This window comes from Cryptomeria japonica, chromosome 6 (genome assembly GCF_030272615.1).
Source record: "Cryptomeria japonica chromosome 6, Sugi_1.0, whole genome shotgun sequence".
NCBI lineage: Eukaryota > Viridiplantae > Streptophyta > Pinopsida > Cupressales > Cupressaceae > Cryptomeria > Cryptomeria japonica.
In genome coordinates, this window is record NC_081410.1 from 573,445,651 (window position 1) to 573,589,829 (window position 144,179).

The 144,179-nt window shown below is 36.7% G+C and overlaps 1 protein-coding gene across 1 annotated transcript; it reads left to right on the forward strand.

The window, feature by feature from the left end:
* The first annotated feature begins 110,304 nt into the window (after positions 1–110,304).
* On the forward strand, positions 110,305–113,261 carry LOC131077455 (transcription factor LRL3). Its single transcript, XM_058014945.2, has one exon. It carries the CDS (start codon positions 110,460–110,462, stop codon positions 111,633–111,635), a length of 1,176 nt encoding a protein of 391 aa, XP_057870928.2. The 5' UTR covers positions 110,305–110,459; the 3' UTR covers positions 111,636–113,261.
* The last annotated feature ends 30,918 nt before the right edge of the window (positions 113,262–144,179 follow it).

The window sequence follows — 144,179 nt, forward strand, 5'->3', positions numbered from 1 at the left end:
TAAGAGAAGAAGCTAGAAGGACATACAAGCCTAACCCTGAATATCAAAGATACAGATTTAAGAAAAATAAAGACAAATCTTGTTATCTTGTTGATGAAGGTGTGACTGATGATTCTGATGAGGATCCAGTAGACAATGGATGGATTTTTATTGCTATAACAGAAGATCAACTAGCACCTATAGTCCAACCGGTAGAGCAGGCCTTAGTAGCTAAAATTGAAGTAAAGGATGAGTGGATCATTGACTCAGGATGCTCACATCATATGATAGGAGATAAAGGTAAATTCTTGAACTTTCAAGAATACAATGGAGGCCTAGTAAGATTTGGAGATGATAAAGCTTGTTTGATAAAAGGTAAGGGTACAATATCTCTTGATGGTAAGCATAATACTGACAATGTTTACTATGTTGAAGGTTTAAAGCATAATCTTTTGAGTGTTGGTCAATTAGTTGAGAAAAGATTTCAATTACAATTCAAAAATGGAAAATGCAAAATCATGAATAGAACTGGTTTGGAAATTGCAACCGATAATCAGACTAGAGGTAATATCTTTCATTTGAATAACAGTGAAAAGACATGCTTGATTTCACATATTGATGAAAGTTGGATATGGCATAAGAGACTCTGTCATGTAAATTTTGATTGCATAGTGAAAATCAGTAATACTAAGGCAGTTAGAGATTTACATAAAATTGTCAAACCTCACAATACAGTATGTAAGGAATGTCAATTTGGAAAACAGGTTAGAGCTACCTTCAAAAGTATTCAAAAAAAATCCAATAATGCTCTTGATTTAATTCACACTGATTTATGTGGTCCAGCTAGAACTAAAAGCTTACAAGGTAATAGATATTTCATGTTAATCATTGATGACTATTCTAGAATGTGTTGGGTTACTTTTCTCAAAGAAAAATCAGAAGCACTTGGAAAGTTTAAACTGTTCAAAGAAATGGTTGAAAATGAAACTGGTAAGAAAATCAAATGTTTAAGATCAGATCAAGGAGGAGATTTTACATCTAAGGAATTTAATGCATTATGTGAAGTGAATGGAATCAGAAGACAGCTATCAGCACCTCATACACCATAGTAGAATGGAGTTGTTGAAAGGAAAAACAAAACTATCTTGGATGTAGCTAGAAGTATGTTATCAGAAGCAAACCTACCACATGTATATTGGAGAGAGGTAGTAAGTATAGCGGTCTATACATTCAACAAAGTTCACATCAAAGGTGAAACCGGTAAGACCCCTCATGAACTATGGTTTGGTATTACTCCTACTCTTAAATATTTTAAAATTTTTGGAAGTAAATGCTATATCAGAAGAGATGAGTATATTGGCAAATTTGATCCTAGAAGTGATGAAGGAATATTTCTTGGTTATTCATCTAAGAGTAAGGCATATAGATGTTTTAACAAAAGATTGCAGAAATATTTTGAGAGTACAAATGTGAAGATTGATGAACAATTCAGAGGAACTTCAAGGTATATAGATTTTGAAACGGCAATAGAAATTCTAACAAATGAACCTACACTAAACCCACCGGTACAAAATGAAGATCCAGTAACACCGGTACCATGTAAAAATTCCACTGTGACTGAGGATCAGCAGCAAATGAAGACACCCCAATATGTAAGATTTAATCATTCTTAAGATCAGATAATTGGAAACAAGTACAAAGGAGTTATGACAAGAGGAAGATTGGAAAATGAAGAGGTATGTCTTATTTCTCAAATTGAACTATCATCAGTAAATGATGCATGTGAAGATAAATATTGGACTAAAGCTATGGAAGAAGAATTAGAACAAATTGAGAAGAATAACACTTGGACATTAGTTCCCCGGCCTAAAGATAAAAATGTGATTGGAACCAAATGGGTATTCAAAAACAAACTTAATGAAGATGGCAAGGTAATAAAAAATAAAGCAAGACTAGTGTGTAAGGGATATTCTTAGAAAGAAGGAAATGATTATAATGAAACCTTTGCACCAGTAGCTAGAATTGAGGCAATTAGACTATTTTTGGCTTTTGCAGCACACAAGAACTACAAAGTATATCAAATGGATATTAAATGTGCATTTCTAAATGGAGATCTTGAAGAAGAAGTTTACATTGAACAACTTGATGGATTTTCTTTGAAAGACAACAAAGATATGGTTTGCAGGTTAAGGAAAGCTTTGTATGGGTTAAAACAAGCTCCAAGAGCTTGGTATGCAAGGTTAGATAAATATCTTTTGAAAATTGGTTTTCCTAAAGGTAATGTAGACAATAATTTATATTATAAAGTGACAAATGATGACATCTTGGTTATAGAAGTTTTTATTGATGATATAATCTTTGGAGGAGAAGATGGATTATGTAAAGAATTTTCTATTGAAATGCAGCAAGAATTTAAAATGTCTATGATCGAAGAAATAAAATTATTTTTAGGATTGGAAATTTCTCAGACTGATAAAGGTATATTCTTGAGTCAATCCAAGTACTTAAAAGAGTTACTAAAGAAATTTGGGATGGAGAAATCTAAACCGGTAAGCACACCTATGACTACAAATGACAAATTATCACTAAGGGATGAATCTACACTTGTTAATCCAACTAGATATAAATCTATGATAGGAGGTTTACTATATTTGACACAAACCAGGCCTGATATTATGAATGCAAAATGTATTGTTTCAAGATTTCAGAGTAATCCTAGAGAATATCATGAATCAACAGTAAAAAGGATTTTCCACTACTTACAAGGCACTATAAATCTTGGATTATGGTATCCTAGAGATGAAAACTTTGAATTATGTGCATATACAAATGCTAATTGGGTAAGAGATGTGAATGATAGAAAAAGCACCACTAGAGCATTTTTTCTTGGAAGCAGACTAGTTTCTTGGTTGAGTAAGAAACAAACTTGTACATCTTTATCAATAGCAGAATCAGAATATGTTGCAGCAGCAACTAACTGTACATAGGTATTATGGCTTAAACAAATGTTGAAGGACATAAAGGTAAAATGCATGGAACCTATAACTATATATTGTGATAACACTGCAGCAATCGATATATCTAAGAATCTAGTACTACACTCTAAAACAGAACTTGTTTCCATCAAATTGAACTTTCTAAGGGAAAATATTGAAGCAAACGAAATAAAACTGGTTTATGTGAACACTAAAGAGCAGATTGAAGATATTTTCACTAAACCTCTGCCTAAGGAAACTTTTGAATTTCTTAGAGATTAGCTTGGGGTCATACCCCCACTGATAGATACTTAGAGAGTTGATATTTGTCATCAATTGGCAGAATTAATAGAGAAATCTTTTATTCCAGCTTTGATGAGGAAGATACTTCTCAGGGGGAGTAGTTGGTATACTAAATTGGTTGGTATTTTGTGTATGAACTTGGTTTTGTAATAACTTTTGCATTTGATGTCAAAGGGGGAGAGATTGGTATGGAAAAACATATGGATAAACATGTAACACAAGGAAACACATGTTACTCTCAGGGGGAGAGATTGTTACTATGAGATTGAGTCTACTTATACCTTGGTAATTGTTGGTTTTTGGTATTTGGCATTTCTATTTTGGCACTTTGATGGTTTTCCCATCTTGTGTTGCCATCAATGCCAAAGGGGGAGATTGTTGGTATTTTGGTATGATTTTGCCATTGATGTCAACACCTACTAAACACTTATCAACTATGGCATTTTGGAGAGTCAACAACATTCACCGACAAGAAAATGACTTATGAACAGTCACCGGTATCTGGTACACCGACATGATATAATGATCACCAACACTTGGAATGATACCAAAAATACTTGGTTATGTCTAAGACATCATGTGGACACCTTATCTTGAGGTTTTGTTAATTAGCATATTCATATTTATATATTTGTTGTTATCGACAAATAGGTCCAAGTTACACTGGCAGGTTTATCTTTTCCAGATCAGCATGGCACACTATGGAGATGACTTATTATTGTTGTAAATGTATGAAGCAGACATGGTGAATCAGTTATTACATCAGGTATTAATTGATTTGTAAATTAATTTTATTGTATTATCCTTTAGATCCGACCTACTAAAATTGGTCTTAGGGTATGGTATAAATGTAAGATCTTATTTGTAAGATCGAAGGTGTAATGAGAAAAAGAATTGTGTAAATTTATATGCAAGAATAAGCAGAGCTATACACATAGACATCATTCAAAGGTGAAGCTAGGTTTTTATGAAAGCATATAAAAACTACACTAGTACTGAATCTAGCATATGAAGATGCTATTTTTAGCAGTACATTCTTATTGGATTTAATCATCCAATTGTAGTCAGAGTGACTCCCATTTTGTGTTTGAGCAGTGAGCTCTAGGTGCTTGGCCTTTCTGCATGTGCAGACCCCATTTGTATACACTTACTATCTACAGTAGTATCATTTGATTGTGGGTAAGGTTTCCCACCATGGTTTTTCCCCTTACAAGGTTTCCACGTACAAACATTGGTGTTATGTGTTGTGGATAACTTTGTCTTTTTGTTTCATGCATTAATATTTACCGATATTGCAATTAACTGATAAACTGTCTATCGACATAAAAGACTGGTTCACCGATATTAAGCATTAAGTTGGTTAAGTTGTTTTTGGTTTGAATTTATTTAACAACTGATCCACCCCCCCACCCCCCCACACACCCCCGCCCCCTCTCAGTTGTCTCCAGGACCTAACATTAAACTAGTATGAATACGATGCTATGATAAAGATTAGCAATCCAATCCTGACAAGATATACTAGTCTAACATGGATATGCTATGATATTGAAAATTCTTCTAAATGTTTAGTGTGATTTAACAAAGAGAGGCCAGATGCTTATTAAAATGACTATAAGTTAGATGCATAAAACTTGGATATATTACTAGCAAAATGATTATATGTTTGATACACAAATATTTCTATCTCAAAATGAGAGAATGAGAGCTCTATTTAAAGGGAAAATAGGGAAATGGATGGTCAAGATTGGATAATCTTAACAAGGGCCAGGATTGAAAGTTAATCAATCCATATTCACAATTGTCACCAATGAAATGGTGATAATTGTCAACAAGAGGTTGATTGAGAGGAGATGAAAGAAGCATTAAATGCATGAGAAGACATGAAGGTTACCTTAGGAGGTAAGGGTTAAGGTTAGACTAGGGTTATCCATTGGATAAGGCTTTTACCCAAGGGGTAAACCCTTGTGCAAGGGTTAAAGGGATAACCAAGGTTAAAGCCATGAATGCTTGACGAGACCCTTGGGTTAGATGAGGATTGAGTTAGAGAGAAAGTTTCTAATCATGCAAGAAGATTGAGTTAACCATTAATGATTATGTAAGAGCCTTAAATGGTTTATAAGACTTTGAGGGTTAACTTGTTGAGGACATAAAGCCTTTAATGGTTTTCAAATACTCTCGAGACTTTGAGAAGTGACTTATCTTTTCTTAGGATTGTGACAATATTTAGGAGATGGATTAGGCTAAATTGGAAGTGATTAGAAGAATCTAGAAGGGGTTAAAGAGGCAAGTGGGAGATGTAGAAAAATGCAAGTGGATGGAGGGAATCTTAATTAAAATAAATTACTTTATTTCAATTAAATAGATGCAACTTGCATAAATACAAGTGGGAGATTTTAATAAATAAATTAGATTTATTTATTTTGAAGGATCAATTTAATTAAATGTAAATTTAATTAAAAAGGGGGAAAGGGGAATTAATTAAATAGAGTGATTAATTTAATTAAAGGTTAGAAAAGGCTTAGGTGAACTTAATTAAATAAATTGAGTAACTTATTTAATCAAATTGATGAATATGAAGAATTTAATTAATAAGGATAATGAGGTTAAAATGAATATTAAATATTCACTTAGGAAAGTGGTCAGATTTATACGTCTACAGTTTGCCCCTCTTTGAAGTGATGTGTGCACACACGTTGATTCAAAGAAAAATTGTTGGATATGCTATCAAAATTTGTCAATATGATGCCCCAGATTTGATGAACGATATTGACGATGCCCCCTCGGGAGATGAATCAAGGATTTTGAAAAATTTGTCGATTTGATGAGTGTTTTTGGATTAACTACATTTTGAATATTAACTGTGTTGAATGCATTTTATTGATTCATCTCTTGAAATGATGTTGAAAAGGTTAAAAATGAAAAAGTGAGGAAACTACATGCCCCACTTATTAACCTTGTTGATTTTACCCTATAAAAAGGTAAAAAGTGACTTTGAAAAATCATTTGCACACTTGTCTCCTTTTGATTGTGACATTTGAGCTCTAACAAAGATGTTGATTCCATATGCTTTGCATCGATTTGAGTGCACCCATCAATATGAGAGGCCTGATGTTTATGGCCCACCTATAAGTGGTCCAAATATTTCCACTTTTTTGATTGATTTTTCTTGTTTTGATCGAGTTTTTGATTTTTTGGTTTAAAATTTATCATTTTAGCATGTAGATTGATTTCCATAGCACATACAATAGACAAGTTACCGCGTAGGGTAAACCTAGGTAGGTTAGCATCTAAGTAGCCTTCTATAGTGCATCAATAAGGTAGGCTAGTGCATCACATGTTTTAACACATAGGGTTTGCAAGAGAGCGCATGGGGTAGATAGAGTAGCGCGTCAGGGATTTTAGCGCATAGGGTTGACAGGGTAGCACAGTGGAGTGACCCGTTAGCACATGGGAGGTTTTAGCACGTAGGGTAAAGTTTCTAGCACATTGGTGAAGAAGGGTAGTGCATAAGTAGTAGCTTAGTGCATAGGAGCCCTAGTTTAGCACGTAGGATCCAAAATGGGTGAAAAAGGCATGGAAGAAATCATCATGAGTTAAGATAGATTAGATAGATGGCTTAGGGGTTGAAACACACCTGTTGATTGTTCTCAGATGAGTCTTGAGCCATTATTTTTGCTTGTTGTGATGATGTCTAATTTTGATATGATGATTTGGAGTCTTTTGAAAATGCTTTCGATATGAAGTGCCAATCTGATTGATTGTTTTGATGTGGATCCTGATTTTGAGTTTGATGTGGATCTTTGATGTTTTCCTTCTGATATGAATTTGATATCCAATATGAGTCTTGATTTCTTTATTTTTGATATGATTCCTAATTTGATGCTTATGATATGGGTCCTTGTTGTACTCAAAGAGTTTTTTAGTGGTGATTCTTTGCCAATTGGCGAATTTCATGCGAATTGTTTGGGGCAAAATCATGGTCAAATCGCTTGAAATTTCAGGGTTAACGGTGCATTGTAGAATTTGGCTTCGCCATTGACCACACATCGCCGACATGCATGCCCATAATATTCACCTGAAATCACTCAAACACGAGTATTAGATCACATCAGTTATTCACTAGCAATAGTAAAATGACCGTGTACCCAGGACCTAATTCGCCAATGGTAAATTAAATGTTCATTACACGTGTCGACCAAATTTGCCAATATCAATTAAAACATTATAAGCATTCAAGGACCCATTGGGCTATTTCAACCCGCTTAAATTAAATTTTCATTGCACACCTATGCAATTCACCAAAAATGCAATTAAATTAAATGTTTATTGGCAATTGCGACACCCGGGCCCCACACAATTCGCCAAAAATGCAATCATGGATTGCTATAAATACACTCTTTCTTACAATTTGTTCATGTCTGATTAGTAAATTGGGAGCTCTCGAGTCTCGATTTGCATTCCGCAAATTGAGTTGGAAAGTTGAAGTTCGTTCACATTGTAGGGTGGAGGGCCAGAGTTACAATCCTGTAACACAGGCCTAGGCATTCCTGATTCCTGATTCAGAGAATTGAGAAGGCATAAAGGTGAGTAATCATTTCTTCATACTTGATAGTATTAGTTTTAACTTTTAATTTGTAGTGAGAGGTCAAGACTCAAGATGTCATAGTCAGACATGGGTGAGGCTACTCAGGGTGGTGAAGGGATTGAGATGTCACACAATGGTGAGACTGAGACTCCTCAGGGTGGTGAAGGGATTGAGATGTCAGAAAAGGGTAAGACTCCTCAGGGTGGTGAAACTAAAGGGATTGAGAGGCCATCAAAATGCCCAAAACTTAAACTTAAAGATACTACCATAAAGTCTTTCTTTGGAATTGGCAAAGTTTCTGGCCCATCAACTTCTGTAGTTGCAGAAGCCATTCACAGTAGCTCACCACCACCACAAGGTGGGATTGTCATTGAGTTAAATGTATCAAATGAGGATGGCAATACCAACATGGTAGAAGATGTTGTAAAGGATACACACAATGAGGTAATTCACTTGAATGCAAATGCTAGTACTGAAGATGATGTTGGTAGGAAGAAAAGAAAAAGGAAAGTAAAACTGGGGCGAGAGTGGGAGATGACAAGGAGTTTTAAGATTGATTGGGTAGCAAAGTACCCATTCATTGAACTGGTCCCAAACAATGAAGAACAACCAACAGAATGCAGGTGTAAGATTTGTAGCTAGAAAACACGAGTATATTGGTAAGGTTTATGAAAAATAGATCATAGACGGAAAGGAAACACGAGTAGTAAGATGGAAATCAAAGGAAGAATGTCTTCATGTTAAGTATGCCGTGAAATATGAAGAGCATAACCACAAAATGACAGTGATTGGTAATAGTGGATTTGGAAATACAATCAAGGCTGGGCTTGAACATGTAGCAAAAGATGCAAACCTGGCAAAGACTGTTTAGATGAGTGTTATTTTTCATATTATGTCGAGAGGGCATCCTATGAAAGATTTCCTAGAATTTAGTAATTTATTATCCTTTTTGAATGTTCCTCACTATCCTATGTCAAATTGGTCAATAAATGCTGGATGGGAAATGGAAAACTATCTCGCTGAGGTGGAAAAGAAAAATTTACAAGAGAGTGTAAAAGAGTCAAATTTCATTTCATTATCCATAGATGAAGTTACTGCGGTAGATAACACTGCTTGGGTTTGTATGCATGTGTATACTGTAAAAGAATACGTCCACCGAGCTCATCTACTTTGTGTTTGTAAAATGAGGGGCAATTCAATAGCAAAAATTTATATTTGGAAGTTAAGAAAGCTTTGAATGAAATTGCTGGTATGGATGACTTGACAATTGCCAAGAAGTTGGTGTGTGTTGGAGCTGATGGAGTTGTAGTAATGCAAGTTCAAAGGACTGGTCTTTGTGCAAGATTACAAACTAGTATTGCATCATACATGGTTGGCATTCACTACATGGAGCATCGAATGAATTTAGCATATAGAATTGTAAGCAATTTCCCTATAGTGTCAAAAGTTGAAGATCTGGTCCACGAGATCCACTCATACTTCTATTGAAGTCCTAAACATTTTATAGAATTTCAGATTTTTGCTGAGGGAGTAATAGGAGGAAACAAGCTTCTCAGGGATGTTGAGACCAAGTGGATCTCCTTGCATGGACCAGCAGAATGAGTTCTAACAGAATATCAATCCTTGATCAGTCTAATGTATGAGCAATGCCTCACAGTAGACAAAGCTCTTGATCTCTTACATAAGTTAAGTGATATAGAGACTCTTGTTAACTTTAGCTGGTCTTCTCCCCATGCTGGATTCAATGAAAAAACTTGTTAAGAAAGCCCAAGATAGAACTATGTATATCAATGAGTATAGCACTCTATGTAAAATGACATGCTTGAGCCTGGATGGTCTATATTTAGATCTAACAGGGTGAAGCCCAAATTTTTTTAGGTGGCAGATAATTACAGTTTTGAATCATGCTGAAAATTTTTTACATTTCAATACCAAAAATGAGCTATGTGTCTTTGTAAAAGGATTTCAGATACCAATGCACCAATCTAAGACAGGCAAGTGAGGCAGAGCACTACTAGTTAAAAAGGAAGATTTTGAAAGGATTGTTAAATCTGTTAGTGATAATTTGAAGTCTATTGCATATGAACTTTCATCTGAGATTCACGAAATATTCCCTTGAGAAGAATACTTGAAGCCATGGGTTGTGTGTATCCTCAATTTTGGCATTCAATTGGAGATAATCCAAATGACGCAAAGATGTATCATAAAAAACTAGAGGAATTGATATTGACATTTTCAAGAGATGCATATTGCAATGGATAGCCAATAGAAGGAATTTTAAATTCAGATCATCTTAGAAAACAATGCAAATAGTTTGCATTGGTTATGAAACAATAGTTGGTTAACTTGGAGAATCCATTTGAACCTAGATCAATAACAAGGCTTTGGAAAAGGATAGATCAAAGTGAAGCATTGCATATTGCAATACTAGAATATTTGGAACTTGTTGATTTATGTCAAACAATGATATTAGGGTCGGTGGAAGATGAGAGAGTTTTCAATGCATTAGGGCTTTTGAAATCAAAGATCAGAAACTTGCTTGAGGTTGTTTGTAACCCAGTATAATGTTAGAGATTTTCCATATGATAGGGCACTGGCAATCTGGAATTCCATGCATGAAAGACGAGGGGTGTGCAACACTTTAAAAGCTGGTGGTGTTACTGCTAGTGCTAGTGCTGAGACAAATGAATATGATGGATCACAAACTTAGAGTAAGCATGAAGACGAAGACATTTTTGAATACCCAACTCAGAATGAAGATGAACCTGTTAGTACTAGTCAATTTCTGAATCTTGAGTCCATTTGGGATATAGAAGCCTCGGAAAGTCAGACTGAGTCACTGAAGTGAATTAGTAGTCAATTTATAGGTATTTATAATTATACTACAATTCTTGAGTCATATTACAATTTCAATTTGCAAAAATTGCAATACTATAGTTGTCATTGATGATTTTTGATATTGTATTCCTTCAATTTGTGAATCAGAAGTAGAACGGATACTTATGTCATATTTTAAATTGTGAATTTGAATTATTACTAAACAATTGAATTATTAGTAAATTGGTATTTGGTTCCACATTATGTTCAACATGAAATGCAACAATTTGTGTCAAAATATCCATAAAATTATTCATACTGCATAACTATTACTACTAGAACCTTTCTACTGTTCTACAGTAAATGCTTAAAATGATGTTCATGGCGAATAGGGTTTTGTGTTTTTTTTTTGTCTTAGTTGGCTAGTAAACCGAAGTTGTCATGCATTGAAAATCTGAGTTGTCCTCTATTTATTTGTCCATGTCATCATCAAGTGTGGTCAAACCGGTTGGTCAGACATGTTTAATGTTTCATCTCTAACTCACAAATAAATTTCATGTTTAACAATTTAAGTGATGAGTTAGCAAGTGTTGGACCTGTTGGTTTGGGTTTAAATCATGAGGTCTCTTGGTTTTTTAGCATTAGCATTTTATGTTAGCAAGGTGGAGATTGTTAATGAAATCACTTTTGTCACGAGTTTGTGACTGGGTGTGATTTTATGTTGTCGCACGGTCGTGAGGTGTTCATGGTTAAGTCATTTTAATTTGCGATCATGCGATGTAGTTTGTATCGCAGCTTAGTTGGTTTCATCACTTGCTCACAAGTTTTGAAGTTGTTTAGCCTTTTAAGTTGTGATCTGGCGATAGGTAAGTTTTGGTCTGATTTTGTGTTCATTGCATGCTCGCTGGTTTGTAAGTCTTAAGTCAAAAAGTGTTGCAAGCATGTGATGGCGGTTAAGTGCCTTATTGTCATGGGATCGCAAGGGTTTAAGTCAAGTTAAGTTTCGAGTTGCAAGCTTGTGATGAAATAAGTTATTTTGTTAGATTTGTAGTGGTCACCAGCTCGCAGGTAAAGAAAGAATATTACAAATAATGTTGCGAGGTTGTGACTGAAGGGCTTGATGAAGATCAACAACTGTTGCTCACTCGTGAGATTCTTTGAGGATTTGTAAAAGGGGTTACGAGCTTGTGATTAAGAGGATTTGGTAGCATTGTCGCTAACTCACCGTTTCCTTTCCTAATTGTTATAACTGGTTGAGAGTGTGCAATTAAAGATGGGGATTGACATGTGGACTTGTTTTTCGAGTTTTGTAAAAGTTTTGAATGGCAATCGCAATCAAATGCCACAGTAGCTAGTTCATACAAGTGTGGCAATTAATGAGACTTGAGAGAAGTGATGGCTTGCATGATCTAGCTGAGATTTTGATATTTGTACAATTGCATTAATGATGGCGCCCATTCCCAAATACCATTTTATGTTGTGAGGTTGCGACTGGATGTGATTTTATGTTATCGCAAGGTCGCGAGGTGTTCGCGGTTAGGTCATTTTAATTTGCAATCATATGATGGGGTTAAGTCACTTGCTAGTAGGTTTTGAAGTTGTTTAGTTTTGGTCTGACTTTGTGGTCATCGCATGCTCACGGGTTTGTAAGTCTTAAGTCAAAAAGTGTTGCGAGCATGCGATGGTGGTTAAGTGTCTTCTTATCGCGGGATCACAAGGGTTTAAGTCAAGTTAAGTTTCTAGTTGTGAGCTTGCGATGAAATAAGTTGTTTTGTTAGATCAATAGCTGTCACTCACTCGCGAGATTCTTTGAGGATTCGTAAAAGGGGTTGCGAGCTTGCGATTAAGAGGATTTGGCAGCATTGTTGCTAACACATGGACTTGTTTGTCGGGTTCTGTAAAAGTTTTGAATGCCAATCGCCAATCAAATATAAGGGCATGAATTCAAATTTCGCTTGAGTACTTCAGTTTGAAGTTTGGATTAATGCCACAAACTGTAGCTACTAGCTAGTTCATGCAAGTGTGGCAATTAATGGGACTTGAGAGTTGAGACTTGAGAGAAGTGACAGCGCCCAAATAGTAAATACCATAAATTGCATGATCGAGCTGAAGTTTTGTATAATTGCATTAATGCATTCTATCTTTGAGGTAATCCAGTGAATTGAGCTCTGCAACAACGTTGGAGAATTCAAAGTGTTGGATGTGAGAACTCAAAAAAATTTAGAAAATTGGTTAAGTTTTACTCCTATAGCTAAAATGAGCTAGGCAACGAATGCTACTGGAGGTTCCAAACCCAAGCCCAAGCCCAAGCCCAAGCCCAAGCCCAAGGCCACGACAAGTGGAGTAGGAGAACCTAGAGGTTCCAAGGCCAATGCCACTAAGGAAATGATGGTTAAGAAATACAAAGAGGAATTTGTAGATTTGATGCCAGGGACTTCTGTTGCTTTGAATACAAATCATTTGGCATGGAGAGATTTATTTAGCCAATGTAGAAACCCTACCACGCCTAATATGACTGGTTATGCTCTATTTAAGTATTTCTGGAATAATAGGGTTAAGGGTGTCCCAATGTCAAACCCTTGGGATTTAAATATGGCAAAGTTAATTGTGCCAGATGTGTATGTTGATGTGGATTTGATCAAAGAGTTGGCCAAACGCTATTGCCCAGTATCTAGGGTAATCAGAAGAAAGAACCAGTCTGCCCTAGTTTCAATTAACAGAGCTAGCTTTGTTGAAGCTTTCCAGATTACTAGTTCTGCATGTACAGATATAGATTTGAAGTGGATTGCAGAGGATTATGACAAATACAAAGGTGTTATCAAGAAGTATGCAATCCCCAGATACATACCTAGGGTGGATAGGAAGCCGATTATAATTCTAGAGAGTATCGAACCACCATTTGACATCACAACTTTCCACCATTATATGCATTGTACAATCTATGGATTATGCAAAGTGTTGGGTTTTGATGGAGATTCAATAGTGTCAACTGAATTACTAATGATGGCCATGGACATTCAACACCTAGATGTTAACAAAGATTACGGTTATGTGGGCTATTTGGTTGAACATATTCATAATGCTCTAGTTGAAATTCAGAGTGGTGCACCCAGCCCTACTTTCAAGCATTATTCATTGCTGATGCATTTAATCTTGTTCTATAATGTTGAGTTCTTGGATAAAGAATTGGAGCTTTTCAAAGAAGAACTCGGTGTCTTTATGCCAATACAAAGATGGACCCAGGTTTGGGACAGTAGTTCTCCCCATTCTTCTTTCCTTTTCTTTGAAAATTGGATTGTTTCACCAATTATGGAAATGCTAGGAATAATTAGGGAATGATTGTCAATTGATGTTAGGAGAGTTTTGAGACCTTACCAGTTTGTTCCAAACTGGTCTATTTCACATAACTGGGGGGACTTTTATTTTTTTGATAACTTTTCTGTAATCAAAGTCTATGGGTGTCCTCAGCCTCCCCATATTTTACCAAAGTTTGTTCCAATTAGGATTGCTTTTATGGAGTTTATTTGGCAATTGACCCTAGTTGAAAAAGAATACCTTGATAAACACAGGAAGGGTTATTTTCTTCCTAGGCTTTGGGTTGCGTCTGATTTTACCATTGGTAGGAATTGCTTTGATGAAGTAAACAATTTCCTTAAACAGTATAGGTTGGTTAATGTTGTGTCTAGATTCTATGATCCGAAACAATTTATTAAAATTGCAATACCAAAAATGACACCTTGGGTCGTAATAAAGGACCATGAACCATTGGATGATGAAGATGTGATTAGAAATTTGTTGAGAAAAGATGAAGTACAAGAAAGGAGAAGAAAATGGAAAAATTTGATGAGAGTTGAAGCACAATTGAAGGCTGCTGACCCTAGTTTCTTAGGTTTTTGCCCTGATAGCCCGTACCTGGAGAGGATTAACAAAATGTTGAATTTATATGAAACTCTGATGGAACAAATGCCTCCAATTCTAGATTCCAAATTGGCTACTCAGCAGCAAGACCCCCAAGATGTACACTCTTCATATGGCAAGAGGCCACTTAGTGTGTCTGCTCATGCCGATGATGTAGAGAGTGGGGATGAAGTTCAATCTACCCCAACTGCAAAGAAATAAAAAACTAGTGACGTCAGTACAATTGTGAGGAGAGACACTGCTAGAGCAATTGTTACAGAACAAGGACAATACTTTCATCAAATAAGGACACAACTTAGAGAAGCAGGGCAGAATGAAGAATAGGTAGAAACAAATGAAGCCCTTGCTCAAGGCTTTGATGAGCGTGTGATGTTGTCAAATGAATTCATGAAAGATGATGACTTTATTAAGTCAAATGAATTTAAAAGTTTTTTGTCAAGATTGAAACAAAAACAATTAAGACAAAATCTGATCATAGAGGAAGCAAATGAAGAAAAGAAACAGGAGGTCATTGAAGCACTACAGCAATATGATCCTGATAGGGAGCAAATATCTGTGGAATAGGAAAGACAATTGATTAAGAGAACTGGTATGATTATGATGCCTGATTGGGATATCCAGTCTACTTTTATTATTGATCAGATTAGGAAGCAAGAGGACCCAATGTTCAAAACTGAATTTGAAATTGGAGATGTAATAAGAGGATTAGGATTTAATCCTAAGTCAAAGATACTTGCTGCTTGGTCTTTGGCCCCTTCCACTCAAAAGCCCCACCTTCTAAATATCCATGTAGAAAAGAAAGCTAACAGAATGATCTGGAACTTGCAAAACACAACTGACACGAAGATTGCCTCTTTTTTGACTCAAGTTTCTTTCATGAATTTATCAAAAATAGAGGATTTGTCAAGAAGATACACAGAAACATATACCCAATTGATTACATTGAATAAAAGATATGAAGAGACACTGATGAAGAAGGGCGCTCTGGAGGAAGAGTTAGTGGATTTGAAAGAAAAAATTTCAAATGAGCCCCCTCCAATACAGATTATATAACAAGTACAAGAAATACCAGCTGATTTGATAGCAAAAATGGAGGAATACACAGGGAAAATTGAAAAGCTTGAAAAGGAACAAAATGTCAAGGCTATCTCTGTTGTGTGAGGAATTCTAAAACACAGGATTAATGTATTGAAAGGAAAATTGATGGTAGTGCATGATTTGCACATTTCTTTGACAGAGGCAAGTAAAACATCCTCAGAGGCTATCACTTTTCTTGGACTTTTGTTCAATGTTTGGTCAGGAAGAAGCAGATTAATGGATAAGCTAGATACTGCAATGATGTATAGTGATGAGTTCCCTCCCAAAATCATTGACACCAAAGACATGGTGGAGGTAATGAATGTAGCTTATGCATTTTTCACAAGGAAGGATGTGCTTATAAATGAAAAATTACAAACATTTGGGGAAGGTTATAGTAAATTGGTGCCTTCAATTTATGGTAGTAATGGACAGTTGAAATCAGTTTCTGATTGGACCAGCGAATTTGATTTGATTCTAGAGAAAGAAGAAATAATCAAGCATGTAAATGAATAGGTTGATGCTAATTTCCTTAATGGTCTACTTGATTCACTATTCAAGGTTGAGGTTGACCATGCAAAATTTATTGTTGAGTCCAGGGCAGTTACAGATGCCAAATAGACAGATTCAGTTGCAAAGTTGGAAGAGGTAAAGGCATTTAGTTGGCCAACAGACAAAGAGGTGGATAGGTGGCAAGCCATGCTAAAAGTAAAGCCAAAGAAGAAATCTCAAGTTGAGGTTGCTACCCAAGATTACTCACAATAATCTTTTTATTTTCGATCGGTAGAGAGGGATGGCCAGTTGGCCACTTTTATTGATGTTGAACTTCAAAACTCTTATATAGTTATAAATTTATAATAGCTCAACTGTTCAAGAATTTGATAAGTGCATAGTTGAAAACTTGAATCGCATTGTGAATTTACTTTCTGATATCTTTATGGATATAATATCAATATCATTTGTAGTTTGAGATCTTCACATAATTGTCTTTGTGTTGAATTTATGTTTTCACTGTGAATTGAATGGTCAAGGGTTTTTTAGTTTACATATGAATCTGGGTTGTGTATGTAATGGCATTATTCATTATTGAAGTTTATTATCAGGTTGTCTTGAATTGTAAGTTTAAAGTGACTCTAGAGTCTATGCCCTAGGATAAGGCACCGGTCTGTTGTCTTGATGTTTTACTAATTATGTTGTATAATGTATTCCTATCTATTGTGGTGTTTAATAGTTTTACTAATTATGTTGTATAATGTATTCCTATCTATTGTGGTGTTTAATAGTAATACTTTCATTCTTAATACTCTTGAGTCTTATGATTTTATATGCTATGGATGTTTATGTAATATATATGCAGGTGTTCTATGACTGTCTATAATCTTCCCACCAATTATAATGAGGTGAATCCTTAATATGTATTATGATTCTAGACTAATAGAAAATTTAAATGAAAAATTACATACACCATAACAATGCAACAAATGAAAAAAGTTAAATCTCATGATTTTGATCATTTGAAAGAGATACAATCATACACAATAAATTTAATAATTTATATATAACTCCTTCAAGAACCTGCAAAAATCTTGACACTCAATGCTTTTCATTTTCTATATAAATGACTATATAGTATACAACTTGCTCCCTTCACCTAGAGTCTAGAATGAAGAATCACTACTGGAACTAGAAAAGGAACCCCAATGACTATACAACTTGCAAAACTGCTTGAGCCATGCCATTATCACCCTGATGCCTTCAGATGGAATGTGAGATGTTACATTCTGTCCAACAGATCATTTCCAAATAGAGGAGGAAGCCTTCATGCCCAAGAACAGAGAAAATGGAAAGATGAGCTCGAGCCTTCATGCCCACGATCAAGGAAAGTGGAAAGAGGAGTGTAAATGTAATATGTTGGAGAGGGGTTGTAGCTTCCATGTCATCACAAAGATGCTGGCTGCCACTCCCCACCCAAACAAATCCTTCTTTCATTCCTCTGTGGACTCCTTCTTCAAACCCCCTGCCATCATGTGGCAAAGTAGAAGCAGAGGATGTCCCATGCATGGCCTTTCTTGATAAGAAAAGGGTTTCACACTCCCTCTAGAAATCCATCTCACTTTCACAACCCCTCTGACAATAAACAAACTCACATAGCAGAAAACAAAAAAACACCCATCCAGTATCACAGAGCACACAACAAGTGCAACTCCATGCACAATCCTGCTCAAACATCATCTTCCTTTCTGAAGAAAAAAACCACTCTCAGAAAATGAAAAAGGTTTATTTTCTCTTCTACCAATTAAGTCACCACTCCATTATATTTATAACATTTTCACACTTCATTTGGTGATGCTCATTCTGCATTCACGTGAAAAATTATCATTTTGGTGGTTTCCAACATGACTGTAGACTCTAGAAGTCATCATCATGCCTATCAAATCCTTAATCCACTATATCCTACTAAGGCTCATCTATTGTGAACGATTTTGTTCTGATTTTTTTCCTCCTTGATTGGACAAATTCTGCTTCAAAATCCCTGATAACAAGCAACCTGAGCTCTTATTTCTGAAAGAAATCTGTGGTCTCCCATCTCTAACTCAAAAGCTATCAAATCCTTTTATGCCTCTGAAACTGTCATCCTCGCTTGTCTAATCAACCTCGACTCAAGAGAAACCTTCAAAATAGTCCCTTAGGAACGAGTCAGCATCCAAGCCTTATGGTTATTGCTAGCTCGCAAGGTAAAATGTCTGAAGACATGATCAAGCTGCAAGCTAGCGACTACATAGTTTGTGGTTAAGTTTTATGGTTATCGCTAGCTCGTGAGGTAAAATGTCTGAAGACGTGATCAAGCCGTGAGCTGGCGACAAGTTGGTTTGGTTTTACATCGCGAGGTCTCAGGATTTTTGGGTTTTAGCATTTTATGTTACTAAGCTTAGCAAATAAAGCAATATAGATTGTTAGTGAAATTGCTTTGGTCGCAAGGTCTCGAGTTGGTTTGATGTCATACATTATAGCCACGAGAGTTAGCGAGTAACTCATTTCATACAGTTGTCGCTAGCTCTCATGTTTGTTTAATGTTAGCATTTTTAGGTCACGAGCTAGTGACTAGACAGTTTGTGGTTAGGTTTAATGGTTATTGCCAGCTCGCAAAGTTAAATGTCTGAAGACCTGATCAAGCCATGAGCTTGTGAGTGAATTGCTAGCAGTTAAGAGATAAACAATTTTATGTTGGCGAGTATGCAACAAGGGTTAAAGTTACCACTATCTCCAAGTCGCTGCGGTGACGAGGACTTAACATTTTGTGGTTGAGAATTGGCGAGTGGCAGTTCAATTTCCCTCAGTCGCTAGATCTCGAGGTTACGAAGGCTTAGCATTTTCAGCTTGCAAGTTGGAGATAGAGAGAGTTGTAAGGGCTTGTCGCTAGGTCACGAGATGCCCTAATGGGCAGTCTTCTAGGCAGAGAGATGATGACTGCATGCCATGTGTTTTAATGACTTAAAGTTAATATCTTGAAATCGCCAATATTTTTAATTTTATGGTTTGAAAATAGCTTGAAATCACCAATATTTTTATTTTTATGGTTTGAAAATAGGTTGAAATCACCAATATTTTTTTTTTAATGGTTTGAAAATAGGTTGAAATTGCTAATGCAAATATTTTTCTAGTTTTAAAAACATTACAATTCGCCCATGAAAATATTTTTGGGGTTTTAAAAACATTACAACTCGCCAATGGAGATTTTTTTTCTCCGTAAACTGCAAAAATTCGCCCGTAAAATTAAAATTTTCCTCGAGAATTATACGACTTTCACCAGGTTTTTACACCTTGTCCAGGGGGGGGGTTTCTTAAAGTTTTCCCTGGTTGTACTCTTGATTTGATGCTTGCATTATGAGTCTTGATTTGATTACTTATATTATAGATCTTGAGTTGCTTGCATTATGGGTCTTGAGTTTCTTTGTGTTATGGGTCTTGTTTTCCGATATGGGTCAGAGTTTTGGTATGGGTTAGATTTTCTGGTATGGGTCAAATTTTTTATATGGGTCAAATTTGTGATATGGAACTTGATGTTTTATATGGGTCAGATTTCACCCTTGCATTATGGATATTTGATGTTGCTTGCAATATGGATCTTTGATGTTGCTTGCAATATGGGTCTTTGATTGATGTTGTGTTCTTGAGATGCTTCATTGTTTCAAGTTGATTTTGCTTTCATTGGATATATTGGATAGATTTGGGAACTGATGATGGACACTTGTTGTTTTGCAGGCAAAGCTTGGCATGCTTCAATTGTGTGAGTGATTTTTGAGACCATGGTCGTTGATTCTATGTTTATCACAGGCGGATAGAGATGTGATTGAGAGATGATGTTTATCATCCTTACTAGACATACCTCGGTATATCATTAACTAGGGGTTGTTGACAAATTTGGCAAAGAGGTGGCACAGGACATGAACAACTTTCACTTGGCTAAGGGTGAGATAACAGTCACACTAGAGGATTGTTACCAGATTTTATAGATTCCTATAGTTGGGGCCTTGTTGCCATACGAGCAGACTAAGGAGGGTGGATAGAGGCTCTCTATCACATCTTCCAAGATGATCAGATAAGTGGATATGAGATCCCTTGGCAAGAGTTCATGGATTTTGATTATGCTCCACCACCATCGGTACTAGCAGTTTTCATTGGTGGATTTATCTATCTTGACCATAGGTCGAAGAGACTAGCCATGGGATGGGGATTGGTGCTGGAGGATATGGTTACGCAAGGTCGCAAGTTCGCATTGGGGTCATGTATTTTAGCCCTCATTTACAGAGAGCTTGACCAAGTGGTTTATCTAGGATACAAAAGTTTATCAGCTAGGGTGACATTACTACAGGTGTGGGATTGGGAGCACATTCCTATAGTGAGGCCACTTGCAAACAAGGATAGGCCAGTTGGGTAAGCATATGCTTATGGATATATAGGTATAGTTTTCCAGTGGAAGCTGGGAAAACTAGAGCATTGGCAAAGGGTACTAGATGAAATCGATACAGTCATTTGGAGATCATACATTGATTGTGAGGTGTGGGTAGAGGACAGGATAGAGATGCCCTAAGTTTATATGTCGAGATATCTGATTTGGTAGATGCCCTTTATTATTGAGTGATTCTTGCACAATCATGTTCAATGATAGTATGGTAGATAGTATGAGATACCACAAGGAGCTTGTTTATATGCTCGTCAGTGATGGGATGTGCTAGAGTGAGGACCCACTTTTAGATAGCATAACAACGGTGGAGGAGTATATGATGCTTTTAGGACTAATATGGGATTATAAAGTTGGGGTTGTGGATGTGGGGATGACATAGCAGTTTGCATTATACTTTGTGGGACATTTAGTGTCACGTATATCTGATCCGGTAGAGATGCTACCTTCTTTTGATGATGATGAGGCTGAGAAGCCATAGAGGTGTGGGGAGGCCAGATAGAGGGATGAGGAGGGAGAGGAGGGAGGAGATGGAGGAGGTGGTGGAGGAGGTGGTCAAGGTGGATTAGATAGAGGGAGATGAGGAGGGATCATTCTTGGTGCTGGTGGGGTTGGTAGGGTAGGTGCAGTGCTAGCGACGGTAGGTGGTATAAAGGATGTTAGGCGACAAGCCCAGAGGAGGAGATCTTATGTTCTACCTCCATCGGCATCTCGAATAGGGACAAGTATGGGTGGGACCATGACATAGGTACCCATTCAGATTAGCGTACCCACCCATCAAAAGGATTCACATATTATAGCGTTACATGTCTCAGTATAGGAGCTGCAAGCACAGGTGTTAGCATAGCAGCGCCAGATAATGTAAATTATGGCAAAGCAGGATGTAGAGAGAGTGTCGGGGCCAGACAGAGGATCTTGTTCAGAGATTAGAGAGAGGGATGACTGGTGCCTCAATGCGGGACATGCTGAGGGAGATGGTATATGGCCAAGGAGGCCAAGTACTACAGGCGTTTATACGAGGATGTGGTCCGTAGAGACCACAGATTTCCTATCTATGCAGCTAGTCAATTTGTTTGCAATCATACAAGGACAAAGAGTAGAGGGGTTGTAGGTCCTGACCGATGTGATCCACCTAGTGGAGATCCAGGGGCTAGGGCATCTACTGTGAGACCATAAGCCTCAAGAGATAGTCATACCTAAGAGATATGTCTCTGTTGTATTTTGATCATTTTATTGTATTTTGATAGACATGATATCCCTTGTACATTTTGACCATTTTTTAGATATATATATATATACCACTGATTTGTTCTGATCCACATGTATTATTGATGATGATTGATGAGATGTATTCATATGATGATTTTATGATGATGATGTGATGCTTAGATAATATTGCTCTTGATTTCGATGATGATGTATGATTTATGATAAAGATGTCAATGTGATGATGTATCTTGAAAATGAGATGTGTGATAATGATAATAATGTGAGATGTATCTTGAAAATGAGAAATATGATAATGATAATGATGTGATACTAATAAAAGATTAAAATGATATGCAGTTAAATGCAGGTTTTAAAATGATATGCAGCTAAATGCAAGATTAAAAATGAATGTATCTAAGATTAAGAGTGGATGCAGCTAAATGATCACTTTAATTTTGTTGTTGTCATTTCTGTTAGTCACTTGTTTGTGCTTTGTTTTTGTTTGTCTTCATTGATATTTTGATATGTTGAAATTTTATACAAGCACAATGGTATAATTGAACCATAATGACCTGAGGAAAGCTTACAAGGATGTTTGATATTGCAAGATGACACAAGCATCAAGGTATAATTGAACCAAGAGGACCTAAGTGTTTCTTGCATAAAATAGACAAGAGTTAACCATTTGTATGTGCAAAGTGGAAAATTTCTTCAATGATATGTTTCCAATCATGTCTCAAGACAAATTTACTCCATATGAATGATTGCCTCACAGATAGAAAAAACAAAAATATCAGATTCCTTTGTCGCTTCTCTAGCTTGATGCATCCTCGAGTAGCTTAGGAAATCTAATAATTCAAAAATTAAGATACCAAATAGTCAAAACTTCATGCCAGATGTAAAAAATTTATAATTCATAAAATCATCCATCATGTGTGTGTTAAACTTGTAGTTGGATAATGGTCTTGTTTTCTATTTTGATGAGCAACTATTGACATTGTTTCCTTAGCATGCTATGATCCTTGTCATTTGTTGTCGGAAATGGTTAAAGTGAGAAGAATGTTTCCCCTACTCAGATCTCTATCGATGTGGATATACGTTAATCACCAAGCCATGGTGGGGTATGATATGGATAAGTGTATTTGGATAATCAAGGACAGTGACTACACTTAGTATGTCTGAGATAATGTTGTACGAATAAGTGTTGGGAAATGACCATTAGCTTTGACTTGGATGGTTCAAAGATATGAGTGCTGATAAATAGAGGAGTCGGTCTCTCAGAAATAGTGCATGTTTCTAGGTTTCCACTACTTGGTTTATTGCACTTTTTTGTTTTGCTTTTGATTTTTTTTTTTTTGATTTTTTGATGCTTTTTTGTTTATTTGTATCTTTTATGTTTTTCTATGCATTGGATGACTCAAGTGTATAATTTATTCAGATGGATGTTGTTGGTTGGTTCATCAAGAATGTCCCCTTTTGAGGTTGTTAACTGATTGGCACCTAATTCAGAGCCTGATATGATGACAAAGGGACCTAACTAGTTAGGTTCAAACTTCCCCTTCTTTTTTCAATCCTGTTGATTTTTGGGAATTTCTTTTAGTACAAGATCACCAACTTTGAAAGGCCTAGGGATGACTCTATGATTGTAACTTCTACACATTAGCTAATGGTATGCTTTGAGATGATCATAGGCATGTTGTCATTTTTCATCTAGAAGCTCTAGTTCATGCAATTTGTTGACTCGATACTCCTCATCTAGTATGAGGTCTTTCAAAGATACTCTAAGAGATGAAATTTTCACCTCAAGAGGTAGAATTGCTTTTGATACATACACCAATTAATATGGTGTAGCTCATGTAGGTGTCTAGATACTAGTCCTGTATGCTCAAAGTGCTAGATTGAGTTGCACATGCCAATCCTTACCTACATCATTTACTATTTTCTTGAGGATTTTCAGAATTGTTTTATTTGATGCTTCTTCTTGACCATTCCCCCAAGGGTAGTAAGGTGTAGAGAAGCGATATTGGATTTTGAATCTTTCACATAGCTCTCATATGTCTTGGTTTTTGAAAGGACACTCGTTATCTCTAATGATGGAATTGGGAATGCCATATCTGCAAATGAGATAATTGAGAACAAATGAGGTGATCTCTTTTCTAGTTACAATAGTCATCGAAACTACTTCAATCCACTTTGTGAAATACTCTATTGTAGTGATAATGAACTTCTATCCATTTGAAGAAGAAGGATGGATTTTCCCTACCAAATCAAGTCCCCACTGACAGAAAGGCCAAGATGTGCTAAACGGATACAACTCCTATGCTAGTGCATGGATAAGATTGCCATGAATTTGGCACTTAGGACATTTCTTTGTAAATTGATAAGACTCTTTCTCCATTACCGGCCAGTAATATCCTATTCTTAGAAGTTTCTTGGCAAGAGCAGGACCACTTGAATACATTCCATAGATACCCTTGCGAAGCTCATGTAAGGCAGAGTCAGATTTGTTACGATCAAGGTAAGGAAGAAGAGTACCATCTAGACCTTGAGGGTAAAGGGTGTCAACGGTTAAGGTATAACGGGTGGCTTGCTGGATGAAGCTGCATTTTTTGTTACGAGTCAGGTCGAGTGGAAGAGTATTGTTCTTAAGATATTCATAGATTGTTGTTAGATTGATCCTTTGGGGTGATCTTGATTTGATTATAACTAGAGAAACCATCCATTAATGATAACATTGCATGGCCTATCATTAGATCCACAATTATGTCAATGTTGGGCAAAGGAAAGTCATCCTTTAGATAGGCTTTGTTGACATCTCTAAAATCTATGCATATTTTGATGCTTCCATCAGATTTTGAAACTGGTAGAATGTTTGAAATCCATTCAGCATACTCTATAGGTCGAATGAATCCAATGTATAATAACTTCTTTAGTTCATATTTTACCAGTAATGCCACACATGGATTCATCTTTCTTCATTTTTGTTTGACTATCTTAGCTCTTGGAGCGATGGATAAATGATGCATGATCAGGTTTGGATCTATTCCAAGCATATCAACATAGGACCAATCAAAATTGATTCCCTTTTCTTTGAAGAATTTGATAAAATCTGGTTGCTCTTCTTCTATCAGTGATTCTGCTAGGTATATGGCTTTGACTGTTGCTTCAGTACTGATGTTTATTGATTGAGTTGGCTCAATCAATATGGGTAACCTTTCTTGATAGTGTTCAGGAAGAGTGTCAAGTCTCCCATCTTTAGGTGCCTCAAAAAGGTTTACACCTGCAAATGCATCCTTTATTTTTACTCTTTTGTGATCTAATATTGCCACTAACTGGTTTTTAGCATTAGACCCTTTGTTTCTTTCATTTTCGCAACTGAGAGACTAGGCACTCCCTTGATTGCAGATATAATTATTTTGTTCACTAGTAGAACACATTTCTAGGTTGATTATACTTAGATACTGGAAAATGGATTCATCATTTGGGAAAATTGGTATATCATGGTGTTCAGGTTCTTCCCAGTCTATCATATTAGGAAATACAAGTGGTAGAGAGTCATTTGGTGGGTTGAGATCGGCTATGGTAAGTTTCATGATAGAGGTAGCATTTTAGCTATTTGGGATGTTGGTTAGTTTAATAATATTGTCAAGGTCTTCGATGGTATCATCTTTGATGTAGAATTGTTTGTATTGTTGCAGCTCATTCTCCTTAGCCTCGTAGATATGTCATGGTCCGAATTCAAGTGATCATGACTCTACGCCTTGTCCCTCTTGAGAAAGGGGTGTGTATGGATGGACAGTACCTACCTCGATATCCTTAGTAATCTCAGAACAACTACCACATTCATATTCATTAGAATCAATTTTATAATTACTATCCCAAAGTCTCTCACTACTTCTAATAGGTACGTTGTAGGGTGAGAAAAGATCTCTGACAATTGATACTAGTCTTGTAGTTTTTCTTTATTTGGAATTGGAGCCTTCTTGTAGTCTTTGCATTTGTTCATACACTATTTCTCCTCGGGGAGTAGGAGTTTCTTCGAGTGGTGGATCTGCCTTGGTTTGATCAGGTTCTCACACATGATGCACTTTCTTATAAGAGGCTTCTTCCCTTTGAATGGCCAGTTCCTCTTGTTGTTTTTCATTTTCTTGATGTTCTTTCTCTTTCCTTGTAATTTCTTCTGCTTTGTGTAGTGCCTTTTGCCACGAGTTTTCATTATATTTCTTCTTTTCTCTCCACTGAGGTTTCTGATACTTATTTTGTTTTTGCCTAGGTGGTATATTGTGTCCATATCCCAGTCCCATTTTGTCTTGTGAAAATTGTAAAGGAGGTTGTAGAGGTTATGTAATGCCTTCCTGATGCTTTCCTATAGTGTTGGCATTTTGGCACTTAGTTGTCATTGATGTCAACCGATGGAGATTGAGCATGGTAGATGGCTGCCTGGATAATGATGAAGAGGCAAAATGTTAAGATGAAAAACCAGTACAGGATGCTATACTAGTCAATAGGTGTAGAACACTCTACTAGAAAAGGGTTTTATCGGTATGTGTTTGTCAGACCGACTGACCATTGGAAAATCGTGTCCTTATTGGAGTAATGTTGTGTGAACCTGAGGTGGCAAGTAGGCAAGTAGGGTGTAGTTAGCAAAGTTTCACTTGCTTGGTTGATGAAACTGATATTTGTCATTAATGAAGGAACTACATATCTAGGAATCATATTAGACTGATTGCGGCTCAAGGAAGAAGGAATGTAAGAGGAAGATCGGGGGAGTAGTTGACGTCTTGATCAAAAATAGAAGATCGGATTTGTAGCGTCGTAAATTGTATGCACTTGCTAGGGTGGTACAATTTCACACCTAGTTTAGCACCCACCTTAGTGCATTTTACATTTTGCATTGCATTTCTCCTTTAGCACTTAATTAATCAAATTAATTAGGTCTAAGGTCCTATTTCATCAGCCTCTACATCATAAAGTTGGGCCCTTTCGTTAAAGCATGCCCTTTTCGTTTTATTCCTCCAATACATCACTCAATCAAAAACCCTAATTAAATCCTATTTCGAGCTTGGGGGCTTGGTTTCGAGGGTCAAAACATCTTGAAATCACCTGTAACTTCAGGATTCTCTCTAAAATCACCATATCTGACAGCCTTGAAAATTTGGTGAAAAGTTGTCGGGACCGTGGCGCTCGAAGTGCACATGGTCCCGGACATTTTTCTCAAAATTTTAGGAGCACAATCCAATCATAAAATAAAGCTTAACCCCAATAAATTGGCGGGAAATTCAATCTCTAGGTCGGCCAAAAGATGAAATTACGATCTAGGGTTTCCTACATAAGAGCTCTCTTTCTTCATTTGAAGGGATCGGATTTTGGTTTTCAGGAACCTCATATGCAGCGAAAGAGCAGATCTTTGAAGACTTCAACAATATTCAACATCCCTCTATCAAGCATTTATCAATTTCATTCATCCATTTAGGGCTTGGAAGACATTGAAGAACAATAAGAGATTACCGACTGAAGATTGACTTGTACTCCTCCCTTGAGGGTTGGGTATGATTTCATGTTGTTTTCATGTCTTTGCATAAGCTTCAATATATCCTTTATTCATGCTTTAGATCACTTTGCATCTTGATTTAGAGAATTTACATTATCATTTACAAGCAATTAGGGTTTACTTTCTAGGTTGCTCTAGTTTGCTTTCTTGCATTTTAGGACCTTGCACACACAATACATTTTACAAAACAACTTGGCTATTTGTGGAGGTGGAAATCACCGAAGCAGGGGTTTGACTAAGGCAAAACCCTATATAGCCGCCCATACCATTTTCAGATATAAGTGCAGGTTTCGGGACTCGGACGACGCCACAGGTGACAGATCCAGGAAGAGCAGGTCGAGACAGCACTCGACATCAAACTGCAGAGCAAAAGACCTGGATAGGGGCGCTGGGTGCCCTGGTCCTGCCAGGATAGGGGCGCTGGGTGCCCTGGTCCCTGGGACAGAGGCGCTGGGCACCCTGGTCCTCCTGACAGACAGTGTTTTTTGACATTTCCGACAGTTTTCCAGAGTGCAAAACAATAGTTTCAGGTGCAGTTTTCGGGACAGAATCAAGACAGTGGTGCCCGCGCCCCCGTCCCAAACATTTTCAATCAGATTTTGACTCCGGGTACGCATCTACATTCTTGTTTTGTCCTTGTGTTTACAGCTGTTCATTGTTTAATCTCAATTTTGCAATCTTGTTATTAGTTCATACTTGCATTTTGGGATTAGGGTTTGAACTTGCATCATTTGATTTTCCAATTTCAACAAAGGAATAGAAATCCTAATAGGTAGCCCATGGATCTCTCTTTCACAAGAAGAAGTAGCCAATTGTGTGATACCTCTAGGCTCTTTCGTATTCCGTAATGTGTGTCAAAAGGTAGGATTAGGGCATGTTAACCTAGTCTCGCTTTTTCCCCTACACAGGATTGAAAGATCAACTCAAGAAGGAAAGAGTAGGAGCATTAATGGCAATCTATGAAATGCAAATCTAAAATGAAGGATCATGTTTCCTAGATTTGAAAAAGCAAGAAAAAGATAGTGAAGAATAGATGGACATCAAGGAGATCAGATCTTGCATATCTGATTGGATTTAATTTGCCTCAAGGATGGTGTAGAAACCCTAACCACCTAGATTTTGAATCTGCCATTTGGCGGGAACCTATTTAATAAGAAAAGGGCATAATGGACTAAAAAAGATGATGTTGTAGTGAAGAAAGTTGTGAGGAGAGGAGTTGGAAGAAGAAAACTTGAGAAGGGATTTTGATCAAGTTACAATGTGAGCAAGCAAGCAGACTGGTTAGAGGATCCTACTGGTAGTTTCATAGTCGAGCAGTTGAGCCTTATTGGTAAGGCATGGCAGAGCAAGCAACATCCTACTATGACACAGTGTACTAAGAGATTGTGTGAGAGGAGATAAAGATAACAAAAAATTGATTGATTCAAGAGCTGCAGAATTCATTTGCAATAAGAAGCCTAAATTGTACTCAAATAATATTTCAATATACATTGCCAAGTTGGAGCTTGGTGCAGGGGTTGGTGCTCCTTGGGTTGGTGCCCTAAACTTTGTAACTTTATTTTTCTATGAGGATGGATTGGAGCAGTAGACTTCAATAGGTTTTCTCACCAGGGTTTTTCCCATATTGGGTTTTCCTCGTAAATCTAGTGTTGTGAGTTGGTTGTGTATGCATGATCACTTTGCTCTTCTTTCTTATATTACCATTTGGATTGTCTATGTGATTAAGTAAATAGTTGATATTCTCAAGTTAGATCAAAAAAAGAATAGACCTAGGAACCACTGATTCACCCCCCCTCTGAGTGGTACTGTGTATTCAACAATTGGTATCAAAGCCTAAGTTTTGGATTATTTTTAAACCTTGGGTAGATTCTAGACTTTGAGCACAATGGCAAGAAGTGAGTCTGCTTCCTCAAAAGCTCCTTTTTTTGATGGATCTAACTATGCTTTTTGGAACAGAAGAATGGAGACATATATTTCATCTCTTGGCTTTGATGTATGGATGTCAGTCAAGAATGGGTATATTGTTCCTAATACTCCTCCCACTGATCCATATGCAAAGGAGTATGAAAATAATGCAAAGGTTAAACATGCCATATTGAGTGGACTGTTCGATAATGAATTTGCCAAGGTTATGCAATGTGTTTTAGCAAAGGAAACATGGGACAAGCTGTAGAGATTATTTGAGGGAGATGGAAAGGTCAAGGAGGCCAAACTGCAAACTCTAAGGAGCCAACTTGAAAGAATAAAAATGAAAGATGATGAAAAAATCACATAATACCTTCATAGATTCGATGAAACCGTGAATGCTATTAGAGGACTTGGTGAAGAGATTGCAGATGAAATTATTGTCAAAAAGATACTTAGATCTCTCACTCCAAAATATGATACCATTGTATCAACCATAGAAGAAGCCAAGGATCTCAAGATTTTTACTATGGATGAACTATTTGGTTCCTTGACAACCTATGAGATAAGAACAACTGTTGAGACTTCCTCAAGAAAAGAAGCTACTTTCAATACCACCAAAAAGGGGAAGGAAGTTGTTACCCTTAAAGAATCCAGTGAAGACTATGATGCTAAAGTAGAAAACTTTGTCAGGAAGCTCAAAAGAGGATCAGGCCAGTACAAAGGAAAGATGCCACTTAAGTGTTTCAATTGTGGGAAGGTAGGACACTTCTCTGCAAGCTGTCCTCACAAAGAAACTGGTGGACATGAGTCAAGAGAGTTTAGAAGATCTATCAGCAAGGACAGAGAAAGAAATGACCATCGGTAGGGAAGAAGAGACTATCGAAACCAAAATAGTTTATATACCATTAAGGATGACACAAAAGATGATGAGGATGCATCAGGATATGATGACCATGAGAACCATAGAAGAGTAAATCTTTTGATGGCACTTGACATACCAGCTACTGAAGATGAGGAAGAAGAGGATGTTGAGGCTAAAGTGGATTTGGAAAGTGAACTTATTCGTGCACTTGAAGAACTAAGTTAAAGAAGAAGAGAACTCGATAGAGTTAAGCTTATTGCAGTAGATGAACAAGATCTCTTGAAGTAGTCTTTGGAAGAATCCGATCAAATCATATCTGGCCTACAGCTATAGCTGGAAGAAACTAAGAGGATTGATGAAGCTACAACCCTTGACTTAACAAAGAAAGAAAAGGAGCATCAAGAGCTGGAAGTAGAAATAATAAAGCTCAGAAAGGAGCTTGAGGAAAGTAAGGAAGAAATAAAAATAACAAGCAAGTATGAAGGTAGCACTGAAGCTTTGGATAAGATGTTGAGCAAACAAAAGCAATCTAAAGACATTGGTGGCTTAGGATTTGAAGTTGGTCAAGGATCAGACCACAAAGGAAAATCTAACAAAGAGATAATTTTCACTTCTTTAATTGAAGGAGAAGAAAATAAGACATTCACTATAGGCAAGGAAATTGGTAAAAATACATATGCTGATATTGTTAGAAATCAGCATTCAAACCGGCATACAGAAATGAACCAAAGGTCACATTTTATGTACAAATTTGTAGATCCAAGAAGGAATGTCAAGATTGACCAAGAAGGATTCACCAGATTCAACAACATGAATGGAAGACCCCCAATGAGGGAGTTCCATTCTGGACCAAGACAACACAATCAGTATATATCAAATTCTCATGGTTATTGTTAGCGGTGTAATAAATTTGGGCACAAAATAGCTAACTGTAGGTTAAATAGTAAACCTTCTATGAAGTTTGAAAGTAGAAATTCATTTAATACACTTCGAGATATGAATGTTGTTTTCTATCAGTGCAATTAATATGGACATAAGATCTCTGATTGTAGGAGAACCAACCGATATCCTACAAAAGTATTAAAAATTCTTCTTTTATTAAAAACATAAAATGCTATAACTGTAACAAAATTGGACACATAGCCAAATTATGCAGAAATAAGAAGATCAAGCAAGTGAAGGAAAATCCTGATCAAAGATGAGTATCTGAGCCTGAGCGGAATCCAGAAGCTGACAATAAGAAGGAAATAAAACCAGTTTGGGTTGAGAAAGAAAAGGAAAAGGCAAAATCAAGTCTCATAGTGCAAACTGCCTTGCATGTTGAGAGGAAAAATCTATGGGTGGTAGATAGTGGTTTCTCAAACCATATGACTAGTGACAAAAGAAAATGCATTCATCTTGAAGATTGGAATGGTGGATCAGTAAGGTTTGGAGACAATTCCTCCATCAAAATAAAGGGAAAAGGGACACTAAGTATTGATGGAAAATTGAAAGCACATGATGTATATTATGTGTAAGGCCTTAAACACAATCTACTGAGTGTTAGTCAGATGTGTGACAAAGGTTACAAATTCATCTTTGACTCAGCCGGCTATTAGATTAAGAAAGACAACACAGGTAAGGTGGTTGTAGAGGGACAAATAACTGATGGAAATGTTTATAATATGAAGGAATGCTATGAGTCCCAATGCATGCTAGGACAAGTAGATGAAAGTTGGTTGTGGCACAGAAGATTAGGCCACATAAATTTTGATAACTTGGTTACAGTGAGAAAAAAGGGATATTTGAGAAATATTCCACCCATCATCAAACCAATTAACACATTTTGTGATGAATGTGTAAAAGGAAAACAAACAAGAGTAAGTTTTAGAACAAAGGAGCACAACACCTCAAAACCAATTGAAATTGTGCATACAGACCTATGTGGTCCAACTAGAACAAGAGCCCTTGTTGGTGAAAGATACTTCATGCTTTTCAATGATGACTACTCAAGGATGGCATGGGTCACCTTTCTGCAAGATAAATCACAAGCATTTGAAAGATTCAAGATCTTTCAGAAGATGGTGGAAAAGGAAAGTGGGTACAAATTAAAATGTCTAAGATCAGATAGGGGTGGAGAGTTCACATCAAATGAATTTGAAGATTACTGTGAAAAACATGGAATTAGAAGACAATACTTTACTCCTAGAACACCACACAAAAATGTTGTGGTAGAAAGGAAGAACATGAGAGTCAAGGAGATGGCCTGAACTATGTTGAATGAGGCCATTCTATCAGATACTTATTGGAAAGAAGCGGTGCATACTGCTGCATACACCTTGAACTAGGTTCAGTTAAGAGCAAATAGCAAGATGACACCTTATGAATTATGGTATGACTGAAAGCCATCAGTCAAATATTTCAATTTTTTTGGAAGAAAATGCTTCATTAAGAAAGATATGGATGGTTTGGGAAGCTTTGACTCTAGGAGTGATGAAGTTATCTTCCTTGGCTACTCATTAAACATCAAGACCTACAAATGCTGCAATAAAAGACTAAGAAGAATTGTTGAAAGTGTGCATGTAAGAGTTGATGAGGATATGCACAAAGGATGTCAACCACACATTAACCGGTATGATGAATCCGATGATGAAATTATTGATGTTCAGTCTGACACTGAACTAGAGACAGCACCTCAGAAGACTCCCAACTGGTATGTACAGTTGAATCATCTAGAAGAGCAAATTCTGGGAAATAAGAGTGATGGTGTGCAGACTAGAAGAAGACTTGCCCGAAATGATGAACAAGTCAACCTATGTCTCATGACTGAAGTTGAACCCAAAACATTCATTGAGGCTAGAAAGAGACAAGAATGGATAGATGCCATGGAAGAAGAAATGCACCAAATTGAGAAGAACAAGACTTGGGAATTAGTCCCTAGACTGGAAGATAAGAACATCATTGGCACAAAGTGGGTCTACTAGAATGAAATGAATGAAGAAGGTAAGGTTGTGAGGCACAAAGCTAGACTAGTGTACAAAGGATACTCTCAGGTAGAAGATATTGACTTTGAAGAAACATTTGCACTGATGGCTAGATTAGAAGCAATTAGGATGTTCCTAGCTTACTCTGCCTACAAGGGCTACAAAGTGTACCAAATGGATGTAAAATCTTCTTTTCTAAATGGAAACTTGGAAGAAGAAGTATACATGGAGCAACTAGAAGGATTTCTACTGCATGATGATGAGACGTTTGTATGTCAATTAAAGAAAGCTCTATATGGTCTAAAGAAAGCCCTCAAAGTATGGTACTAAAGGTTAGATCTGTATCTAAACGAACGGGGATTCAAAAAGGGAAGTGCTGACAAAACTTTGTACATAAGAAAAGATGGGACTTACATAATTATTGTGGTTGTGTATGTAGATGACATCATATTTGGTGCCAACGAGGATACTCTCTGCAAAGAGTTTGTTCATCAGATGCAGTCAGAATTTGAGATGTCAATGGTTGGTGAATTGAATTACTTCCTTGGCTTATAGATACTATAGAAAGATGAAGGAATCTTTATCTCACAGGTCAAGTATGCAAAGGAGATGTTGTAGAAATTCCAACTAGAAGATTGCAAACCAGTAAGTACTCCCATGGTGACTGGCAGCAAATTAAGTAAGAATGATGAATCACTGGTAGTGGATCAGACTTTGTATAGATCCATGATAGGTATTCTACTATATCTAACTACTTCAAGACCATATATTGTTTAGGTAGTATGTATGGTGGCCAGATTTCAAGCTACACCAAAGTAGTCACACATGAATGATGTTAGCAGAATTTTTAGATATCTACAACGAATGCTCAACTATGGTTTGTGGTATGCTAAATAGGGAAATTTTATTTTGGAAGCATACACTGATACCGATTGGGTAGGGTGTATTGATGATAGAAAGAGCACAAGAGGTGGTACATTCTTTCTGGGCGAATGGTTGGTCTCATGGCATAGCAAGAAGCAGGACTCAGTCTCTCTATCTACTACTGAATACATTGTTTGCTGCTACATGTTGCTCTTAGGTGCTTTGGATGAAGCAAACTCTCAAAGATATCCAAGTGGATATCATTGATCCCATTCTCATCCGGTGTGACAATTCAAGTGCCATCAACATAACAAAGAATTCAGTCATGCATTCTAGAACAAAGCACATTGCAATCAAATATCACTTCCTCGGAGAGAAGGTTGAAGGAAAAGAGGTAAGAATGGATTATGTTCCTACTGGTGAACAAGTAGCAGACATTTTCACCAGACCACTACTAGTTAGTATGTTTGAGTACCTCTGACACAAGTTGGGATTTGTATCATTTACCTAAGAAGCTTTGTGTGGTTCAAAGGGGGAGTGCACAAGTACCCTTTGTCATTGTGTCAAAGGGGGAGAATTGTATTGATATGAAGTGGATTGTGAGACATCAATGCCAAAGGGGGAGATTGTTGGCATTTTGGCACTTAGTTGTCATTGATGTTGACCGGTGGAGATTGAGCATGATAGATGGTTGCCTCAATAATGATGAAGAGGAAAAATGTTAAGATGTACAACCAATACAGGATGCTATATCAGTCAATAGGTGTAGAACACTACTGGTAAAGGGTTTTATTGGTATGTGTTTTTCAGACCGACTGACCATTGGAAAGTCGTGTCTTGATTGGAATAATGTCATGTGAATTTGAGGTGGTAAGTAGGCAAGTAGGGTGTAGTTGGTGAAGTTTCACTCGCTGGGTTGATGAAACTAATATATGCCATTAATGAAGGAACCACATATCTAGGAATCATATCAGACTGATTGCAGCTCAAGGAAGAAGGAATGTAAGAGGAAGATCAGGGGAGTAGTTGATGTCTAGATCGAAAATAGAAGATCGGATTGAAAGATCACCTCAAGAAGGAAACAACAAGAGCATTAATGGCAATCTGTAAAATGCAAATCTAAAATGAAGGATCATGTTTCCCAAATTTGAAAAAGCATGAAAATGATGGTGAAGAATAGATGGACATCAAGGAGATCAGATCTTGCATATATGATTGGATTTAATTTGCCTCAAGGATGGTGTAGAAACCCTAACCACCCGGATTTTGAATCTGCCTTTTGGCGAGAACCTATTCAATAAGAAAAGGGTAGAATGGACTAAAAAAGATGATGTTGCAGTGAAGAAAGTTGTGAGGAGAGGAGTTGGAAGAAGAAAACTTTAGAAGGGATTTCAATCAAGTTATAGTGTGAGCAAGTAGGCAAACCGGTTAGAGGATCCTATCAGTAGTTTCATAGCTGAGCAGTTGAGCCTTATTGGTAAGGCATGGCAGAGTAGGCAGCATCCCACTGTGACATAATGTATTGAGAGATTGTGTGAGAGAAGGAGAGAAAGATAACAGAAAGTTAATTGATTCAAGAGCTACAAAATTCATTTGCAGTAAGAAGCCTAAATTGTACTCAAATAATATTTCAATATACATTGCCAAGTTGGAGCTTGGTGCTCCTTGGGTTGGTGCCCTAAAAGTGCAGGGGTTGGTGCTCCTTGGGCTGGTGCCCTAAACTTTGTAACTGTGTTTTTTTGTGAGGCTAGATTGGAGGAATAGACTTCAACAACTTTTCTCACCGGGGTTTTTCCCAGATTGGGTTTACCTCATAAATTTGGTGTAGTGGGTTGTGTATGCATGATCACTTCGCTCTTCTTTCTTATATTACTGGTTGGACTGTCTATGTGATTAAGTAAATAATTGATATTCTTGGGTTAGATTAGAAAAAGAATAGACCTAGGAACCACTGATTCACCCCCCTCTTAGTGGCACTCTGTTTTCAACATATAGGTCCTTTGTTGTTGCATTCCATCTCTTGCATGATTTAGAGTCCTTTTCCATATTGTTGTGTTGGTATGGCCACTTCTAGGGTAGCAACTATGAGTTCTTCTTCATCCTTGTATAGCCAACTAAGGATGTCCTTCTCTTCCGATTCATTTGCTAGTGTGCCCAATTTGATAAATTTTCCATTAAATTTGGTGATGGGCTATGTTTCTTGATGTGTTGATGTAAAAGGTTGTTCATGTGATTTTGGCAATATTGGCAATTTCGATAGACACATGGGTTCAAAAGAGTATTCCACCATGCCTTGATCTTTGATTTTCATCTTTTTTTTTAAGGCTATAGATAAAGACTTGACTTTTTCTTGATGATGATCGAATCCTGAGGAAGCTTGAGCTACCCCCATAGCATTGCATTGCTGAAAAAGGGTTATTATCAACAGATATAAAAAATTTCATATCCATTGTACAAGAACTTGACACACTGATGGTATGTCAAAGGCACTGCTTGCATGTCATGTATCCAAGGACAACCCAATAGAATATTGTCTGTTAAGTCTATATCTAAGACTTGGCACATAGTATCCTTTTGTATTGGTCCTACCTAAATAGGTAGTATCATTGTTCCTTTGGATGACCTTTATTCATCATCATAGGCCTTGATGGTGATCTTATTGTTTGAATCAATAGACTACTCAGAGAAGCCCAATGCATAGATAAGCTTTAAATTACAGATCATATTGAGACTAGCTCCTCCATCTATTAACACTCATTTAAATCAATTTTTATAGACTAAGACTTGGATATGGAGTGGAGTGTTATGCAGATGATTCAAGGAGACATCATTATGTTCAAAAAAGGTATGGTTATGAGGCCCTGTGATTTGAGCCACCATGGCTTGGAATATATCAAAGTCTAGATCTTTAGGAATGTTTGTTTTCACAAGTGCTTTCTCTAAGATGTCCTTATGTTTTGGTGATAGTTTGAGTAACTCAAGTATGGATATTTGAGTAGGAGTTCTCCATAGTTGATCAACCAAAATATATTGAGTCTTGGGGACAGTTGTGGATGTGGGTGTATTCCCTTTCAAGATGTATTTTTGTACTCTGGTTGTCACATTGATCGACGCATGTTCTTGTTTGTCCTTGATTTTTATGACATTTATTTGGTTGTCATATGTAGATATGTGATTGATGGTGTTATTGTAGAGGTGATTTATACGAGCTCCTATGGTATCGTTTGATGTTGAATCTCCTCCCTTGTTGTAATTCGAAAGAGGATTTTTAAAGGCGTCATGGTCACCATTTATTTTGAGACCATCAATCATCAAATCACCTCTATTTATCATATCTTGAATGATGTTCTTAAGCCTCATGCAATTATTTATGCGATGTCCTTTGTTTTGATGAAAATCACAGAAATGTGAGTTATTATATCAAGGTGGTTTGACCTGGGGTTCAAAGTTTTTTATAGCTAGCAATTTGATGATCTTATTCACCAAGAGTTCTTGAAATTTTGATTCTAAGGTTTACCTTAATGGTGTGTAGATTCATCTATATGGGAAAGCATTGATGTTACCTCTCTAGTTTGCATTATTTCCTTGATTAGTGTTGTTGGTGTTGTTACCTTGGTTAGTGTTGTTGGTGTTTGAAATTAAAAGTCCTCGATTGGTATTTTGTGGATAAGTGTTAGTGCCTTGATTAAAACTTTTTTTAATTTTTGTTAGATGGTGGGTTACCTAATAAAGCCAACACTGGTTGTTTGGACTTCACATTATTAGCATCAATTACCCCATCATTAACAATGGTTTTGTTCCTTGTCCAAAATCAGGATTTTTCTAAAGTGTTGTTCTTGATTGGATTGTTAAAGGGGTTAGTGTTTGACGAGTTAACTCCTTCCTTAAAGAACTTCAATGTTCCTTTCTTAATGCAAGATTCCTCCACTTGGATTCCATTTTATATCAACTTGGCAAAAGATGGTATGCATTAGAGCTTGAGCTAATAACTCATCTCACTATTTAGATTATTGATAAAGATCTCGAGCTTTTCCTTTTTAGGAACATCTCGAGGATATCTCAAAACCATGCATCTCCACTGATGAAGTAACACCATGAATGTTTCATTGTTCTTTTGTTTGGTGTTACACACATCCAACATGGTGATTGCACGTTGAATGCTATAGGAGTATTGCATGATAAATTTGTTTACCAACTCATCAAATGATCTGATGGGAGGTGTGAGTTTAGATAACCACTCCATTGTTTTCCCTCCCAAACTTCTTGGGAATAGTCTCATTAAGTAAGTGTCATCGTGAGGAAACTCAATGCTTATGGTGAAAAATTCCCAAACACGATCACGTGGATCACTTTTACCATCATACTTGTCATACTTTGGTATATCTGAATTTGGGGGAAAAGGTACCATGTTCAATATCTTGTCAAAAGGATAAGGATAGATCTCATCCAAGGAGTACCATACCATGGTTCCTTGTTGCATGTCCTGCATTTGCCTTTGCAATGTTTGGATTTGTTCTGTAAGGGAGACCATGGGTGCATTTGTACTTTGAGGGAGAGCCTCTTCCCTTTCATTAAGATTGTCCCAATTGTGGGGATGGTTGTGTTCATGGGTGTGGTCTTCTTTGTGTGTGTTTTTTGGCTCATGTGTTTCTTCTTCTCTTTGTTGGTCTTGTTTTCTTCAATAAGTCTTTCCATGAGCCTTTAGAATGATGGGTTTTCTTGACACTCTTGGAGAAGTTCCTAGGTGATCTTTGCTTCAATCATATTGGAATATTCATAAAAAAGGTTGGATAATCTCCTACCCATACTTGATTCTGATTGTGATTCCCTTTGTTTGTTTCTCTAAGATCAAGTGACAACGGGCATTTAGTAAATTTCTATCGTGATGAATTATTCATCTTCTATGGGAGTTCTGGGTGGTGTTGGTGGTTTAGGTCGAGCTTCATTATATGTGATACATAAATGTGGGAATAGAGCAAGGTTGATCCCTCCTCCATGATTTAGGCATTGGTTGAATGCAACTTTTTGAATATAAGCTCTACTTCTTAAAGGTTCCTTGTCAAATTTGTTTGTTTTGCCTTGGATATACAATCACATGTGATGCAAGAATGTGTGATGCTATACAAAGAGTTGGAGATTGATATACAAAAACTTATTCCTTTTTGTAAGTGCCTTAGAAATAGGTTGTCTCTTCTTCAAATTAGTTTTGTGATGAAGACTTTTTTCTTCTCAAAATATGAGGAGTGATCATACATGAATGATCAATGGTTGCCGTTGATGTTGGATTTGGATACTTCATTTGAAAACTCAAGTTTACTTTATCAAGTAGAGGTTTAGTTAGATTCATCTCCATGATAAAGTGTGTCAAATGATATGCATAAAAGTTTCCCGATATGGAAACTTTATTTGACAACTTAAGATTTAAACTTGGTATGTTGTTTTGATAGAAATTTATTGGATGGGGAAACCTTGATCAATGTTATGATGCTGCCTTATTTTGTTGGATGAAGTCTTATCTCGAGCTAGTTTAAGATTCGAAATTTTTTCTCTAAGGACACCTTGTTGATTTTGGAATTGTTTTCTCTGATAATTTAATTTGGATTTTGACTCCTGAGTTTGACAAAATACCGAAAAGGGTACTCAAGACTGTTGATGAAATTTTTCTGAAAGGCCTGATTTGCTCTTTGTTTTTCTTGGTTTTTGAATATGTGCTAAGACAAAGACTGGATGCACTATTTAACGTTCCAGATGTACCAAAAAAGGTTCTCTATGCACTAAGATGCCTTTCCCATGCACTGATTTAGATTGTTTAAAAATGACTTGGTTGGAAGAATCACGTGCTAATATGTCCTTGGTACGTGCTACTATTTGAGTTGAAAGCGCTAAGATATGCCTATGATGCACTAAACTGATGTTTAAATGCACTGGGCTAGTGCCAAAAAGCACTATTGAAAGTTTTACTAGTATGATATTGGTTATGGGCTAATATGATAGCTGAAAGTGCTATGTTTTGGTTGAAATGCACCACTGAATGGTTGACATGTGCTAGGAAGTTGCTCCTACGTGCTAAGCTCCCCTAATTTTTTTCTTTCTACCACTTTTGGATTTTTTTAACACTTGTGTTTTGGATGGATGATTTTCTGAAAAATATATTGCAAATACGACATGAAAGAGATAACAAATTTTGTCTATGCTAGACAAGTAGTGTATGTTTTGTGAGGATGTGTTCAAATCCTCGATGTTTTCACTAGTTTAGATAACAAGTAATATAAATCAAGTAGACTCTTTATTCAAGGGTCATTAATAACATCATAACCCACTAGTCTCGATACTCCGTTAGCTCAAACAGTCTTGTCACCCCAAGGGGGTGCCTATTTTTTTGCCTTTTGCCATAAATTAACCCAAAGTGAATTGCTTCACAATTGAGTAGCTATCTTAGGATATATATGGTGAGTGATCTTGGGGGTGGATTCTTACCTACCCTTGTAGTATGATGTTGAAAATGTTTGGATACTAACTCAACTCAAAGTTTCTAGTGCTAAGGTTCTTAATTAGGCTTTCATTCAGTCTTCAATGATAAACTCCCTCGAGAGGCTTCCTAACCTTTAGAACAAAGACTTTACATATCTTAAAGATACTGGGTGAAGGCTAATCACTAAGAAAAATACTTGAAGGGGACTTTCATCAGCCTCCACATTTGATTATAGTGGGTTGGAACACTTGGCAATAAAGTCATTTCCCACTTAGGTCGTTCCCCTCTCACCGGCCAATAATGGTTCTCTAAGAGCAACTTGGGAGGGCAATCCTGCTAAAGGATTTAAATGCTTGAAATAAAGAAAGCATAAGAGTGGTTTGGCTTTTTGGTCACCCAGTTAAGGGGAGAGCATATACTTTCCATTTTTGAGACAAAGCAAACAAGTATTCTTTTTAATCCTTTAAAGCATATGATTTTCTAACTTCTACTTGGATATTTTGCTCCAAAAAGAATGGTGTTCTTTTTAACTCTTCATAGCAATGAATTTTTATCTAAGAAAGTGAAAATCCTAGTCAACAAAATAAATCACAATATGGGTCAACAAAAGTAAAGTCAATAAGTGAAAATTTCCTTGCTTTTGCATAAAATAAAGATGAGGTTCTTTTTATCCTTTGCAAAACAAAAATGAGTTCTTTTTTTATGCACCAAAGGAAGATGAAGTTCTTTTTACCTTTTGCAAACTAAAAATTAAATTTGTTTGTTCTTTTCAAACCCAAATTGAAGTATTTTTCCTAACTTGCCAAAATGAAAAGTTTGTTTTGTTGTTATTTTTATCCCATAATGAAGTTTTTAAAACCCAAAGGAATATGTGGTGAATTTTAAACCCAAAAGACAAGTGAGATTATTTTTCAATTTTAAAGAAAGTGAATTCTTTTTATCTAACTAAAAATTTAGAAAGAATTAAAATTTATATTTTAACTTATTCTAAACCTAGAAGAAAATGGTTAGTTACCTGCAAGAAGAAAGTTAGCAAAAACTAGAATCTAAGGTGGGCTTACACAAGCCTAAATTTTCTCCCCTCGGTTACTTTTTTTTTGCCCCCTTTTTTTTTCTATCAGAGTCATGCGCTAGATTGCGAGACAGATACACTACAGGAAGTTACTGATGCGCTAATGAAAGATCCTAAAGCACTACACTGGTTACCAAATGCACTACATTGTTGTTCCAATATACAGAATAAGAACTGGAATGTTATGCGCTAACAAAAAGTCTATATGCACTAGGGAATGGGTCTTACATGCTAAACAGTGTACCGAAAGCACTAATGTTTTCTCTGAATGCGCTAATGAAATATCCCTATGTGCTAAAACAACTTTTCCAAGTGCTTGCCATCTTTCTCTTACATCAAAAATGATATGATTAATGGGGTTGAGCGCCATGATGGGAACCAGAAATGTGTGTAGGAAATGAGGGTGACATAAATGCAAAAGTCAGTTTCAAAGTGTCCACACACAAATGAGACTCTTGGTGCAATTTATAGGAACTATATTGAATAGCTCAACTTCCCAAGGGGTGTCCCATTGTACTCTATCTCATAGGATTCCTAGGGTCTCACTCTTGCTCTCAAATCATTGAGCAAAGTGGCTTAGGAATGACAACTCCAAGAATGAGTGATGTTTTTCATAAGCATGAATGCATTCCTACAAAATGTATGATATTGAAACTAGAATGATTTAAACTAGTATGAATATGATGCTATGATAAAGATTAGTAGTCCAATCCTAACAAGATATACTAGTCTACCATTGATATGCTATGATATTGAAAATGCTTCTAAACGCTTAGTGTGATTTAACAAAGAGAGGCTAGAAACTTAGTAAAATGACTATAAGTTAGATGCATAAAACTTGGATATATTACTAGAAAAATGACTATAAGTTTGATACATAGGGAAAACTATCTCAAAATTAGAGAATGGGAGCTCTATTTATAGGGAAAATAGGGAAATGGATGGTCAAGATTGGATAATATTAACAAGGGCCAGGATTGAAAGTTAATTAATCCATATTCTTAATTCTCACCAATGGAATGGTGACAATTGTCAACAAGAGGTTGCTTCTGAGGAGATGAAAGAAGCATTATATGCTTGAGAAGACATGAACGTTACCTTAGGAGGTAAGGGTTAAGGTTAGACTAGAGTTATCCATTGGATAAAGCTTTTACCCAAGGGGTAAACTCTTGTGCAAGGGTTAAAGGGATAACCAAGGTTAAAGCCATGAATTCTTGATGAGACCCTTGGGTTAGATGAGGATTGAGTTAGAGAGAAATTTTCTAATCATACAAGAAGGTTGAGTTAACCATTAATGGTTATGTAAGAGCCTTAAATGGTTTAGAAGACTTTGAGGGTTAACTTGTTGAGGACATAAAGCCTCTAATGGTTTTCAAAGACTTTGGAGCCTTTGAGAAGTGACTTCTCTTTGCTTAGGATTGTGACAATATTTAGGAGATGGATTAGGCTAAATTGGAAGTGATTAGAAGAATCTGGAAGGGGTTAAAGAGGCAAGTGGGAGATGTAGGAAAAAGCAAGTGGGTGGAGGGAATTTTAATTAAAATAAATTACTTTATTTCAATTAAATAGATGCAACTTGCATAAATACAAGTGAGAGATTTTAATAAATAAATTAGATTTATTTATTTGGAAGGATCAATTTAATTAAATGTAAATTTAATTAAAAAGGGGAAAGGGAAATTAACTAAATAGAGTGATTTATTTAATTAAAGGTTAGAAAAGGCTTAGGTGAACTTAATTAAATAAATTGAGTAACTTATTTAATCAAATAGATGAATATGAAGAATTTAATTAAATAGAATTTAATTAATAAGGGGATTGAGGTTAAAATGAATATTAAATATTTACTTATGAAAGTGGTCAAATTTATACATCTACAGTTCTAATTTCTATTTTTAATTTCAGTACACATCTTTTGATGCAACTGAAGTGAACTTAAGTTATTTTATGTTGGGCACTCCTTTTAGGCAATTTTAAGTGATGCTTGGCCAAGAGACTTAAGGTGTCCCCTCTTTTATGTACTTAAGTGACTTAATTAAACATGTGACAAAAGCCAAGGTGGGTGCCGAGCTTCAAGAGTTCTTATTGGTGCACATTTTAGATTTTTTTGGATCCTTGGATTAAGAGGTGGACTATCAAGAGTGGAGATTGATTCATCTTTTTAGAAATTGTTATAAAATATCCTAAGGGCTCATTTTCAAATCATGATGTGATGAAGATCTTTTATTAGTGTTGTTGCATTTTGGCTTGAGGAATTAAACCCTTAAGTATCCCTAATTTTGATGATACATATAGGTTGTCCCTAGTTGGAAGAGTGTGTTTCGGTGGAGGAACTCTAGTTTGTGAAACCCTAGTAAATTATTATTTTTGGGCTATAAGCACTCATCAAGACCAAATTGGAGGAGAATCTTAGTGCTATTTAGACTTGGATTTGGAATCATCTACAAATGCAAACCATCAATTTCTAATAAATTTGTGGATGGCTACTAAGGAGTACATAAGACATACCTAGTATTGCCCATTTTAGAAGCTTAGAGCCACTTTGAGGGTTTGCTAGGGTTTGGAAATAATTTTGAACTAATTTAAGGTATTTTTGGTATTCAAATCCACATATTTATCTCTACCTTTTTCTCAAAAGTTAACAGAAAGATAAAGTATTTCAGTTTTGAAAATTTTGGGTAGTAATGAAGGTTTTTGTTGTATTTTCCTAAATTCATAAATAATCTAATATCTATATCTTTTAGCTGCACAAATCAGATTTGAAATCTGATTGGAATTTTGGGTTTGAAATGAACATATTTATATGCAAATAAATTTCTAGATTTTGTGCCCTAGTTTGTATAAATTTTTTTTTGTTTTTTAGCACCCCTATTTAGGGAAATTATATAGAAAAATTCCAATCAGCATAATAGAGAAATCCCCCATCATGTATTATGAATGGAAAGTCCTCTTTATCCTCAATCAAATTAAGACATCAATAAAAACCCATAACTAATAAGTTAAGTTGCAAAAATAAAAAAATATATATAAGTATTTACACCTTATTCACATCAAATCTAGTGGGCATTACAAAATGACAAATGATGCATGAATGAAAGATTATTTGAAATTTTATTGCTTTTGTTATTTTTATGAATCTTTGCAAGAAACGAAAGAATTTGAAGCCTTGGGAAAATATAAGTTGGATAGGAATAAATTTGTTTACATTGGTAGTTTCTAGTAATCTTTACCCATTGCAAAGAATAATAGAATTCAACACATTGAACCAATATTTACAGAAAAAAATAAAGTATTGAAAGAAGACTAATAATTTTTTTACATTTAGAGCCAATTGCAATGCTCCTTAGAAATCTTTTCCAATGAGTCTATTTATTTGAATAATTGCATCTTTTTTTGCAAAAAATAATAATTTAGGGGTTTTGAGTTGAATTGTTCAGGAATTAATTATAATCAATCTGAGAAGATTTGTCTCTTGTTATTCTCCCACTATACCCAAATCACAAGTCTTAATGATAAATAAAGCCACAATCAATATTGGCATAATTGAAAGATAAGCCTCACATTTACAACAATGTTTAAAGTTGGATTCATAAAAGAAATTCATATAGAAACTTTAAACTATTTCCTTCTTTAATAGAGAAAAAATATAAAAATTAATCTATTATAATATTTATCTTGGATAGTCGATGACCAAAAAACATAAAAAATTGGAGTTATAACCTCTTTATAAAAAAAAAGATTTTTAGCATTATGTAGTAAAATAGTTATAAATTATGGTTTTCTCATCTGGCAACATTATGATTTGGTGCAAAATGCTAGAAATTTAAAATAAGAGCTACAAAAAAGAAGAGGTGCCCTCTTATGTAACTTTGATCTAATATAAAGTGGGTATTAATCGTTTAAAGAACTAAAAAATGAAGAGATTCAACAACATTATGTACCTAACTAAATTATACAATGATTCATGTATAGATTTTATATATGCTTAAATTAATCATTGCTTAACTAGAAATAAAGGGAAATCACGAAGCCTTGTCTAATTAAAGAATTCTAACAAATATCAATGAAATAATACAAATAAGACAATAGGGTTTCTAAACTTCAATCAAAACTCCCTATTCCATGACTGCATATGGCTTCTATTGTTCTTCTCTTCTTTGTGGTATGATGGCTCTCAGATATCACGCTGGCAACCTCCAAATGACACAAAGATTCAAAGTTTGTGATTGTTGAAAATGGAGATTGAATGCTGAATTTATAGATTATTGGAGAGGATTGATTGAGAGGTGGAACAAATTGATCAAGAGGTGGAACTCAGGTAAGCTCACATCCTGATTGATAGTTGAATTGCTGATTTGGAGGTGGAATAGAATAGATTGAATAGACAATGAGTTAACTGTTTGAAAAAAAAAATGATTGAAATATGAAAAAGAATGATTGTAGGAGAATTAATTAATGACAAAGAAAGCTTTATTTAGAAAAAGCTAACTAGAAGATAGAAAAAGAATGATTGGAGATAATTAAACAAATGAAGTAATTAATCAATTAATTAAAATGATCAATAAAAATAGATGGAATAGTTAATTGAGATGATTGATTGAATTCTTTTTGGCAAAAAAATAATGTGGAAGATAGAAATAGAGATTGGAAAGATAATTGATTTAATTAATTAATTAATTTAGCATGTGCTTGCACTTTGACTTTGATTTTCAACTTAACCTTTGCATGAGATTTAATTCAAATATTGAATTTATCATAAATTCAATTTGTTATTTAAATATATTTAGAAATTGACTTTGGAATTCAATTTAATTTTTGAAATCATGCACATGTATTTGAAAATGGAAGAATATAAAAGAATATGAATTTGAATGAAATTAGAAGAATTAATGAAATTAGAATTTGGGGAATTGGAATTGGAATTTGAAGAATTAATTAGCTAATTAAATAATTTAAAGGAACTATTTCATTATTTAGAAATTGAATTTAATTAAATAATAAAAGTTATTTAAATTAAAAGATTAAAATCATAATTAATTAATTAATAAATATTTAATTAATATTTAGAAAAGGGTTAGTGGTTAATTGATTAGAAATAGAAATAGAAATAGATTAAATAGTAAGATGATGAATAAATGTTAATTTAAAAGAATAAGATTAATTAAATTAATTAAAAAATTAAAGAATTACTTAATCAATTAGATGAATAATTAGTACATTATCGATGAGATATTTTTAGGTGTCTACATTTGCCCCTCTTTGAGACAATGTCGAAATGATGTTGTTTCAAAGAAAATAAAAAATTTCCTACCCTCGTATGCCCCAATGATACTTAGGGTGTAATTCCCTTTGAGAGATTGTTTATGCATTAAAGGTATGAATGCTTTGTTGAAATTAGAAGAATAGATTAGTTAAGAAAAATGTGAGATAGAAGAATAATTAGTTTATTAGAGGTAGAGATAGGTGATGTAAAGATGATATTGAGATAGAATATGAGAGAATGAACCTTAGAATGAAATAGAATGAAAGATGAGAATTATAAGAAATTGAGGATGATTGATATGAGATGATAGATTGATAATGATAGACTGAAAAATGAAGATGATGGTTTTCACAAACTTTTGTGCCTTTATTCACATCATAATATAGATTCATCACTGAGCCTTATTATGTAATAATGGAGCTTTGCATATTAGGGTATAAGGAACCAAGATGTAAATATATTTCATTGAAGAAACAAACACATAGCATACAAGGACTGAATCCTTCATTCTAGGAATTACACGAGGGGTCGAGCTATGTGTGGCATTCACAAGTTGAATGCTCCTATCATAGACACCCACTAGAGAAATTTCCCTAGAACTTCATGGTTAACACTACAAACAACAAACAAAGAAAAATATAATGCCCATCATGGCTCCTCTAGTCACTTGTCGACATCCTTGAGTAGCATAGGAACATGACTTGTTGCCATATGATAAGAGATAAAGGCTATCTAGAACAAAATTCAGCAGTCATACTGATCCATGTCTTCGTTTTGATTGTTTGATGTGATAGTTGATATTGTCTGATCTCATAAAGTTGTAGACCCCATTTAAGACTGACCTATCTAATTTTGAGTGTATACTCTTTTGTTTAAGACAAGCTAATGGTCATGTTGATATGGATATTTGATACAATTGATAAGATAGTTTCATTAGTTGATTGCAGATGTTTGACTGGATAGTTGTATCCTTTGTTAACTTCATGCAAAGTGTTTGCTAGATATCTGCTAGAGTATTTGTTTCTTGTGAGACATTTTATTGCAAGTTTTTTGATTGATTTTTTATTGTTTTTTGATTTTTTATGATTTTATTTAATTTTTTCAGGACTTTTTTTGATTGATTTTTTATTTTTTTTGGATTTTTTATGATTTTATTTAATTTTTTCAGGACTTTATTTGAATGTTTTTGGATTTTGTGTTTTCAAGACTTTATATGATTTTTTTATTTTTTTTAAATGATTTTTTCAGCTATACCCCAAGTATGTAGACCTATATGACATGATGATCTGCAGAATGCATGTGGAGACAATGAATGTTTGACATGACCTATGGAAATTTCAATATGCATGATGACAATGCATTTCCTATTTGAACAAGGATGACTGTGTTTGTTGAGCCTTTTGTAATATACCAATTGAATTGGAGGTACAAAACATTTCATAGGTAAGCGGTCAATCAATCCTTAAGGTCCCTTGGAACATCCAAATTAACACAATTAGTGACTAGCATTTATAAATGGAGACATGGAAAAATTCCCCATTGGTTCTTGAAACTTTGATTTTCTTTTGACCATGTGTGTGCAAATGAGTTAATTCCCGCTCTTGTGTTTATTAAAGATCCTTAGCATCCTATATGACTAGCTACATGGATTATTCTAACTTCAAAGCATCTCGAATAGAGCCTCATTGGAAGCAAGATTTTAGAGATCTGACGAGGCTATAAACTATAATTTATCAAATATTTCTCCATTGCTAGTAGGTCTCCATAGCCCTAGTGGAGTTACTCGCATGTTCCCATAGTCAATCTTTTTGTCTCACTTGTAAGCATTATATTTCAGTTATGTATCATTGATATTTTTCCTTGAGATGGATATTTGGCATAACACTTTTTTAATTTTTTGTTTTCTTGCCTTGACTTGTAAGTAATGAGACCCACATCGGTGTGACAATTATAGCGGCGTTAAAGTATAATTGTATGTTTTTCACTAGTCATATGATCAACTAGGTGTCTCGAATTAATTAGAGATTTTGTTAATGTGTTTGAGATATAGCAATTGATATATTTTAGGTTAACAAGTCTCAAATAGTGAAATCACTACCCAACCATAAGTAAAGTGTCATCCCAGGGTAATCTTGAAAATGAATGACCTTAGGATCTCAAATACTTCATGTCCGAATATCTAAGAAATGAGATGAACCTTGTTTCTCTTGAATGCAACAAATTATAAACTTGGACAATTGCCTTGTTTTATTGATTTTTCTATATGTAAATTCAGAAGCTATGTGCCATGAAATTTGTGAATTTGATGTGCTTGGAAAGAAACTATATGTGATGTAGTGGTTTGAATAAAATGAGATTCAATGTGGAAAGAAAAACCTAAACTAACATAGCCCTTAGATATAATATTGTTTAAGGTGTATGTTGTTCATAGGGTTAGGGAGTTTTGTGTAGGTAGTTCATTGGTCTTTGATTGAAGAGTCGGATAAAGATGTCTTTTTCAATAGGATATAAGGACTCACCTAAGTGTACATGTTCAACATCTCTAATGTTGATTTCCTTAGTTTTTGGATTTTGTAAATCATCAGAGGGAACTCCAGCTTTGGCACCCATGAATTTAGTTATAGCCTTATAATTTTTAAAACAATCTGGCTGTGGTAGATCCTCTTGCCCCCAATTTATCGAGTGGGGGTGTATGAGGAAAATAGATTCTGTTTCCGAAGTTGTGACCACACTGGCATGTGAAATTGGTACACATAATATCATTGATAAATTTTTCTCTATAGTATGATCAGGATCAGTGATTTCATTGATAAGGAGGTCATGAAAACCTATGTAGAGGGATTGGGATCATGAGGGGACTAGGAGAAATGGTAAGTTCATTTGAGAGGGAATCTTGTGAGGAACATAGAGGATTATGACATGAAGATGAATGGATGGAGGGATCTTGATCAGGATCTGGAGAAATAATACGATCTTGCTTAGGACATGAAGGTGAAGGAATACTTTGATCTTGACTTGGAAAGGGATTATTAGGAAGGATGGAAGGGATGTCTTGATCTTTCTTAGGAGGTGGATGTTGGATGGGACTTGAAAGGAAACTTTGTTCTTGAGATGGAAGGGTATCATTATGAATGGAATAGGAAAGAGTGAGGTGATGATCATAAGATTCTTGGTGAAAAATTGGGTAGGATGGAAGGGTTTGTTCTCGATCTTTATTTATTTCAAGACTCATTTCTTCTAATTTTGGATCATCCTCTTGACATGGGGAAGTAGTTTGGATATGCATGGGAGATTCTTGGAATGTTTCAACACATTGGCATGATGAGAAAGGATTTTGAATGAGATTCTCTATAATAGGAGTATATGATGTGATCGGGTCTTGAATTTCTGAAGCATGGAAGGGACTAGCATCATGAATTGGATTAGATTGGATTTGTATTATGGATAGCCCTTGGGAGGTTGTGTTATTCAATAGAGATGGTGGTACTTCTTTTGTGTGACTTTAGGGTATGAGGGAATGGTCAAAAATATGGAGGCTACTTGAGGTGCAAAGTCTTGATGGGAAGAGTCATTGCTAGACATGGGCAGATGACCTTGTTGTATGATAGGTGACACATTGACCATGTTTGATTGATGTCCAAAGGGTGACATGTTTATAAATACACTTGTATTTGTTTGGGACACCCTTGGTGGTGTATTTGAAGACATAGGAGGATATTCACAGACATGTGATGTGACTGAAGGTAAAATTGATTGTAGAATTATGTGTGACCTTGGTAGTGATTGACTTGCTTGCACAATTTGCAGTGTTGATAGTTGTGTTATTTGTTTTATTTGTTGGTGGACTTGGATTATTGGGCTTGAATTGTTGGATGATGAAATGGTGGATATATATATATGATTGATTTAGACTTTGGTTGAATGGGATTTGATTTTGGTTGAAAGGGGTATGAACATTGGGTTGGTGTGATTGGTATGATTGATATGTTGGATTGAAAGAAAAAGAAGGTTGGCATGACTCTGATGTTGGTTGAATTGAAGTAGGAGTGTTTTTATTGAAGAATGAAGGTTGAACTATTTGAATGGTCTCACAATAAGGTTGGCCTGATAATGATTCCCTTGGGGTTATCACTTCCATCATCATTTTTTCTAACCAATCCCAATGGTTGTTAGGACTAGTCATGTCTCTTATTTGTTCTTAGGACTTATCATTTGCACTTCCGGTTCTCTCTCATAAGTTCTGATTTGACCTTTTTATAGCTCATCCACCTTGACATTAGTGCTCTCCATAATTCTCTGTAATCTCTTGTTATAACATCTATATCATTTTCTTTCATTAGAATAACCAAGAAATATCCCTTCATCACATATAGGATCAAACTTTCCAATGGCATCATCTCTCTTGATATAGCATTTACTACCAAACATTCTGAAATATTTAATTGAAGGTGTATGACCAAACCATAACTCATAAGGTGATTTACGGTGTCTCCTTTGATATGAACTATGTTGAATGTGTATACTTCCATGCTCACAACTTCTCTCCAATAGATACGAGATAGATTAGCTTCCATCATCCAAGTTCTAGCTGCATCCAAGATAGTTTTATTTTTTGTTTCCACAACACCATTTTGCTAAGGTGTCCGGGAGGCAGACAACTGTCTCCTTATCCCATCCTTCTCATAATAGCTATTAAATTCACCGGATGTGAATTCACCACCCTGATTTGACCTTAAAAATTTAATCTTCAACATTATCTCAGTCTCAACTTTAGCTTTAAAGATCTTTAACTTTTCAAAAGCTTCAGATTTTTCCTTCAAAAAAGCAACCCATATCATTCTAGATAGTCATCAATGATTAGAATAAAATATCTATCACCCTGAAAACTTTTTATTCTATCAGGACCACATAATTCAGTATGGATAAGATCAAGAACATCATTAGATTTCTCTTGAATACTATTAAAATAAGTTCTAACTTGCTTTCTCAATTAACATTCCTTACATACTAGATTATAGGGCTTCACAATCTTAGGTATATCTCTAACAGCCTTAGTTGAACTGATCTTTATAATGAAATCAAAATTCACATGAAAGAACCTCTTATGCCATAACCAACTCTCATCAATTTGTGCAATCAAACATGTCTTCTCACTAAAGTTCAAATGAAATATGTTACCTTTAGTTTGTGTACTGGTTGCAATCTCCAATCCAGATCTATTAATGATTTTGCATTTTCCATCGTTGAACTATAATTGAAATCCCTTATCCACCAACTGTCCTACACTCAAAATATTATGCCTTAAACCTTTAACACAATAAACATTATCAGTATTGTGCTTACCATCCAATGATATAGTTCCTCTTCCTTTGATCATGTATGCTTTGTCATCTCCAAATCTAACCAGTCCACCATCAAATTCTTGCAAAGATAAAAACTTCCTTTTATCTCCAGTCATATGATGTGAACAACCACTATCTATCACCCATTCATCCTTGTCTTCAATTATAGTAGCAAGGGTCATTTCCTCATTTTGAGTACCAGGTATGAGAGCATCTTCCTTAATAGCCAAAAATACCCATTCCTTATCACTACCGGATCCACTAGCTGAATCTTGTGTTGGTTCATCATTAGAATCGGTTACACCTTCCTCATCTACATAGTAACATGATTTGTCTTTTTTTCTCTTGTACTTATGCTTGTCCTGATAATCATGGTTAGGCCTAAAAGATCTTCTACCTCTCTCTTCAAGTTTGGAATTCCTCTCAGTACATCTAGATGCAAAATTACCTATCTTATTACATGAAAAACATTTAAAAGGTGATTTTCCTTAATACTTACTTCCAGTGGGACCTTTCCAATCACATATAAATCTTTCCAATCACTCTTGGCAGTTGATGATGTAGGTGCATGAAAAGAAGATCTAGTCTTTGCAGCTCTTTGAGGACCAAATTCTTCAAGCTCAAAAGAAGACAATTTTCCAACCAAAGTATCTCAGTTAACATAAGTGTTAGTCATTGTTCTCATCTCATTAATTGCAGTAGCCTTCATATTGTAAGTCGGTGGCAAAGCTCTCAAAAATTTAGAAACAATCTCATCTTTGCTCAGAGATCCACCACAACACTAAATTCCCATAACAATTTCATTAACTCTTTCCATGAAAGAAGTAATCCTTTCATCTTCTTCCATCTTCAGGTTCTCATACCTTACTTAGTAACCATCAAGTTTAGCAATTTTAATAGTAGGGTCACCTTCATTCAAAGCTTCCAACTTATCCCATATAGCCTTCACATTATACTGGGTAGTTAATCCCATAATTTGCTAATCAGATAGTATGCTCACGAGTGCTTATCTAGCTCTACAATCATTTTCAATGTCCTTATCAAGGGTTACCAGAGGAGGATTGCCAAATTTAAGACAATGACTCATATAGCCTTTCTCTGTGATCTCCCTAATTTCTTTCCCATTACATCTCAAATGAGTCTCCATCCGAATCTTCCATACTCTATCATTTGTCGAATCAAGCTTAGTGGTTTCTCTCTGGAAAATAGATGCGGTTGATTTATTAGTTACCATAGGATCTTCCTCAAGTGGTTAAGCTTCTACAAAAGAGGACCAAACTCTGATACCAATTGTTAGAATAACCGGTGGACAAATGAGAGGGGTGGGAGAATCAGTTGTCAATAGATTATAAAAAATTAAGCTCACATAACCTTCTACTAGAATGCATAAACCAAATACCAGAATAGAAGATGTAACCGTTAAGCATAAACATAATTTACAGAATAATTAACCAACCATCCATAACACATGGGACCAAGATTTGTATGTGGAAAACCTGGTAAAGGGAAAAACCACAGTGGGAAGCATACCCAAAATCTAATAATACTTCTGTAGCAAGTATGTGATTACAATAAGAGGGGCTTGCATATGTAGGAAGGTACGCTGCCTAGAGCACACTGCTTATCACAAAAGGAGCCTCATTGATTACAAAAAAATCCAGACTACAATCCGAAAAGATGAGTGAACTGCAAGAATAGCATCTCATATGCCTAAGTACAATTCCGGTTAAGCTCAATACTAAAGGTCTTAAACCTCTTTCACGAACCCAATTCAATCACCTATGATGGAACAAAACCTCTGCATATGACTACAACATTGTTCGCACACAAATAATCATGTATCCCTTAAACCCACGATCTACAAAGAGATCTTACATCATATTTATACCAAACCGAGACCTAAACAATTAGGTTAGCCACCTAATAGATAATACAATAGATCTGTTACATAATCTCATAAACCAATGATAAGCCATGCTAGCCTAAGACTGAAACAACATACTCCATACAAAAATACAACCGGTGATGCATCAAGAGCATCAACTAACACGTTACACAAACTTGTCCATAACCAAGCAGAATAAGAGCAAACCTATAATAGGTCTCCATAAGCCAAATGAAACACCACCAATCAACTAGAACATGAATAAGATAACCATCAGCATCCTGATAACCTTCTAGAAGCTGCAACAAAACCACTTATTGGATTCATCAAAAGATCTTCATCAAAGCACTACTAGTAAAACCCTTACCCATGACCAAAAGGCTTACTAGAACAAATGATAGCATCCAGATCATCAAATCCTGAACCAACTAAATTTGATATGCATCATAGACACATGAATAACTAATCCAAGCCAATACCACAAGCCAGACCAAACCAAAGAATCCCAGAGATGGTCTCCAGATCAATTAACATAATCCAACCACTCTACCGGAAGTCAGTAAAAAAAACAACAACTAGTGTTGAAATCAATGACAAAACATCAATGCAACACATAATCAATTCCTCCAAATTGCCAACAATCTCCCCCTTTGGCATTGATGGCAACACTAGATGTGAAAAACATCCAAGTGCCAAGAAAATGTCAAAAATATCTCCCCCAATGGAAGACATCCAATAGACTCTCCAAGATGATATGAAAATGAAGTTCTGAATAAAAAACCAAACTCCCCCTAAGAATGATATCACAATAAAGCTTTATTTGTCACATATATCTCTCCCCCTTTGACATCAATGCCAGAAACATGACATAAACATCAAAGAAATATCACAAAACCTCTTAACCACACAACTAACTACTCCCCCTGAGTATTAGAATCAACACATCAATTCAGAATGAACGATAGCACTGATAAATTCATACCAGACTCATGCCAATCAACATCACTCAAGTCTCTATCAGAGGGACAAAAACTCACAATATTTCTCTCAAGTACTCAAATGATTCCTTAGGCAAAGGTTTAGTGACGATATCTGCAATCTTCTCTTTAATGTTCACATAGACCAGTCTAACTTCATTTGCTTCCACCTTCTCCTTCAAAAAATTATTCTTGATAGAAATGTGCTTAGTCTTAGAAAGAAATACCAGATTCTTTGATATATCAATAGAAGCAAATTTATCACAATGAATAACTACCAGTTCATTGCAATCAACCCTTATATCCTTCAATATTTGCTTCATCCATTAAACTTGTGTATAGTTAGTAGCAACATCAACATACTCAGATTAAATAGTAGATAAAGAAGTACATGATTGATTCTTGATGATCCATGAAACAAGTTTCTTTCCAAGAAAGAAAGATCGACTGGATGTGCTCTTCTCGTCATCAACATCTCCAACCCAATCAGCATCTGTATATGAACATAGTGTAAAGTCATCTTTAGGATACCACAAACCATACTTAGTTGTTCATTGCAAATACTTGCAAATTCTTTTCACCGCACACTCGTGATTCTCTCTAGGATCACTTGGATATGTTAATACCATACAAACAATGTTTATTATATCTGGTCTAATCTGAGTCAGATATAACAAACCTCCAATCATAGATTTGTACCTTATAAGTTTTAGCAAAGCTGATACATCTTTGTCTGTCAATTTGTCACTTATAACCATAGGGGTACCAACCGGTTTAGAATTTTCCATACCAAATTTCTTCAACAACTCTCTAGAATACTTAGTTTGATAGATGAAAATACCTTTATCATTCTAAGTAATCTGCAAACCTAAGAAAAATTTCATCTCCCCAATCATAGACATCTCAACTTCATTCTTTATATTTTTAGAGAGTTCCATACTAATTTATCCTCACCTCCAAAAATGATATCATCAACAAATACTTCAACAATCAATATGTCATCATTATTGATCTTATAATATAAGTTACTTTCACCATTACCTTTAGTGAAACCAAACTTCAAAAGATATTTGTCCAATCTAGTCTACCAAGCTTTATGGGCTTGTTTCAATCCATATAATGCTTTCCTTAACCTGCAAACCATGTTTTTATCATCTAAAAGTGAAAAACCCTTAGGTTGCTCAATATAAACTTGCTCTTCAAGATCTCCATTCAAAAATGCACATTTAACATCCATCTGATAAACCTTGTATTTCTTATGGGCAGCATAAGCAAGAAATAATCTCACTTCTTCAATCCTAGCTACCGAAGAAAAAGTCTCATCACAATTAATTCCTTCCTTTTGAGAATATCCTTTACATACCTATATAGCCTTATTCCTCACAACTTGTCCATCCTCATTCCATTTGCTCATAAAAACCCATTTAGTTCCTTTAACATTCTTATTTTTAGGTCGGGGAACTAAAGTACATGTGTTGTTCTTTTCAATCTGATCTAATTCTTCTTCCATAGCTTTCATCCAACATTGATCTTTACAAGCTTCAATGACTGATGCTAGTTCAAATTGAGAAATTAAACATACCTCATTAGTTGCCAACATTCTTCTTGTCATTACTCTTTTGTTCTTGTCACAATGATCTAATCTTCTAAATGATTAAAACCTTACATACTGAGGAGTCTTCTCACTTTCTATTTCCCTACTTTTATCTTTAGTCAATACTACTGGAGTAACTGGTTCAACATTTTGTTTCAATAAAGGTGCTATCAGTTCAGTTACAATGATCTCGACTTTTGGTTCTCTCTCATAAGTTCTGATTTGACCTTTGTACAACTCATCCACCTTGACATTATCACTCTCCACAATTCTCTGTAATCTCTTGTTATAACATCTATATATTTTTATTTCATTATAATAACCAAGAAATATCCCTTCATCACATCTAGGATCAAACTTTCTAATGGAATCATCTCCCTTGATATAGCATTTACTACCAAAGATTCTGAATTACTTAACTGAAGGTATATGACCAAACCATAACTCATAAGGTGTCTTATTGGTGTCTCCTTTGATATGAACTTTGTTGAATATGAATACCACAATGCTCATAGCTTCTCTCTGATAGATATGTGGTAGATTAGCTTCTAGCATCATAGTTCTAGCCACATCCCACATAGTTCTATTATTTCTTTCCACAACACCATCTTGTTAAGGTGTCTAGGGGTCACACAACTGTCTCCTTATACCATGCTTCTCACAATAATTGTTAAATTCACTGGATGTGAATCCACCACCCTGATGTGACCTTAAGCATTTAATCTTCAACCTTGTCTCTATCTCAACTTTAGCTTTAAAGATCTTAAACTTTTCAAAAGCTTCATATTTTTCATTCAAAAAAGTAACCCACATCATTCTAGAATAGTGATAAATGATAAGCATAAAATATCTATCACCATGAAAACTTTTTATTCTAGCAGGACCACATAAATCAATATGGATAAGATCAAGAACATCATTAGATTTATCTTGAATACTCTTACAAGAAGTTTTGACTTGCTTTCCCAATTGACATTCCTTACATACCAGATTTTAGTGCTTCACAATATTAGGTATATCTCTAACAGCCTTAGTTGAACTAATCTTTACAATGAAATCAAAATTCACATAACACAACCTTTTATGACATAGCCAACTCTCATCAATTTGCGCAATCAAACATGTCTTCTCACTAGAGTTCAAATGAAATTAAGATGTTACCTTTAGTCTGTGTACTGGTTGCAATGTCCAATCTAGATTTGTTAATGATTTTTCATTTTCCATCCTTGAACTATAGTTAAAATCCCTTTTCCACCAACTGTTGTACACTCAAAAGAATATACTTTAAACCTTCAACATAATAAACATTATCAGTGTTATGCTTACCATCCAATGGTATAGTTCATCTTCCTCTGATCGTGTATGCTTTGTCATCTCCAAATCTAACCATTCCACCATCAAATTCTTGCAAAGATAAAAACTTCCTTTTATCTCCAGTCATATGATGTGAACAACTACTATCTACCACTCATTCATCCTTGTCTTCAATTCTAGTGGTAAGGGCCTTTTGCGCATTTTGAATAATAGGCACTAGAGCATCTTCCTTAATAGCCAACAATACTCATTCCTTACCACTACCAGATCCACTAGCTGAATCTTGTCCCAGTTCATCATCAAAATCAAGTACATCTTCCTCATCCGCATAGTAACATGATTTGTCTTTGTTTCTCCTCTACTTGTGCATGTTTTGATAATCATGGTTAGGCCTAAAAGATCTTCTAGTTCTCTCTTCAAATCTGGAATTACTCTTAGGAGATCAAGATGTAAAATGACCTATCTTATTACATGCAAAACATTTAAAAGGTGATTTTTCTTCATACTTACTTCTAGCCGGACCTTTAGGTACTCTTCTAGAAAATAGGGCTTCCAGTTGTTCAAACTCTTCATCTTCTTTCTTTATTTCATCGATTTCTTTCACATATAAAGCTTTCCAATCACTCTTTCCAGTTGATGATGGAGGTGCATGAAAAGCAAATTCAGTCTTTACAGCTCCTTGAGGACCAAATTCTTCAAACTCAAAAGTAGACAGTTTTCCAACCAAAGTATCTAAGTTAACATAAGTGTTAGTCATTGTTCTCAAGTCATTAATTGTAGTAGGCTTCATCTTGTAAGATGGTGGCAAAACTCTCAAAACTTTAGAAACAATCTCATCTTCATTGAGAGATCCACCACAACATTGAATTGCCATAACAATTTCATTAACTCTTTTCATGAAAGTAGGAATCCTTTCATCTTCTTCCATCTTCAAGTTCTCATACCTTACCCAGTAACCATCAAGTTTAGGAATTTTAATAGTAGGGTCACCTTCATTCAAAGATTCCAAGTTATCCCATATAGCCTTCACATTATATTGGTCAGTTAATCTCATAATTTGTTGATCAGATAGTGTGCTCAAGAGTGCTTCTCTAGCTTTACAATCATTTTCAATGTCCTTGTCAAGGGTTACCAGAGGAGGATTGCTAGATGTCAGATTATGAGGAGTATATCCTTTCTACATGACCTCCCTAATTTCTTTCCCAATACATTTGAATTGAGTCTCCATCTGAATCTTCCATACTCAGTAATTTGATGACTCAAGCTTAGGGATTTCTCTCTGAAAAATAGATGCAGTTGAATTATTAGTTGCCATAGGATCTTCCTCAATCACATAAGCTTTCACAAAAGAGGACCAAGCTCTAATACCAATTGTTAGGATAACTGTTGGACAACTGAGAGGGGGTTTGAATCAGTTGTCAATAGATTATAAAACTTTAAGCTTACAAAACCTTCTATCAGAATGCATAAACCAAATACCAGAATAGCAGATGTAATAGTTAAGAATAAACATAAATTATAGAATAATTAACCAACCATCAATAACACATGATACCAAGATTTGTATGTGGAAAACCCGATAAAGTGAAAAACCATGGTGGGAAGCCTACCCATAGTCTAATAATAGTTCTATACCAAGTATGTGATTACAATAAGAGGGGCCTGCACATGCAAGAAGACACACTACCTAGAGCACACTGCTCATCACAAAAGGAGCCTCACTGATTACAAAGAAATCTAGACTACAATCCCAAAAGGTGAGTGAACTATAAGAATAGCATCTCCTATGCTTGAGTACAATTCCAGTTAAATTCAATACCAGAGGTCTTAAACCTCTTTCACAAACCCAATTCAATCACCTATGATGGACCAAAACCTCTGCATATGATTATAACATTATTTGCACACAAATAATCCTATATCCCATAAACCCATGATCTACAAAGAGATCTGACATCATGTTTCTACCAATCCAGGATCTAAACAATTAGGTCGGCCACATAAAAGATAATACAATAGATTTGTTACATAATCTCATAAACCAATGATAAGCCATGTCCACCTAAGACCAAAATAACATAATCCAAACAATAAATGCAACCGATGACGCATCGAGAGCATCAACCAACACGTTACACAAGCCAGTCCATAGCCTAGCAGAATAAGAACGGACCTATAATAGGTCGCCATAAGCCAAATAAAACACCATCGATCAATGGGAACATGAACAAGATAACCATCAACATCCTGATAACCCTCTAGAATTCGCACCAACTTAACTTATCGGATTCGTCAAAAGATCTTCATCAAAGTGCTACTGGTAAAACCCTTACGGGTGACCAAAAGACTTACTAGAACAAATGATAGCATCAAGATCATCAAATCCTGAACAACCTAAATGTGATACACATCAAGGACACATGAATAACCAATCCAAGCTAGACCAAATGGAAGAATACCGGAGATGATCTCCAAATCAATTAACACAATCCAACCACTCAACTAGAAGTCGGTAGACAACAAAACATCTAGTGTTGACATCAATGAAAAAACATCAATGCAACACATAATCAATTCCTCCAAATTGCTAACACTAACAAACTTTGAGAATTCAAAGATACGCAAGGTAGGGCCTAAAATAGCCCAAATATTGACTTAGTATGTGTCTAGCACAACAATACACATAAAAACATAGAAGACAATCTTAGGATGGATATTGGAAACCATTAAAAGAGGCCCTTAGGCAATACTAAAACAAGATGAACAGCTAGAGAGTCTAGCAGCACTGCCTCCACTCCATGACACACACTTCTCAGGCAAGTTAGTCTCTCTTACCCCAAAGATCTGAAGATCTTATCATCGAGGGATTTATGTCTCATAATGCAAGGTACATGAAGGGTATCTATGGGGTACGATCCGCACTCCCAAAATTAATGAATGTAGGATTTGGGCTACTAATTTGGTTCTTATTGTAAGTTTTGAGGGATCTCAATCCAACAAAGGATTCTCAGAGAAATCTACTTAAGGCTTTAGTTAGGCTTATCGGTGCAGGGAAGGACCCCACATATGTCAAACTCACTCAACACTCTAGCTGCCTAACCAGTATATTTATATAGCGGCTCAAAAAACCCGTTTGAGAGTACGCTGGGAGAGATGATATCCCCAATGCATCGCAATTCGAAGTACCTCTATGGGGTGATGAAATCCCTAGTCAAAGATACCCCTCACTACTAAAAAGAAAAAGTGGGTGTTGTTATCACCTTTCCCTCTCTCCCAAGACCCCAAAGGTGGGTGGAAAGGTACTTAATGCAACAATAGGTCCACTCCAGACACAATAAAAAGTTCATTTTCCCTTAAATATCGCAATGTGTGATTTTTTCTATTGATAAGGCCAATTCATGTTCATTTTAAAAACCAAAACTAAGGTTGGAAATACACATGTGCATATCAATTTTAAGCACCAAGATGAAGTGTGGAATCATGCATGTCAATTTTAATCCCAAAATCCAAAACTGATTTATTTTAAGTACCAAGCTGAAGTGTGAATGCATGCATGCCAATTTTAAACCCAAGATCAATTTTAAGCACCAAGCTGAAGTGTGACATTATGCATGTCAATTTTAAACCCAAAATCCAAAAGTGATTTAACCCTAAAGGATCTTGCAATTAAATTGTTAGTGGTTTCCAAAATAATCTAGGATGGTCAAGCCTTATCTGTAATTTTGCCACACATTGTAAATAGGGAATCAGTAACTAGAAAACAAACAGATAAAATAGAAAATAGAAAGCCAAACTACCTATTGAATGAATGCATGAGACTATTTGAGTGAATGCATAATGATGTCTGAGCGATTACGTTATGATGACTAAACAAATGTGTAAATCTGATAGGGCAAATGCATGAACACGACAGGGTGAATGCGTGATAGATAAACATATAATTAATAAACCCTATCACAAGCATAAACTTTACTAGTAACCTACAAAACTAAAAACTATGGATGTGTAAATATGCATGAATGTGTAATGATGTTTGGGTAAATACGTAATGATGTTTGTGTGAATGCGAAATGATGTCTGTGTGAATGTGTAATGAAGTCTGTGTGATGATTAATTAACCTTTCAAATCCATACAAAACTTGCAAAAAATCTTAAAAAATTATACGATTTGCAAACTTCACACAAAAAACATAGAGGGTTAATTAGCTATTGATTCAAGTCAGGTTTACCAAAATGTATATGCTTAAATTCATTATTGCTTAACTAGAAATAAAGAGAAATCATGAATCCTTATCTAATTAAAGAATGCTAACAAATATCAATGAAATAATGCAAACAAGATAATAGGGTTTATAAAATTCAATCAAAACTCCATATTCCATGATTGCATATGATTTTCATTGTTCTTCTCTTCTTGGTGGTATAATAGCTTTCATATATAGTGCTGGCAACCCGCAAATGACACAAATATTCAAAGTTCGTGATTGTTGAAAATGGAAATTGAATGTTGAATTTATAGATTATTGGAGATGATTGATTGAGAGGTGGAACAAATTGATTAAGAGGGGGAATTCAAGTGAGCTCACATGTTGATTGATAGTTGAACTGCTGATTTGCAGGTGGAATATAATAGATTGAATAGATAATGAGTTTCCTAATTGAGAAAAAAGTTGATTGAAAGATGAAAAAGAATGATTGGAGGAGAATTAATTAATGACAAAGAAAGCTTAATTTAAAAAACTCTAACTAGAAGATACAAAAAGAATGATTGGAGAGAATTAAAGAAATGATGTAATTAATCAATTAATTGAAATGATCAATTAAAATAGATGGAATAGTTAACTGAGATGACTGATTGAATGCTTTTTGGAAGAAACACAAAGTGGAAAATAGAAATAGAGATTGGAAAGAAAATTGATTTAATTAATTAATTAATTGAATTAATTTATTTAGCATGTGCTTGCACTTTGAATTTGATTTTCAATTTAACCTTTGCATGAGATTTAATTCAAATATTAAATCTATTTTAAATTCAATTTATTATTTGAATATATTAGAACTTGACTTTGGAATTCAATTGAATATAGATTAATATGAACAATTGAATATAGAATAATATGAATTTGAATGAAATTAGAATTTGGGGTTTTAGAATTGGAATTTGAAGGATTAATTAGCTAATTAAATAATTTAAAGAAACTATTTAATTATTTAGAAATTGAATTTAATTAAATAATAAAGATTATTTAAATTAAAGGAAAAAAATCACAATTAATTAAATAATAAATGATGCTCTACAAAAAGGATAAGTTAGGATGACAAACACAAATAAAATAAGTCACAAACAAGTGTTAGTGTTAGCAAATCATAAATTAAACACTATCCTAAGAAAGCATATCAAGAGAGACACTAAAAGCAAAATAGAGAGCTTAACAAAGAAAACAAATGCTCTAAGACATCTCCAAATGCCTTCCACCATGCTTGTAGCTTCTCCTCCCTTGTTCCTCTCCTCTCCAAGTTCCCAAATGAGTGTAGCTCTCAGTATCTTTTTGCACTATTCTGGATGTCTTATGGAGGTTCAAGATTGTAGAATGGATGATTATGAAAATGTAAATGTGAAAAAGCTAAAATGATATATTATCTATTTATCTAATATTACTTTTAACCCAAAATGACAAATATGGATGATTATGCTAAATGCTCTTTAAATTCACTATAAGTTAGATGCATACAAGTTTTTAGGATTATAGATGTGCTTGAGAATGCTTGAGGATTTGAAAATGAGGAATGTGAGCTCTATTTATAGGTAAAATGGAGCAATCGATGGTTGAGATTGAGTAATCTCAAAAAGGGTCGCGATTAATGGGTTTATTATCCATGTGAGGGCTTTCAATCCAATCCCAGGATGATAAATGTTGATAAGAGATGGGTTAAGAGGAGAGGGAATAAGCATTAAATGCTTGATATGATTTGAGGGTTAACTTGGGAGGTAAGGTTAATGTTGAGTTGAAAGAATAAAGCCATTATCCAATAAATAATGTTTTTATCCAATGGATAAACTCTTGTGCAAGAGTTAGTAAGGATAACCATGGTCAAAGCAATAAATGCTTGAAGAGACCCATGGGTCAAATGAGGGTTGAGTTTAGAGGTAAAGTCTCTAACTATGCGGGCAAGTGGATTTAACCATAAATGGTTATGTAAGAGCCATTAATGATCATGTAAGAGCCATTAGGGGTTTGGAAGACTTTAGGGGTTAGCTTGTTGAACACATAAAAGTATTAAATGTTTTTCAAAGACTTTGAGGGCTTTGAGAAGTGACTTCAAGTTTCTTAAGAATTTGACAATAATTAGGAGATGGATTAGGCTAATTAGAAATGATTAGAAAGTGGTTAGAAGGGTCTAGAAGGGGATTTAGGATTGCAAGTGGGTTTGGTGGGTGAGGGAAAATATGATTGAATTAAAATAAAATTAATTTATTTCAATTGTGATTGCAACTTGCATTTGTAGGAGAATGCAAGTGGGGGTATTAAATGATTTAAATAAATATTTTATTTATTTATGTAAAAGAGGAAAGGGGTTCAAATTAAATAAATAGGATTTATTCATTTAATTGATTGTGAATTTGGTTTAATGAATTAATTGAAATAAATTGAATAATTTATTTAATTAATAGGAGAATGATTGAGGAGGAATTAATTAAATGTCAATGTAATTAACTATTGGCTAGTGGGTTTATTAATCAAATAAATAGTAAACATTCATTTAATTAGATGGATAGATTTATGTGACTACATTTGCCCCTCTTTGAGATGGTGCGGTTTATTGCATCGTTTCAAAGAAAGAAAAATAGGTGTCAAGAAATATGCCCCATAAATGTTAATTTAATGGATGGTATGCCCCCTCAAGAGGAGCTAATTTTTTTTGAAAAATCGGGCGATCTCTCGAAAAAGAATGAGAATTGGCGGGGAAGTAGAAGAGAAGAAAGTAGAAATAAAGGTGAAAGAATGGAAGAAATTGGAAGTAAAACGGAGAAATGAGAAGTGCTGGAAGTGGGCGGGGTAAAATTAGGTTTAGGGCTGAGGGTATATATGGGGGGGAAGGGGTAAAATAGGATCATTTGCATCCATCTCCACAACAATTCAGAGCTCTGATAGTGAATTTTATGAAAGAGCGAGCAACAGTCAGGATGCTAGTACTTGTAGTAGATCATCAGCTAGAGCGGGTTCATCGATTCCAGTAGCCAGATGACTACAGACTAGTGGTATGCCAATTTGAAATTTTGTATTTTATCATTTTTTATGTCTTTTTGCAAGTGTCCAGGTCAACCTAAGACAATAGTGCTAACACTATGTTTTAGTGCCTTTGTTTGCTAAAATAGCGCTATTGCATAGTAGTTTTAGTGTTATCGCAAGGTTTAGAGCAGTCACGTAGTTGTTTTAGCACTAGTGTAGTTTTAGCACAATCATGTTAATCTTGTAGCGTTGTTGTCCTGGAATGGTGTTGTTGTGCAGTTGTTTTAGCACTATTGGTTTTTTAGCGCTAGTGTGTAGTTATTTTAGCACGATTATTAGCCGAATAGCACTATTGTCTGAAAAATAGATGGCTCAATGCTAGAAAAATAATCTCTTGATGCTGATGTTGGGTGGATGGATGGATAAGTTGTTTTGAATCATAGTAGCCCCATTGAGATTATGTCATTATGATAAATGCCTGTTGTACTCTAGGTTTTCCATGACTGCTTACCTATTGAGACTTGGAGATACTTGATCAAAGTATCTGTTGATCGTCTAGGTTTAAACTTAAGAAATTTTGAAAGAAAACAACTATTGATGATGTGGATGTGTGTTTGTGTAGGAAGATCTTCCCGTCTTACAAATGTGGGAGTGACATCTAGCCATGCAGAAGCTACGAGATCAGCTGACGATGGCTGAGATTGATTGCATTGTAATGACAGGTCTTTACGATATGATGTACATGCCCATGATTTAGATGAATCACGACTTGATGAAGAAATTAGCAGAGCGGTGCCATAGTGAGACTTGAACGTTCCATCTAGCTATGGGTGAGATGACTGTGACACTAGAGGATGTGTGGCAGATTTTGCACATCCCTATCTGAGGAGAGCTGGTGACATATGACCGAGCATGGGGGACAACAACTGTGCAGTGGATATTTTCAAAGGATGGTTTTATTGATGATGGCTCGGTAGCATGGGAGGAGATAGCTGCATTATATGAGCCACTTCCAACTGTGTTATCAAGGATTGTTGGGGGCCTACTATGCCCTAATCAACAATCACATGGATTGGTTGTGGGTTGGGGCCAAGTTATAGAGTAGATAGTGGCTGAGGGGACCCACTTTGCATGGGGACTATGCATTCTAGCACATTTATATCAAGATTTGCATGAGGTGGTGTATCGAGAGATGCGTTATCTAGGAGTTGGGATCACTCTTTTGCATATCTAGGCATGGGAGCACCTACCCATGACACGACCTGTTATTTTGATATTTAGGGTAGTAGATCAGCCCTATGTGTATATGTACGGAGGTATGATGAGTCAGTTTCACCTTGGGAAGTTAGAGTGGTGGCGACGGACATTAGATGATTTAGATATAGTGATATGGAGACCTTATATTGAGTGTGCGCCTTGGGATGATGATGCAGAGGCCTTGCCTTATGTATTTATGACATGACACTTGATTGGTAGGACATCCTACAATATGGAGAGACTGGTACCTAGAAGAGTGATGAGGTAGTTCGATCGGTGGCAGGGATTGCCAAGTGGATTAGGGGAGTATGCACAGGCAGCATGGGAGAGATTCTAGTGGGGACCAATGTTGCCATATGATCAGGCCTTAGCCAAGCTTCAGACTTTACAGGTAAGACCATGGCATATGAGGTCGGGGATTGTAGATGCAGGAGTTATAGATGAGTATACCTAGTATATTACTGCACATCCTATTCCATGTATATCAGATCCAGTGGAGCCAATTCCAACTTTTGAGGATGATAGGAGTGATAACTCAATGATGAATGGATAGTACCAAACCAGTACTGAGAGGGGGGGTGAATCAGCATAAACAAAAAACACACACTTAAACCAGTTTGTTAGTAGACATTGTGCTTTGACAGACAAACAGTAACACCGGTCTTAAACAGAGTACAACTGACAAAACCCATAATAACTAAGACAAGCATAAACTGATTGACACTTATCTTCTCATTCAATCTAATACTTCATTTACATTTCATCCTAGTGTATAGAAAGGTAATCTATCATCAAAAGATATATAAATAGCCAGATCAACATGTTCTACCTCTAGACACACATTACCCAAACCATCACAAGAATATCACCACACATGAAACACAGATTTTTCATGTGGAAACCCAATTGGGAAAAACCACGGTGGGGATGAATATCCACAAGCTTGTTTTTGAACTCTTTAGAAGTCCACTCTGTTAGGAGCCTTGTCTGGTTAAAGACTGATACAATAGGTTCTGTTAGGAACTGATCTTGTTAGGGATCACCTGGTTAAGGGATGGCTAGAATACCCGATTAAGGGTTAAACCCTGTTAAAGGTTACCTTGTTAGAGGATTTCAAGAACTCAATGGTTTGAGTCACCCTATTAAAGGATTTACAACAAGCCGGTTAAAACTACCCTATTAAGGGATTTCTCAACTGTTGAAGTGGTTAGAGATCAACAGGTATTACAATGATCTAGTAACAACACTCAATGCTAATGTAGATCCACTTTAGCTCCTCTTCACCTTCTGCACTTACTCTCTGCAGGTATCACTTCTCCCCTCTAGTTTGGCAAGAATTATGTATCTCTTCTCTTGGATACACACACACAACTTTTTCCAACAACCTCAAAAGGAGACACAACTTTGACCTTATAGGAAAATAGATAGGTCGGTAGCATAAACCCTAAACCCTAAACCTATTCGGTTAAGGAATTCAAACAGTTCAATCCTGACCATTGAGCACATTGCATTAAATGCAACAGTCTTGATCCAATCTTAAGACATTCTCCATCGTTTGTTTTCCACTGATTTCATGGCGGCTAATAACCCATCACATGTTACCACCGTTTACAGACTTCGCACATTCTCAAGGTAGATAGGAGAAATCTCCTTCATGCAAGATCCTTCATGCGCACAAGGCTTACATGGCAACATGATCTGTTCTTTGTTACCATGCTAACTCATCACACAAAGTCATCGATTGAGCCACACAGGCTTGAAGCACTTCAACTCGAAACCCTGAAGTTGAGACTACCAATCGGTAGTCATACAACACTTCCATGTGCCAATTCCCATAACCATATGCCGGTTAACCTTGAACAAACACACCACTTCACTTTGGCACAAATGTCGGTTCGCAATGTTATACCAGTTCTCTTCTCTTCATCATATTGACATTGTAGACACTCAAAATTGTCATGTCTAATTAAATAAATATTTTATTTATTTAATTATCTAAGCCTAATTCTTCTATTAATTAAATAAATTTTTATTTATTTAATTAATTCATTTATCCTCTTCTAGCCTTATTTCTCATTTAAATAAATACATTTATTTATTTAAATTATCCCTTTCCTAAATTAAATAAATATTTTATTTATTTAATTGTCCTACTTCTTCTATTAATTAAATAAATCTTTATTTAATTAATTCATTATTTTTTTCTACACATGACACATGTCATTCATCTCTTAATTCATACACTACCTACCTCTTTCATTATTTTGGTATTTCTTTTACCTACCCTCTAATCCTAGCCGACCTCTCTTTTTACACCTCTCAATCTTAACCCTCCATTTCATATTGTGTCTTCTATTTAAGGAGATGCCTTCTTCATTATCAAACCCTAATCACTCACCCTAATCAACAATTTTGGAGGACTTGGCTACACTATGATCCTACTTGCAACCACATTCCGTTCTTTGTTGAGCTCTTGTGCATGTAAAAATCTGAGAGCAAATATATCAAGCAAGATCAATGGAGATAGGAAGAATGGAGATCAAAACCCTATTGGACATGTGATGGTATAATTTTTGTGATTTTGAGTTATTTGCATTGTCTTAGGTAATCTTCATATGTTATGGTGGATCTTTGTTGTTGTTAGGCTAGGGTTTTGTGGTTGGATTCATTTAGCCTTTCAATTTTGTTATTATTGTTATCCATTTTCACCATACACAGACATCAATGACAACACACAATGTCATTATATCCTCATGCCGGTTCACATAGTGCCAACAATCTCCCCCTTTGGCATTGATGGCAATATACAAAGATATCTCTCTGCTTCACATCTTCTACCCCAATTTCTATAGATATCTTCTCTGCTTCTTCTCCCCCTTTGACAACAATGCCAAAGTGGAGGCATAAGCTTCCCTGTTCCATTATGCTGCTCCCCCTGAGGAGTAGCATCCTTCAACACATCAATCTTGAAGAAAAATTTGACTATGCAATACCTAACTAATGTGGAGCATATACCTTTAGTTTACTTCTTGAAGGGGTAGCACCCCTAATTCACCTCTTAAGTACATAAATGTAGCCTTTGGGAGAGGCTTGGTGAATATGTCTGCTAATTACTCCTTACTGGAAACATGTCCCAGTGTAATCTCTTTGTTCTAAAACTTTTCCCTCAAGAAATGATACTTAAGCTCAAATTACTTGGTTCTAGAATGCAAAACTGGATTCTTCGAAGATGTTAATTGCACTAGTATTGTCACAAAATATACTTACCAGTTCAAATACAGGAACTTTGGAGCATATTTTCATTTTCTATGAATTTTTTATGATTTTTCATAAAAAATTAATTTTGAGAGCAAATGAGAGAATTTTTCGGATTTTCTTACATTTTTGGAAATCTCTCATAATTATACACACGATCTATTCTTTGTGAATTTAATTTTGATGCAAAATATTTCCCTAAAAATTGGATCTTTAAAAATTAGGGTTTTTCATTATTTTGATCAGATCTCACAAACGGCTTCAATTTTTTCCAAAAAATGTTTTGTGCAAGTTAGGAACAGTATCAGAAAGATTCAGTAAAAATTTCAGAGTTTTTGGATCGATTTTGCATTTTATATGAATTTTTTATGATTTTTCATAAAAAAAATTAATTTTGAGAGAAAATTAGAGAATTTTTTGGATTTTTTTACATTTTTGGAAATCTCTCAGAATTATACACAAGATCTATTCTTTTTAATTTTAAATTTGATGCAAAATCATTCTTCAAAAATCAGATCTTTGAAAATTAGGGTTTTGCATTATTTTACTCATATCTCACAAACTGCTTTGATTTGTTGCAGGAAATGTTTTGTGCAGGTTTGGAAGACCATCAATACTCTTCAGTAAAAATTTGAGATTTTTCGGATTGATTTTGTATTTTATATGAATTTTTTATGATTTTTCATAAAAAATTAATTTTTGGAGCAAATTAGCAAATTTTTTGGATTTTCTTACATTTCTGGAAATCTCTTAAAATTTTACAGGTGTTCTTTTTTTATGATGAATCAGGTCTTTGAATTGGTCAACAAAACGCATTGTTGAAGGCCCCTATTTCACAAAGTCTTTTGGATCTAAAATTTACCTAACTTGTGTGCTTGCAGGAAGGGGTGATCATTTGAAACAATCCAAACAACTAATAAATTTTTGTTGCAGGTCCTTGGCAAGGGTTTTTGGATTTTTATTATGTGCCTTGTTTTCATAGACTAGCAAACACTTCAATTGGTGCACTAAAATTGAATCATTGTCTTTTGTGTCTTGAGCAATAGGCTCTTTTTGTTTAATCTTTAGAGGGCCTGTCTTCCTGTGTGGTCATTAGGACTACTAGTGAGAAGAGAATGACCAAAGTGGTAGCGAGGAAAACCCACCTCATCCAAACCACTATAATCAAATGTATTCATGGTGAAAACTATGAATAACGTGTGCTGATTAGTTCATACCGACACTATGTCTCCCCATAAACCCGTTTGATCAAATTTATTTGATCATTTGTAGGGCGTAACCCCTACCGGCTGGGAGCCTTCTATATTTACAGAGCTGAAAGTGCCGCATGTATGGCCACACGAGCGAATGCCCTTACTAGCACCTTTTTGTTTTAGAAGCCCAAATCCTTCTAGTTGTTGGGGCAGGAGGTCGAACCTCTGGTAGCGGCCCACACACATACGGTTCTTAGTAGAGATACAAAGTTCGCCATGGGGAGTTTTCATGGGGACTGATGCTTGGCTGACCCGAGAAGTGAGTGCTGAGGGTGGAGCCAGTGAGGTCAAGCATCTAAGTATCCGCTCTGAATAGCGTAGCCTCGGGGGTAAAACCCCATGTGGGATCAACAACTATTGTCTTGGCCAGCCATAAGAATTGTGCTTGACTTATGTTAAACATTCAAACATTCAAGACCAAACAACAAAACATTGTGTCTTTTGTGTCTTCAAGTGTATGCAAAACAATTTTACATCAAACAACACACTTTTCTTGGAGTCATTGTCAGTCTAAACACTTGCAAACATTGAGTCCTCATCAACATTGTGTCCTCTTGTCACGAAAAATAGTCAAACATTTAGATTTGGTCACAACCAAAAACTTCACAAATTGGAAAAATTTCACAGTCTAGCAAACAAAAGAAATCAGTTTCGGAATACTTGAGCTTCCTAGGTTGTTTCTTCAGGTTTCATCTAGCATTCAACCTGTCCTTGGGTCTCACATAGTCCATCATTGCTTCACATCTCATTTTACATTCACAATTGTCTAAACTTGAGTCAAAAGGTCACTTGCTTGTCCTCATCATACTTTGTCAACACACTACATACAACTACACTTTGCTAAGTGGTCCCTCATCAAGGTTTTTTACCTTTGGGTCTCATTTGGTCTTACTTAGGGTCAAGGTCAGCTTACCTCATCAAGAGAAATGATCATCTCTTTGGAAGTCACACCAACTCTACTACTTACATACTTGGTCTTACACTTTGGACATTGCAAGTACACCTCAGATTCATTTACACTCCATACAACTCTTGGTCTTCCATACTTTTTCCATCTAGTCTCTCACATATTGGTCAAACACCTAGTTCATGGTTGAAACCCACCTTCAAAAATCTAGGAGAATAGCTAAAGAAGCTCAAGAGTCCGCAAACATGAGTTCTTATGAGTATGACAATGATCTATTCTTCAATCCTGAGCACACTACATTACCAGACATGGATGTTTATAGAAACAATCCAAATGTGGAAAACACAAATGCTACAAACAACAATGCTACGCACAATGACAATGTGGACAACTCTTCAATACTATCAGCAGACATAGAAGACTCCATAATGAATCCTCATTTCAATAGATTGGTTGAAGAGATAATGAGGAGAGATCGACAGTACTTTTTACACATGATGGCACAAAGTGGAGCTAAAATACCTCATCACTTTGACATGTCTCAACTTATGGAAAGTCAACCCTCACAACAAACTCAATCCAACATGGATCAAAGGAGACCAAATAGTGGAGGAAATAGAGGACCAAATATGATGCCTGAGTCACCATCAGTTTTGCTTCAAAAACCAGAGATCCCACATACACAAGCTCAAACATATGATACTCACACTCGAAGACCATTATGGAGGCCTTATGTAGACAGATATGCTCAATCACATACTCAAGGTATGGATCAATCAAAACAAGTAGATACTCAAAGGCATCCTCAAAATTTTGACACAAGGAGACCTCATGTCAAAATTGGGGGCAACACAATGGAAAATGAAATGCCTATTGAATATGGTATATATGCACAAAATAGATATGGGGTTCCTCAACAAGAAGTTATGCCAAGTGCTCCATATATGCCACATCAATATAGACCTCCATATGGACATGTCTACGATCAGTATCATCCATACATGCAACAAGCTCCTCCTCAAATGGGTGTCTCAAACATGGGGTATGCTACAAGAAATCAATCTCCTCCTAAAAACAATTTGGAGCAACAAATAAGAGATTTACAAAAGAAAATGGAGGACATGAGTACATCAAAACCAACATACACTATGAGAGATATATGTCCTTATCCCTTCGATAAGAGCATTCCAATGCCTCCATTTCCTGCACACTTTGTGACGCCAAAATTTGACAAGTATAGAGGGAAAGGAGACCCCAAGGCACACATAAGACAATTCTTCACAGCTTGCATTGAGGTAGCGGCAGAAGAAACATACTTGATGAGGTTTTTCCCATAGAGCTTAGGCGATCAAGCTATGGAATGGTTTTCTCAATTACCTCCTGGTATTAAGTCATGGGGTGACTTAGCAGAGGCATTCATTCAGCATTTCTCTTACAATATAGAAACAGATGTCTCAGTTACTACCTTGTGCAATACGAAACAAAAGGAAGGAGAATCTTTCGCAACATTTTTACAAAGATGGAGAAATTTAGCTAGCAGATGTTCTTGCGAAATCCCGCAGAAACAAATGGTAGAAATGTTCACACAAAACATTAACAAGGATATTGGATATGATCTCAGGAAAGCTTGTTTGTCTACATTCAAGGATGTTATTGAAAAGGGCCTAGCAACAAAAAGAGTCTTAATTGAACAAGGAGTCATTAAGATATTCAAAGAAAACAAAGAGGACTTTAAAGGAAAGGACAAACCAAAATTTTGGAACAAGAACAAGAACACAGTTAATGATGGTGTTGTTGATGCCAACACAGTGAGACCCAAGTTCATCTTTTCTGGATCAAGTTCTACCAACAATCAGGTGAACACTCAAACAGCTTCTAGACCACGAAGGAAGTACACTCCATTGGGAGAACCACTTGAATCAGTATTCAAAAAGCTTGTGGCAAACAAAGTGATTACAGTTCCAGATTTTCCTCCATATGAACCAAAGGTCAAACCAAATTGGTGGAATGATGATGAGTATTGCGAATTTCATAAGAGTAAGGGTCACAAGACAGGTAATTGCCATCGATTGAAAAACATTGTGCAAGATCTCATTGATAGAGGTGATATTGAGATTGAGGGACATTCATCTAATCAAGAACATGAGGTGTTTAAGGAACCATTCCCAAAACATGACAAAGGAAAAGGCAAAGTCACAGATGATCAAGCCAATTACACTAGAGCACCTTACAATTATGATTCTACTATCAATCACATCTCAATGGACAATCATATCTCTACTATTACTATCAAGAACAAAAATCATGAGAATCCTTCTCAGAGACCCAAGATTGTCCTAAAAGGTGTGGGATCTTCTTCTGAGCATACCTCTGAATGTCATGTTACAACTCATCGAGGTAAAATCACGTTGCCAGGTGCCTCCACTAAGAATACCAATCCTTCATCAACCAAGCCTGAGTACGACCTTATAGAACAGTTAGGGAAGACACTCGCGCTCATCTCTATTCTTGAGCTCTTATGCATATCCCCCACTCATAAAGCTATCCTTGACAAAATCTTGAGAGACACTACCGTTCCTACTGATCTGAACGTGGACCAGTTTCAAGCCATGGTGGGATACCTTTCCATTCCACATTCCCTTACGTTCACAGAAGCCGATGACGCCTCCATAAGTCAGCCACATAATGCACCTTTACACGTTGAAGCTTTCATACATAAACATTGAATAAAGCGAGTCCTGATAGATGGAGGAGCAAGTCTAAACATTTTTACATTGAGCACCATTAAACAATTGGGATATTCTGATAAAGTTGTGAATTCTATAAACAAAATTACTATCAAAGCATATGATGATGAAGAGCTTTCATCTAAAGGTACAATCACCTTACCTCTTAGAGTTGGGCCAGTTACAAAGGATGTGGTTTGTCAAGTCCTAGACCTGGATCTCACATACAATATATTGCTAGGACGTCCATGGATTCATGAGATGGGTGCAGTACCATCTACATATCATCGATGTATCAAGTTTCCGCATAATGGAGTTGAAGTGACCGTTAAAGCGGATCCAAATCCATTCATATATTGCAACAATCTGCAACCTCGATCAGAAATCACAATACCAATCAATCGAGAAGCTATTCCTTCATCAGCATATGTGGATCCAGAATCCTCAAAAGCTTCTACATCAAAGCAAACAGAGCTAAAAGAAAAGTTAAAGATTAAAGACATGGGATGTGGTGAGCATATCTTTCATGTTGATCAACTCCCACTATCTTCTAAGGTATTCAGTCGACAGGAACAATCTATAAACAATTTGCAAGGAATTGGGTATGAACCACCTAGTGTTGTGTCTACTAAGTCTGAATGCAAATCTCCTCTAGTGGTGCAAGCATCTCTTGATATCAATAGTCCTAAGAGTGGTTCCAACAAAGAATCTATTGAGCATATCACCAACCCTCTTGAGAACTCACATAGCCTTACCATATCATCCACTCATTCCATTTCCACTCCACTTCTAGACTTGGATGAACAAGAATTACAAAAGCCCTTACTAATTGGGGATCAAAAATCAAGCTTTGAAAAGAAAAATCTAAAAGTCAAAAATAAAGAGAAGTCCTTTAGTCCAAATCAAAATCAAAAGCTACTCGACTCTGCAAAAATCAAAGTCAAGGATAAAAATCCTATGAAGCAAAAAGAGAAAGAGTTGATCTCCCCTAATACCAAAATAACTGGGGGCAAAAGTTCTAAAATTTCAAGTAAAAAAGAACACTTGTTGATCCTAAGTCTCCATCATGCTATCCTACTTTCACTTCTTTTCGCAATCATAAGCCTTCATAACTCATCCACTTGTTCCACACATCCTTTTCCTTCTGGTGATACATCATGGACTTTTAATGGAGCTTCCTCGAAGGACTTTATTATCAATGATGCCCAAACTTCTTCAGGTGACACGCATATGGGCCTACGTAGTCCACACACTAGTAATTCTATGTCAGTTCCTTCATCAAGGAAGACAGTCACTCGAGCTACACATCATTCGCTCAAGGAACAATGCAGTTACAATCACAAATTCAAGCCTCGCACATTTGAGGTAGGTGACTTGGTTCTCAGAGAAAACCCCAAGAATTAGCAAGACAGAGAGAAGAAGGGCAAGTTCGAACCAAATTGGCTTGGTCCTTACATCATTACAATAGTATATGGATCTGGGGCATATCAGCTCTCAACTACAGAAGGTGAACCCTTGGAGGATCCTATCAACAGCATGCACCTTCGCAGGTTCTACACATAAGCTCTTCGGAACATCCTAATTCAAAAATACAAAAAAAAAAATTATAAAACAAAAAAATCGTTACTTGGTGAAAACCTGGCAAACAGGCGCCTTGTGACACAAAATTTTTTGAAAAAATCGAAAAAAAAGTAAAGAGAAATAATTTCGTCCAACGGTGAAAACCACTTCGGTGGCGCCCTGGGCAAGTACCATGGTGAAAACTAGGTCACCAATGCCATGCATAGAGACTTTGCTCCTCCCTCTTTCAGGATTCTCTTTCATCACTTCACTTTGCACACACTCACAACCTATTCGTTCACAATAAACTTACCCATTCCCATCATGGCTTGTTATTGATCTACCTAAGACTGGTTAGCCATCCATAACCCTCCCTTTTCACTCCCTTTCCATCCATAATAAATCAGATCCTATCTATGGCTAAGGCAAATCCTACGTCTAGTGATGGGTGTGGAACTGAGAACATCACATGTTTCGAGGAGTACAGTTTCTTCCAGCTTCCTTCAAGTCTATCCGCGCACAATCCGCAATAAAGCAACATCTGCATCGCCAGTCCACAATAAAGTTCCATCTTCTCCACAATAAAGTATCAGTTTCATGGATTCAGTCAGTTTCAAATGAGACATAGCAACAACAATGAGCTTCAACAAAATAAAATCTTTCAACAGACTCAGACAACATATGGTTCAGTGCTATCTATCTTTTTTGTGAAAGTGAACATTGTGACCACAATCAAACATGACTTAAACAAGTGACAAGAGACACTAAACTTGAGGACTACAGTGGATGTTGGTGTCGAGTCTTGGTTTTCTTTTGATTTTATCTTTTTGGTGACATGTCTTTTAGCTTTTCCAGGATGTCTTTGACTAGAGATTCTATCTCTAGGATGTCTTTGACTAGAAAGACGAGGATGGGGTATCGTCACCTATTTGCATTTGTTGTCTGTCGATTGTCTTTTAGTAATGCTATGACTTGTCCAAGGATATGAGGACACTGTGAGTCTAGTATGAACTGGGGCATTCCTTGTTTGTGACTGTCTTATCTCCATGCAAACAGGTACAATGACTTTCTAGGCTGAACAAATGCCTCGATTGTCATAACCTATTCTGCCATAATAAAGCTCAATGATGATAACGCACAAGAAGCTCTTTCACGTTCATATCTTCTGTCTTCCATCCCCCTTTCTTGATTGACTTCCATTGTCCTTCTCGAGTCCGCGTAGCCCGCTATCACATGACTGAGTATAATGACACACCAAAAACATTTGCATTTCATATAGTTACACCTACATCACCACATATAAGCATTTCATACATACATATAGATATCACAATTGCATCACATCCTGCATACAACATATGTTAGCACATCTCAGATTTTCATTATGTAAATAATCATTTGCATTATCATATTCATTTGCATTACATACATTCACATTTGCATCATGCATCACATATACAACATAAAAGAACAAAAATATATTGCATTGCATCATATAAGCATCCATATCATAAAACATGTATCACATAAGAACATTTCATCACATAAGGTACACATGCATATAGCTGCCGCAAAAATGGATCATCTCTCATATATAATCAAAAGTGTCATGATACAATGATGTTAAAAGAATCATAGGGCTACAAAATCACCCGCAGGTGTCTACAATACAAAAATGGTACAATACTGATACATAGGGAGCCCTCTAAGGCTATGATGAACTCCCTCCCTCGGAGCCGCCTGGCCTCGACGGAGTTTGAGCCCTAGAAGGACCCACCCCAAGATCAACTCTCCTGGCCCCTGTGTCCCCTGCAACCACCCCTCGTGTCGTCCTATCTAGACAGAGGAACCCACTGATAACTCCTGTCAACACTATTGGTAGTGCTAATCCTGTCCATGTCATGGTATCCCATGCCACATGTCCCACCCTCATCCCTAGTCCTAGATCCTAGAACACTCGTCTCAGTGCATCCCTATCTCCATCTCGATCATAGGGTACTAACTCCCCATCGATCTATATCCATAGAATCCTATATACATCCTCCAAGGTGACTATCATCTCACCCATCGGCAAATGCAAACTACAAGTCTCTGAGTGCCATCTCTCAGCCAGTGCAGTCAGCAACCCCATGTTCACCTGAAACTCAGGCACATACAGAATGTATCTCAATCCCATAACCTCAATCGCAGCTCAGTCCTCGGCTGTCAACTCAGGTCGCAACCTCTGAGTTGATGGGAATCTCTCCCGTGACTCCAGCATCGGCAAGTACTCCTGCAGTCAAGCAAATCAAATCATGTCAGTCATAATGGCATTCACTATTTATCACAAAATGCTACTCGCTATCTAAATGCACATAGCTATTTATCCTAGTGACACTCACTATTCATCACAAAGTGTTGCTATCTATCCTAGTAGTACTCCCTGTTCATCACAAAGTACTACGTGTGTGACACTCACTGTTCATCACAAAGTGTTACTCACATTTGCACTCCCTGTTCATCACAAAGTGCTGCTCATATTTTAGTACTCCCTGTTCATCACAAAGTACTCTATCTTGGTACTCACTGTTCATCACAAAGTGCCTTGATCTACCTTAGTCTTCCTTAGAGGACCTGCTTGAGTGTATCCTCTCAATAGCTTATCCAATCGATAGCATATGTTCATCACAGAACTGCCGATTTGACCTGGAAGACACAAATTCACATTTTTGAACACAAACACATTTTCTTGACATAAATGCGCATTTATTACATTACCTAGTATGAATTAATGACAATAATAAATGCATCAAAGTACGAGGAGGTTTTGTGGTACTCACTGGCTCTCCTGCCTCCGTTGGCCTCTAGAATCGGCGAACACGGTCGAATCTGTGAACAAAAGCCATCGCTGCTGACTGTTGCTGCTTTATTTTCGCTTTGCACTATGCTCTTGTGATGGTGTAGATGACAATGAGGATGTATTTTCCCCCATGGTCTATCTTATAGATTGCCCTAGCTCTCATTTCCCGAGTCAGTCTTCCTTATCCCGTGACTTTGTCACTTTATCTGATCAGTCCATTCTATCCCGTCTTTCTTATCGAGAGATTGTCTGCAATCTTTTTAGACATTTTCATCCAATCTCTCAAGGGGGCATATAATTCCCATCTTGGGGCAACTCTGTATCAGTTCATCTTATCTTCTTTGAAACAACGCGACAAGCTGCATTGTCTCAAAGAGGGGCAAAATGTAGACACTCAAAATTGTCATGTCTAATTAAATAAATATTTTATTTATTTAATTATCTAAGCCTAATTCTTCTATTAATTAAATAAATTTTTATTTATTTAATTAATTCATTTATCCTCTTCGAGCCTTATTTCTCATTTAAATAAATACATTTATTTATTTAAATTATCCCTTTCCTAAATTAAATAAATATTTTATTTATTTAATTGTCCTACTTCTTCTATTAATTAAATAAATCTTTATTTAATTAATTCATTATTTTTTTCTACACATGACACATGTCATTCATCTCTTAATTCATACACTACCTACCTCTTTCATTATTTTGGTATTTCTTTTACCTACCCTCTAATCCTAGCCGACCTCTCTTTTTACACCTCTCAATCTTAACCCTCCATTTCATATTGTGTCTTCTATTTAAGGAGATGCCTTCTTCATTATCAAACCCTAATCACTCACCCTAATCAACAATTTTGGAGGACTTGGCTACACTATGATCCTACTTGCAACCACATTCCGTTCTTTGTTGAGCTCTTGTGCATATAAAAATTTGAGAGCAAATATATCAAGCAAGATCAATGGAGATAGGAAGAATGGAGATCAAAACCCTATTGGACATGTGATGGTATAATCTTTGTGATTTTGAGTTATTTGCATTGTCTTAGGTAATCTTCATATGTTATGGTGGATCTTTGTTGTTGTTAGGCTAGGGTTTTGTGGTTGGATTCATTTAGCCTTTCAATTTTGTTATTATTGTTATCCATTTTCACCATACACAGACATCAATGACAACACACAATGTCATTATATCCTCATGCCGGTTCACATAATGCCAACAATCTCCCCCTTTGGCATTGATGGCAATATACAAAGATATCTCTCTGCTTCACATCTTCTACCCCAATTTCTATAGATATCTTCTCTGCTTCTTCTCCCCCTTTGACAACAATGCCAAAGTGGAGGCATAAGCTTCCCTGTTCCATTATGCTGCTCCCCCTGAGGAGTAGCATCCTTCAACACATCAATCTTGAAGAAAAATTTGACTATGCAATACCTAACTAATGTGGAGCATATACCTTTAGTTTACTTCTTGAAGGGGTAGCACCCCTAATTCACCTCTTAAGTACATAAATGTAGCCTTTGGGAGAGGCTTGGTGAATATGTCTGCTAATTACTCCTTACTGGAAACATGTCCCAGTGTAATCTCTTTGTTCTAAAACTTTTCCCTCAAGAAATGATACTTAAGCTCAAATTACTTGGTTCTAGAATGCAAAACTGGATTCTTCGAGATGTTAATTGCACTAGTATTGTCACAAAATATACTTACCAGTTCAAATACAGGAACTTTGGACAAACCCATCTGGTTGCTCTATATACACCTCCTCTTCAAGTACACCATTTAGGAATGTAGATTTTACATCCATTTGACATAATTTGAATCCTTTAAAAACTGCATATGTAAGAAGCATACAAACTCCTTCCAATCTGGCTATAGGAGAAAAGGTTTCTCCATAGTCTTCTCCTTCTTCTTGAGCATATCCTTTGCACACTAATCTGGCTTTGTTCCATATCACTGTGCCATCCTTATTCAACTTATTTCTGAAAACCCATTTAGCACCAATGATATTTTTATGCTCCGGTCTGGGTACCAAAGACCATGTACCATTTTTCTCTATCTAGTCAAGTTCCTCTTCCATTTCTTTGATCTAGTCTTCATCTTTATGTGCCTCTTTGAATGATTTAGGCTCAAATTCAGAGATCATACATGAGTTTTCTTTGACCTTTCTTCTTGTAAGGATTCCTGCATCCTTATCTCCTATGATCTACTTAGGATCATGATTCAGCTTGACATACCAAGGAATGGTCTTGATAGATTCCTCTTGCTTTTCTTCTTCATCCTCATCTCCATCAGTATAAGCATCTACATCTACCGGTGTAGGAATACTATTACTGGTACTCGGTTGACTGACAACCGGTTCCTAGAAGGTTACAATTGGTTCATTTACCGCTTGCTCATTGTCGGTTTCCTCATTTTTCTCAGAGGTTTCACCAAATCTTACATTGATGCTTTCCATAATTCTCTGAGTCCTATTGTTGAAACACTTGAGAGCTTTTCTCTTAGTGGAATACCCTAGGAATATTCCCTCATCACATTTTGCATCAAATTTTCTCTGGTGTTCACTCCTCTTGATGTAACATTTGCTACCAAACACTCTAAAGTAGCTAACCACAGGTGTCTTACCGGTCCAATAATCATAAGAAGTTTTATCCTTACCTTCTCTTGATGAGTACCTAGTTCATTGTGTAGACTGCAATCCTCACTGCTTCTCTCCAAAAGGTGTGAGCTACCTTTCCTTGAATCAACATAGTTCTAGCTGCTTCAACCATAGTCCTATTATTCCTCTCTACTAGGCCATTCTGCTATGGAATCCAAGGGGTAGATAGTTGCCTCTTGATGTCATGTTCTTCACAGTACTTGTTGAATTTACTTGAAGTGAATTCCCCTCCTTGATCAATTCTCAGGCACTTGATCCTTTTACCACTTTCCTTCTCCACTAATGCTCTGAAAGCTTTGAAATTTACAAAAGCTTCAAACTTATCTTTCAAGAATGTGACCCACATCATTCTTGAGTAGTCATCAGTGAGAATCATTAAGTACCTATCACCCTACACACTCCTAGTTTTCATAGGACCACACAAATCAATATGCACAAGATCAAACAAATTGCTAGCAGTGAAAGATTTACCTTTAAAGGTTGAGGAAGACATTTTCCCCAATTGACACTCTCTACAAAAGGTATTATCCAGTTTGCTTAGCACCGACAACCCTCTAACTGCCTCGATCTTACTAGCCTTCACAATGTTATCAAAGTTTACATGGTAGAGTCTCCTATTCCATATCCAACTATCATCAAATTTAGCCATAAGACATGTACTTATATTTGCATTCAGCTGAAATAGGTTTCCTTTGGTCTGCATGCCGGTGGCCACCAATTCACCATTCTTTCCTATGATTCTGCATACTCCATTCTTGAATTCCAGAGTGAGACCACTGTCATTCAGCTGGGCAACACTCAGAAGGTTGTGTATGAGACCATCAACCCAGTACACTTTGTCAGCACTACTCTTTCCATTTAGAGAGATGGACCCTCTGCCTTTGACCATACATGGTGCATCATTTCCAAACTGAACCACACCACCATCATATTCTTCCAAGGATAGAAACTTGCTCTGGTCACTAGTCATATGGTGAGAATAGCCACTGTCAATGATCCACTCATTGGAATTATCAAACTGGGAGACAAGAGCCTTCTTGTTTGACACATCTTCCTTGACAACAACAAACACAATATCTTCATTTTCTTCATCTTCCGATTCCTCATCTGTGACACCTTCATCAACAGCCACAAAACAATTTCTCTGATTTCCTCCTTTGAATTTCTTGAACCTTTCTGGTTTGTCCTTGTTGTTACCATTAGGATAGTTTACAACAATATGTCCTATCCAGTTATAAGAAAATCATTTCAATGGGAGCTTACCTTTGTATTTGTCGGTTCCTTTAGGAATTTTCTTGGCAAGAAGAGCTTCAAATGCCATCAGAATCTCCTCATCATCCATTTCTCTGCTCTGTCTTGGTTCACCATTGGTGCTAGCTTCTTTTCCTTTTCTAGATGGTACAACAGAAGCTTTAAAAGCTGATTTAGTCTTTTGAACACTGCCATAAAAACAATTTAGCTCGTAGGCTATCAACTTTGCAATGATGGAGTCTAGGGATACCTTAGTCTTGTTTATTGATCTTAGGACTTTTCTTACCATAGTGGAGTCTTCCTTTTTACCACCTGCACTCTTGATATCTCTGACAACAGTTTTGATTCTTATTCCATACTGTTGAATGGTCTCACCTTCAACCATCCGCATATCTTCAAACTTCCCTCTAAGGCTTTCTTCCTTAGCTTGTTTTACATGCTCATCACCGCCATAGATATTTTCAAGAGTATCCCATACCTCTTTGGGATTTACCTTATCTTGGACATCAATAAACTCAATGTCAGATAAACTACTAATTAGGGCTTCCATGACTTGCCCATTCTCCTGCACTTCTCTGTTTTGGTCATCGGTGAGAGTAGCGATAGGGGAAACATAGGCATTCTCAACATAGCTCTAGTGTTGAGCACCCATGCTTCTGATGTATATCTTCATTATGTCTTTCCATATACTAAAATTTTCTCTGTTAAACTTTGGACCTTCCCTCTTCATCATTAGACAGGGATCTTTACCTCAAGCAATTAAGCTTATAACATAGAGGACTTGGAGGATGCTCTGATACCAATTGATAACTCAATGATGAACGGATAGTACTAAACTGGTACTGAGAGGGAGGGGGTGAATCAATACAGATAAAAAACACACACTTAAACCAGTTTGTCAGCAGACACTATGCTTTGATAGACAAACAATAACACCGGTCTTAAACAGAGTACAATTGGCAAAACACAGAATAACTGAGACAAGCATAAACCGGTTGACACTTATCTTCTCATACAATCTAATACTTCATTTCCATTTCATCCTAGTACATAGATAGGTAATCTCTCATCAAAAGATATATAAACAACTAGATCAACATGTTCTACCTTCAGACACACATTACTCAAACCACCACAAGAATATCCCCACACATGACACAGATTTTTCACGTGGAAACCCAACTAAGAAAAACCATGGTGGGGATGAATACCCACAAGCTTGTTTTTGAACTCTTTAGAAGTCCACTCTGTTAGGAGCCTTGTCCAGTTAAAGACTGATACAATAGGTTCTGTTAGGAATCGATCCTGTTAGGGATCATCGGGTTAAGGGATGGCTAGAATACCCAGTTAAGGGTTAAACCCTGTTAAAGGTTACCTTGTTAGAGGATTTCAAGAACTCAATGGTTTGAGTCACCCTATTAAAGAATTTACAGCAAGCCGGTTAAAGCTACCCTGTTAAGGGATTTCTCAACTATTGAAGTGGTTAGAGCTCAACAGGTATTACAATGATCTAGTAACAACACTCAATGCTAATGCAGATCCGCTTTAGCTCCTCTTCACCTTCTACACTTACTCTCTGCAGGTATCACTTCTCCCCTCTAGTCTGGCAAGAATCACATATCTCTTCTCTTGGATACACACACACAACTTTTGCCAACAACCTCAGAAAGAAACACAACTTCGACCTTATAGGAAAATAGATAGGTATGTAGCATAAACCCTAAACCCTAAACCTGTTAGGTTAAGGAATTCAAATGGTTCAATCCTAGCCGTTGAGCACATTGCATTAAATGCAACAGTCTTGATCCAATCTCAAGACATTCTCCATCATTAGTTTTCCACCGATTTCATGGCAAATAACCCATCACACTGTATCACCGTTTACAAACTTCGCACATTCTTGAGGTAGATAGGAACAATCTCCTTCATGCAAGATCCTTCATGCACACAAGGCTTATGTGGCAACATGATCTATTCTTCGTTACCATGCTAACTCATCACACAAAGTCACTGATTGAGCCACATAGGCTTGAAGCACTTCAACTGAAAACCCTCAAGTTGAGACTACCAACCGGTAGTCATACAACACTTCCATGTGATGGTTCCCATAACCATATGTCGGTTCACCTTGAACACACCGCTTCACTTTGACATAAATGTTGGTTCACAATGTTATACTGGTTCTCTTCTCTTCATCATATTGACATCAATGCAACACACAATGTCATTATGTCCTCATGCTGGTTCACATAATGCCAACAAGGAGACAAAGATGAAGGAGGAGAGGAGGTCAAGGACTTGTAATAGGTGGACGAGGTAGAGGTGATGGAGGAGGAGGTGGTGGGGAAGAGAGTGGTGGAGGTGTTGGAGGAGGAGGAGGTGGAGGAGGTGGTGGTGGTGGATTTGGAGGTGGGGGTGGATTTTGAGGTGTAGGTGGTGGAGGAGGACAGTTACAGTGGAGACGAAGAGGCAGGAAGCCATTGTGACTATCATAGGGTCCTTTGATTCAAGGAGGAGTCAGATTAGGTGGCAGGGATATGGGGGAGGGAGAGGCACCTATGGATATGGGAAAGGGAGCTATAGGTGGAGGAGAGTATCTGATGGGGATGGGAGATGTGCGAGAGAATATGCTAGTATATATGCAGACTTGACTTACAGTAGCTGAGAAACGCGTGGAGGAGATGGAGGTAGAGGTTGTAGCTAGAGATGCTTAGATATTTACACGGGAGTCAGAGTTGGTTGTAGTGCTGTGAGAGAGATGATGTGGTGGAGATATTGATGGAGCTGCAGGATAGAGGATGAGTTACGATAGTAGCATAGGGTCCTACTAGGGAGGTGATGAGGAAGATGCATCGGGCTCAAGCAGAGATAGATTATTGGTTGGGTTTATATGAGAACGTGATGCCAGCCAGTCAACGAGTACTAAGCTATTCATAGATGTGTCGGGCGAGATCAAAGCGGTCTTAGAGGATGCAGAGCAGTGGTGGTGTTCTGGGTCCTCCACAGAGAAATAGTGCAGGTGGTCCAGGGGGTAGTGGTGGAGCAGGGGGTGATGGGGGTGCAGCATTTGGCTAGAGTGCCATTTGAGAGAGATTTATGTATTTTATTACATTGTCATTTTGGATTGTGACTTGGATGGCTCTTGGTAGCCGATATTTTTGACATCATTGTACTCTGATACATGTATGTTTTTGCGAGATGATATATGATGTGATCTATGAGGAAATCCCATATTTTGTGATGATATGCATGTTGATGATATGTATGGGTTTATGCAGGATGATGATTATGATTTATGCTTAGATGGATGTTTTTACTTGCTATATGTATATATTGATGAAATGATTTCTATATGTGTGTGATTATGATTTTATGATGTCTATATATATGTGATGATGATTTGATGTTGTCTATATGCATGTTTATGAAAATGTTGCTAACATGTGGATGCACGTTAATACATGTATGATGCATTGTTGTAATGCTTTATGTATGTAATGTCATGATGATGATGTATGCAAAATGATGAATGAATGATGTTGACTATGAGATAGATAGTACTTGTGCTTATGTTGATGAAATGATGAGATGCATCTTGTGTTTCAAATGTAATGAATTGAATGGTTGATGTAAATGTTCATAGATGATTAAAAATGAATGCATAATGGATAAACAAATGGTGATTCAAAATGTTTATGTGATGATCTTAAATGAATGCACTTGTAAAAATGAATAAACAAATGTTTGAGACAAATGTTTATGTTATGATTCTAAATGACTTAAAATGTGACTAAGTGAATTGATAATGCAAATAAATGAAACTAAGGGATAATGAATAACTGCACCTTAATGAAATTAAAAAGATAATGAATGCATCTTAATGAATCCAGATGAAACTTTTTTAAGATGATAATGAAATGAATGAGTATAAGAATATACTGGACATGGATAGATGAATGTACTTAAATAATAGTTAGATAAATACAAATGAATGCCAACTAAATAAATATAGATAAATGTATTGTAGACAAACGAAAATGATGATGAATGATTTTGAATGATTTAAAAGACGTCTAACTGTACCTAGATGACTAAATGAATGTACGTTAATGGCTAATAATGGAAGTAAATGAAATGATTGGAAATTTATACAAATGGATCTAAATGCCTTTATTTTTGCAATGATGAAATGATAATGTAAGTAAATGATAATGAATGCGACTAAATGATATTAGATGCACTTAAATGAATATCTAAAATGGATGTAATGAACCTACATGCAAGTAAATGATAATGAACTAGATGCATTTTAAATGCAACTAAATGCAATGGAATGACGACGCCATGCATTCATGATGGATGAATGCAAGTTGGTGAGAATTTGCATGATGCATTGATGATGTATAAGAGAACTCTATCATGATTGTATCCAAGACCAATTCATATTTAAATCATTTCTCATATTTTAACTTGTTCACACTTGCATACAAAACCATAAATATGAATAATGAACGATTGGATGTATGGGTGATATGCAATGGAATGCAATATAAGAAGATGAGATGAAGTGATGATCCATAGTGCTTTTATTTTTCATCATTGAGCATGGTAGTATCAATCTTGGACGAGGTAGTAGGAACCATGTTTGGAGCATTGTACCTATAAGCAAGTAGCATAAATAAAGAATGTGGACCCTCCATAATGGTTGATGCTCATATGGTCGAGGTATATGCTATAGTCAGCAAGCCGTAGCGATCCATGACTAGATTTTTGCATATGATCACGTAGCTTAGTGAACTTTCAACATAGACACCATTAGTACATGCTCCATAACTTCATTGGAACAATTCACAGACAATAAACAAAATGATACTTAGGAACCATCTTGGCTACTCTAATCACTTGTGGATATCTCGGAGTAGCATAGTAACCTAATATAAATGAATAAATAACTAACAAGCTGACCAAGTACTTGATAGCTTAAACATAATTTTCTTGTCAAAGAAAATGTTATCTTGTCTTTGTTTTGGTAAGGAAGGATGCATCCTTGTTAAGACAGTTGTGTGTACCTGTGTTGATTGTTTGGTTGATTTGATAAGTGATCATCATTTTGAGTAGCTCAAAATGTTTGTTTGATGTCTATTTTGATGTCTATGTACAATGAGTTGCCATGTTTTGATTGATTTTTGATGTTTTTATGATGTTTTTGGATTTTGTGACTATTTTTTAATGTTTCTGGATTTTGTGAGTCAGTTTTGAATGTTTTTGGTATTTTGTGAGTCAGTTTTGAATGTTTTTGGTATTTTTTGGTATGTATTAGAGCCTGAATCCCTATACAACTTATGTATCAAACCATTTGAGGTACATGTTGTTGATCGGATCTTCTAGTGGTTCCCCTTCTAAAGTAGCCAACTGATATGCCCCAGACCCAAATACAATAATGATAACATATGGACCCAACCAATTTGATTCAAACTTTCTATGATGTTCTCAGTTTGGTTGATTATGAGGATTCTCTCTAAGAACAAGATCACCTACCTCAAATGTACAAGGTTTAACTCGATGATTATAGCTTCTTCTCATATGTTGGTGATAGGCTTTAAGGTGGTTGTATGCAGCTTGTCATCTTTCATCAAGTAGTTCCAAGTCTTAAAGACAAGAGACTCGGTATTCTTCATCATCTATCAGATTATGCAAGGAAACCCGTAGAGATGTTATCTTGACCTCAATAGGAAGGATGGCTTCTATGCCATAGAACAATGAATAGGGAGTTGCGCCTATAGGGTTTCAAATGCTACTTCGATACGCCCATAGTGCTGGATTTAATTGAACGTGCCAATCACAGGCGGAATCTTTGACTATCTTCTTGAGGATTCTTAATATGTTCTTGTTTGATGCTTCAGCCTGACCATTTCCTTGTGGGTAATAGGGAGTGGAGAAGCGATGTTGGATGTGAAACTTCTCACAAAGCTCATGGACATCCTAATTTTTGAAAGGAAGCACATTATCTGTGATGATGGACATGGGTACACCATATCGACAGATGATGTAATTAAGGATGAATGAGGCTATCTGCTTGCCAGTGACTTGGGTAAGTGGAACAACTTTGATCCACTTTGTGAAGTATTCGGTGGCGGTAATAATGAATTTATGGTCGTTGAATGAAGATGGATGAATTTTATGCACAAGATCAAGTCCCCATTGACAAAAGGGCCATGGTGCTGTGATTGGTTGCAATTCCTGTGTTGGTGCATGTATCAGGTCTCCATGAACTTGGCACTTCTTGCATTTTTTGACAAAATAGCAGGAATCTTTTTCCATGGTAGGCCAATAGTATCCAGCACACATGATATTCTTTGCTAAGGAAGGACCACTTGAGTGAGTCCCACAAATTCCTTCATGTACCTCTTCCAAAGCCTTTGTTGTCTCATCTTGTTCCAAACATCGAAGGAGAGTACCATCAAGATTGCATCGGTATAGGGTTTTAACAATGATGGTGTATCAAGCGGTTTGGCGAATGAAAGTTTTTTGTTGGTTATTTGATTGGTTAGGAGGAAGTGTGTGATTGCGAAGGTAGGTGTAGAACTCACCATAGCTTGGGGATTTAAAACTGACAAGGTGACATATCATCTTGGATTCAGGGATATCATAAGTAGGAATCCAAAGTTGTTCTATGAAGAACTCATAGCATTTTGAGTTCTATGGAAGATCTAGGAGAGATTCAATGGTAGCCATAGAATCAATAGCTCGATTATGATCTCTGGGTATCTGCTCAAAAGTGATATTTATAAATGATGCTTTTATATTTTCCACCATTTTCTTGTATAGAATGAGTTATCATCCTTGGTTTGATATTTGTCTGTGACTTATCGGATGACTAGTTGGGAGTCACCATATATCTATAGCTCTTTCAGTTTCCAATGTATGGCTAATCTAAGTCCTGCGATCAAAGCCTCATATTCAGCTATGTTGTTTGTACATGGAAAAGTTAGCCTGTAAGACTTCGGGATGTTGTCACCTTGAGGTGTGATAAATAGAATGCCTGCCCCCGAGTCATTCCTAGTATATGAACCATCAAAGTATAGTTTCCATGGTTGTGTTGCTGTGATCATGAAGATCTCTTCATCTAGAAAATTGGAAAAAGGAGGATTATCACCTGTGAGAGGTTCATTGACCAACTGATTTGCAATAACGGTCCACATACTCGATGTCAAATTCACTCAGAATCATCACGCATTTGGCTAAGCATCCTGTTAATGCTTCTTTGTTGAGTAAGTACTTTAGTGGATTGACCTTAGCAATGAGTTGTATTTTATGTGTTAACAAGTAGTGCATTAGTTTAGTGGCTACCAAGATTACTGCTAGGAAAGCTCGCTCAATAGGTGTGTAATTGAGTTCATAGCCGACCAGTGTGCGAGACATATAGTATACAATACACTCTTTTCTTTTTGCATTATGTTGAGCCAGTAGTACTCCCCATACTGTATTAGTTACTGAAATATAGAGAAATAGAGGTCTACTTGGATCTGGTGGGATCAGCAATGGTGTATTCAAGAGATAGTCCTTAAGCATCTGGAATGCTTGCTAGCATCTAGAATCCCATTGAAAGTGGGATTTTTTGTGTAATACGTGTGTAAAGGGGTGACACTTATCTACCAGTTGTGCAATGAATCTTCAAATGGATTGTAGCTGCCCTTGGAGTGTCATTAACTAACTGATGTTCCTCAGAGGTGGCATGTCCATGATTTCTTTGACCTTCGCCAAATCTACTTCAATACCCTTGCTTGAGACAATGTATCTGAGGAGTTTCCCAGAGGTCACTCCAAAGACACATTTCTTTGGATTTAGATGGACATGATATTGCTCTAATCTGTCAAAGATTTTATCTAATATTCCCAAATGAGTTCTTTTGTTAATGATTTTTCCAGTAAGTCATCGACATAATCCTCCATTATGGTATGCATCATATCATGAAATATGGTGGCCATATCTCTTTGATAGGTCTACCCTACATTCTTAAGACCAAAAGGAATCACATTCCAATAGTATGTTCCCCATGGACATGTGAAGGTAGTTTTATGTTGATCTTTTGGTGCGATCTTTATTTGGTTGTACCCCAAAAAGCCATCCATAAGAGAAAACATGGCATGTCCTTCTGTTAGGTCCATGATCATGTCAATGTTGGGTAGGGGGAAGTCATCCTTAGGACATGCTTTTTTCAAATATCTTAAGTCAGTACAGATACGGATGCCCCCATTTGGTTTGCCGATAGGTACAATGTTGGAGATCCAATCAACATAATCAATTGGTCAAATGAAACCAACATCTAAGAGCTTTTTGAGTTCTGCCTTAACAAGCACAACAATCTATGGGTGCATCTTTTTGAGCTTTTGTTTTACTGGTTTAGCTCCTTCTGCCATGGTGAGATGATGCATGACCAAATCAGGATCTAGACAAGGCATGTCTGCATATGACCATGCGAAGTTGATTTGATGGTTCTAGAAGAATTCTTTAGGTTGCTCCTCTAGAGTTAAAAGAGATACTAGATGTATTTGGTGAGGAGTCTCAGGGGTCCCCACATTGAATTCCTTTGTTTCCTCAATAAGGATCATTGATCATTCCTGATTTGTACTAGAAGGGAGAATGTCAAACCTTTCATCCTCAAGTGCCTCAGAGAGGTTTTCACCATTGGATGCGCTCTTTCTTTTTAATTTTTTGGGATCAAACAGTACCATAGTGTGGTTTTCACTGGAAGATTCATGTTTTATTATGATATTTTTGCAGTTGAAAGGTTTGGCATCCGCCCCAAAGTATGTTGCACTATTCAATTTGATGGCGAATCCAACTTTGTGATCCCCACTTGGTATGTTATCCTATAGTTCCAAAAAGTCAATGATTGCCTCATCATTTTGGATTTGGTCAAGGCATGGGGGATTTGGTTGTTTCCATTCAATGAGTTCAGGATGGATAATGGGCATTACCTCATCGATTAGGTTAAGTTCATGGGATGTGTCAGTGAGGGTTAAAAAATTATGGTGAATGTCATTGATGGTACTCGCCTTGTCAGAATTAGGCGCAGGATGTGACGTAGGGTCTATGGAAGGTGTTTCCAATTCAGGAACCCAAGAGGTTTTAATCTGTGCTTCTTCATAAATAGGGATTTATTTGTGGGGTGGAGGGGGAGATGTGTCTTCCTCATCTGAAGTATTGAGATGTACTAAATTAAATTCCCACTCATGTGAGTTAGACTTTGAGTCGCTTTCCAGTATCTGATTACTATACCAAACTGGGATATCTTTTGAATTAAACACTACAGGTATAATCGGCTGATGTACCTTTGGAAATGGAATGGTTGGTGCTATGGGGAGAATTATTGGTATCATTGAATCTGATACTAGGAGTATCGATGTTGTTGAAACTATTGTTTTTGATGGAATTATCAATGTTGTTGATACTGTTGGGGTTCTGATACTGCTAATGGTGTTGTTGATGTGGTTGTTGCTATTGAGGGGGTTGTTGGTTTGATTGGTCGTATGATTGGTGTTGTGGATAGTATTGATGGGATTCTCAGTCTCATTAGGGCAATTGGTGCGGTTCTTGGTGTTGCCGATATAATCAAGGGTGGCCTCTTTAGAGTATTATGCTGATATAGAGGTTTGTTGGGTTTCCCTTTGAATCTGAGCTTAGGAGGAGTCTCCTTTTGAAAGCCTAATCAAGCGTTATCTTTAGGATTTAATTCAGGCTGCAATGGCTCGCGTCATCCTTGCTTGCAAGGTCCCAAAGCACTCTGACCATCATAGCCCATTCTTTACATAATGGTAAGGCCTTTTCCATATTGATCTCTAGGAAGCTTACCTCATGGGATTCTTGTGGTGATAGGGTTTTTATAGATCCATTCTGCTAAGTCCTCATCTCTGGTCTCCTCTTCCTGACTCTTTCCAAGAATAGAAGGTGCCAAAGTGCATGCTAGATTGACCAGTGGTGCTTGAAGTAACCTTTGAGGCTTACCATGAGTTCTAGGGGAAGTGGGTAGTTGACCAACACAAAATAGTTGGCTTAGATTGTATTCCCTAGGACCTTCCTTTTCCATTTTTATTTTTTTCTTATCTTGCTTTGGTATAGTGGTATTTGAATTGGAAAGAGAGGTCGGACTAACATATGATGTCGATGGGATAGCTTCTTTGTTGTTAGGAATGGTAATCTATGGCTGATGTCTAATATTGTTACAATATGTAAATGGATTTGCATCACCAAGGATTGCCATTTCTACACCATTGTGAGGGAACTTGATACACTAGTGATAGGTGAATGGAACGACTTGCATGGCGTGTATCCAAGGTCTTCCTAAAAAAAAATTATATGGTAGAGGAAGGTCCAGAACTTGACATATGATGTGCTTCACCACTGGGCCTACTCGGATTGGTAACACAACTGCTCCTTTTGAAGAATGCTCTGCATCGTCATAAGCTTTTATTGTTATCTTTTGGCGGGGGTCCATTGATTAAATTGCATATCCCAATGCTATGACCAATTGTAATGTACATATATTTAGGCTTGCTCCATTGTCAATCAAGACTCGCTTGATCCTGTGTTGGTTAATAAATCCTTCAATATGGAGTGAGGTGTTATGAGTTTTTTGGAAGGATGTATTGTCGCTTTCAGAGAAAGTGAGACATGGTGATGACCTTAGATTGCCAACCATAGCTTGAAATTGATCTATATTTAGATTGGCAAGGACTAACACCTCTTGGAGAGCTTGATCCAAGATTTTTTTATGAGATGGGGATAGGCACAAAATTTCTAAGATGGATATAAATGTGGGCCTCTTATCTAACTATTCCACAAGGTTATACTGCTTTGGGATGGATGTTGTGCCTTGTGGAGCTGCTTTAATGGTGATCTTGCTATGACACATAGCAACATTATAGGTATGGTTTGGATCTTTGATGGAAATGGTTTCAATTTGTTCATTGGCATCATATAGGTGATTCATAGTGTAATTATAGGCAAATCACATATAATTACCTATATCTATGTTTTGACCTGAAGTGGAAGGACCCCTTTGATCTTGTGATGGAAGTAGATTCTTCAACATGAGATGATCATTATTTGAGGTTTTTGGGTCATGTTCTTCAATTTCAATCTCTCCTCGATTAATAAGATCCTAAACAAGATCTTTCAGTCTATGACAGTTACTTGTTTTATGCCCTTTTCCTTGATAGAATTCACAATGTTCATTATCTCTCCACCATGGAGGTTTAACCTGAGGATCGTAGTTAGATGTCTTTGCTAAGGTCACCAGATTTGAAGAGACCAATTGTCATAACACTGTTTCAATAGGTTCCCCTAAGGGTGTGTATTGACGTTTTGGTTTATAATTTTTGTCATTGTCTCGGTTCCTCTTGCGATGCATTGCATCCTTGATTTTGTGGAGGAGCAATCGTGTTGTTTTTAGGAGGGGGATTTTGCCCCGCAAATCGGACCACAAGTTGTGCACTCTTTATAGTCCTTGCATCTTGTAAAGCGGAAAATCATGAGCGAACCCTAAGTGTTCCCCCCACCACTCCGAGGAGAGGGGAAGGAGGTCATTAGGGTTGACGGTTTTCACTTAGGGGAGACTTTACATTCAAAAGAGGGGTTGAAACCCACAAGATCCAATCCCACACAATGCAAGATTGGATTTTAAATGAGTTTCAAGGGTTAAGACAACAAGGCTACCCTCTTTTGTAAAGAATGTAGATAGAAGGATTAAGCTAGGAATGCATGAAAAGTGAGAAAGATTCACTTATAAACAGAGATAGGAATATAGGATGAAGTTGCGGACCTGGAATTAGCAGTAAAATGTCGAGATGGTGCTGTCCTGCAAATTTGAGCGAAAGTTGACAGGACGATGGCGCCCGACGTGCACACGGTCCTCCGAAAAATCCGTGAAATGAAGGGGGATCTGTTCGTCTCTGCACAAGGATTCCAGATCTTCAATTACAGCCGCGTACTTGTAACCTACACACAGAAAAAAGAGGACAATTGGGGGGTTAGGGATTAGGGGTTTGCCCTTAGGTCAAACCCCGGTTTTGGAATTAACCAAGAAATGAGAATGCTGTAAATGTAAATGATTGTAATGTAATAAAGTACCAATACCTTGTTGTAAGAATGTTTGTATTCTTACATGCAAAGGTGTAATTGTTGTTGTATGTTGTATGTTGTATGTTGTATGTGATCTCTTCTTCAATGGTTGAATCCTTGTCTTGAATGCAACACTTAGCCTTGAATGGAGACTTAGAATGCTCAATTGCTTGAAGGAATGCTTGAATGCTTGAATATCGCTTCCACCTTTTTTCCATCCTACCCAAAATGGGAGAGGAAATGTAGTTTATATACTTGCCAATTAGGGTTGAAAGACTGATTTTTCCGACCTTGGGCTGACATAGCAACCTTATTTTCCAATTTGCAAACTAAAAGACCCGAAGCCCCATAAGAGATCGGGCCCAAAATAGGGCCAAGGACCAGGGCGCTGGGCGCCATGGTCCTGGGGGACCAAGGCGTTGAGTGCCCTAGTCCTGAAGGACCAGGGCGCTGGGCGCCATGGTCCCACCTCCCGGGATAGCAAGGTGCAAGGAGGATCAGGCCAGGGTGCTGAAAAATGCAGTTTTTGATGTCATGAACAAGTTTCGAGGTCTCCATTCAAGTTCAGTGTTGCGTCACCATCATGAAGACCCAAATGCGGTCAAAATTGCAAGTGTCACAATTTTAGGATGCTACATTTAGCCCCCACTTTAGCGGGAGTATAAGCGTACGCTCATACTTCCAGTAAAGTACAAGGAAACAACATTGAAAGACTTTCACCACGTCAAGGATGCAAGACACACCAAGCCCCCATTGGACTAAGGATCTTACGACTTCGATTGACAAAGTAACAGGGAAGATCACGAGGGAGAACCATGACTGTCAGTAGTAAGGTTCCCTCACTATGAGTCATGCAAGAAAAATACCAAAAATTTCCAAGGCAAAGCTAAGTTCGCCAAGAAATTTTCAAGTATCCTAAAGGGATAGACGGGGTGTATGCCCCCCTACGTTAAAGCGATCGCACACGCCTCAACGGGGGTGATTTCTTTAAGGTAGTGATACACATAAGAAATGAGAAGGGAGAGGAGCACGTTATCACAAAGATTTAGCCCCCAAGTGTGAGATAAACCCAAGGATAATAGACACAAAACACAAAGCACGAGGTGACTTCGCTTTCCTCGGGGTTAGTATGCTGTATGATAATTCATGTATATCATATGTATGTATGCATAATTGTTCTTCATTCCCCAATCAAGGAAGGTCACCTAGAAGAAGGGAACACATGTGTCTTTTAAGTCAACATGAGAGAGACCAAAAGAGATCCCAATGCTTTTCATCATCCTCAAGTAGACAACACTAAGGACAACAAATAGAAGAATGAGAATAACACATAGAAGAAGTAACCAAAGAGAGGAGGAGAGAATCTGCTATGCTAATGAAACTAGTCTAGCACGTCATCTAACCCCTGATCTTGCTGATCAATATTTCGGGAAGGCAGGGAACACGCTAGAGGAGGAACATTCAACACAACAGATGGAGCTATCACAAGATCCAAACAAGGGCTATGTTCATGTTCCAAGCCACGTTGTTCTTGTCTAGGAACTAGGATAAGTGCTTTAGAAAATTCGTTAGATAGATGGTTATCAACATCAACATATTCATATTCACTATCAGAAGCAAGAGTAGTAACATTTTCATCATGAATAACATTTTCATCTATATCATCATCAAGATTTATAAAAATAGGATCTTTAACTCATACAGGATCAAAACCATCATGCATCTTATGTTTAGGAGATTTTGGAGAAAATGGAATAATGCTTGTTGAAGGTGTTTTTGGGGATTGCAAAGTTTGAGAAGCAGCTGCCTGAGCTCTAAGACGACGCTTTCGTCAGCGTTCACGTGCAAAATGATTTTGTCTAGTCTTAGTAGGAAGTGGAGAAGATTGAGGAGGAGGAATGTTCTCATCCTTATCACTTTGGGTGTTTAGGTTGTGGTCTCTTAGGCTGGATAATAGGAGAAGAGGAGGGTCTCTTCTCTTTATAAAAGGAAGGAGGAGGAACTGCTCCATATAAAGGAGGAATATTTTTTTTAGGAAGGAGACCAAGTCCATCATGATGAGGAGGTATAGGCCTACTTTTAGAAAATTTATAAGACATAGACATAGTCACATCCATAGGAATGGATTGGGAATCTTCTTGAGGAAAGACATTAGTTTTATCTTTCAAAGGAAGAACTTCCTTCTCAAGAATGATAGGAATATCAAGTTTGGGTGTTCTAGGTTCACTGAGAGATAGGATCATATCTGTTTTCCACTTTTGATAAGATTTGAAAAGATGATCACTTCGCAGAGGAAGAGATTGGAATTGTTTAGACCAAAAATAATCAATAGGAACACTAGAAGTTCTTTTAGCTAGTTTAAAGAGACTATGATTGACAGTAACAACTTCACCATTATGGGGAAATTTCAAACATTTATGAATAGGAGAAGCAATAGCTTTCATGGAAGATAGCCAAGGATAGCCTAGCTTCACACGAAATTGTTCGGATGAAGGAATAATAGCAAAGTTCACATCAAGGGATTTGTTATGAATTTCAATAGGTAATGTAATAGAACCAATTGCAGGAGAAGAAAATGCATCAAATAATTTCACAATCACATCTGTTTTGTCACAGATCACTTGATTCAATTGCAAAGTAAAAAGAAATTCTTCAGTAATAACATTAACCATGCACGAAGGATCAATAAGCACTCCACGGCAAGGTGTATTCTTGACTTTTGCAACTATATATAAAGGACCATCACGTGCCGTAATAGTTTCACTAGAATCAAATGTGATGGAAGGTTCTTTAGGGTTTTCTTGCTGCTCTACAAAGTTAATCACATTCGGAGTCATAGACACAAGACCATCAGATGAGAAAGAGGAATCATTAGCCTAAATCGCATTAGAGGTATGAGAAGGTAATGGATCAGTAAAAATCTTAAGATTTTGGTTAGGAGGAGCTATAGATGTATTGCCTTTATCATTCACTCCCGAAACAGAGATAGTATTATTATCAATCAAATCTTGAATTTTACCCTTTAAAGCAAAACATTTTTCAGTATCAAGCCCAAGTTGACGATGAAATTGACAAAAGGATTTGTTATCAAAATAGGGTGAATTAATCTTTGTAGGATCGATTTGCTTTATAGGAGGGAGAGTAAGCACATTTTTTTCCAATAACTTATTCATAATACTATGCAATGATTCATTCAAAGGAGTAAACTTTCTTTCTTTCTTGAAAAACTTAGAAATAGGAGGCACACCTGATGCTGCATTCACATTGTTGTTGATGATGTTTTCATTGAATTTAATGGACTCTCTATTCGGTTTAAACTTCCCAAATGGTTGTTGACTACTATCACCCTTATCACTCGGAGCCATAAGATTTGCTTGTTCCATTTGACTCACAGTCAGTTGATAATTGTGAAGAGTTGCACACAACTGTTGGAAAGAAGTAAACTTAGAAAACAAAAGTTTTTCTCTAATATCTTTTTGTAGATTAGAAATAAAGATTCTTTAAATATCATTGTCAGGCACTGGAAAAGAGATTTGAGCATACAAATGCTTATATCTACCAATGAAATCAATCACTTTTTCTTTAACACCTTGTTTACAATGCATTAAATCAATCAAAGTAACTTTAGGACTTATATTGTTTTGAAATTGTTGAATAAAAGCATTTGCAAGTTGTTCGAAAGAAGTAATAGAATAAGAAGGCAACGAGCAATACCATTGTAGGGCTTTATCTCTTAATTTCCTAGTAAATAGTTTTGCAAGCAACCTTTGGTCATAAGAAAAATCGGTACATATTGTTTGAAAAGTCTTAACATGTGTTAGAGGATCTCCTTTACCATTATAAAGCTCCAAATGCAGGATTTCAACATGTTTAGGAGGGATAGCTCGAACAATGTCAAGAGAAAGTGGGCTCGCAACATCAAATGTGGGCACACTAAACTTAGATTGATTCATAGAGACAATTTGTTGCTGTAAAGAAGAGACAGTTTGTGCAAGATTGTTAATGGTCGCTTCAGTCGAAGAATTCATATTAGACGTGTTAGATTGTGATGGAGGTATTATGTTATTGAAAGAAGGTATTGATTGAGAGTAAGGTGGCGGGACACTATGATAGTTAGTCATAGGAGAGGATTGGAAAGGAGGAACACTACAAGGAGGAATGGAATGGTTGAATGAATTGCCCCCTTGCGTCATGTTCATTTGTGGAGATGTAATAGGGACACTCATTAAAGGAATGAATGAAGAAGTCGGATTGAATGAAGAAAGAGGGTTAATTGAAGAGGAAGGATTGCCCCCATGATTTGTGATCATAGGCGGAATGTCTTGTATAGAAGTAGTCATTATGTTTGATGTAAAGGTAGGTATGCTAGCAATAGAAGTTGTCAAAGGAATAGAATGATTGACTTGAGTAGGAGGTTGTGTATAACCTAAAGTTTCAGCACAACTCTTCATAGGCATCACATTCGAATCCACAATGTGTGCAATACCATGCAAAATATCAATTCCATTCTTATCACTTTGAACCATACGTTTTAGACCCTCAATTAATGAAAGAGCTTGACTATCGGGATACTCTTGAGACATCCATTGCTGAAAATCATCAAATTGGTTATCCAATTTTGAAAGTTGTTCTACAGAAACCTCATGGAGAGCTTCTTCATCAATAAGAGGATTAGAGGAATTACTCGTGTCCTCGTTAAAGAGGCCATTCAAATTAGGTTCCATCTCCTCGATAATTAAACCTTGGAAAGACTTAATTCTAAGGCTTCGTCTAACAGGAATAGTGTAAGTAGGGCTTATTGTTGTAAAACTCATGCACTAGAGAGGGAGAGAAAATTTTGAATTTAGAGGTAGCAAATTTCAATAAAATCAGCCAAACTTCTAGATTTAAGCTGTTAAATGCAATCATGACAATCTCCCAAAATTTCAAAAAAAATGTTAGGGACCGTGGTGCTCGGAGTGCACACGGTCCTTGCAACTTTTTTCGAAATTTGTAGGGATGAAAGTTATGATGATTTTAAAGCTAATCTGAAAAAATTGAGTGATTTTACGATCTGTAGATAGGCCAAATTAGAGTTGCAATCTCAAAATTGAACCCTACCAAGATTGTTGAAAAATGCAAAATTTGAATTTTGAAAAAGAGAGGGAAACTGAAATTTTGAATTTTATGATTTTAGAGGGAATACCAAAAGCAATGCAAGTTTTGAAATTTAAAAGTTGACTCAATTTCACGCAAAATTCAATTTTGAAAGCGGAAATCAAAGTTGTTGTAATTAAACACTTAATTTCAAAAGTCACAAATTGCAAGAATTTGAATAAAGAACTGAAATTTCGAATGAATGCCAACACACTTTTCAGATTTAGGATAGTAAGAAGCACAATTTTGACATGAATTTCAGTTTCAATTATTTTTGAATGATTAGAAGCCTTAATCCAAGCAATCACAAGACCAACTTTGACCTTAATTTTAAAAGTGTTGTAATTGATAAAATCAGCAAAAATTCTGAATTTTAGCAGAAAAATACAGTAAGATCTAACTCCCGAAATTTCAGAAAAAATGTCAGGGACGATGGCGCTCAGGGTGCACACAGTCCTCGCAACTTTTTTCCAAATTTTCAGGGATGAAAGATATTATGATTCTGTTGCGGAATCCAAAGTTACAGCTGATTTGGAAATGTTTTGATCAGTGAAATTATCAGTCAAAGGTTGAGTCAAGAAGGTTTTAAAAATTAGGGTTTTGACACTTAACCACTTAATTTTCAAAATTAAAGCACAAATATGAATTGACAATTTGTAATAGAAGGATAGATCTGAAACAAGCATTAACAATTAAACACTTCACAAGCTCAATTACTAAAAAGAAAATTTTAGGGTTTTCATGCAATTAACCTCTAAAATTTGCAAAAGATCAAACATGGAAATGCAATCAAGGCATCCAATTTTCAGATCTAACCATGAATAATCAGAAAGGATGTTCACGTCGGGTTCACCAAAATGTAAAGCGGAAAATCACGAGCGAACCCTAAGTGTTCCCCCCACCACTCCGAGGAGAGGGGAAGGAGGTCATTAGGGTTGACGGTTTTCACTTAGGGGAGACTTTACATTCAAAAGAGGGGTTGAAACCCACAAGATCCAATCCCACACAATGCAAGATTGGATTCTAAATGAGTTTCAAGGGTTAAGACAGTAAGGCTACCCTCTTTTGTAAAGAATGTAGATAGAAGGATTAAGCTAGGAATGCATGAAAAGTGAGAAAGATTCACTTATAAACAGAGATAGGAATATAGGATAAAGCTACGGACCTGGAATTAGCAGTAAAATGTCGAGATGGTGCTGTCCTGCAAATTTGAGCGAAAGTTGACAGGACGATGGCGCCCGGCGTGCACACGGTCCTCCAAAAAATCCGCGAAACGAAGGGGGATCTGTTCATCTCTGCACAAGGATTCCAGATCTTCAATTACAGCCGCGTACCTGTAACCTACACACAGAAAAGAGAGGACGATTGGGGGGTTAGGGATTAGGGGTTTGCCCTTAGGTCAAACCCCAGTTTTGGAATTAACCAAGAAATGAGAATGCTGTAAATGTAAATGATTGTAATGTAATAAAGTACCAATACCTTGTTGTAAGAATGTTTGTATTCTTACATGCAAAGTTGTAATTGTTGTTGTATGTTGTATGTTGTATGTTGTATGTGATCTCCTCTTCAATGGTTGAATCCTTGTCTTGAATGCAACACTTAGCCTTGGATGGAGACTTAGAATGCTCAATTGCTTGAAGGAATGCTTGAATGCTTGAATATCGCTTCTGCCTTTTTTCCATCCTACCCAAAATGGGAGAGGAAATGTAGTTTATATACTTGCCAATTAGGGTTGAAAGACTGATTTTTCTAACCTTGGGCCGACATAGCAACCTTATTTTCCAATTTGCAAACTAAAAGACCCGAAGCCCCATAAGAGACCGGGCCCAAAATAGGGCCAGGGACCAGGGCGTTGGGTGCCATGGTCCTGGGGGACCAGGGCGCTGGGCGCCATGGTCCCACCTCCCGGGACAGCAAGGTGCAAGGAGGATCAGGCCAGGGTGCTAAAAAATGCAGTTTTTGATGTCATGAACAAGTTTCGGGGTCTCCATTCGGGTTCAGTGTTGCGTCGCCATCGTGAAGACCCAAATGCGGTTGAAATTGCAAGTGTCACAATTTTAGGATTCTACACATCTACAACCCCGTCATTGACGATGTTTTTGTTTTTATTCTAGAAGTTGGGTTTATCACTGTTAAAGCGTGGGTGAGGGCCATCTTTTGGTTCATTGTATATCTTCATAAGCCCCTTTTTAATGAGGGCCTATTCCCATTTTAACCATTGGGTGACCATGTCAGCAAAGGATTATGTGCCCTTCATGTCTAGGTGGAATTCCTTTTCATCGTTCAAGTTGGGAATAAATATTTCCACTAGCTCTGGTTCAGGTAGATGAAGAGAACGCCTACTAGATAGTTGTCTCCACCATTGTAGGAAAGCTGAAAATAGTTCCCTTGGTTTTTTCTTGGTGTTACATAGATCTGCCATGGTGACATTGTGTTGTATGTTGTGTGAATAATGTGCGGTGAACTTTTGGATAATTTCCCTGAATGTTCTAATGCCGCTTATTAGTCAAGAAAACCATTGAGTGGTTGTCCCTCCCAAACTCTAAGGAAAGAGGCGCATTAGATATGTGTCTTCATATGCCACTTCTAGGAAAGCTAAGTGAAATTCCCTAACACGATCTTTAGGGTCTCCTTTTCCTTGATACTTTTTTAACTTAGGTGTTTCTAACCCTCACAGAAAAGGTGGCATATATAGATTCCTATCAAAGGGATAGGGACAAATATCATTAAGTGAAAACCAGGTAGTTTTCACACCACTATGGAATTGTTGGGCTAGATTCTCGACTTGTTGCCTCAACATGTCAATGTCATTAGAAGGAGGAGGAGGTGGGGGATTTCCTTGATTAAGGTCATATATGAATTTATCTCGACCTTTTCCACCCTCATTATGACTATGGTGTTCTGATGCTTTCTGTAACTACGCAGTATCAAAATCAGATGGTAGTTTTCCCTCTTGAGCAAGTCTCAAAAAATGAGCATCATCGTTGTTTTTCAGGATTTCATCAAAAAGTCAATTGAAGAGAGTGTTGTGTTGTTCCCTTTCTATTTCTTCAAGAGTGTGAGTACTAGGATTTTCATCGTTTGAATTTCCTCCAAGGGCTTCTTGGAATTCATTGAGATTTTCCTTCTCTTCTTCTTCGATCTCTAGTTGTCTACTCCTTGATCTGGTTTGAGCCATTTTGTTTGAAATTTGTTGTTGAAGTTTGGTGAAAATGATTATGAGTTGGTGATGGAATGAGAGATAAATGTTTGGTGAAGTGTTTAGCATATGGATCTCTAACACTAAAGGTTTGATGTTACCAAAGTCCTTTTATGAATTGCTTGTTGTGTTTTGTGAACAATGTTTGATATGATAAGGTATAGTAAGGTCTGAGATGTGTTACAAACCAAGCTACCTAGTAATGAGAGGATGCACTCATAGACTAGTTTTAACTTGCATAGAAATGCCTCTTAGGATGAGTTTATCCTAGATGTAGAGACAATCAAAAGAGTGATGTATTGTTTTGATTCAAGCAATATCTAAAAAGAGCTTAGGACAAGACCCTTTTATGTTTTGAGACTTAGAATGGATTGATGATGTATGAATGTGAGAATGGATGGAATGTTAACTTCAATAAAAAAAATTGTGTTACATATGGGACAAATTCTTCCTCTTCTCTCTTGGGGGTTGGTGGTTCTTCCCGAGCTATGTTATATGTAATGCAGCTGTTTGGAAAGAAGGCAGGGTTGATTTTGCCTCCTTTATTTTTATGATAACTCAAAGCTCTATATTGAGTAAAATCTTTGTTGTTCAAAGACTCTTGATCAAACTCGTTGCATTTTCCTTGAAGATATAGACACATGTGATGCAAGAAGGCTCTGTGTGAGACAAAAATTTGTCTATTGAGATAGAAAAATTTCCTTCTTTTGATGAAAGCCTTTGAGATCAATGGTCTTTTCTTCAAATTGATATGCTGATGAAGATTCCTTTTTCTCAAAATGTGAAGGATGGTCATATAATTTGATATCTAGTTTTCACGTTGTTTTGATTTTTGTCAAATGTTGGTTTTGAAAATTTTGTGTTGGATGAATATTTGTTTTTGAATTGGTTTTGACTTTCTTTGACAAGAAAACAAAGAAAGCACACAAACACAATAATGTTGCCTCAAAAGGCACAAATAAGTGTGGGTCTAAATCAACCCAATCTTTGAACTTTTGACCCTTTTCCAAATGTTTTTGTGTATGTTTTTCCAAAAGCCTGAAGTTGGCTCAATTTATCACTAGTCTGACACAAAACGAAGATACTTCAAACACACTTTATCCCTAAGGTCAAATGGCCAGTTGTGATAATCTTAGCCCACATCTTGATATTTCTTCAACTTTGATACTACATACCTTATGAATCATGTTGTAGCAGGTAAGGATGTGATATACTAAGTCTTGCGCGAGCATAACAGATAGATGATACCTATGATGGGGGAGTCACCACTTTTATCAAGCTACAAGTAGCCTTTCAAAAAGCCCTATTTCTACTCAAGAAAATATGTATGGTTAATATCTTGGGAGCAAAACCATCTATGCTCTTGCACTAAATTTATCACAAATATCCTCAATCAATAGAATGGGTGGGTTTCTATATAAAAAGGTGTCTAGTAATTTTCAATGTTTTTGGACATAAGTTCATTCTACGGTGACTCACTTAAGAGCCTTGTAACTTGTGGTGGGGCCCATTTGTCCTTTTGGCAAGTTACACTATAGGAACAACTATACCCAAGGCTATAGCTTTCACTCACACCTGATTTCTATAGTGGCTTGAAGGATTTACCGTGCGAGGTTGTTCCCAAGAGTGATGTGTCTCTTGGTAGGCCTCTTTTAAAAAGATAAAATTTTGAGTGTTACTAACACTTTTCTCTTGCACCTAGGACCATGAAAGCCAAGGGAGAGGATAGTGTGTGTTAGAAGTAGGACCACTCGAAAAACTTTGCACAAGCGTGCCAATCATTGAAAACACTTGTTCAGTTTAACCAAAATATAGTAATGTGATCTAACTATTTGGAGATGTTGCTTCAACAATCATGGTGGTCTTTTTAACTTCAAAAGCAAAATGTTTTGTAGTCTAAGAATTTAAAATCCTGGTCAACTGAATTGAGAACACGTTTTTGCTTGAAGTAAAATTCGTTTGAACTGGAAGGAAAAATGGCTTGTTCTTTTTAAGCTTGCCCAAAATGAAGTGTGGATTGTGATTTCTTTAAGTTGATGCAAGAAATAAAATTTGTGTTGTTGATTTTAAGTACCAAAATAAAGATTTTGCTCCTATCTTGCAAAAAGAAATTTTGTTGGGTTTTGAAATTGTGGTTCTTTTTACTTTGACAAATGAGATTCTTTTTATGAGCCCAAACAAAATATGTGATTCTTTTTAAAAGCCCAAATTGAAATGTGAAGTTGACTTAAAGAAACTAAAATAAGAAGTGAATTCATTTTTAAGCCAAGTTTGAAAATGTTAGTAAAAAAGAGTAAATTTACTTCCGAATCTAATTAAAATAAAAACCTGCACAAAGAGATAAACAGTTACAAAAAATAAAAAATGGAGTTGTGGTGGGCTTCTACAAGCCTAAATTTCGATTTTTCGGTTACAAAAAGGTTTTTTTACAACTCTCTGTTACAATAGCGCTACTCTGTGTGAAAAAAGAAACACTATTTAACACGAAAGTGTTAAATAACAAATGAAAGCACTAAAAGAAGTGCAAATGTGCTGAAAGAACTCTGTCAGATAGAATTAATTCTGTCAGACAAGGAGCTGAAAATGCTAAAAAAAGATACAATAGCGCTATTTAATGGTCAATAGAGCTAAAAGAAGAACAATAGCACCAGTTAAGAAAGAATAACATTATTATTAGGAACAATAGCACTAAAGTACCAAATTTCGAAGGCGCTAGAGCATGAACAACTTTGCTAAAGTGTGACGTGTGTCAATTAAAACATGCAAAAAGTTAGTAGTTTCAAAAAAACTGATATCGGGAGGTTGCGTGCTCGATTCACATCGAGTTCACCAAACGATGCTATGCAAAAAGGATAAGTTAGGAAGACAAACACAAACAAAACAAGTCACAAACAAGTGTTAGTGTTAGCAAATAAGAAATTAAACACTATCCTAAGCAAGCATATCAAGAGAGACACTAAAAGAAAAATAGAGAGCTTAACAAGGAAAAAAAATTCTCTAAGACATCTCCAAATGCCTTCCACCATGTTTGTAGCTTCTCCTCCCTTGTTCCTCTCCTCTCCAAGTTCCCAAATGAGTGTAGCTCTCAGTATCTTTTTGCACTATTCTTGGTGTCTTATGGAGGTTCAATATTCTAGAATGGATGATTATGAAAATGTGAATGTGAGCAAGCCAAAATTATATATTATCTATTTATCTAATATTACTTTTAACCCAAAATGACAAATATGGATGGTTATGCTAAATGTTCTCTAAAATTCACTATAAGTTAGATGTATACAAGTTTTCAAGATTATAGATGTGCTTAAGAATGCTTGAGGATTTAAAAATGAGGAATGTGAGTTCTATTTATAGGTAAAATTGAGCAATGAATTATTGAGATTGAGTAATCTCAACAAGGGTCAGGATTGATGGGTTTATGATCCATGAGAGGGCTTTCAATCCAATCCCAGGATGAAAAATGTCAACAAGAGATGGGTTGAGAGGAGAGGGAATAAGCATTAAATGCTTGATATGATTTGAGGGTTAACTTGGGAGGTAAGGTTAATGTTGAGTTGAAAGAGTAAAGCCATATCCAATAAATAATGTCTTTATCCAATGGATAAACTCTTGTGCAAGAGTTAGTGAGGATAACCATGGTCAAAACAATAAATGCTTGAAGAGATCGATGGGTCAAATGAGGGTTTAGTTTAGAGGTAAAGTCTCTAGCCTCAGGGGCAAGTGGATTTAACCATAAATAGTTATGTAAGAGCCATCAATGGTCATGTAAGAGCCATTAGTGGTTTGGAAGACTTTAGGGGTTAGCTTGTTGAACACATGAAAACATTAAATGCTTTTCAAATACTTTGAGGGCTTTGAGAAGTGACTTCAAGTTGCTTAGGAATGTGACAATAATTAGGGGATGGATTAGGCTAATTAGGAATGATTAGAAAGTGGTTAGAAGGGTCTAGAAGGGGATTTAGGATTGCAAGTGGGTTTGGTGGGTGAGGGAAAATAGGATTTAATTAAAATAAAATTAATTTATTTCAATTGTAATTGCAACTTGCATTTTTAGGAGAATGCAAGTGAGGGGGATTAAATGATTTAAATAAATGTTTCATTTATTTATTTAAAAGAGAAAAGGAGATGAAATTAAATAAATAGGATTTATTCATTTAATTGATTGTGAATTTGGTTTAATGAATTAATTGAAATATATTAAATAATTAATTTAATTAATAGGAGAATGATTGAGGAGGAATTAATTAAATGTTAATTTAATTAACTATTGGCGAGTGGGTTTATTAATCAAATAAATAGTAAATATTAATTTAATTAGATGGACAGATTTATGTGACTACAATAAATATTTAAATAATATTTAGAAAAGGGTTAATAATTAATTGATTGTAAATAGAAATAGAAATAGATTAAATAGTAAGATGATGAAGTAATATGAATTTAGAAGAATAAGATTAATTAAATTAATGAAATAAATAAAGAATTACGTAATCAATTAGATGAATAATTAGTACATGATCAATGAGACATTTTTTAGGTGTTTATAGATTTATATTTTGATATAACTAATTTTGTAATGTTAAAATTTATTTATATCTTACCTTTAATTTCCTATCAATGTTTGAAGGTGAAAGTGCTAGTCCTCTTCGTGGTGGTGGATTAAAAAATTGACAAAGTACAATCCAAAAATCTACTATGGCTATCCCAACTCTAGGATGCACTAATACATAAGATACCCTCATTGACTATAATTTATGTATTAATGTGTCTTAAAAGAGTAGATATTTATTTCTCAAGTGACTTGTCATACAAAATATGTTGAGATTTCTATTTATGATAAGCTTGTATGAAATTTCTTTTTAAATTGCTTGAATATATATTAAACGCCACTGTAGACCCAATGGTATCCTCCTAGCAATTTCACCTTGGTGTTCAATAGGTACACCGAAGAGGTCTAGAAGGTCAATCAAAGAAAATTTGGTCTATATTTTTACATACATTATTTAGTGGACGAGATTAATTGATAAGGCATTTAGAAAATAGTGGTGTCTATGCAACGAAGGTTTCAAGTGAGAAGTGATAGCTTTAAATAAACACAAATAGGGGAAGAGTGTGAGAGATAGAGATTTGATAAAGATAGAAGAACAAAAAAATAGAAATGAAGATGAAGATGGATTTAAGGAGTGATATGAAGAGGAGAGGGAGAGAGATAAATTGAGATGGAAGACATATAATATAATATATATAAATCTTTGCATACTTATCTTTACTATTTATTTATATAGATTAATTATATAATATAAGTATACAATAATTTATATTATATAAAATGCAAAATATGTTTAATTGTATTGATTTGTGTTTCAAATTTTGAAGTAAATTAATGATTTATGACTAATTATTGAAAAACATAGCTACAGAGCAATAAATAATAAATGATTGCAGGGTTAAATATACCATTTTAGGGTATAATAAAGGCCGGCGTGAGGGAGAGAACTTTGCAGGAGCCGCCTGAGATTACACGTCACTATGTTCGTATAACGGACTAAGCCATGTGTGTGTGGGGATAAATGTTTTATTTTTAGTTTATTCTCCTACATTGATTTGTACTAATATTAACAAAAGAAGTCAAACAAGAGTAATTGAGTGTTTTCCTCATCATCGTAGAATTTGAAAGTGGGTTTAAAGAAGGAATTTTATCATTCTAATGAGATTTATGATATATAAATGGTGTAAGAGGACTTGTCATTTTTTGGGAGGTTGATGAAGAACATTAGGCATTAGATATTTATATGAAGGGTGATAGGGTGCTTATTTTTGGGTTTTGTGTGTTTATATATCATTTATAATTTCATGTTCTTATTTTTTTTATAGATTGGATTTTTGAAATATTATAAAGTATGGTTTTGAAAAATTTGCATAAATATTATTATATTAAATAGAGACAATGTGTTGGATATGTATCATGTATTTGAAAATCAACACACATGATCCTATTTGATTGTGGAGGTTTTCTTCATGTACATTTGATATCAATCATATTTTTATATTCTTTAGAGAGTCAATATTTACATTACTATACCTTGATTTAACTACAAAGTAATTGTAGTTTCATTTTTTAGTAGGTTGTATTTGGAAGATGGATTTCAACGGTGTGAAGCCTCAAGAACCTTCTAGACTATCATAAATAACTCCTTATAATATCTTGTTAATTTTTTTTCACGTTGGTTTACTATCCTTCAATTTTTATTTTTTCCAACATCCAATAAATCCGAACCTCGGAATCAAATCTGAAACCAATGGAAATTAAATCTACAGCTCAAACCAATCCACTATCCACGCGAGCTCACTATCCTAGAGGTTTCTTTGGAAGATGGATTTCAAGGGTGTGAAGCCTCAAGAACCTTCTAGACTATCATAAATAACTCCTCATAATATCTTGTTAATCTTTTTTCATGTTAATTTTTATTTTTTCCAACATCCAATAAATCCGAACCTCGGAATCAAATCTGAAACCAATGGAAATTAAACATACAGCTCAAACCAATCCACTATCCACGCGAGCTCACTATCCTAGAGATTTCTTTGGAAGATGGATTTCAAGGGTGTGAAGCCTCAAGAACCCTCTAGACTATCATAAATAACTCCTCATAATATCTTGTTAATCTTTTTTCATGTTGGTTTACTATTCTTCAATTTTTTATTTTTTCCAACATCCAATAAATCCGAACCTCGGAATCAAATCTGAAACCAATGGAAAGTACACCTACAACTCAAACCAATCCACTATCCACGCGAGCTCACTATCCTAGAGATTTCTCTTTGACCAATTTTGTTAGAAAATGAGAATATAGTTTATCGTGCTAAGACCGCCTTTTATCCGGTTTGATTGTATTGGAATTTAAGGTTATCCGAATTAATTATCTTCAAAGAAGGAAGAATGTATTAATTAACTAGGCTATGCGGAATATATTAAAGAAGGATATGCACCGAGTTTTGGTCTAGACAACTGCCACGTTGGTGAGCGCTATGGGCCCATGTAATTAGGCATGCGGAGATTGCAGTTACTTTCAAATGATTGCGGGGTTAAGAAGACCTAATAAAGGCCGGCGTTAGCTTTGAGCTTGTGTAGTGGCCTCTCTGTTTTTCACTGTGAGTGATTTTAAATGGAGTGTTGGCTTCATGACCAGAGGCCCGTCAATGGTGAAAGAAACATTGAGATTAGCTCCTTTGCTGAGAGACAGGCTTGGGTCAAGGCGCAACTGCTCGGCAGCTTGGAAAGTTGCGCACATTTGGAGCAGCGATTTTGGCCATGCGACCAGCTGCTTCTAAACCAGGAGGATCTTTATGGTGCTGGTCAGAACAGTACAGCGGTTTCGAGCTGGGAACCGGATGGAGCTTTTAACTTTGGCACCAGCAATTTTAATGGAGAGGAGTCGCAACCGTTAGGGTTTGAGTTCGGGAGCCTCCCGATTCAAATGCAAGGGTTCAACGATTTTCAGTTCTTTTCTCAAGATGAAAATTTTGGCTTTGCGGAGCTCAACTTCCCAGCCTGGCAGACTCAGCCAAGCGGTCAAAGAACAGCTTCCGCCGAGCTGCCGAGGAACAGCTCCTTTTATACGCTGGAAGACGTGATGAAGAAGCTCCCCCGCGTTGATCCTCTGTTTATTCCTAGCCCGCCGATGAGCCTCAGTATTCCTCCTTCCCCGCAGTTTTCTTCTGATACGAGCTTGTCTTCATGCCAATCGTTTTCCGGTAGGGTTTCATGCCCGCCGCCGCCGTTACAGCCGAGCGAGGGGGAGACAGAGCATTTGAATCAGCTGATACAGTCGCAGACCTGCCGTAAGCCGCCGTATGCTTCCGTAGAGCCACCAAGCGTCGCGGCTCGTCACAGGAGAAACAAAATCCGTGAAAAGATTAGTTCTTTGGAGAAACTGATACCCCAGGGTTCGAAACTCGACACGGCCAGAATGCTGGATGAGGCGATCAAGTATATCAAATTCCTGCAAGCACAATTTGATGTTTTGGAATCCATGCCTCCCGTCGATTCAGAGCCACATCTGAAATCAAACCCTAAGATTGCCGATGATAATGTCAATATTTATCTGAAGCCAAATTTTAATGGCCGAAATGCTTTGGCGATGCAGAGATCAGGTTCTGCTTCTGCTTCACCAAAGAAGCTATCTACTGACCAGATGCTTCACAGCTTACTGAGTTCGTCTAGAATTCAAAAGAAGCTCTTCAGCGAGGGGAAAGTCATCGTTACGGTGCAGCAGAAGGAAATGCTTGCATCTAAACGGCCTGATCTAGCAGGTGATTTTTCCAATTTTTTCTTCGACTAATAAATATTTAAGCTTCTTAATTTTGTCCATAGCTCCTCTGAAATTGGTCAGGAGCTTCATATTGTAATGTCAGCACTGTAACTCTTCTCGTACGTGCCTGGAGGTGTGAAGTTTCGTTCGTCGCCTATTTTGAAAATTTGGCAGAACAAAATTTTGATGTCGGAAAATGTTGCGATAATTTTCCTGGCTAAGACTGCAATAATCTGTTTGAATTAAATTGTCAACGTATTCTATCGACGAATTTTTTAAAAACATAATGTAGTTGTTTGGATATTTGCTTTTCATGTCAATATAAGTATCTTTTTCAGATGTATAACAGCGAAGTCACCTTGATAATGATGTATAAGAATGAAGCCACCTTGGAAATTGACAATTTAAATACTTTTATTGAAGGGCAAGATTCTTTTAAAGTACAAATTTGTTACAGAGATTATGCTCTATTCTGAATGTACTATCCTTGGGTTTGATTTGAGACGTTATAAAAAATCTCTCATTTTATTGTAGTTAAAAAAAATTCTTCCTTCGTGGAACGAATAGAATCGAGTGATGTTATTGTAGACGCAATGCTCCGGGACTACGGACGACTTCTGGCCAAACTAATTAATGTGCTCCTGGCAGAACTGATTATTGTGCTTTATTTAAAATTCATCTTCTCCGCATAAAAAGTTAATGTTTTGTAAGAGGATCCATTTTTTCGGGATTTCTGTCGGCCTCGTCTCTGACTCGCAACGAATCCACTCTGTCTACGCGTTGCACCACAGCTCTATGACCCTTTTCCACGCCTCTCCAATAACTTCGTGTTATTCTCAATTATTCTTCTTAAGAATTTCAGACAGTAAACGGCTATTAAAAGAGGAGTCTCTGTGTGCCATTTGTTCCATTTGAGTCATTTTGGGAATTGAGTGATTTTGCCTGTGTTGGGTTCATCAGGGGTGACCTTTCAACGGAGGAAAATATCGGCTGCCGTAAACTTCCGTGGAGGCGCAGAGCGTCGTGTCTCGTCAGGGAAGAGGTAAAATCCGTGAAAAGATTCGGTCTTTAGAGAAACTGACACCCAGGATTCGAAACTTGACACCGCCAAAATGCTGTAAGAGGCTATCAAAGTATCTCAAATTCTTGCAAGCGAAATTTCAAGTTTCAGAAACTATGCCCCAAGTGGATTCGAAGCAGGATCTCAAATCAAACTCTAAGAGAAATGAGGACTGCATAAATATTTGTCTGAAGTCAAATTCTTGCAAGCGCAAGTTCAAGTTTTAGAAACTATGCCGAGATCTCAAATCAAACCCTAGCAGAACCAAGAATAGCGTAAATATTTGTGTGAAGTCAATTGCTAACAGCAACGGCACACGGAGGATAGTGCTCCAAAATGCTTTGGCGCTACAGAGAACAAATTATGCTTCAGCTTTATCAAAAAATCTATCTACTAACCAGCAACCAGATGCTTCACACTTTGCTGAGCTCGCCTACAATTAAGAAGCAGCTCTTCAGCGCGGGGAAAATCATCGTCATCCTGCAGCAGAAAGAAATGCTTCCATCTGCATCTCCAATTTCTACTTTGACTAGTATTTACAATATATACTTCCCATTCATATTTTGAATATAAAATACAAGCTGCAGCCTTCCTTCAACAGTCTTTCTCTGTGCGAATTATGTACTTATTTAGCAAATGCATTCCAATTATTTTGCCCTGTCTTGGCCAATATATTGCTCAACTGTATTGTTCACCATTCCATCATAGCATTGAATATCTAAATGAATGGATAAATTCTTAGTCGTAGGAAGAATATTCAATTTTTCTGGATTCATATAGGAAATTGAATACCTAAATGGATATGACTTCTTGTTTAATCTCTTTCTGTAATCTTTTAGCAGAGTAAATTTTGTCCCAGGGCGTAGATTCAGGCTTGATCTCACGGTGGACAATTTGATCTGGCAGAGAACATCTATGAACAAAATTACGAAGCTGCAAAGCAATTAACCCATTCATGAACCAAATCAATCATATCAAAATTACATACAGCTCAACAACTACAAAACAGAATAATTTATTGCCAAAAGACAAACATGGTTTGGATTCAAATAGCAGGCTCAGTTTTCTGGCCATTACTCCCTGCATTTTCGTGTTGCTCCCGCTTACTAACATCAACGGAAAGTTTTCTTGGTTAATTTTTTAATATTTCGAAGGCTGCATTGATATTGCTTATTATTGTTGCTTATGTTTATCAATTCAATTCACTAGGGTTTATTTTTTCATTCTTTTTGTACCTTTAGTTATGAAATTATTTAAAATAATAAATCATTTTTAGAAAATTCTAATTAAATAAAATTACTAAGAATAATTTTTAATAGTTATTTTTTGAAAAATTAAGTTTATCAAAATTATAATTTAATAATGTATATATTTAGGGACGCGTCTATTCTGGCTCCAAAAGTGACCTATTGTACAAACGACATGCATCCAGAGTCCATTGACATACATCCATCCCATGCCCTCCCATAATGCGATGAGTCACGTTCTGGGACCCACCATCAGGCTGATCTGGAGGCATGTTGCTATTTTCTGGTTAACAGAAAGGCTTAACGAATGCACTCGAAGAGTTGACCATTTAGGGTGGCTGGTGTGGCCCCCTCTGACCCGTCCGCTTCGCCGTTACTGGTTACCTTTTCCGTCATTCGTAATCCCACTCAAAGTTTGACTTTGTCAAACTCTTTTCTCCCGCTCGTAAGCCAAAATGGGAGCTTTCAAACTAAATTAATATTCCCCCCATTATTAGAAAGAAAGTAGTCACTTCGTTTGTGCCATGTAGCCCACGAATCAGCGAAAGCGATTAACATGCTATATTAGTCGAATTCGCTGTTTTGCGAGGAAAAAGAAATGGTGGCCATGCAGTTCATGAATCAGTGAAAGCGACTAACACACCATGTTAGTCTAATTCACAAGTTTCATAGGGCAAAAGAAAATGGTGGCCACACAACCCACGAATCAGCGAAATCTACTAACACAATATGTTAGTCGAATTTGTTGTTTCGCGGGGCAAAAGGAAATGGTGGCCACGCAGTTCGCGAATCAGCGAAAGTGACTAACACGCTATGTGACTAAATAATGTTCCATGAATCTTCTCTCTCTCTCTCTCTCTCTCTCTCCCTCCCTCTCTCTCCCATTCTTTCTTTCTTAAGTCTCTCTCCCTCTCTGCCTCAATCTCTCTATCTCACTCTCCTCCTCTGTCAAGTGTATCTTTTTCCCACTCTCTCCCTACCTCCCCCCTCCCTTTCTCTTTTTCACTTAAGTCTCTCTCTCTCTCTCTCTCTCTCTCTCTCTCCCATTCTTTATCTCTAAAGTCTCTCCCATTCTTTATCTCTAAAGTCTCTCCTTCTCATCCTCTCTATCTCACTCTCCCCTTCTCTTAGGTGTATCTCTCTCTTATTCTCTCCCTCTCCCCTCCCCCTCCCTCTCTCCCTTTCTCATTAACTCTCTTTCTCACTCTCTCTCTCTCTCTCCCTCTCTTTGCACCAATTAGGGTGACCTCCAATGGTTAAATTGAGACACCAAGATCCAAAATCACCAAGAAGGGGAAGTGCACTAGCATATTTAAATTGAGACAACCTATGACCCCTTAGGACTCCATATGACATCTTATGTATCGTTACAAGTCATATGGTGTCCTATGACCCCGTAGGACACATGCATCGATCCCTAGGATACCATATGAAACCTAAGAATACCATATGTCCCTAGAGAGGGAGAGAGGAGTAGGAGAGTGAGGGAATGGGAGAGAGACACACCTAATAGAGGAGGAGAGTGAGATAGAGAGATAGATACTAAGAGGGAGAGACAAGAGATAAATGAGAGAAAGAGAGATGGAGAGAGAAAGGAGGGGAGACTGAGATAGAGAAAACATAATATTGATGAATCAACACCTTGAGGTCAACATAATTTGTATTCTGATGATGTTTCAAAATCATTGTTGAGTTATTATAGAAGTATCTTCTTCTTCATCAATAACATACAAAGGTAGCTCATTAAACAAAACAAGCATTATCTCATCATATTGCTCAATATAACTAGGTAACTCATTAAACAAAACAATCAAAAACTTGTTATCAACACTTTTTCCTTGCTCTTTAACCTATTGTTCTATATGATCATACATATCATTTTATTGCAATAAATTTAATTTTTCTATTTCTACATCATTTGCAAGTGTATTGACAAAAGATAACTTTGTTTCTACCTTAAAAAAGTCTCTCTTTTGTTTAACAAAATATCTCTTTAGATATATAATAGGACCTCTTGGACAAAGGAAAATGATGTGAGGGCATGAAAGTTGATTTGCAAAAGGACTTTGATAAGATTTGGGGGTTCCTTGAGGTGGAGATGTCTCTTTAAAGGGTTTCTCTTGGGGAATGATGACCTAGTTTTCTACATACATTTAACATCTTGCATGCGTTGAAAGCTTCTAAATCTTGGGATTTCAACTTTAGAAGAATCACTTGAAGGTTGAATAGGCTTCACTTGAAGGTTGAATCTCTAGTCTCTTCTTCTCTTTCCATCAACCTCTCTCTCTCTCTCTAAACCCTTCCCTTCCTCCACCCCTCTCTCTCACCTGGGATCTTTCTCTAGTCTCATACTCATTTTCCATCCCTTCCTCCCTCTCATTTAGTATCTATCTCTCTCTCTTACGTCTCTCTCTCTTAGGTTAGGCTTGGGAGGGAGAGAGGGAGAGAGAAGAGAGGATGGAAGGAGAGAGGGAAAGAGAGGGTGAGAAGTAGAGATACTTGAGAGAGAAAGAGAAAGGGAATGGGAGAGAAAGAAAGAGTGTTAGAGGGAAAGAGAGAGACTTGAGAGAGAAAGGGAATGGGAGAGAAAGAAAGAGTGTTAGAGGGAAAGAGAGAGACTTGAGAGAGAAAGGGAGAGAGGGAGAGAGGGAAAGAATGTGAGAGAGAGACACTTGAGAGAGGGGGAGGGAAATAATGGGAAGGAGAGAGGGTGAGGGAAGAGAGAGGATGGGGGAGGGAGAGAGGGAAAAATGAACATAATAGGAAAGAGAGACACCTAAGAGAAGGGGGGGGAGAGAGACCATAATGGGAGGGAGAGAGGGAAAGAGGGAAAAAAAGGGAGAGAGAGAGAGAGAGAGAGAGAGAGGAAATAATGGGAGAGAGAGACCCAAGAGAGAGGGAGAGAGGGGAGAGAGAGATGGATGGGGAGGGAGGGAGAGAGGGAAAGAATGGAGAGAATGGAAAGAATGGGAGAGAGACACCTACGAGAGAGGGAGAGAGAGATAGAGAAAGGGAAAGGGAGGGATAGGGAGAGATGGAGAGAGAGAGAGAAAGAGAGAGATACTTAAGGGAGGGGGAGTGAGAGAGATAGAGATAGAGGGTGAGAGGGAGAAGGGGGTTGGGGGTTGGGAGGGAGAGAGGTAAAAAGAGTTAGAGGGAAAGAGATAGAGACCATATGGTATCATAAGGGGTCATATGGTGTTCTACAACCCCTTAGGACACCATATGACTCCTTAGGACACCATATGGTGTCGTTATTGGTTGTATTGTATCCTAAGGGGTCATATGGTGCTCTATGATCCCTTAGTACACCATATAACCCCTTAGGTGTTGTTAGGGGTCATATTGTGTCCTAAGGGGTCAGATAGTGTCTTATGACCCCTTAGGACACCAAATGGTGTTATTATGTGTCATATGGTGTCCTAAGGGGTCATATGGGGTCCTATGAACCCTTAGGACACCATATGATCCCTTAGAACACCATATGACCCCTTAGGACACCATGTGGTGTCGTTAGGGGTCGTATGGTGTCCTAAAGGGTCATATGGTGTCCTATGACCCCTCAGGACTCCATATGGTGTCGTTATGGGTCGTATAGTGTCCTAAGAGGTCATATAGTGTTCTACGACCCCATAGGACACTGTAGAACCCCTTAGGACACCATTTGGTGTCATTATATGGTGTCCTAAGGGGTCATATGGTGTTTTATGACCTCTTAGGAGACCATATGACCCCTTAGGACATGACATGGTGTTGTTATATTTCATATGGTGTCTTAAGGGTTCATATGGTGTCCTATGACCCCTTCGGACACCATATGACCCCTTATGTGTCATTAGGGTCATATGGTCTCCTATGACCCCTTAGGACTCCATATGGTGTCGTTACGAGCTTTATGGTGTCTTAAGAGGTCATATGGTGTTCTATGAACTTTTAGGACACCATTTGGTGTCGTTATGGATCGTATGGTATACTAAGGGGTCATATGGTGTCCTAAGGGGTCATCTAGTGTCCTAAGGTGTTGTAGAACACCATATGACCCCTTAAGACACCATATGAACCATAACGACACCATATGGACTCCTAAGGGGTTATATGGTGTCCTAAGGGATCATAGAACACCATATGACCCCTTATTGCACCATATGACCCATAACGACACCTAAGGGGTCATATGGAGTCCTAAGGGGACATAAGAAACTATATGACCCCTTAGTATACCATACGATCCATAACAACACCAAATGGTGTCCTAAAGGATCATAGAACACCATATGACGTATTAGGAAACTATACAACTCATAATGACACCATATGGAGTCCTAAGGGGTCATAGGAGACGATATGACCCTAATGACACATAAGGGGTCATATGGTGTCCGAAGGGGTCATAGGACACCATATGAACCATAAAAACACCATGTGGTGTCCTAAGGGGTCATATGGTCTACTAAGAGGTCATAGAACACCATATGACCCCTTAGGACACCATATAATGACACCAAATGGTGTCCTAAGGGGTTTTGTGGTGTTCTAAGGGGTCGTAGAACACCATATGATGTCTTAGGACACCATATGACCCATAATGATACCATATGGAGTCCTGAGGGGTCATAGGACACCATATGACCCTTTAGGACACCATACGACCCCTAACGACACCACATTGTGTCCTAAGGGGTCATATGGTGTCCTAAGGGGTCATATGGTGTCCTAAGGGGTCATAGGACCCCATATGACCCCTTAGGACACCATATGACACATAACAACACCATTTGGTGTCCTAAGGGGTCATAAGACAATATCTGACCCCTTAGGACACAATATGACCCCTAACAACACCTAAGGGGTTATATGGTGTACTAAGGGATTATAGAACACCATATGACCCCTTAGGACACAATACAACCAATAACGATACCATATGGTGTCCTAAGGGGTCGTAAAACACCATATGACCCCTTAGGATACCATATGGTCTCTATCTCTTTCCCTCTAACTCTTTTTACCTCTCTCCCTCCCAACCCCCTTCTCCCTCTCACCCTCTATCTCTATCTCTCTCACTCCCCCTCCCTTAGGTGTCTCTCTCTTTCTCTCATTATCTCCCTCTCTCTCTCTCTCCATATCTCCCTATCCCTCCCTTTCCCTTTCTCTATCTCTCTCTCCCTCTCTCGTAGGTGTCTCTATCCCATTCTTTCCATTCTATCCATTCTTTCCCTCTCTCCCTCCCTCCCCCATCCTTTCTCTTCCCTCGCCCTCTCTCCTTCCCACTATTTCCCTCCCCCTCTCTCAAGTGTCTCTCTCTCACATTCTTGCCCTCTCTCCCTCTAACACTCTTTCTTTATGTCCCATTCCCTTTCTCTTTCTCTCTCAAGTATCTCTCCTTCTCACCCTCTCTTTCCCTCTCTCCCTCCATCCTCTCTTTTCTCTCCCTCTCTCCCTCCCAAGCCTAACCTAAGAGAGAGAGAGATACTAAGTGAGAGGGAGGAAGGGATAGAAAATGAGTATGAGACTAGAGAAAGATCCCAGGTGAGAGAGAGGGGTGGAGGAAGGGAAGGGTTTAGAGAGAGAGAGAGGTTGATGGAAAGAGAAGAAGAGACTAGATATTCAACCTTCAAGTGAAGCCTATTCAACCTTCAAGTGATTCTTCTAAAGTTGAAATCCCAAGATTTAGAAGCTTTCAATGCATGCAATATGTTAAATGTATGTAGAAAATTAGGTCATCATTCCCCAAGAGAAACCCTTTAAAGAGATGTCTCCACCTCAAGGAACCCCCAAATCTTATCAAAATCCTTTTGCAAATCAACTTTCATGCCCTCGCATCATTTTCCTTTTTCCAAGAGGTCCTATTATATATCTAAAGAGCTATTTTGTTGAACAAAAGAGAGACTCTTTTGAGGTAGAAACAAAGTTATCTTTTGTCAATACACCTGCAAATGATGTAGAAATAGAAAAATTAAATTTATTGCAATAAAATGATATGTATGATGATATAGAACAATAGGTTAAAGAGCAAGGAAAAAGTGTTGATAACAAGTTTTTGATTGTTTTGTTTAATGAGTCGCCTAGTTATATTGAGCAATATGATGAGATAATGCTTGTTTTGTTTAATGAGCTACCTTTGTATGTTATTGATGAAGAAGAAGATAAATCTATAATAACTCAACAATGATTTTGAAACATCATCAGAATACAAATTATGTTGACCTCAAGGTGTTGATTCATCAATATTATGTTTTCACTATCTCGATCTCCCCTCCTCTCTCTATCCATCTCTCTTTCTCTCATTTATCTCTTCTCTCTCCCTCTCAGTATCTATCTCTCTATCTCACTCTCCTCCTCTATTAGGTGTGTCTCTCTCCCATTCTCTTTCTCTCCTACCCCTCTCTTCCTCTCTAGGGTCATATGGCATTCTTAGGGTTCATATGGTATCCTAGGGATCCATGCATGTGTCCTATGGGGTCATAGGACACCATATGAGTCCTTAGGATACCATATGACTTGTAACGATACATAAGATGTCATATGGAGTCCTAAGGGGTCGTAGGTTGTCCTAAGGGGTCATAGGACACTATATGATCCCTTAGCACACAATAGTACCTATAACAACACCAAATAGTGTCCTAAGGGGTATAGGTAATGAGATAGAGGTAGAGAGATATAGATAGAACAAAGAGAGGAACAAAGAGATAGAGAGAAGTGAAAAGGAGATTTATAGAGAGATAGAAATAAGGAGTGTGTGTATGAGTGAGAGAGATAGTGAAGTGTTGTAACTTGTAACCTAGCACAATTTACACAACTTTATGTGCCCCTACTTTCATGTGTCCCATCTTAGCTCTCACCCGAGTCCATTTCAAGCCTTTTTACCTCAAAACTAATGTCATCTTTTTGCACGGTAATCTAAACCATAACATTGAGTTATTTTCTCTTCATTTCTCATTTATTTGCCCTATTATCGATGAATAGGTGCACTTGAGGCACCCTTTTCTGTATAGGGCTGCCCAGGGCATCCTTGCCTTCCTTAAAAAAGACATTTAAATATGTTAGTGCACTTCCTCTTCTTGGTGATTTTGGATCTTGGTGTCTCAATTTAACCATTGGAGGTCACCCTAATTGGTGCAAAGAGAGGGAGAGAGGGAGAGAGTGAGAAAGAGAGGTAATGAGAAAGGGAGAGAGGGAGGGGGAGTAGAGAGGGAGAGAATAAGAGAGAGATGCACCTGAGAGAAGGGGAGAGTGAGATAGAGAGGATGCAAGGGAGAGACTTTAGAGATAAAGAAGGGGAGAGAGAGAGAGAGAGAGAGAGAGAGAGAGAGAGAGAGAGAGAGAGAGAGAGAGAGAGAGAGAGGGAGGGGGGAGGTAGGGAGAGATTGGGAAAGAGATACACTTGACAAAGGAGGAGAGTGAGATAGAGAGATAGAGGTAGAGAGGGAGAGAGACTTAAGACAGAAAGAATGGGAGAGAGAGGGAAAGAGAGAGAGAGAAGATTCATGGAACATTGTTTAGGCACATAGCGTGTTGATGGAAGATTCAACTAACAAAGCATGTTAGTCACTTTTGCTAATTTGCGGATTGTGTGGCCGCCATTTCCTTTTGCTCTGCGAAACAACGAATTCGACTAACATAGCATGTTAGTAGCTTTTGCTAATTCATGGGCTGTGTGGCCGCCATTTTCTTTTGCCCTACAAAACTTGTGAATTCAACTAACATGGCATGTTAGTCGCTTTCGCTGATTCACGGGCTGCGTGGCCACCATTTATTTTTCCTTGCAAAATAGCAAATTCGACTAACATGGAGTGTTAGTCGCTTTCGCTAATTCGTGGACTGTGTGGCCACCATTTCCTTTTGCCTTGCAAAACATCTGACCATGGCTATTCTGGCTCCAAAACAGACCTTTCGTATAGTGTGTTAGTGACAGGTTAGTCAATCGCAACCATTAAATGCAAAATCGATGGTGTAAAACGCATGACTAACACATGTGTTAGTCCCTCCATACTGCCTTTTTGGAGCCATAGTCTAATCTGTCGGGCCCACCATCCTTTTGTTACTTCGTGAAAGATAAACTCCATGCTATTTTGCCCACCGAAATAACGCAGACTGTCGGATCCTTTTCAAGATGCACCTTCTTTACTTTCTACGTCATCCTACATCGGGGAAGCCTATGTCGATAAGACCGAAACAACTCGAAAACAATTAACATGCTATGTTAGTCGAATTCATTGTTTCGTGGTCCAAAAGGAAATGGCGGCCACGTAGTCTGCAAATCAGCAAAAGTGACTAACACGCTATGTTAGTCAAATTTTTTGTTTCATGAGGCAAAAGGAAATGGTGGCCACACAATCCGCGAATCAACAAAAGTGACTAACATGCCATGTTAGTCAAATTTGCTGTTTTGCGGGGCAAAAGGAAATGGCAGCCACGTAGCTCTCAAATCAGCAAAAGCCCTTTATTTTCATCGGGATAACATACACTATCGACAATGAGGAAAAAATGTCATCCTGATACCCGATGGGGCTATCGGTGGAGCTCTTGCCAATAAATGATGGAGTCATGTCTTCATAGTGGTGACATCGGGTTATCAGGAGGTCCCAATTTATGTTACCTTGATACCTAATGCACTAAATGGAGAAGGCGACTCTATCAGAGAGACTCTCTCTGATAAAGTGATGCCAAGCAAGAAGGAGAGTCAGACTCATCGGGATAACATACATTGTCGGGGAGATGTGTTTTGAGTTATCCTGATGCTCGATGAGGAAGATGAGCTCGGCATAAATGAAGTGACTACATCAAGGAAGCCTACGCTGATAAGACCAAAACAACCCAAAAGTGACTAACATGCCATTTTAGTCAAACTCTCTATTTCGTGAGGAAAAATAAATGGTGGCCATGTAGCCCGCGAATCAGTGAAAGCGACTAACATGCCATGTTAGTCAAATTCACAGGTTTCGCAGGGCAAAAGAAAATGGCAGCCACACAGGCCATGAATCACCGAAAGCTACTAACACGTTATGTTAGTCGAATTCACTGTTTCACGGGGCAAAAGGAAATGATGACCTTTCAGTCTGCGAATCAGTGAAAGCTACTAACATGCTATGTTAGTCGAATCTTGCATCAACACGATATGTGCCTAAATAATGTTCCATGAATCTTTTCTCTTTCATTCTTTCTCTCTTAACACTCTCTCCCTCTCTGTGCCTCTATCTCACTCTCCTCCTCTATCAAGCATATCTCTCTCCCATTCTTTATCTTTGAAGTCTCTCCCTCTCATCCTCTCTCTATCTCACTCTCCCCTTCTTTCAGGTGTATCTCTCTCTTATTCTCTCCCTCTCTCCTCCCCCTCCCTCTCTCCCTTTCTCATTACCTCTCTTTCTCACTCTCTCCCTCTCTTCGCACTTCTCTCTCTCTAGTCTCATGTACTCTCCTTCCATCCCTTCTTCCCTCTCACTCAGACTCTGTCTATCTCTCACCCTCTCTTTTTCTCTTTCTCTCTCTCACCTTCCCTCCCTCCATCTCTTTGGTCTCTCTTTCTCTCCCAATCCCTCTATCCACCTCTTAGATCTCTCTATATCTCACCCATTCCCTATCTCTCTCTCTCCCCCTCTCTTAGCTCTCTCTCTCTCTCTCTCTCTCTCTCTCTCCATCTCTATCTCTATCTCCCCCCCCTCTCTCCATCTCTCTTTCTCTCATTTATCTCTTGTCTCTCCATCTCAGTCTCTATCTCTCTATCTCACTCTCCTCCTCTCTTAGGTGTGTCTCTCCCCCATTCCCTCCCTCTCCTCCCCCTCTCTCCCTCTCTAGGGTCATGTGGTATTCTTAGGGCTCATACGGTATCCTAGGGATCCATGCATCTGCCCTATGGGGTTATAGGATACCATATGACCCGTAACGACACATAAGATGTCATATGGAGTCCTAAGGGGTCATAGGACACCATACGACCCATAATGACACCAAATAGTGTCCTAAGGGGTCATAGAACACTATATGACCTCTTAGGACACCATACGACCCATAACAACACCATATGGAGTCCTAAGGGGTCAAATGGTGTTGTAAGGGGTCGTAGGAGACCATATGACCCCTTAGGACACCATACGGCCCCTAACGACATCATATGGTGTCCTAAGGGGTCATAGGACAACATAAGACACATAATGACACCATATGGTGTCCTAAGGGGTCATAGGACACCATATGACCCTTAGGACACAATATGATCCCTAACAACATCTAAGGGATCATAGGGTGTCCTAAGGGGTCATAGGACACTATATGATCCCTTAGCACACCATAGGACCTATAACGACACCAAATGGTGTCGTTATGGGTCGTATGGTGTCTTGAGGGGTCATATGGCATCTTATGACCCCTTTTGGCATCATGTACTCTCATTCCATCCCTTCCTCCCTCTCACTCAGACTCTCTCTATCTCTCACCCTATCTTGTTGTCTCTCTCTCACCTTCCCTCCCTCCATCTCTTCGGTCTCTCTTTCTCTCCCAATCCCTCTATCCACCTCATAGATCTCTCTATATCTCCCCCACTCCCTCTCTCTCTTTCTCTCTCTCTCTCTCTCTCTCTTTCTCTCTCTCTCTCTCTCTCTCTTTGATTCCCCTTCTCTATGTCGCTATCTATCTCTATCTCTCCCTTTATTTCATTCTATTTCCCTCTTTCTCTGTCTCCATCTCTTCCTCCGCCTCCCTTTCCCTTTCTCTATCTTTGTCTCCCCCTCTCTCTCTCCATCTCTTTCTCTCATTTATCTCTTGTCTCTCCCTCTCAATCTCTATCTCTCTATCTCACTCTCCTCCTCTCTTAGGTGTGTCTCTCCCCCATTCCCTCCCTCTCCTCCCCATCTCTCCCTCTCTAGGGTCATATCATATTCTTAGGGCTCATATGGTATCCTAGGGATCCATGTGTGTGTCCTACGGGGTCATTAGACACCATATGACCCCTTAGCACACTATACGACCCATAATGACACCAAATGGTGTCCTAAGGGGTCATAGAACACTATATGACCTATATAGAACACCATACGACCCATAATGACACCAAATGGTGTCCTAAGGGGTCAATAGAGTAAAATAGAGAGAGAGAGAGAGAGAGAGAGAGAGAGAGTCTGTGTAAGAGGGAGGAAAGGATGGAAGGAGAGTACAAGAGACTAGAGAGAGAGAGGTGTGAAGAGGGGGAGAGAGTGAGAAAGAGTGGTAATGAGAAAGGGAGAGAGGGAGGGGGAGGAGAGAGGGAGAGAATAAAAGAGAGATACACCTGAGTGAAGGTGAGAGTGAGATAGAGAGAGGATGAGAGGGAGAGACTTAAGAGAGAAATAATGTGAGAGAGATATGCTTGATAGAGGAGGAGAGTGAGATAGAGAGATAGAGGTAGAGAGAGGGAGAGAGAGTTAAGAGAGAAATAATGAAAGAGAGAAGATTCATGGAACATTGTTTAGGCACATATCATGTTGATGGAAGATTCGACTAACATAGTGTGTTAGTTGCTTTCGCTGATTCACGGACTAAGTGGTCATCATTTTGTTTTGCCTTGTGAAACAGTGAATTTGACTAACATAGTGTGTTACTAGCTTTCACTGATTCATGGGCTGTGTGGCCGCCATTTTCTTTTGCCCTGTGAAACCTATGAATTCGACTAACATGGCATGTTAGTCGCTTTCACTGATTCGCGGGCTGCATGGCCACCATTTATTTTTCCTTGCGAAATAGAGAATTTGACTAACATAGATGTTAGTCGCTTTCTGGTTGTTTTGGTCTTAATGACATAGGCTTCCCCGATGTAGTCACTTCATTTGTGTCGAGCTCATCTTCCTCATCGAGCATTGGGATAACTCAAAACGCATCTCCCCAACAATGTATGTTATCTTGATGAGTCTGACTCCCCTTCTTGCTTGGTATCACTTTATCAGAGAGAGTCTCTTTGATAGAGTCCCCTTCTCTATTTAGTGCATCGGGTATTGGGGTAACATAAATTGGGACCTCCCGATAACCTGATGTCACCGCTATGAAGACATGACTCCATCAGTTATCGATAAGAGATCCATCGATAGCCCCATTGGGTATCGAGATGACATCTTTTCCTCATTGCTGATAGTGTATGTTATCTCAATGACAATAAAGGGCTTTCGCTGATTCACGGGCTGCGTGGCCGCCATTTCCTTTTGCCTCGCGAAATAGCGAATTCGACTAACATGGCGTGTAAGTCACTTTCGCTAATTCACAGACTGTGTGGCCACCATTTCCTTTTGCCTCATGAAATAGAAAATTCGACTAACATAGCGTGTTAGTCACTTTCACTGATTCGTAGACTATGTGGCCGCCATTTCTTTTTGGACCGTGAAACAATGAATTCGACTAACATAGCGTGTTAGTCGCTTTTGGGTTGTTTCGGTCTTATCGACGTAGTCTTCCCTAATGTAGGATGACATGGAAAGTAAAGAAGGTGCATCTTGAAAATGATCCGACGGTCTGCGTTATTTCAATGGGCGAAATAGCATGTGGAGTTTATCTTTCGTGAAGCAGCGAAAGGATGGTGGGCCCGACAGATTAGACTAGGATGTTTTGTGAGGCAAAAGGAAATGGTGGCCACATAGTCCATGAACCAGCGAAAGCAACTAACATGCCATGTTAGTCGAATTCGCTATTTTGCAAGGAAAAATAAATGGTGGCCACGCAGCTCGCGAATCAGTGAAAGCGACTAACATGCCATGTTAGTCGAATTCACAGGTTTCGCAGGGCAAAAGAAAATGGTGGCCACATAGCCCATTAATCAGCGAAAGCTACTAACACACTATGTTAGTCGAATTCGTTGTTTCATGGGGCAAAAGGAAATGGCAGCCACGCAATCCGCGAACCAATAATAATAAATTGTAATTATTAATAATTTTTCGCTTCAGAAAACTAAACTGTAATTTTGGGGCCTTCAAAGCCATATTGATAAGGCTGTAGGTAAAACTTGAACATATGTTACATATGTCTCGTCCATTATCTGCACTGACCATTGTGACTGTAAAAATTATAAAGCAAATGTGACTGTGAATTTCATAAAGCAATATGAAGAAAAAAAAATGAAAAAAAAATTGAAGACAAATTTTTTTCCTAGTCTACAATAATAATAATAGACTAAAATATCTCTGAAATGTAAAGGGGAAAAAATGTTATCTATTTTCTTCATAAACTGGTAGATTATGAAGTGCGATTCATTCACAAATTATGAAGTGTGATTCATTCACACATTTTATAAAATACAATCGCTTCACATTCATAGCACCCAAGAGTCACATTAAAATATAGACAAAACTTTTCTTATTCAAAGAATGTGACATTGATTAACATAAAATGTCTCTAGGTATGAGAGTACAAACTTTTTCCACTGATGTTCAATCAAACTCTATGTTGGAAAAAACCTCACAAAATAAACTCTATATCTACAATGACATTGATTTCAATATATCAGATTCAAAAACACCACTGGAGAAGCATGACAAAGACTATGAAAGAACCAAGGGAAATTATTCTTCTGTAACTCTAGACATCGTTTTAATCATACCCAGCTACAGCAAAAAAACAAGACAAATTTTTTCTTTACACTATGTTGTTCGTACTTAAGAAAAGATAAAATATCAAGCATTTACAGCCTTGGCAATCCATGCATTCTGTGCTCAAAAATAACATTCACACACTACTTTCTATCCGTACATCCTTCAAATATTGCAATGCAAACTTTGAACAATAAACCCAATTTTATGTTTATCATGGAGATAGAGCAACTGGATGGGTGGTAGGATCATGATAATCACATTGATGAATCCAAATTTCTGCTCTCCCTTCTTTAATACTTTTGGTTTTGTACCCATACCCTTCTGGAAAAAATATGTTTTCTTTCTTTCTTTCGGCTTCTCCAAGCTGTTACAGATAAAGAAACAACAATTCATGCTTGTGCATCATAGATAAAAGAAACAAAACATTGAATATGCAATTAGAGGAAAAAATATGTTATGGGTATTTTAAGTATCAATACCTTATCTCCTAAGATTGGTCTACCATTGAAATCTTTCCCATGCAAACTGATTTGACCATGGGCAACAAAAATATCTACAGAAATCATCACTATTATTAACAACTAAAATATAGACTAATAGATTTCATTAATATTTAACTCAAACCTATGTCATTCAACGCCTCAGCTGAAGTTGCTAAAAGCCATATCAGCATGAAAGAATAATGCCAAAAATCTCCCAGAAAAGTCTTTGCTCCATCCACGCTAGGAAAATAAGGCAGCTCCTTATAGATCTGAGACAAAACATCAGGAGCACCACTTCTATAAGACGAACCCTTCATCTCCACGCTTCCCATGATGATAATGACCAGCACCAGAAAGAAAAACCTCTTAACCCCAATCCGGTTGCGACATCCAAACCTAGCATCAAAAAATGGAAATGAAATTGCAGCATCAGAAAATGAAAATGGAATTCAATACTGGTAGAATTCAAAACAAATATGTTTGAAATTATGTTTGGGCGGGAGCGGGAGAGGAGTTTTAAAATTGAAATTCAATTTTTTAGACACACGTGGCTACAAACTGTAGCCGTGCCCGTGAGGCGTGACCAGGAGAATGGCTGACAAATATTAGCCGCGTGCAAATGCTTTCCGTCAACAGCGAACGGCAACATGCCTCCACGTCAGAAGCCCGATAGTGGGTCCTGGAACATGTTGTATGGGGTTGTATGGCATGAAAGGGCATGCGATTTTGGGGAGCCGCATCATGGCATGGAATGTCATTTTGGAGCCAGATTAGCTACAGCCTATATTTAGATCTAGTATTTACTTTTATGAATATTTAAATCTGTATAATAAAATATTTATTCTTTATTTTATTGTATGTATTATATTATAAATATTATATTATGGGGTAAAGAAATATATATTTATTGTTTAAACGTAGGATAAATATTTTATATATTAAGGTGGGAAGATGAAAGTTATGTATTTGTGTCTTTTTTAATTTATTTATTCAAGAAATGTCAAGATGCATGTATATATTGACAAATATTGTAATTGTGTGAATTGGGGTTGATCCCAACAACCTTTTACCCTTTCATATGTATTTTATTTATTGAAGAAATGTCAAGATACATGTATATATTGACAAATATTGAATTGGTGTGAATTGGGGTTGATCCCAACAACCTTTTACCCTTTCATATATATAAATATTTAGACACTTGATAGCTATCTGAATTTTACATTCACGTGATCTCACACAATTTTTCTATGTACACATTTATCATACTCATGAACATATACTCTCTCTTTACAAAATTTAAATTCATACTTTTATCCATTTCTCCCTATTCACTTTCTTATCCCAAGCTAACTAAAAACATGTTGAATACAATTTAATGCTAAATTACTAGTATTTTAATATACTTAATGAATATATTCATTGTAGTAATTAATCCACACTATACATTATGATTTGATTCATTACAAGAGTAAAGAACATAAATAAACCATTTAAGGGCTCTTGCCTGTTGGCTTCAAATCCTCTAAATATTTCTAGAGATTAACTAGAGAACTTATCTCAATTTCAATACAGTGAGAACCCTATGATACTATTCTTAAATAATGTCAACCACGTAGATAAAGATACACTAGATGACTAGATAAACATAATTCTAATGTACATAGGGATGATTCTAGACTCAAAGGGATAGTTTGGGATACAAATTTATTCTAAGAAAAACATAAATCTAGCAAAATTTCCTTAACTAACATATACTTGCCTAAATTAGGCAGCACAATTTCCATAATTAACAAGTATACTTGGCATTGATATTTAGGCAAGTATACTAGTTTTAGTAATGAAAACAAGTATATTTGTCTAACTTATCAATGTCAAATTAGAGTTAGTTGATATAAGTTAGTGAATGTTTATTCAATTCAATTTATTTAATTGAATTAAATTAAATTTAAAAATAAATCAAGTTCTTCTATATGCTGATATTAATTTTTTGTAGTTGTTTTTCTAATTTTAAAATTATAAAGGAAAATTATATGGTTTGAACACATTAATTGACAATTTATTAGTACTTGTCATTTGTTTATTATTATTACAATCAATGTTTTGGTATTTGTCATTATAATTTTTCTTTAACTCATAATTATTCAATTGTTTTTCCATCAATTAGAATTTTTTTTTCTTTTAAATTATTTTTTAATTTTTTAAAAGTCAAAAGACTAAAAAAAATTATGTCTTATTATGAGATCCATTATGTAAATGCAAATTTTGAGGCAATTTTTTAGGAATATTGTAAAATTTTCTTTTGAAATTAAATATCCATTATCTAACTAAAAGGAATGGAAAAATTCGCTAAATTTAAAATTAATATGATTTTATTTTTCACTAGATTACTTTCTAGTATAATATAATATAATATAATATAATTAACATTAAATGAATTTAAAGGACTAAATTTAATTCAAAGCTTTTAAATTTTTGAAATTGAATTTGACTAATTTAACTCACAATACAAAAATTAAATATTTAAAAAATAATATTATGAAAATATGAATGTAACCTATTAAAGTTTATATTAAACTATAATAATTTTATTAAACTAAAATTATATTGTATTTTATTGTAAACTATTTTTTCATTAAATGATTATAAATTTTTGTTTTTTGAATTCTTAAATGATTTAACTATTTTTTATATTTTTTAATGAGATAATCAACTTTCTTTTATAATTAAATTTTCAATGGTTTTCTAAAATGACTAACTCAGTATTGTCAAAACATTAATATTATTTATTTTTTTATTGAGTTTCAGATATAACTCTCTTAATTCAAGAGGATAGTAGGCTTGACATAATAATGTTTATAATTGTAATATTTATTTATTATGTGAGGGTAGTTGTGAGCACATGGTTTTGTGGCACATAGTTTTACTTTACCACTAGTTGTTTTTGTGTGAGCTTTTGTGTATAAAATAAAACACATGTTTAGTGGTTAAGGTTGGCTGGTGGTTTTGGGATGTCAGAGAATTGCATTTGTGAAGCATGGTATGAGATGCATGGACTCATGCTAGGACACATGGGAATGCATTGTAGGGCTTGATGGTTCAAAAGTATTCATTGTAACTCTATATTATTTTATGGATGAATAATATGATAGAGTATGAATGCTTTTGGGGGTTGGGTTTTTTCCTCATGAGGGTTTTTGTAGGGTTTATCTTGTGTTATCTTGTGGCTTGTCTATCTGATCTTTGTTGGCATTTCAATAAGGATATTGAGAAGGTTGTTGATGATTATTTTGTCATTGATGTCAAGAAATTGATTTTCTAATTCAGTATGATGTTGCCATATCTTGAGAAGTATGATTTGATGAGTATAAAGATGTTAGTAAAAGACACAGAAAGAATATGATGAATAAGGGGATGAATAAGGTATTCAATGGGAAACTATTACCGAGTCAGACAATGATGAGACCATGATGTTTAGATTGTTTTAAAATCATACATATGTTGTAAATTGTAAGGTTAATACTATACTATGTTACTGAGTAAAGAACCTAGTCGGTAAACCCTAAGGAACCTAGTCAGTAAACCCCAAGGTTATCGCTAGCGGTTAATGAAGGTGGAATGTCTACCGAGTGAAGTTTAGTATTTACTGAGTTGTTACCGAGTTGAAACCGAGCTGTAACAGAATACATTAAATGGTTACATGTGTTATTTAATGAAGGAAGCTGATGAGATAGAACTAATTAAATGATTGGTATGTCATGCATGAAGTTTGTTAAAGAATCTATGGCAAAGGAAAATTGACATGAAGATCTACAGCACAGATTGAACCGCATTACCCTAGTACAAGTTCCAAGAAATGTATTCAAGTTCCAAGGCAGGGTAAAACATTTTTCAGATTGAATGATACATTGAACCTAGACAAGTTTGAAGATCTGATGGCTATGATTGATCATGGGAAGTGTGATCAAGGAGATTAAGTGGTTGGAAAATTGTTTATAAATAGGGAACTATTGATAAACAATGCATGCAGGCAAATGTATGCATAGGGATGCTACATAGTGATTACCGAGCACAGAAGCTTGAAGACCTGTTTGAATAATAGAGTATAGAAGCCCAGCAGATGGACAAGATTAGTTCTATGTCTAGATTGTATTGAGCAAATAAGAATCTACTTTAGCATTTTAGATGTGAAGTTGCAGATAGATTTTTATTACGGTTATTTTATGAAAATGACAGAAAATCTCTTAACCGAGTGGACTTAATAGTCTTATTTGTAAAACCCTCTAGCAAGGTGACATTCTGATTGAGTGCTTGAAATCCTTTAACAAGGTCACTTCTAACAAGGTGAAGATCCTAACAGATCTGAGGGAAATCCCTTAACCGGGTCACATCTAGCAATGTGTTTGTAATCTTTAACAGGATTTTCTTTTAACCGAGCATACTCTAGAAGAGTATATTTCTTAGTGGGTCCAAAATCCCACAGTGGTTTTTCCCTATTTGGGTTTCCACGTTAAATTTGGTGTTATGAGTGATATGATGTTTATATGCTTTTGAGTTTGCATGTTTAGCAGTTTTGGTTATATTACTGAAGGATATGTTACCGAGGTTGAATCTGATGTTTTTATGGAAGATTAAGTTTGTATGATTCACCCCCCCCTCTCATCTTGTTGGCTATTGGATCTGTACTTACATTAAGTATCAGAACTATCAATATTTGCATTATGGTGATTTCATAAGCTTGTATGCATAATTTTCTCTCATGATTTATGTAGGTGTGTATGGTGAAAATGGATAACAATAATAACAAGATTGAAAGGCTAAATGAATTCAACCACCAAACCCTAGCCTAACAACAACAAAGATCCACCATAACATATGAAGATTACCTAAGACAATGCAAATCAAATGAAATCACAAAGATTATACCATCACATGTCCAATAGGGTTTTGATCTCCATTCTTCCTATCTCCATTGATCTTGCTTGATATAATTGCTCTCAGATTTTATGTGCACAAGAGCTCAACAAAGAATGGAATGAGGTTGCAAGTAGGATCGTAGTGTAGTCAAGTCCTTAAGATCAGCGATTAGGGTTTAATAATGAAGAAAGCATCTCCTTAAATAGAAGACACAATATGAAATGAAGGGATAAGATTGAGAGGTGTAAAAAAAGGAGGTTGGCTATGATTAGAGGGTAGGTAGAAGAAATAATAAAATAATGAAAGAGGTAGGTAATGTAGGAATTAAGAGATGAATGACATGTGTCATGGGTAGAAAAGGTTAATGAATTAATTAAATAAATAAAGATTCATTTAATTAATAGAGGAAATGGGATAATTAAATAAATAAGATATTTATTTAATTTAGGAAAAGGATAATTTAAATAAATAAGTGTATTTATTCAAATGAGAAATAAGGCTAGAAGAGGATAAATGAATTAATTAAATAAATAAAGATTTATTTAATTAATAGAAGAATTAGGCTTAGATAATTAAATAAATAAAATATTTATTTAATTAGACATGACAATTTTGGGTGTCTACAGTAGTAAATGGATTAAATGTATATGGGTTTAATGCATTATTTTTTAACAAGTGGTATCTGAGATTTCATGTTTGATTTTGATTGATAACCTAGCTTGAGTGGAAGAGATGTAAAGTAGAAGCCATGGCTATGCATGAAAGGATTGAGACATTACAAGGTATGGAGAACACTTGCGACTTATTTTATTGTAGATCTGAGGCTTTTAGATTTCTTGTTGTGATGGGTTGTTTGCAGATTTGGTGTTTGAAAAATATTTGGTCTAAAGGTTTCCTTTGGATATGCATTTAAATGATGGTTTTTGGGGGATTTTTCATAAATGTCCTCTTAAGCAAAAACATACCTCACCATTGGATGTCTAAGAAATGAAAATTTATATATAATTTTCCTTGTTTTTCCATAATTAAATTAATTGAAAAAAATTTTGGTTGATGACTGCAATGTTCATCAAATTTGGTCGCAACGTTTGTAGAAATTAAAAATATTTTTCTAGTTGAAGTTAAATATTCATACTTGCAAAATAAAAATAAAAATAAAAATAAAAAATAGTAATGTCAAGGGTTGTTTTAAAAAATTGATTGTAAAAAAAAAATTAAAATATTTATGGGTGGGGGATACTTTTGTACACATGGTGGCCCTAGCCCATGGTGGGTTCTGGGTAAACCGGACCCCACTTAAAACATAAACCCAACCCCACCATGCATTAAAACACTTGCCACCATCAGTTTTTAATCACCAATTAAATTTTTAATGTGTTTTGAATTTTATTAAATGAATTTGTAATATTTTTTTAATGAGGTTTGGTAATGAATTAATTCTGCTAGCCCATGCAGGTAGGTGAGTTGGCTTGGGCGGTGGGTTTTCTCCCCATCGGTCTCGGGTTCGACTCCCTCTCAGATTTAAGAGGGAGGACTGGTTGCAGGCTCTGGATTCTCTCCCTAGGGGACTAGTCTCACCTCAGTTCGCCCCATCCTGACCCCAACTTGGCAATAAAAGTAAGCCCAAGGTAAGGTAGGTTGGGTCGCTAGACTAGGTCGTAGGGATACCCCTGGCATACTGGAAAAAAATAAAATTAAATCCACTAAAACATTAAATTATTTTTCTACCCGAGTTTGGTACATGAGTTGTGGGTCAAGCTAGCGTGCCTCACCCAAAAGATTTATTTTTAAAAACCTTTGAGATAAAAGTAAGTTCAATTGGATAATTTTTTGGAATATGAACTATTGGGAAATTGGATAAAAATTTTAAGTTCACGTATTCATTATATAGTAAAATTGGACATTTTCTTTCAACTAGCATAACTTTCACCCAAAATTTCAAATTTTGGACTTCTTATACTCATTAAAAAGTTGGTTCTAAGCACTATAGTTTTGCATAGGTTTCATTCCATGATTTTCCTATTTTGACATGCTTTTGGAGACTAGAAGCCAAATGTTCTCCTTTTCACGATTTTGGTCATAACTTTTGCATATAGAATCAGGTTTTCAATTTTGAATATGCATTGGAGAGCATGTTAAGTTGACTACTCAGTGGGGCTTCTATTTTATCAATTTAATGAGTATAGAGAGGTTTCTACTTGGTTGATCACTTGTAGGTTCTTGAGATTCAAGGTGTGAGTGCAAGTGAATCCAGACGAGTCAAGAGATGAAACCTAAGGGAGTACATTTTTTTATGATATATTTATGATGCTACAGTTGATTATGAAATTTTGTGCTCCTTGGTATAGGTTTACAAGTATTTTTTAGAGTTGGACTTTGACAGTGATAGGTACACAAATTGTTCTTGGTATAAGGACATGGTTGGACATGGTATGAGTCATGGAGTCTAATGTTGGTGATAGTTGAGTGTAGGTACATTATTGGTTATGATTATTGTTCCATGGGTGTACAGGTGCATATTTTGTATTGACATAACATAGTCATGTTTGTGGTGATTTGGTTTGATGTTAGGAGGTTGTTCTTATCTCCTTGATACTTATTTAGTTCCTTGACTATGGTACTTGGTTGTGGACATATTTGGTGAATCAGACCAGATGTTGATTTGGTGCTTGAGTCATGTGGTCTATAGGATTATTCTCTTTGATATCTTAGTTTGTAGTTTACTAATGTGATGATGAGTTTGCATGTTCAGTTATTAGATCTATGAGTTATGTGATTTATAGGATATATGGTCTATTAATTACAATGGGATGAAATGGATGTGGACTATCCATATCCACTATGTTTGATTCATTATGGTGCATACTTGTTAGTTGGTCGTGTTTGTGGTCATTAGTGCATTGGTATGTTTGTTTTGACATGAGAGGATGGATGATGTTTATAGTACCTAGATAGTTTGTGTTGGAAGTTGTATAATGTGGTTTGTCATGATGTCATGATAGCTTGGTTATTCATTGGTTACACTTTTAGTGGGAGATTTTGACAGTGATGTATTGGTGGTGTAGGATTGACTCCTAATTGGTGGCTTGTTGGTAGTTGTATGCATCTTCTTGGATTGGACTTCATGGTTTACTTGATGTTGTTGATAATTCAATTGCATGCTTAGACCTAGATGATCTTCATTTAGGAGATGGTTATCATGATGCTATTTGTTAGAGTATTTGGGTATTTAATTGATTAATTAAACAATATATTGTTTAATTATGTAAATTCCTTTTATCTCTTTTATACTTGAGCTAACTTTAGGTGCATAATAATTAATTCTTTTATTAATTATTATGTGCAAACCTAGGTTTTCCTTTTTAGGGTTTCTTGACCTATTAAAGGTTGAGTTCTTTATTTGTATTGCAAGAAGGATTATCACATTACACATTTTTGTGAATATTGAGCTTTCATCTTTTTGAGCATATTTTTCGTGTATTTGTTTTATTTGTGATTTGCTTCCTTGCTTCTTCTTGTAACAGGTTTTTCAGCTTGCAGAGATCATTTGGGCTCCTATGGTGTTGTATTTTCTCAACTCCAATATGGTATCAGAGCTTTCCAATGCCTATTTGTTTTCAAAAAATGGAGTCCATTTGCCCAATCTACAGCCTCGAAAGTGCACAAAAGAGGCCCGACTTTGACTGGAAAAAAGTACAGTCAAACAACAGAGTCAAAAAAAAAATCCAACACCACGAGGTTTGGCCCCCACTACCACCCGTAGCGCCCGCTAGCCTTGTCAGCCCCTCACCCCTGCTGCCCGCAGCTCCCCATCGGCCCCGCAGCGCTCGCTAGTCCTGCCGGCCCCCGACCCATTGGCTGCCCTAGATCCACTTGCCAAAAATCACAGCCCCAGCTAGAAACAGCCGCCCTGCCATCGGGGCGCCACTCGGCTACCACCACTACACCACCCACTGGCCACCTCCACCAAGCCCCTACCACTAGACTACCGCAACCTCTTGTTTTGAAGGGGAATTTGGTTTTTTAGCCATATCTTGAGCATACGGAGTCTTTTTTTTGAAAATGAATAGGCATCGGAAATCTGGTTCTAAGCCGGACGTCATGATGTTGTAATTTTTTTCCAATTTTTCTGTTTGACTATGTTTTTTTTCCAGTCAAAGTGGGGTCTCCTTTTTGCACTCTGGGAGCTATAGAATGAGCATCCGAATTCCATTTTTCAAAAAAAAAAAAATTGGAAAGCGTGTGATGTGTACTTTCTAGACATATGAGTTTTATTTCCAGATTCTGCTCCAACAATATTTTCTTCAGTTTTTTTGCTTTTTCAGCACTTTTTGAATATCTTGGTTGTTTCAGGTATTGGGATCTCTTCTCTAACTAGGATGTCTCTATATTGGTTCTCTTTTTTGTTTCCAATCTTCTTATCATTGTAGCTTTTTATTTATGCAAACGCACTAAGATAAAGTGCCATCATGCATTTTTTACTTGGGATATTGGTCATCTTGTGCCTTATTGTACATGCACTACTTATAAAGTACCATGAGAGGGTTGATGTTTGCCTTGTTTGCCATCTACCTTTGTCTAGTGAGTGTTCCTTCCATGACATTTGCCTCATGATGTGTGTCAAGTGAATGTTCCTTTCATGATACTATGTACTATCTTTGCTCCTTCGATGTTCCTGGTTCTTTGTCATGCAGTTCCTATTGGTTGTTCTTTTCAGTGTACCTGTCCCTCTCCCTTTTCATCATTATGGGGAGGTTTTTCTTGTTGGTTCTAATGCTTATGTGGTTTGATTGATCATATCTTCAGGCTTTGGTGTTTTCATGCCATCTATATGTTCGATTTTAGTTGTTTGCCTTGTTTTCCTTCTAATTCGAGTAGTGTCATTTGAGGGCACTCATACAGATTACAGTCTTCTCTACCTAGTCATGTTCTATTTCAGTGGAGGTTCTTCAAATCAGCAGTTATTCTTCAATAGTTTTTGCAAGTTCTTCATGCTTTAGTGGTGTTCTTTTCCATCTCTTTTTGAAGTAGAGTTTTTTCCCACGTGGTTTTCTCTATTTCTTGAGTTCATAGAGATTTCATTGTATTTGGGTACTTGATCAAGTCTTGCTACTGGGACCCATCTTTCATGCTTTTAGTAGTTGTTCTAGGTTTTAGCTTCTCCCTAAGTCTAGCTTAAGGGGGGGGTGTTAGAGTATTAGGGTATTTACTTGACTAATTAAATAATATTTGTTTAATTATTTAAGTTCCCTTTATCTCTTTTACACTTAAGCTAACTTTAGGTGCATAATAATTAATTCTTTTATTAATTATTATATGCAAACCTAGGTTTTCCTTTTTAGGGTTTCTTGACCTATTAAAGGTTGAGTTCTTTCTTTGTACTATAAGAAGGATTATCACATTACACATTTTTGTGAATATTGAGCTCTCATCTTTTTGAGCATATTCTCTATGTATTTGTTTTATCTATGATTTGCTTCCTTGCTTCTCCTTGTAATAGGTTTTTTAGCTTGCAGAGATCCTTTGGGCTCCTATGGTCTTGTATTTTCTCAACTCCAATACTATTGAGAGCTCAATATCACAATTCAATGGGATCTTGTAGAAATGATGTGTATTCACCGTTGGATGGTGGATGACCTTCTTAGTGTGTAGATGTTTGGATAATTCCTTAAATCTTATTTCTTCAAAAGGGTATTTAAGATTTGCGGGTACACTAGTAGGGGATAGTGATCTTCGTGATATTTAAGGATGTGGACATCTTGGAGGACTCATGGAGTCCCTGGTTGAGGTGTGGTTTATGCTTTCATTTAACATGTTATACTTCCTTGATAGGATAGTTTTGTTATGTAAAGGTACACTCTTGATTTCACATTAGACTTATGGAATGTTATAGTTATTTGATATGTTAATATGGAGCAAGTTATCTCCTAGGAGGGGATGGTTGGATCATGATTTCATGTTTATGTTCCTAATTCCATGGTTGGAGCTTTGATATTGATCTTGGAGGATCTCTAAATATATTGAATGTATGATCATTTTCCTGATTACTTCATGATGATGCTATGTTGCATTTGGAGCTTGACATGAATTGATCGGTTTTTGGTTCTCATGGATACATTAAGATTTAGGTGATGCTAGTATTCTCTTGTGATTAGTGATGTGTTAGAATCCAGTTGGTTGTTTCAATAGGAATTTCGAGCAGCATTCACCTAGTATAAACTTGAGAGGAGATTGTTTTTAGTATGAGTCATGGCGACTTGGATAGCTTGATGAGAATTCTCATTCTCCACTCTTTGTCTATTTGGAAGTTTACTATTTCAAAGGTATTGTCCATTGTTTCCTTTCAAATGCATTATGTTTATGTTTATCTTTCATAAATATTTATCTTGAGCTATGGAGATGCCTAGTTCTAGGGGGTTGATTTTGAGAGACGTATAGCATTGGTTATCTTCTTGTGCATATGGTTTGATATTATGATATCATTTTGAGGATGTTCAAAGATGGTTTAGTGGGCTTATTTCCTTCATTGGAATGGTTAAATTATGAGTTTGATCTTCATGGTTATGGGAGCCTTACATCCATGTTCTCATTAATTAAAAAAATAAATTTTCAAGACCTGAAACCTTTAACAAAGGATATTAAGATAAGACACCAAAAAGATCAGTGATTAAGAACCGCATACAAAAAGACTGGCAAAAAGCCAGTGAATCGAAAGGATAGCAAAACTAACAACAACAAAGAAACTAAGAAGGTGCTACACAGTAATTTTCTTCAACAAGTCCTCTACCTTTATCACCAGCTCATCATAAGTGGCCCCGCTAGCTTTAAGGTCTTCTAGATCCTTGTTAGGTTCTTTGTCCTTCTTTTTGCCTCTGGTGTGGGTTTTGGGGCCTTGAGCTTCGCCTGTTCCTTCTGTTTCTGGGTCAATGTCCAGGATTTCCTTTTCATCATCCAGTTTGTTGATGAGAGTGTTGGTGTTGTTGGCTGAAATCTTCAGGATGCTAAGGCTTTATTTAGCAATGTTCTTTAGACACTCCTCAATTTTACCAAATTTGCTAACAATTTTCGTGAGAGTGTGGTCGTTAGTGTGAGCAAGATTTTTTCTTTCCACCAAATCCTTCTCAATTTTTTCAAACCTGGGGTTGAAAGCATCTCTTATGTCTTTGGCTTTGGCAATGGTTCTTTTCAAGTCCTCTATGTAGTTGGCCATGGTCTTCCCTTCCCTAGTATTGATGGTTTCTAGGATCAAGATTCTGTTACAAAGTGTTTTATTATCATCCACAACTTTCTTGTAACCATTGATAAGCCACTCCATAGTTTCCATGAAACCTTGCAAACCCTCGAGGGGAGGTTTAGAGGGGGGCTCAACTTTTCTAGGGGTTGCCTTTTCCTCTTTAGGGGTGTGCTAGATGGTAGTTGTGTCAACAGCCCTAAGAGCCTCTTCCATGGTCTCCTTTGTTAGGGTTCCCATAGATACTAAGAGGGGGGGGTGAATCAGTATCTGACTGGTAATGAAATTTTCTTGAAACTGAATATGCAAAACATAAAGTAACAGTATACTGGTATGCAAGAATTAATGTAAATAACAGAATCAAAAACATCCACATGAAAAGAACACCATAACACAAGATGTTTAATGAGGAAACAAGGTGTGGGAAAAACCTCGGTGGGATTTGTGACCCACAATATTCACTTACTGGCCAATAAGAGAATATTACTTACAATAGGGGCCTGCACATGCAGGAAGGCCAACTACCTAAAGCAAACTACTCAATAAGAAGTCACACTGACTTACAATGAGGATTTACACAAATCCAATATTCTGTACTGCTTTACAATAGCATCTTCAATGCCAGATTTAGTACCGGTTCTTGCTCTATTCTTTACATATACCCTTGATCTACAATTCGCACATTAGGTCTGCCTTATAATTTATTTATGCTTCCTATCCATATCCTACAAATGTCTACAATGATCTCTTTTATATACAAGAGTCATTTTACAATTTGCCAAGTCGGCTTACAATAATAAACAAAATATTACATATCAAAAATCCTGTCGGCCTCAGTGCCGGTATACATATTTCCTTCTGTGCCAGTGTACATCTTCTATGCCAGTGCCGGTGTAGATTGATCTTGCTGAAGCCGGTGCACTGTCTTGTTTGAATAATGCTTTGCCAATATAATGTCTTGCCGGTGCCATAAGATTGCAAGGTTGCCTATGTAATGCTTTTGTCAGTATAATGTCTTGTTGGTGCCATAGGATTGCAAGGTTGCCATCAATGACAAAACCTTCAATCACACACAATGTCTCATTGGAGTGTCCATATGCCAACAATCTCCCCCTTTGGCATTGATGGCAACACTCATGAGAAATTTCAAAAGGATATCCAAAAATGTGAGAGCTCCCCCTGAGCATGTGATCCCTGTGTTTTGAATTTTCTCATCTACTACTCCCCCTTTGGCATCAATGACAAAGCTTAGTAGATTTTATAGTTGTGCCAATTCATAACCTCAACCTTGTAGTTGGGTAGTTATTATCTAAAGGATATCTCCCAAAATTAAGTTTATATCATCCATAAACTTCTTGCTATCTTTTATTGATGTCTCAGTTCTGTATACTATACCGGTGAGATGCTGCAAGTGCTTTGTCGGTGTTTTGTTTCCCTATGTTAGTGCCTCTAAGATTTCCTCCCGCAGAGATGCTAAATAGTCCAATCTTGGACTTAGTTTAGATCTCAATAATTTTGCCTTTTTTATTATTTTCTCTTTCTCTCTTTCTAATTTGAGCAATTCTTCCTTGAAATTTGTTATCTTTTCCTCAAAAGCTGATAATGTATCAGGTGAGTTAACAAAATTATCTGCAAGTTTATTGATCTCTTCCTATACCTTGCTCATCTTTTTGTCTACATCTATGGTCAAAAAGTTTATCTTACAGGTGTCTTTGTACAGAGTTTTGTGCTCTTTCAATAAATTGCACAGTTCTGGTAGAAGTGTGTCAAATTCCCTGTTACACTTCTTTATTCCTTCCTCAAAGAATTTATGTTTCTCTTTTTCTACACTTTCCTTTACAGATTCTACCTTTGTTTGCTCAAAATTTCTAGAAATATATTTACAAAGTGTATCCAACTAGCCTAAAGAATCTTTGTTGGCTATATTACAATTGGGAGCTATTGATTTCAAAACTAGAATTGAATCATCTATCACTTTATAAGCTTGTGAGCTATAATCAGTTATTTTCTTGATAGATTCAAGCAATACCTCTGTTACATTTGATGGTGACCCAACAAACTGAGTGCCGGTGGAAGCATGCTAGTATTGACCTCTGGTAGGTCTGTTTGTGTCTCCATCTCTTTAAGCACTAGTTTTCCTGCATCATTTCTTACCGGTGGCATCTATTCTGGAGCCTTTAGCTCTGTTGGTTTCTCTGTTTGTGTTCCAGATTCCATCTTTTTCTCTGAATCTATTACCGGTTGCTCTTTGTTTCCTATTGCCGGTTTCTCTTTGTTTCCTGATTTATCTATTGTATCCTTATCTACCACTATGTTGATTTTCTGAGTATCAACATTCACAGTATATAGGACTTTAGGATTAGGATTATTATCCTCTATGTCCATACTCTCAGCTACCGGTTGATCTTTTGCAGTTGTTGTTTTTATCGGTGGAGTATTTAAAGGAGGTGGGGGTAAGTTGTCTCTGATCTTGATACTTGGTGGTCCACCAACTTTACCTTTCCCTTTATCCTTGTCCTTCTTATATACCAGAATGGGCTTGGGATTCCTATATTCTTCTTGCTTTTCTTTTTCAACCAAGAATGTATCCCAACCATTTTCTGTTTCCTCTGAAACTTCTGTAACTCTACCTACCATTAGTGAAATTTGTTGGTGTACAGTGGAAAAAACTGTCCAGTTGGCCTAAGCTATCAGATTATCAATTTCCTTAGGTGAGTTAACTGGGTATACTGCACGTAGTTTTTCTATTTTTATTTTCTTATCCAACTCAATTATTCCTTGCCTTCTGGCCTCAAGTATTTTATATAGTTCATCAAGAATTTCATTTAGTACTTGCAACAAAATTTTTTTATACAGGTCCATGTGTAATATGACACTCTCTTCAACTTGTTCTTTCTCATCATCTGATAGGGTGTCATAGATTTTCCCTATGTTTTTCAATTTTCCTTCCTCTCTGACCTCATTCAGTAATATGTCAAGAGGGGCCAAGTCAGTGTTTGTCTTCTTCTTCCTTTTGGGGGTCAGCTTCTTCTTAGGTGTGGCTTTCTTGACTGGAGATCTCGCGACTTCTTGCTTTTGTCTTGTCCTTCTAGGTGAAGGAGTGGTTACTAGTGAGGGGTCTCTTTTCCTAAAAACTCTTTTGAAATTTGCTGGCATATCTCCTTCTAAGGAAGTATCTACTGGTGATAGATGAGTTTCAGGTTGTTGGGCTGCCAACTCATTTTCTGTTATGCCGGTTTTCTTTAATACATCTTCCTTTATGGCTTTTGCTTATCTGGTTCCTTTTCTCACAAATGCCTCAACCTTTTTCACTCTCTTTTTAGATTGAATTTGACTTTTGATGGTCTCAGCACTACCAAATACTTCTTCCTTTGGTTCATTGGGGGCTTCTAGAAGTGCTTTGGCATAAGTTTCCACTATGTGGTCATCTGTTTCATACCCCATCTCTGTTACCCAAATTGTCCTTGGGATGACTGCTTCCATCCAGATCTCATCCTTTTTTATTACAAAACATATATTATCCTTGTATTTGTTGACAATTTCTTGTGATAGTCTGATTCTTTTATTCATTCTGACCTTTAGTGCTTGAAAATACTCATTGATATTCTTTTCTTTGTTTTCACCCATGTTGTTGAATAAGTCAGACAATTGTTTTCCTATTGGTAGGTTAAATCCAAAGTCCTTGTTGCCTATACCGGGAGCCTGTTTGGTTATGTGTAGCATTAAGCATACAAGTAAATTTCCAAATCTAAAGGTTCCTTTCTTATCCTTCTTGATTTTTGCTAAGTTGTCAATTAACTCATCCTTTAACCATTCATAGATATCAATTTTTACATTGTCCTTAACCATGTCATAAGCACTCTTTATGCATAAACTAGAAACTGAGTTAACCCTATTAGCATGAGTTTCTTTGTAACCTAAAATCATGCTAACAAATCTAATATTTGTATCGGTCACATCATTAACCCTCAATGATCTCTTGTTGGATGTTGCACCAGTTAAGTTTGTTACTAAGTTATTGGAAACCTTCTTGGTTTTGTCAAGTCTTCTTCTGGTGGAGGGTAACCCTGTTACTGCTTTCACAGCTTCC

What these genes read in the sequence shown, in the direction of transcription:
- LOC131077455 (XM_058014945.2), top strand. Translation starts at nt 110,460, where the DNA reads ATGGAGTGTTGGCTTCATGACCAGAGGCCCGTCAATGGTGAAAGAAAC.